General features: G+C 29.6%; 4 protein-coding genes across 22 annotated transcripts; 1 reads left to right on the forward strand and 3 right to left on the reverse strand.

The window, feature by feature from the left end:
- Positions 1-9,912: 9,912 nt before the first annotated feature.
- LOC114933367 (uncharacterized) lies at positions 9,913-20,898 on the reverse strand. Its single transcript, XM_029305895.2, has 4 exons — positions 19,325-20,898; positions 18,920-19,107; positions 16,295-16,504; positions 9,913-15,447 (listed from the first exon to the last, which is right to left on the reverse strand). Exons 2-4 carry the CDS (start codon positions 19,031-19,033, stop codon positions 15,361-15,363), a joined length of 411 nt encoding a protein of 136 aa, XP_029161728.1. The 5' UTR covers positions 19,034-19,107; positions 19,325-20,898; the 3' UTR covers positions 9,913-15,360.
- A 67-nt stretch (positions 20,899-20,965) lies between these two features.
- Positions 20,966-68,657, reverse strand: LOC114933366 (uncharacterized). Of its 16 annotated transcripts, none has more exons than XM_085481549.1 (10): positions 68,488-68,657; positions 63,201-63,738; positions 55,212-55,423; positions 34,002-34,297; positions 33,743-33,910; positions 31,871-32,956; positions 30,691-30,899; positions 30,282-30,419; positions 29,550-29,796; positions 20,966-25,805 (listed from the first exon to the last, which is right to left on the reverse strand). In XM_085481549.1, the coding sequence occupies exons 2-10, from the start codon at positions 63,509-63,511 to the stop codon at positions 25,746-25,748; spliced, it is 2,727 nt and encodes a 908-aa protein (XP_085337675.1). In that variant the 5' UTR covers positions 63,512-63,738; positions 68,488-68,657; the 3' UTR covers positions 20,966-25,745. The 16 variants fall into 16 exon arrangements, with proteins under 16 accessions (XP_085337675.1, XP_085337676.1, XP_085337674.1 ...); XM_085481550.1 differs by having other exon boundaries at positions 68,484-68,657; XM_085481548.1 differs by having other exon boundaries at positions 68,455-68,657.
- A 2,587-nt stretch (positions 68,658-71,244) lies between these two features.
- LOC114933361 (cytochrome b5) lies at positions 71,245-77,387 on the forward strand. Of its 3 annotated transcripts, none has more exons than XM_029305886.2 (2): positions 71,245-71,628; positions 74,442-77,387. In XM_029305886.2, the coding sequence occupies exon 2, from the start codon at positions 74,467-74,469 to the stop codon at positions 74,926-74,928; it is 462 nt and encodes a 153-aa protein (XP_029161719.1). In that variant the 5' UTR covers positions 71,245-71,628; positions 74,442-74,466; the 3' UTR covers positions 74,929-77,387. The 3 variants fall into 3 exon arrangements, with proteins under 3 accessions (XP_029161719.1, XP_029161717.1, XP_029161716.1); XM_029305884.2 differs by having other exon boundaries at positions 71,246-71,924; XM_029305883.2 differs by lacking the exon at positions 71,245-71,628 and adding an exon at positions 71,942-73,122.
- Positions 77,388-79,007: 1,620 nt separating this feature from the next.
- Positions 79,008-106,278, reverse strand: LOC114933365 (uncharacterized). 2 transcript variants are annotated; one of them, XM_085481559.1, is made up of 5 exons: positions 106,221-106,278; positions 89,603-89,919; positions 87,890-88,110; positions 86,767-87,095; positions 79,008-83,033 (listed from the first exon to the last, which is right to left on the reverse strand). In XM_085481559.1, the coding sequence occupies exons 2-5, from the start codon at positions 89,916-89,918 to the stop codon at positions 82,898-82,900; spliced, it is 1,002 nt and encodes a 333-aa protein (XP_085337685.1). In that variant the 5' UTR covers position 89,919; positions 106,221-106,278; the 3' UTR covers positions 79,008-82,897. The 2 variants fall into 2 exon arrangements, with proteins under 2 accessions (XP_085337685.1, XP_029161725.1); XM_029305892.2 differs by lacking the exon at positions 106,221-106,278 and adding an exon at positions 105,850-106,214.
- Positions 106,279-117,568: the final 11,290 nt, after the last annotated feature.

Raw genomic sequence — 117,568 nt, forward strand, 5'->3', positions numbered from 1 at the left:
CCCTAAAGAAGATCATATTGAAAGAATCGTTGCTTTCCCTAAAGAAGATTATATTGAGTTATTTCCTTTTCTATTCTATATATTGTATTATATTCTTGAGTAGTTATATTGAGTTTGTTCTTTTCTATTCTATATGGGCTGATATGATTTAATAAGTCTATTGAGTGATTTCTTTCTATTCTTTATATTATATAAACATTAACTACCTCCGCATATGATATTTAATGATTTGTGATACTTAATATTGGTCAATTTTATTATGAGTTTCATTATTTATTGAAAATTTATCTATATGTGCATATTTGTTTATGATGATGTGAGTAAACTGTGATTTTTCTTCCAATTAATTTTTTTTTTAATTCTCTTGTATTAACAGTCCACTAATTCCCCTATTATATCCGGTACAACCTGGAAAGGATGGAATTCAAAATATAGTAATTAAAAATATGGGTTGAAAAGCGATAATACAACTAATGTATATAATAAATGCAATTTTTAAAACAGGATATTACCCGCAAGAATGGAAAACAGCAATAGTTCTACCAATATTAAAAACAGGTAAAAATCCTATATATCCAGCTAGTTATAGATCAATCAGCCTTTTAACAGGTATGAGTAAAGTAGTGGAAAAAGTAATATTGAACAAAATAAAGAAGCATGAAAAACAAAACAATATAATCATAGATGAACAATTCAGATTTAAAGCAAAACAATACTGTACAACAAGTTGTTAGAATAGTTAATGACATAAGGTATAATTTTAACATGAATAAAGTGACTGTTATGTTATTGCTGGACATAGAAAAAGCTTTTCATAAAGTGTGGATCGATGGTCTAATATATAAAATGATACAATACAATTATCCTAGTATAATTATCAACTCAGATAGCATCAAAATGATGTCATAATAATTACTGTTGCTATCTGGGAAGCTAATACATTCATATCTTAATAACAGAAAACTGCAAGTAAAAATAAATAATACTTGCTCGAAGGAAAGAAACATCAGAGCAGGAGTGCCACAAGGCTCTGTGTTAGGCCCGACACTATTTTCAATATATGTCAATGATGTGGTCAAATTTGCAAAAACTAAAATAGCGATGTTCGCGGATGACACTGCAATCTATGCACATTCTTTTAGCGCCATTGTAGCTGCTAAGCAAATACAAATACACATAAATCTGCTTCAAGAATATTATAAAAAATGGAAAATTGCTCTGAATGCTAAAAAAACAGAAACAATTGTATTCACCAGAAAAATCAAAGATTCACGTATAATTCAAATTATAAAGATATATAACCAAGAGACAATATGTAAAAGTCATGTTAAATATTTAGGTGTAAATCTAGATTATAAATTGATATATAAAATACACATAAGTGCTGTATTGAGAAAAACATATGCTGTGATGAAACAACTGTATCTATTAATGATAAAAGGATCTGCAGTTAGCAAATATAATAAGTTGTTAAATTATAAAATGATTTTAAGACCAATCATTACATATGCAGCAGCAGTATGGTGTTGCACAGCAAAAACAAACTTAAAACCGCTACAAAGTTATCAAAATAAATGTTTAAGACTAGTACTCAACGCAGATAGATATAGTAAAATTGCTGCCTTACATAAGCAAGCAGAAGTGCCATATGTGAAAGAATATATCTATAGCTTAGCAGAGAGATTTTATAATACACAACTTTCACATAATAATTTAACCAAAGATAACACAGCTGAGAATGTATAATCTACCCGAACATTTTAAATATGAATTACCTTACCAAAAACTGGATATATTCCATAAAAAATAATAAAAACCTGGATGTGTAAGCTATATTTACTCTATTTATCTAAATCAAAAGTAATGTATAGTATAGATACATTCTAGTACAAATGGCATGTAGGTTTTTGCAATTATTTTTCCTACGACACATAAGACTGATAGAATAAGAAATAGTATGATAAAAGAAAAAAAGAAAACGGAGATATAAAAAGTTCATGTAACTAAATATAAAATTGATAAAGCAGGTTAAGCTAATATAAGGTAGGCACTACATGTACAAATACAACTATGTTTTAATTTGTTATATTTATAGAAGACCAAATATATATTTTGTTAAAAAAAAAAGTTCTCGTCTGATCACTGAAGTTACGCAACGTTGGGCATTCAGAGTCATTTAGATGGGTGACCGCTTGGAAATAGCATGTACTGTTGGCACCATTTTTTTTGTTTTAATTTAAATTTTATTAATAATAAAATATATTTTTGTTTCAAATAATACATATTTTTTTATAAAAAGATTTGTTTAATTTATATTTATCTTAAATCATTGTATTTAATTTTGATAAAAATTACGTTAATTCATAATTTTTATCTTTGTTATATTTTGTTTTTTTATTTGAAAAAAACACATCACGTTACTGTTACATATTGGAGCATTAAAATTTGACGTGCAGTAAACTGTAACATACATTAGCAAATTTTTATAATAAATTATCTTCAAGTGTCTACATATAAATAAGTTAAATATAAATAAAGTTAATTAAAAATTTATTTTAAAATCTGACTTGCAATAAGCTAAATATACATTATATGAAATATGCAATAAACTGAATATGCATTATATTTTATGTAAATTCCTAGATAGCCACAGTAATTATTATGACATCATTTTGATGTCAAAATGCATCATTTGCCATCAAAATGATGTCATAATAATTACTGTGGCTATTTGGGTTTATATGTGTAAATAAAACTATCTTAAATTATCCGTATAAAATAATAAATATGAATAAAATTAATCAATAATATACTATTTTAATATAGTATATAAATGTAAACGTAAAATATCAACAATTATAGTTTTTATTATTATATTCAGTGATTTTTTATATTTTTTTCATTACTTCTTTGGTGTTATCTATATTCTGCTAAATATTAAGTTATTTTTTTATTGATACTAAAGAGCATTTTTCAATTTTAATTATATTAAACAAAACGAATTAAAACAAACAACAATAATTTTGGCTTTTCTCTTAATAATAACTTTAACTGTAACGATAATAATTTCAATGACGATAAAGACACTCAAGAAATTAACGTTTTTAAAGATAATATTTTGAAGGTAGACAATGATATCCTTGAAATCAATATTAAACCTACTACATTTTTAGATAAACAGGAAAACTTACTTTTGAGAAAGTAAGAGAAAAATGGTTTATTAATTTGTCTTCTGTTGCCATTCCAAATGAGATACAAAGTTTTTTACAACTAGGTGAGAATTTTAGTCTACCAGAAACAAATAACAAAAGATTAACAATGGAATTCATAAAAAATATTGAAAACAATTTACAAAAAATTCCATTTGAAACACAATCTATCATTAGGCATCGTGCTTTCAATATAATAAATAACATATCAGAGTATTCATATACAAAAAATGAATTTAATAATTACATTTTAGATCTTTATTATAATACTAAAAGATTTCTAAGCCAACACCAAAATCTATTGCTTACAAGCGAGAGCTGACAAAGGAAATATCACTGTAGCTTTAGATAAAGATGAATACATAGATAAAGTTGAAGAGACGCTTGGGGATAATGATACGTACACAATAATTAAAAAAGATCCTACTAAGAAAATGATTGGTGATCTCCGTGATCTACTTTCTAGATGGAAGAACTCGAAATATATTAGCTTAGCATCTTATAAATATTTGTGTAATAGTGATGGCATTTTACCTAAAGCCTACGGCTTACCTAAAGTGCATAAAGAGAATTGTCCATACAGAATGATCATCTCATCAATGGACAGTCCTCTGTACAACTTAGCCTTTCACCTACATAACATCATACAAAAAAGTCTTTCGGAATCTCGGAGTTTTGTTAAAAACAGTTTCCAATTAATAAATAAACTTGCTAATATTCAAATTGAAGATAATTTTTCACTAATTTCATTAGATGTTGTATCATTATTCACCAACATTTCCATAGAATTAGCTATAGATATATAGCATCACAAATAGGTGGAATTATATTTCTGAAAAATGTAACATTCCGAAATTAGGGTTTGTTACAACTATAAAATTTTTAAACTCTACGTTTTTTACTTTTAACAACAAGTATTATCATCAAACTTTCGGGACACCGATGGGTTCACCACTATCTCCCATCGTTGCTGATATAGTTCTGCAAGACTTAGAAACCAAAGCATTAGAAACATTAAAGTTTACTCTTCCTTTTTACGTAAAGTATGTAGATGATATAGCACTAGCTATTCCTAATAACATGATAGACAACGTGCTTAAAATATTTAATTCGTTTCATCCTAGATTAAAATTTACTTTAGAAATTGGCAAAGAAAATAGATTGAATTTTTTGGAGGTTACATTAATTTTGCAAAATAATACTATAATATGGGATTGGTATCACAAACCAACATACTCAGGCAGATATCTTAATTACCTATCGCAACATCCTCTTTGTCAAAAGAGAGGAACAGCGATGGGCTTATTAGATAGAGCCTTCATACTATCACATCCACAGTTCCATAAGAAGAATATCGATTTGGTAATACAAATTTTATTAAATAATTCATTCCCAGTTGAATTCATATTTAGAACTATCAAAGATTGTCTTAAAACTTTATGCAGCATATTATAAACAATAATAAAATTAATGTAGAAAAAGATAACATATCATATTTCACAATACCGTATGTGCCATTTTTGTCTGAACAATTCAAAAACATTCTTAAAGACTTGAATATTAAACTCGCTTACACCAACTTAAACAAACTTAACAATATAATTAGAACTTAACAATATAATTCTCCATATGTAAGTTTCGAGATTAATTTATATATGGAACTTTGGGATCTCAAATTGAGATACAGTTCCGAATAATTAATTTTTCGTTTCTTTGGCTCTATTGTCCGACTTAGAAAACAGCATATTTATATTCAATATAATTAGAGTACATAAAGACAAAACTCAAAACAATCACAATAGCAATGTATAGTATATAAAATTAAGTGCAATATAATTGTGACGCTACATATGTTGGACAAACAGAAAGGCGTTTAATTACGAGAATTTCGGAGTATAGATCACATATAAGAAAGAACACTAATACGAAATCAGTAATTACAGATCATAGAATTGATTTGAATCATAAGTTCAATTGGGAAGAAATAGAAATCTTGGACAGAGAATTCAGATATATAAAAAAGATTAATCTCTGAAATGATTTATATAAACAGACAAAATATAATGGTCTTAATTTGCAGACGGACACAGAATGCCTGCATACAGGTTATTCTGTTATTGTCGATAATTTAAACTTCCCAAAATCTAAATTATCACGTTTGTCTAAAAGAATTTTTAAAAAAGATTATAATGGTTTCTGGTACATTTTTAAGGTTGATGGAAGTTTGGCAACACGTCGTTATAAACTTAACCTTCTCAGATTTGATCATTTGTTTGTGAGATTGGTCCGCTAAACATGCATTTATTCTCGATATATCAGTTGCGTGTCTACAGTCTTGTGAGTAACATGTCTAAGAATAACGGACTTATTTTAATTTATCAACTATACGTACTTGTAAGGATCAAGGTAATTGTTGTTCAACATAATATATATATCATAAATAGTTTGAGAAAAAATAATAATCATCAATAATTATAGGAAATTATTCCTTTTCTCTGGTCGTCTAACCAGATAAGGACTGATATATTTAAGGACAACTAATTGCTTTGGTTTGTGCGAAAGGATACTGTGTAATCAAAAAAAGTTACAAGGTATTTATATTGATGACACTCGTAGAACTGAGAAGAGAAGTTTTATACAACCAACGGACTAATAATCAACATATTGTTATACACCGAAAAAATATTCTTTTTGTATATTTGAGTTTTCGTTTAAGTCTATTATTTTTACAAAATTTGACAGAATTAGTTTGTTATTATTAAGTTTTATATATCCAATCTATTCACATGACTCATAAATTTAAAGCGTTAATTATATTATTCGCATATTTTAAGATATAGTTTGAAATAGGTTCATATGGGAAATAATTATAACTTGTTTTTTAATTTGTGCTGAAGAAGGTTCGAACCGAAACCGAAACGTTCACAGTATTATTGTATTATAATGATTGATATACATACTCATTTAATGAGGTTCACATACAATAAAAGATTTTTGCGCTCTAATTACCGCGCTGACTCTTATTTGCCTCTTATGAATGTTTGATTAAACAAAATGCTTTTGCACAATTATCACTGTTTTTCCCTTGACAGTTAATCAACAACTGTAATATAATTTAAACATCAGGCTTTGTCATGCGGAACGACTGCTCATGTGTAAAATTATATCAGATCTCATATCACAGTCATTTTATATCTATTGATTGATTGTAAAAGAAAAAGGATCGATAGTTTTCGGAATATTTTAAAAGTGTATTAAAGTCATCTAAAGTTGTGCTTCATCAAAATATTCTTTATATAAAAATGGCATGAAAAATTTTCAATGTGTATATTTTCTCGTCTCTGATGTCATAATTTAACATGATCGCGGCGAGTACCAAGGAGTTTTGAACCGTAAAAAAAATTATTTTTTTGTATAAATTTTTAAGTTCTCGGAATTGATTGCATCAATCAAACTAAAAATCTATTAAAAATAAATAGAAATATGCTAAAAGATAAAGTTATTTATATATTATTAAGAATATTTAGTCAGCTCTCGAAACCAGTATTTAGTGAGATCTCAACCATAAAATACGAATTCCTATATGTTTCTTAATTTTCACAATAACATCGCGTTTGGCTCTATTGGCCGAGATGGATGTATATATTATGTATTTATTTATATATTGTAATATATGTATAATTTATATTTCAATTTAAGTGAATAGCACTCTGAAGTTCGAAACTTTTATGTCGGGGTGCTAACTTTACACACTCAAAAGTGCATATTTTACTGTATCAAAGATGGTTGCCGGGCTTTCAAAGCGTAATACACTTGTTCTCACTTTTTCCATACGCCATCTAGCGTTATACAGAGATACCAGTGATGATATATATTCACTCTTATAAGCAATATATCAGTAACTTAAAATTGTAACTTAAACATGGCGCGAGACAAATATTTTTTATGATCGTATAATATAATTACCTACTATACCGTAATATCATTATTACTATATTAAATGATTCTTTTTCTTTGAAACTTATGATGCTTTATCACAATTAAATTTGCACTACGAATATTATCCCGATTATTATCTCCTAGAAATGAACTAATCGCAACACACGAGTGCGAAAAATAATTAAACATTTTAACTTGCGATTTACTCTCTCTCTCCCGCTAGAGCTGGTTTGATTCTGAAATATTACTTGAATCAAATATGGCTGTCACAACATTAAATCATTCAAGCGCTAGTTTCTATTAATAAATACAGCATATTAATAGTATATGTCAAATATAAACATGATATTAATGTATATAAAATATTCGTCGTGAATATTATATAGGTATTTTTATAATTAATTATTAACAAGAGCGTTGCAACATTAATTAAATTAATATAATATATACTGCGTGAATAATGTATAAAACACGCGAGAGGAAGAATGATGGGCTTTCGCGTAAATTGGGAGAATACTAAATAAGCCTGTAATTTCTTAAAAATGCGAAGACATTATACGAATGCTACAAAGAAGACAAAGAATACAGTCCATTTTTTAATTTATAATATGTAATAGCGTGATTACAGTTGCTAATCTGTTTATAATGATATTTACATATATACAAATATATCTGATTCTTTATTTTTCGACTTTTCGACAATCTAAATGTAATTCAAATCGAGAATACGCAGTAAAACAATTGAATCACAGAATTGAATAATTAAAATAATGATAAACTTTCAATCGTATATTACGTCAATTATATAATAAAAAATTAATTTATACTCTAAAATGCTATTATATGATATATATAAAATATTTCGCTAATAAATTATGATCAACAATTTGAGTCACATTCTTTTATTTTCTAAAAATTTTTAATTATGAGTAGCGTTAATTAATTTTTTCAGAATTTTATAATCGCCCACGTGATAATATAATGTTAGATTTTTTACGTATCTTTTCAAGATGCTCAATTTTCAATTATATTTATTCTTTTACTTAATATAAAATGTATTTAAAAAAAAGATATCGTGATTTTTTCATATGTCATTTCAAAATATTTTACGTTGTGAGACAGCTGAGTTGCCGTGAATAATTTTTATTTATTTTGAAATTATTATAATCGTCATTTCTTGCATGCGTTCAAATTGATACGATATAATTGTATTTACAAAATTTTTTCACAAAAAAATCTTATTCAAAATTTTCAACTTTTCACATACATATATCCTAATGTACTTAAATATCTGTTTATGATTGACTGGATTCGATAATTACGCACATTCAAAGCTGTAACGATTTGTCGTAAACATGTATAAGAATGTTTACTTTAACGCGAACGCGGTTAGTATGTTTTGCATATTACTGCGTAAATTTTATTGTAGTTTTTCTGCACGTGTTTGTGATGCATTTGCACATATGTATGTATGTGTGTGTATCGCGCGCGTTTGTATATATGTAAGAATAATACAATTTTTTATTTCGTGTGCGCGTCATTGTTTCTTCAGTAACACAATAAACATACTATATAAATTATTGTAATAGTGTAGTAGTTAATGATTATTATTGTTGACCTCACTTGCATTCTTTTTTTATAAAAATTTTTAAAAATCCGACAAATAATTATATGTTGTTAAAATTATGATCCTGAATAAAGAATTTAACTATATCTTTCATTGTTTATTAAAAGTTAACAAAATAAAGTTGATGGTGTAAACATGTGTGTTAAATACGATTTTCCGATATATAAATATTACAATCTTTTTTTTGCGTTACTAGTAAGTTATAGAATAAATGCCAGACGTAAAGTCAACATTACGAATCTCTGATCTATAAATAAGTTTCTTCAACTTGTTTAGAAAAATTGATTTTTCTCAAATCTGACTTTACGTCATTTGCATATTTTTTATCATATTTCACTTTACATTCGAAATTGTTTCTATATTTATGTCTCATTATTATGTCTTGATTTTTTATCGAAATATATAATTCATTGTTCATTTACAGTCAATCTGTCAGTTTGTTTATCAGTTTTAAAGACAATCATTTAAATTTTAAATGATTATATATTTTGGAGAAATTTATTTATATGAATTTATTAATATTATATGCAATAGAAAAAATAATAGTATGAAATTTTTGCGAAAAAGGTGTTGTTATCAAAGAAATATTTTATTTATACTAAAATTTATTAGCAATTAGTTAATTGCTACAGATAAACATTTTATGAAATAGAGAATTAGATATACATTTTATGTATGAAGAAAATATTATAGTCAGATCGATCACACACAAAAGAGATGGTGTAATTTTTTTATCAATGTATTTACTTAAAATTTTACTACAAATAATATGTACATACATACATAATGTAAAATTTACGCTCAATAAAGCTCAGATTATGGAATTCAATACTCGTTATTTCAAATATGCTTTACTTTATTAATAATATTACTTCACATATGCTTTACTTTATTTATTCTTTAATAAATACATAATATATAATATATAATAAGAGCTTAATAAATAATAATATTAATAGCCCAAATTTTTTAAAAATTATATAGGGTCTTGGAAAAAACTTACAATATGTTTAAAATCAAGGTCATTGGAAGAATATAGTTTTTTCTAAAGATATTTCTCTCTTTTTCTTTTGCGACACAGATGACAAGCATTTGATGGGAATAGCGAAGCGAAATGTGTTGTCAGTAACAGAGCCGTTTATCAATTATGATACAAGTTTATTGAATCACTGCTTGCGCGAATTAACAATGACAATAGGTCTCCTTTTCTAACAGTTTCTATATACATATATATTTATGCACATATATATATGTATGTATGTATATATATGTACATACATTTATATATATCTGTGTGTGTATGTGTTATGTATATGATGCGCGCATGTTTGTGTGTCGCATGTTTTCCAAGGTACCAAAATTTCTTCCACATCATTCATTTTAAATATTCGCAAGTCTTCGATATAATGATGATACGGCGATAACAATAATGATAATAATAATAATAATTCAAGTAATTAATAATAATCGTAATAGTAGCAGTAGTACAATATAGTAATAGTAATAATAATAATAATAATAATAATAATAGTAATAATAATAATAATAATAATAATAATAATAATAATAATAATAATAATAATAATAATAATAATAATAATAATAGAAATAATAATATAATAACGGGGTGGAGGGAATATGCGCGCCAAAACTGCGATAATATATTAAGAGTTAACAAGAATAAAATATACATGCAATCTCTCATATATGTATACATACAATATGTATATACATATCATGATATGGCATTATAAATTGCTTTATTTATCAATCTTTTCATTTGATAAATAAAGCTATACAAATCAATTTTTCTTTACCTAATGATGTAATTTTGATGATAAAAACGACTTCCGCTTTTCTTTTTTTATTATTCTAATCTCTCTCTGTTCTTATTAATATTCTGCCAATAATATTACGAATAATTTTCTATAGCTTTTCTTTGGTATTAATTAATTAATCGTGTACATACATATATACGTATTTATATACGTGTATATATGTACACAATACATATGACCCCGTAATGGCGAATGTGCGTATACGATAATAACTATAATATCTATACGAATGCACCTCGTGATAAAAAATTCACGTTGGTCCTTCTCTTAAGCCGGAACATTCAACATATTTCTTCTTCCGGTTTCTTCTTCTATATGTGACCCTGCCTCTTTAAAGTTAGGATACTCACATGCGTTTCTAGTTAAGCTGGGTTTACATTTGACATTTTTGACACTCCTCTCTTATTTTAACACCCTTTTATTATATGATATCGGAGAGAAATTTTTCGATATATAAATATTACAATCTTTTTTGCGTTACTAGCAAGTTATAGAATAAATGCCAGACGTAAAGTCAACATTACGAATCTCTGGCCTATAAACAAGTCCCTTCAACTTGTTTAGAAAAATTGTACGCCTTGATGACAAAGAAGAATAATAACAATGGTTTTTACATTATTCACATTTTCTTAATGCAGATAGCGTCAAAAATATCGTCTTCTTTGATCGAATATTTCATGTTATCTATGAGTCATTTCGAATCACGTGCTCGCGCTCGAATCAGGATTTTCGGATTTAGAGTATAATTAAAAACGAATTTATTTCGACTATTTATGTCGCCATCATCATATATCATATTTATTTTCGCGGAAGTACTAGCTATATGTCATTGGCACTGTCAAAGCACAATATATATAGGAAGCTTAGTTTTGCCATGTAAAGAAGAATAAAAACCTTCAGAGCTGAAAGGTGATTTCGACTCTTGGTGCTTTATGCTTCTCGATTAAATTTGCATTGAGAGCGCGAGAACGGTATTGCAAAGATTAGACAAATTCTGCGCAATCGACGCTTTTACACGATTATTTACAAATTTATTTATATATAGAGATATGACACACTATGCCCTCGAGGCTAGGAAATTGCGATTGCTCGAGCGCAGAAAGGCCGATCAATTTCGTCGGAAAATCATGGAAGAGAAAATGTAGGATACGCGAGATAATTATCGCGTTTGCATATTTTCGTAAAGTATAATTTTTTTACTATATACAATATAATCACGAATTTAATTCCGAGACGTCTAAGGGATCTCGTTGAAAACGAAATTGTATTCGCGACCTTTTGATGTTTGAGAGATATTTCTATAAGTCATGTTTATATACATATTTACGCATTGTATGCCGAGATTGCGCGATTTTGCATCTCGATGAATGATGTTATCACGATATGTAACTCTGCGATTAATCGTGATATGAATCATGCGCGTTCCAACGATAATATATATTTTTCTTAGACGCACAAAATGTGAAGAAAAAATTAAACAAAAACAATGTCAACTTTTTGCGCGTCGATGATTCGGAACGTATATAATTTCTCATCCATCGAAAGCGAAAGCCATATATCTAGTGTGATTTTTTTCAACTGGCGTGTGTGCGTGACATGACACATTGGATTTACATATTATTTTACTAGCCGCTCGTCGGAGAAAGCGAAAAACGGTGATGAATTCAAATCTCAGCCGTCGCAATATTCAACAATAATTGTAATTGTAATTGTAATTCCGCAAAATTGACAAAGTACAAATTAAAAAAGTATATACTCTGTTTCTATTTCATAATTTTATAAATTTCTGCATAATTTATTGCAATACGTACTATATATTACGATGCGCGTGTTACAAAAGCGCAAATCTATATAATCAATTAGAATCCTAACCTTTATATGGCGGCATTATGGCTACAATTACGATCATTATTAAAATACAATTGCTATTAACTTTGTTATATATAAGTACAAGAATTTTAATAACTCTTTAATCTTAGAGCATATGGAGGGAAAATATACTAGCCTAAAAGTGTTCCCAACATCTGTGCGAGAAAGATAGAGATTATACCTATTCGTCTTTTAGGAATGCGTTTTTTCTAAGCGACTGCTATACAGCTGTTATTTTTTTCTATCATAGACTTCTATATATTATTAAACTGCTAACTTCTTAAATTTCTTTTGTATAAAGTGTCAATACATTTTATGTACTAACGTGGTCTTTTCTGCGCATAAAAGTATTATTCTGCGCATGAACCTATACAGGGTGGTCTTGAAATAGTTGGTCAAAATCAGGGATTGGATTGGGCTTGTCATAAGAATGAAAAAAGTTCCCATAAACGTTAATCCAAAAACGCATTTTGAAGTATTGCCTCCGTGCCCTAACAATAATAATAAATTTTAATTGTGACAATAGATCACTCGATTAACCTACTTATTGAACACATTAATTAAAAAAGCACAAATTATAATAGGTACGATCAAAACTTTAAAAGTATTTATTCTTCGAAATTGATAATTAAATGAGCTGTAACTCTTGAAAGATGCGTTTTTGGACTAACGTTTATGGAAACTTTTTTCATTCTTATGACGAGCCCAATCCAATTCCTGATTTTGACCAACTATTTCAGGACCACCCTGTATAGTATATATACGTAACGTGTACTGTAGATACATGCACACACGCAAGCATATGAAATTCAGTCTGCATGTGTTAATACATATATATTCACTTACAATATAAAATCGTAGACACCTTAGAGCCAATTTTACCAACCTCGGTTGACTCTATAATTTTAAATCAACCTTTGTCTCTTTTTAAACTATATCTTTGTCTCTTTAAGTCTTTTTAAAGAACGTATCTGAAAAGAGACAAAGATATAATTAAACCGGAAGTTAAAGTTAACCGAGGTTGGTAAAATTGGCTCTTATACATAAGAAGTTAGTAGTCTAGTAATATATAGAAGTCTGTGGTCTCGATACATTTCTATTTTATTTTGCCTATACGTCTGTCAGTTTAGAGGACGAATAGGAATTTACTATATCTTTTTCTTTCGTACAGAATTTTTAGGGATACTCATAGAATTTATGTATATGGGAAAGGTATAATATATATATGTTCCATAAGCCGAAACTGTGTCCAACATAACTTTGGTTCGCTATGCGTATTCACTAATATAAATTATTAATGCATGTTCATAACCTATATGTCGTGTAGCACTTTAACTGAAGCGGGGAGCACACACTCTTGCATAAGCGCATAAGCATAAGAAATTCAATTGTTTGAATTTCTTATGCATACGTTTATAGACCAATCAAGATTATTATGCTTACGCTTATGCGCCTATGCAAAAGTGTGTGCTCCCCGCTTTAACCTAACTCGACACACATCCATGCACGTGTATAGATGAAAATGCACACTACAATGCACGTATACAACCTATAACAAATACAATCTCGCTTCGGTTTATACGTATTTCGAGGAAGAACAATAAAATGAGACAGAACCATAGTTTGTTGTCTTATTTTGAAACTGCGGGTCCCTTTCCCCTTCCATTATATAAGGATACTTTTATTTTTCAGAAAGTATATCCTATTCTCTCTCCATGTCTATATGCTCTAAGTCTTTAATGCTGCTTTAAATTGAATAGTGCCAGTTGTATATTAATTAAAAATCGACTTAGAAAGAGAAGAAATAATCGGTGAATTCTCAGACAAGTGGCTAACTTGTTGAAAAATTCCCGAATAAATACAATTCAACATATATATATATATATATATATATATATATATATATATATATATATATATATATATATCATCGCTATTACTGCGCTCGAGCCGATCGTCAAAAAAGAAAAGATTACGAAGAAGGATTTGTATTTGTGTACGCATATCGCGTGTATATCGGGCACAATATCGATCCATTCAAAGTAGGATTTGATCTACTCTTACAAGTAGTGTATTATACAATTATTAAAGTATTTGGTGTAAAAATATAGGATATATAATACACGGGCGTTGTGTGAGAGTACGTGGGATTTGTGCACTCTTCGTCAGTTTCCAAAAGATGATTTTTGTGTTTTCGATGTCTCCTTCTCGCGTTAATAACAAATTCGGAGTTTCATCGTTTTTTTTTTCTCAAAAATGTTTCTTCTCTCGAGTAACAACGTGCCAATTAAAAAGGATTTATGCGCCAAATTTTCAAACCGGAAATGCAAGACTATCGTAGGCAGAATATGAAATTCTATTTCCAGTGTATGTTATGTAAGTTTCTTGCAAGTGCATTGTCATTTAAACTCTCCTTAAACTATACATTGCTCTTTGCTTATTTATTTTTCTTTTCGACGCGCTTAAACCCTGTTTACTTTACAACATTTTGAAAGTAAATCCGTAGGTCCCCGCGATATCTCAAAAGGATGTTCGCTCTCGTTGCTCTCTTTATTTATTTATTTTTTCGTCTAATTAGCGATCGTTCGAAATTTGAATATGATCGCCTCAAAAATCCTCGCTGAAGTAATTCTTGAGTTTTCCGTTCGTATCGATCGATTCAAATATTCCTTTGTCGCAAATTGCTCGCGAAGCGCAAGCGACCGAGCAAGTTGCTCATGAAAGTCGTTTCCAGCGATTCTTAGTGCGATTGGCCATAACCCTCCGTGTCGCGTTCTTTGTCGAAATTTTGGCTCGATGGCGATCCAAGATGATCGCAATGTCGCCGGTTTCAGGTCACGTCCACCACGAATCCGTGAACCCGATCATCGGCTGGCTGCTACGTCAGCAGTTTGAAGAACATCAAGGCTAGGGATATGTTGATAAAGAGTACTAGCATCACGAGTTGTTGTCGAGAGAACCAGTCCTGGAAATATACGGAATTTGTTATATAAATTTTTCTTCGTCTCAATTATGCGTCGTTTAGTAGTTTTGTTGCTGGTAGTCATAATATTTTGTAATTTTAATTACAATATATACATACATATATACTATATATATATTCTCACCATCCTCTTATGCATTGAGATATGTGTATTAAAGTACCCCGCATTAATTTTATGTAAAATTTTGGTTAAATTAGCTGATTTTTTCATATGTTATAGCTTTTGACCTGCTAAATAAAAAATATAAAAAGCAGATTTTATTAAGATTCATTTTTGTATAGAATTAGGATTTTATATAGGACAGCGGAATTTTTGAATTTATATGATCCTAGATAAAATTGAATCCTGATGAAATCAACTGGTTTTCTCATATATTGTAGTTTACGAGTTACTGAACAAAAATGTAATAAGCTCAAAGCTAAACAAGACAGTTACAATTAGTCAAACATGAAAAACACAGATTTTGCGAGTTGTTTGACTGGCTGTTCAATGAGGCTATTGCATCTTTTGTTCAGCAGCTCATAAGCTACAACATATGAAAAAACGAGCTGATTTAACCGAAATCCATTTCACATAAGATTAGTGCAAGGTACTTTTCATACTTATCTATCCTTTTTGGGTCTTTGTATGAAAAATGATTGTATAATCTTGTTGCGCAGTTTAGTGTGTTAGATTTTTAATCGAAATGCGCAGTCGTAGATCCGCAATAAACATATATTCTAGCAGAATATCATTTTGCTCTTTCGTTTTCCGCGCGATCGCTGCAAGGACGTCTTCATCAACGTAAACAATTTCGACAGCCATAGGGTAAGCTCGAAGGATACTCACTTTAACCTGAGGACTGACTAGATATAAAAGCGGATTGGCCCTGAGCCTCTCACTTTCGTCGATCTGTCTGCGAATCTCCTCTCTCCTCAGACTGCTCAAGATACTGACTTCTTCCCTCGACAATGGCGCTGTGGCTGTGAGCTGGATCGGTTGCGCCACGTCCGGCAGTGACTTTTTTCGTTGCAGGGGCATTGCCGTTGTCGGCATCGCCTGCACAAAGGAAATAAAAAAAAACAAAGAGAGAGAGAGAGAGAGAGAGAGAGAGAGAGAGAGAGAGAGAGAGAGAGAGAGAGAGAGAGAGAGAGAGAAAGGGAGAGGGGGAGAAAGAAAGAGATAGACTTTGAAACAACAAGAGAGAGCGATTATATACTTATCAACACTATATATATACATTAGTACAATATATGTATCGTAAGGGGATACGGAGGAAAGAGAAAATGGATGTATAATCAGGCAATAGAGATAATAATTATATAGAGTACATTACTATTTTGATAGGACGGAGGTATATAATGTCAAGTGAACTCGATCATCTTTGAGGAAGATTTAATTAATTTGATCAAACGTATATATTCAAGAGATTTTAACGCATTCAAGGTTCGGTTTCGTGAACATATATAAGATGCTTTGCAATTTGTTAATATTGTTGATTAAATTATATTAATGTAAGTTTTTAGAAAGGACAGATCAATTTTAAATAAAATTGTGTCCACAAATTGACTATAATTATCAACAAATATATATATGTATATATAATTTCTTTACTTTTCGAAGCTTTTTTATTGTATATCAGAGCTATCTCTCTATCTCTTTGTACATATTATTATCTTTATATACACACATACACGCAAACATCCGCACACTCATACACATTGTATATAATTAAGCAATTACAAGCGAATACTTTTTCTTTGCATTTTTGTTATTTTACTCGTGTTTAATATCAAAAATTTTGTTTTATATTGTTTTATAAAGTTATCAGTTTCATTTTCAATTACTATTCATCCAGACAGCAGAAGATTTCTATTTAATTCACATAAAATAATTAATTGTGCAATTACAATTTGTTTAATAGTTTTTGATATTATTCTATACCGGGTTCAAAATAAAGCGTTACGAATTTTTATTTCCAAAAATAGTTTTTAGAAAATGTTTGAAATAAAAAGTTGTATAGCTACAAGATATTTTACATTTTATGTCAAAAAATTGTTAATTTAAAATTTATAATTCAAAAAATACTTAAAAGAAAAAATATTTTATTATAGTGCTTTGAAAAGTTCTCAAGAAAAGTTACAAGAATATGCAATAGAAAATAGGAAATTTTATTTAAAAAATTGAAGGTGATCTTTATGTGACCTTTAAACTACTATTCAAGATCAAATCATTGTTACCATCCTACATATGTATCCCTTGAAGCCATACAACTTTTATTTGAAACATTTTTCTTGAGAAACAATATTTTTGGAGATAAAAATTTGTAACGCTTTATTTTGAACATATTAATCTGGATTAGTAGTCTGGCAAAATTTTTCATAAAACTGTTACAGGATAGTGTTAGTTAAAGAATTTTGTAGAAATGCTTGTCTTTTATTAATTCAATATTTCAATATTGAATGCAACGGCTGGCAAGGAGAAAAATACCAGACATGAACAAAAAAGAGAATCTATTCAAAAAGGGCTATTTCAAATTTAAGGGTCAAGGTTTTGAATTTCGAGTCTTGTGGTGAACCACGGAATTTAATTTCTGTCAAAGCGATTCATTGTATCAATTTTAGAAAAATGCTTTTTTTAACTTATTGTTAGTACATACTAGATAATTTGTATAAATCATTTTTCGAGACACAAAGAAACGAAAGAAGACATCTGTTACTATTTTTTTAAAAGCAACTAAATAACAAAAAAAAAATGATACTAATTCTTCTATGACTGAAAAAATATTATATATTGCCTTTATTTTAGAAGAAAAAGGCATATATTATTATTATTATTATTATTATTATTATTATTATCACGATCATTTAATGAATATTTTGCTTAAGTTTTCGCATTTTCACGAGACATTCAAAATATGTTGTGCAATGGATATTTGGCAAAGTTCGCCAAAGATTGCATAATTGTATAGATGTTTCATCTTTCGTGATACTATACACAAAGTAATATTTAAATTGTGGTATATTTATAAGCTATGTAAAAAGCTTCTTGTTTCGCGTCGAATAATTTAGCATATTCATGCATTTTTGTCTCTTTTAAATAAATGCGCAATCTTCTTGTTAAGGACAGAATTAAACGCATTTTTCACGCGCCATATTTATATAATGTATATATTTATATAATGTAACCTATTTATTAAACTTCTTGACTGATTATTGCGCATCTTATTTGTATAAACTTTGGTTCCACACTTTGTCGAGCATATACGTTATCGCTAATTATAAGCATGAGATCGATTTCACTATAGTAACGAACAAATAATATATGTCTTTCCTGTTCGTTATCTTTTGTTTTTTTCATTCTTTCGTTGTTTTTTTCAAACCTTTTCGCGTTATTTACGCAATTGTTATTGTTGTTGTTGTTGTTTTCGTACAGTGATACGTATTATATATTATATAGATTTGTTTGGCATACCTCTACGGGAGGTGCAACAATCCAGGACTCTGAGGCTCGTCTAGCCATCAGAGCAGGACTGCATAGCAGTGCCTCCTCCTCTTCGTCAGGTTCGACCATATCCTTCCAAAACATGTTTGTTCTATCACAATAATTACTAAGCAGATATATCTTCAAGTTGCTTTAAAATCTTTCAGGATTTTAATCACCTACGGAGATGAGAATTACTGTCGTTTCTCGAGTGCAAATTTTTCTTTTCTAACTTGTCATTTGTTGTTAGGTAATATATGTATATACGCACACATACACACACGTATGTATGCATGTATGTATATAACGTATGGTTGATAAATATCTCTATACAGTGTGTATGTAGATTCGATAAACATATTATTTTACATATGTAATAATATTAAACAAGCTTACACAGTTTGTGCCGTTGCATTACATCATTCGACATGCTGTTCAATGACAAAATTCAAATAATTTTCGCGACTGCATCTATTCTCACGCACTGTGATTACGTTTCACAATTAGTCATTAAATTATAACATGTTGTCACACTTTCATATGTTGACGTGAAATTAAGTGGATGTTTCTCAGTAATCGAGAATCATCGAATTCGCGTTACATCTGAATTTATCCCGGAAGCAATAATAATAGCCAGCCCTGGCTTTTACGTTTACACTTGTCTCAACCTAAAGTGCTCTGCGCTGATTGACTCATTCGTAGACAAAATTCTTTCTCTCTTTCTCTTTCGCATTTATCATTTTCGTGACCATCATCTGTTTTCCAACCAGATTTTCAATCAGAGAAGAGGCACTAGAAAGAGGCTGGGTTGAATTTTTCAGATCCGCAGCTTCCTAGTAAGAAAGCCAGGCCGTAGACTAAATGGCCCTGGCTAGCACGACCGAAATAGAGCGATGCCCCACTATTTTCAAAATAACTTTGCCGAGCGTCGCGACGCTCGCGGAGATCTGCGTCAGGACAAATTGCCAGAGACAATCTTTGCGGTTTCGTTTCATTTATGAGCTTGTAAATTTTTCCGAATTATTCGAGGCTATTTTGAGGACGAATTTTTTTTAAGTTTAAGACACAGCACCTAGTTCAGCACAAAATGTACTATAAAAAATTTTTGAATTATAAGAGATGCAATGTGTTAATTGTCCGACCGCGTGCGAAAATTGCAAACAACGTCTGACTCATCTGTTTAGTATGCGAATAAATCCGGCGAGAATTTCAAGATTTTCTTACGAGCCAAGAAGAGGGGATCCGTCTCACTTATTTGCAAATTCTTTGTCTATCATTTATCACGTTGTGTAACTTGCTCGTAGTGTTATGCAGTTTTGTCAGCCACATTAAAAAAGAATAGACTGATAAATGCAACGCATTTAATTAGCCTCGTTAATCGCTATTATTCTCTTATCATATTGATTGTTAATATAACAATATTCTTTTTTTATAATAATATTAATTATATTCACTTAAAAAAGTTCTTTATATTTGATAAAATACGATAAACAAATAATTAAAGAAAGTACTAATAAAATATTATACATACTAATAAAATATTTTTGTGGAATATATACATGTTTACGTAAAGGTCACAAGTGAGAGAAGCTTAATAAAATTTGATTAATGATAACGAGAAAAATAATAATAATAACCTGAAGCATTTCATTATTTTTAATCATAAATTGCAATTTTCAGTTTTATTTGATTTAACTTTTCTCGATATTAATTTATTACTAATACATTTTCCTGATCTTTATATTACCTATATCTCCCTATATTTCCATAAAACTGTCACTCGACTATTACAATTGCGCATTTAAACGCAATTGAAAGTAAATTTTATATGTACAAAACGCACATACTTTAACTATCATTAATTGGTTTTTAACATTTAATATTTGTGTATATCGTGATTTTTTCACATTTTTATATATAAACTTTATGCGGTAAATATGGCTGGAGAAAGCGTATAATTAATATTTTCTTATAAAGTCTTCTATAGGAACTCTTCTATAAAAAAAAGTAACAATAAATAAAGATAGTAAAAGGAAGCTCGATATAATCCGTGCGATGCTGTTTAATCTGCCTTGAGCACACAATAAGTTCTTTTATACATAATATAGATAAATATATACATTTAATACATCGAGTTAATGTTTGCTATGTCGTTGTTTGGTGAACGGAAATTGATACAGTTTCTACATTCAACAAGATCAATCTTGTTCGAAATGTGATTTGAAAATTTACCGAATTATATGCATAACATCACATCTATTTCCACGTTTTTGTTTGACCTTTTCTACATACATTTATACGATTGCACATCTACATACAAATAATTATACATCTATATCTCAAATCAAAATATATGATTATACTCTATACTAAATACCTCGAAAAGCTCTTGTTACGTAGAATAAACTAATTATTAGAAAGATTGGCACTTAAGTATGCGAGAGAAAAATTTTATTGATTTCATATTGATAAAGAATATTTTGTTTCTCTCGTACTTTTTATTTTCAAACAATCGTGCGACTGAAACGATCGTGCCAAATTGAGATTCATAAGCGAATAATTTCTGAACACATGGAATGTAAATTAACAACTTGACTCAGAATCCAATTTTTGGTTCAATGATGTCGCATTTAGAATTGCATTTGTGTATTTATACAAATTATATATAAATCCTTTCTTGTCGTATTTCTTATGCAATCCTTGTATTATTGTCGAAACTATGATTTGTGATTTAACTTAAGGTTTTAATATATATATATATATATATATATATATATATATATTAAAAATTGTTAAATCGACCCTGTGTATAAAAATAGCGAGTATTCTTTTATAGCTTAATCAAAAATTTTGGAGTTATGTCTTGTTACTTGTTTGTTTGTCCCATCCTTAATTCGATTAGAAATTCGACATACCGATTGTAAAGGTTGCATAAAAATTAATCGTATTGTTGTAGGCTATTGTTGGCAAAATCGGTCAAAATGGGTGTGCTTTGCTCTTAATCTTATTATCGTAATTATTCACCATCTATGTGTATGTGTATATGTGCAACTTTAATATTTTTCATGTATAAAAAAATAGACCGCATAGAAATAAATTTGACACTTCAGGCGGTCGAGTAAATTTTCCTCTCTCCTCTTTTTTTTCTTTCTCTTTTCACGTTCTTCAAAATAATTTTTGCATTCTGTATGTATCTTTTGTCGTGTTAAGGGGATGCCTTGTCTGTTTTATCAAGAAATATTTTTATTTAAGTACTTATTGGCTATACTGAATAAAAAGTCTTTTTCTAGAATTGTTCATAATAACAAATTTGAGCTTTTATATATGTATATACAAAAATCAAGAAAGTTAAATGATTGCAGTTTTCTTATCTGTTTTTTGTATTATATGTCATATTATGACCTAACTTAACTTAACCTAACCGATAAGAAAACTACAATTATTTAATTTTCTTGGTTTTTTATATACATATATAATAGCCCAGATTTGTTATTATGAATACTTTAATTCTAGAAAAAAATTTTTTATTCTGTACAGGAAATAAATAGTTAAATGAAAATAATATTCGATAAAACAGACAGAATCAGGATCCCCTTTACATGGACGGCAAATTATATCGTATGATTCGTATAGATATGTCTGCGCGACGTACGATGAAATTAGTGCTACATACAATATAACACGTAGCAGCAATTAGTGATTAGCATCATAGATTTAATCAAGATTGCTTGTTCGCTTTCTATCGAATGAGTCCTATTCCGTTGCAATTTTTATTTTATTTCAACAAGTCCCTGTGTGTTAATGTATAGACTCACGATAAGCATGCGTTAGGGAAAAAGAACGTCTCAAATCAGAAAGAAGGAAAAGCAAAAGTGGCGTGGAGGTGATGAATAATTAGAGAGTCTTTCGCAAAGCGGTCATCTAAATTCTGCTCTGATCTCTTGACATGTAGTATATAATAATAAGAAATGTAACTAATAAGTAATTAGTTTCTATATAGTATAATATAAATAATTAGTTTATATATAGTAGCAATAATAATTTGTAATAAGTCAGCTAAGCCATTCAGATTGAGGATTTGAACATGGATGGTATTTTACTAGGAACTAAAAACAGAGATAATTATATTAAATATCTGAAAATATGTATATATACAGAGATTAAGCCCGAGAGGGTCGATTGAATAATCTAAACAAAAATAATGCAGGAAAAATAATAGGTAAGTAGACAGATAGCGATAAGGTTCGAAAGAAGGGTTGAAAGAGGTTCAACATTTAGTCAAAAAGAGTTAAAGTAAAATCGAAAAGCAAAAAAATGGTCCCCGCCTCCACGCCACGTGTTAAGCTTACCTTCTAAACTTTGTTAATTAATTCAATGGACATGACATTGTGCGCTGACTTTATCTTATTGCTAAATCTGCGTATATATATATATATATATATATATATATATGTTGGCACATGTGCATATTTAATCAATGCAGAGTTATATTTGCAAAAAACAAAAATTGTATGCAATGTAGAAAAGTTGTAGATGGGATTCTATATAGTTCCTTTTTTAGTTACTTTAGCACATGTCGTTCGAATTTATAAGATCTGCGTAAATATTTATACGCATATTTACATATAGTACATATATTGTACATACAGAAAGATATATATGTATCCTTCGTTTATGCTTGTAAATAGTTGTATATGCTTTTGTATCCTCCTCCACTCTCTTTCTCTCTCTCTCTCACTCCATTGTACAAATTTATAATTTTTTAACTTATAATTCAACCTATCCAACGAGAAAAATAAATCAAAAGATATTAAACTGCTTCTTTTTGTTGAAAAATGTTATATATATACACAGGATGTTTCAGGAAGAATGGTCAACATTCTAAAACTTGATTATACATACATATTATTATAAGCAAAAAAGCTTATATAATCATGTGTTCTATTTTGACATACATTTATAAAGTTATAAAAGATAGAGTTAGAAAGATACAACATGTTCCATCTTAAAAACAAATACATTTATAAACTTAGTAGAATCAAATGTTGTAAAACAATTAAATTTTTGTTATTTTCTGTTATCATGATTACGAATGTAAACATTAGGCTACATTTTTCAAGTCCTGTGTTAGTTTGAAATTTTTTATTTCTGCTAATTGAAATACCTTGTATTCATTTATGCCAACATTATTATTAATTAATTGAAATTATTGCTCATTAATTATTATTAGTTGTTCAAGTTTATTGTAAGCTTAAAATTTAATGTAATTTTTCAAAGAATTTGTTTATATTAAGTTTATAAATGTATTTGTTGTAAAGACACAGAATAGAACACATGTTTATATAAACTTTTTTCCTTAAAATGGTATATACAATCTAGAATGCTGACTATTTCTTCTGAAACACCCTGTATATTAATATTGTTCATTGATTAATCTGTCGGTAATCATGCATGTTACAATAAAACATGTTATACGCGCACTATAAATTGTATTTCGAATAGATTCAATAAAGCAATATTATTATCGTTAATCTACATCAAACATATTTTGCAAAATTTACAGACTTCAAAAAAATGATTTTTTTTCAATAATAATTTTTATAATTCCTTGTTTCAATTAAGACAAAGTACACGCAATTTAAGGAATCTCAAAAATTTTTAAATATATTATATAGCTCTTTTTTCGGTTATATTTTGATCATCAATTTAATCTTAATTAATTCACGCTCTCTTTATAATAATAATAATAATTGTTGTAGCAAATTAAACGGTGTAATACTGTAATGTATTGTGTTCTTGCATTTTAAAACTTAATTTAATGTTAACTTAATAGGTACTTACTAAGTACGTATATAATAGGTACTTAATAAGTTTAATGTGCAACGATAAATATTTGAATTGTTGTCGTTTATATGTAGATACATTCTATCATTAAATTGAAACGAAATTGTGCGAGTTTGTTTTAAGATTAATATCGATAATCAAACTGACAATAGCTATAGATTATTTGTACGAGTAGACAACGAATCTTATTATATTATTAGATTCATAATGTTTCCATAGAAAAATAATTTGTCTTTCACAAATACATATATGCATCGTTGCTCGTTTCGAATGCTTATTTTAATCAAAGTTTTTCATCGATGAATGTCTTTATTATTCGGCATTGCGACAAAGTTAGGAGCTAATAGCAATTTACACAGGTACAAGTACTTTCCCGTTTCTCATAGTGTTGTGAAAATTTGGTAGCATGAAAAACGTGATCGTTATGAGAATATTTATTTTCCCATTTTTTTCATATAAGGCCCCTTTCTAAAAATCTGTCTTACGCCAACTTAATTATGCGAAAATATAACGAGTTTATCAAAAAACAAACAAGTTGATTCTGCGCATATATTTGTGCATGCGACAACTCTGCATATAATTAATCATTTGAATTTTAATTACATTTAAGCTCCACAAGCTCACACGCTTGTTAATTAAGACAACATTGTATGAAGTATTCGTAAATTTATAGAAAAATATCGACTCCAAAAAACGAGGCGGTCGCATCGAAGATGCGAGTATTCAAAATTGTCTCAAGATGGAGGTCAATTGTCGGAATTCTCTAATTTTTTGATGCTGAATTTATTCAATACTGATCGGGTTGTATCGGGCGGAAACGGCGGACCGAAATCATATTGCAATTTTCAGCCGATTTGACTCGCGGCGTGTGAGCGAGTCTCTCTGAAGCTTTCTCCTTGTTTTGTATGTGTATGTATGTAGGTGTATGAGTGTGTGTTATTTTTTTCTGTGGATACATATTTTATACTTATACTTATAGGGTTGCGCGGCCCTTTGACGTTGCGGTGAAGGCGGGGACAGTCCGGCCTGCTTCCTGGGATGGCATGCACAAAACACAGCACAAAACGCCACACAGTTACACAAAAAGACAAACAGAGACAGAGAGAAGAAAAGATACAAATAGATAAGGCTAGATAAAAAAAAGATGAGTATTGAGAAAAATTTAAATATAAAAAAAGAGGAAAAAAGAGGGAGAACGTGGTGGTGCGTCAAAAATGCAGGCGAGAGAGAGAGAGAGAGAGAAAAGTGTGTCCAAAAGAAATTTATTTTATATATTAAAGAGAAAAAATATGGGCAAAAAGAATAATTATACTCGAAATATGAAAATGGTGCCAGTATTCTGTGTTTTCATTCATGTCGCAGCAGAGGAATGTTGCATTCGCAATCAATTCGAAATAATTCGAATTAATGTAATATATTTCATAATTCGAATATAATTCAACGTTATTTTTATTTGTTATGGACATTAACAATATATGCTTGTATTATTATTATTTAAAACTGTCGGAAATTATTAGTTATATGATTTATGCGTGGCGGTCATATATGTATAATTATTTATTTATCAAAAAATCTCCATAATGTGCGATATAGTGAGAAAAATACTTAAAAGAATTTTTAACTGATTTTAAAAAAGCGATTTTCTTATAGAAAAATTTTATTGATTCTATCAAGTTTGTCGTTTGCTATTTTCTCTGCTGCGAAGAAAAAATTTTAAATTTAATATTGTTTTTGCCACGTACGTAGAATCGTTGAAATATATAGTAATAAAAATTGTAATCTTGCTTAATTAACGCATAATGACTGTCGAAATTATTTTTCATGTTGATTTTGAAAAAACGTTTCATTTTATCTTGAATTCAGATTGAAGGGTACGCAAATTGTTTTACTAAATGCATTAATTTTTATAATTTGCGAAAAATCAGTTTAAGGAATTATTTTGCGTAAAAAAAAACGAAATTTGTAATTGTAAATAATAAATATCGCCTTTTTATCCAAGTGGGAAATAATTAATTTGTATTGAAAGAAAATCTGCAAAAATGCAGATAGTGTTTATAGTGTCGAGTATATCTTTACAAGTGTTAGTGCAACAGACGATTTAAAAATACAATGTGAATAATAATATATATATTTACACAAGATAAATATAAGTTAGTTAAATGCACAGCATGATGACGTCAATGTACGAAATGTAAAAACTTTTGCAAAAAATTTTTTTTCTAATATTTGTTTTTTGTTTATTAACATATAATATACTTATAGATCAGCATCGAAATGTCACATATGACTTAAATATTTTAATATATATGCGCGCGTGCGTGCGTGCGTGTGTGTGTGTGTGTGTGTGTATGTGTGTGTATGTGTGTGTATAGATACAGTATATTTGTAACATTTGTTTATGTAAATATCAAGACATTATTAGTGCGTAAGATAAATGTGTGGTGATATGTATGTGTAATACACGCGACAAGAGTTTGTGTACATAGTATTATACATGTATCGTGTGTACACACACGCATGCACGCACGCACGCAACACAAATACGCGCGTGTGCGCGTATTTGATATATATTCCGTTCAACGAGAGAACGTGCATCGGAATGGATAAGAATTCGTCCGTTTTGGGCAGTTTTTCGCATAAAACATATATAAATAGAAAAGGAATGCCTATTGTTCTCACATATACTAAGACTCTATAATGGGTTTGTTTTTATGGCTGCACTGATGAATTAATACACACTAGTGCAATAAATTAAAGAGATAAATATATTTTGTTTCACTCTAACTTATTGCACTAGTGTGTACTAGTTCATCAGTGCAGCAATAAAGAACAAACCCAATGTGAGTATTCTCGTCCGCCATTTTTCTTCCAACTGCATGAAAAGGTTAGGTTTCATAACTTTCATATATATTAATATGCATTGATTGTATTGTATGTATATACGCCTTTCGATCTCGCGATTAATCTAAAAATTAACTTTAAATCTCAATTCTGTTAAACTGAAAATAGGTGTTAATTGATTTTTTTATTATAGACATGTGTTCTTCTTAAACGCGCAACAGTAGAAAGTATCATATTTTTCGTAAATCAACATATCGTGTCTCCGTTTCATTGCACGTTTTTGAAGCAACACATATTTGAAACAATTTCAAGGATTAAAGGTATGTTATTTAAATAATACTTATCGCAAAAATAAGACAGTAAAGGTTATTGACGTTTGACATATAAAAACATACTTAACCTTTACATATTGTTGGAAGAAAAATGGCGGACGAGAATACCTACATTTATAGTGCTCTATAGATGTATATGCATAGTAGAAAGGCATACTGTATTTTATGCTCCTTGCGCTTTCTCTCACTTAAATAAGACAATACTCGAACGCATATAGTGAGAGGGATATAGACAAGGGGCACAGACTCCTTTCCTACGTGTATCCTAATCTACAAAATGTAATTTAAATCCTTAGTTTTATGACAAAAAGTTCCAAACTGCAGCGTATTTTTGACCTCTCACGCTGTTTTAAGCTCTAATTTCTAAATCTTGCTTAAGCAAGTTGGTCAATTCCCAACTTTTAAAGCTTATATAGAGTTTGAAGCTTAGAATCAATATAATTGTTCTCTTAAATCTTAAATTACCTTAAATCATCCTTTATAGACTAAGAATTACCGCCACTCTTTGACACTCGGTCTAGATATTATTATGTCTAGATAGTTGTCTCTTTGTTGCTTTCTGTTGTGAGACGTCTGTAGTTGTGAGTGGAGTCCTATATAAAGAGAGAGGCAATACTGACGTCGCGATTTTTGTTTAGCAAATCCTCTACCTAATTAAAGTAGCCATACTGAGACCGCAGTGAAGTTGGATTTGAATAGTAGTTCAATGGAATTGACGTATTTTGATATTTGGAGCTGACACTTAATGGTTAAGTTAAAAATGATTATTGTTACAAAAATAAACAGCGGTCTCAATATGCTGCTGGAGGTGGTAGTGGAGGTCTGGTGTTGCTTCTCTCTTTATATAGGACTCTAGTTGTAACTGTTTAAAAATATGTATGTGCGTTTACTTAGCTTTGGCCGACTAAAAAATAAGGTTATATTAGTCACATGTTGAAATAAATAAAAATAAGTAAATGAATAAACTGGAGAACCTATTTAACGAATGAATATATCTTAATATGTGAGTAATGTATAACCTTTATTTTTCAGTAAGCCAAACTGATCAAGTAAAGTAAGCCGCGCATGCGCAATTTCGAACAATTACAATAAAAAGCAATAGAGAAGTAACTACGATTTTCTTTTTCACTTCCTCTGGATACATTTTAACCTGTTATTTCTTTTCTATTTATATATGTTCTATTTTCGCTCATGGTATACCCGTCTCTCCCTTCATTGTTTATTTAACTATTGTCAGTGCCTGCAATAAATGGCACATTGGAAAAAATGTTGCATTAACAAAAATTCTATTCAAAAATGGACGAAACATACATAATTACAGGTTGAATGTATCAGAATTCCTTTTAATGCAACAAGTATCTTGTTTGCACAAACAATTGATTTTTTGAGAGTAAACCAATAATTCATTTGTTTCGTCCATTTTCGAACAGAATTTTGGTTAACGCAAGAAAATTTTTTTTCAGTGGACCAGCTCGAAGTATTGAATCGTTGCGTCGGTATCTCTCCCTATTTTGAATCCCATCCATAGACTGATGCACGTTCTCTCGTTGAACGGAATATATATATGTATAATATAGTCAAGAGCAAATGAGAAAAAGACTCACCTTCGGCACAATGCTCCCACCACCGCTCCCGGACGATCCGCGAGTCTGAGCCACGTAAAGGCTTTCGGTGCGTTTAGGCTGTCCAGGACTCGGCAAAATGTCTTGTCCAAGATTGCGATTTTTTATAAGAGCCCCCTCAAATTGGCTAGGAGTCGGTGCTGCGTACGTTGGCGTCGCAGCGCCACTGCCTACTACAGAACCGTTTAAAGGTGTACCCGCTCGCATCACGCTCGGGGCTCTCGTCGATCTATTCATTGTATAAAACGTCAAATTGTTTTAATGTATTGTAACAATATATATATATTTGTCAGAAATCACAAAAACCTCAAAGACTAAGAGCGAACCAATAATACGAATCGAACAAATGTGACTGTAACATTTTGTAACGTTTATATGTATGTTATCTATGTATATTGTATATAAATATACTACAATACATATATACGTTTAGTTTTATATTTATGTATAATAATTTATACGTTTATTATATATTATAATAAAAAAACAAAACTCACTTTTTTATTTTACAAATCAATATTTATGATTCGTACAAATTACTTGTTAAAAAAGCACAAAAATAAAAATTGTAGGTAACGCATTAGTAATGACAGAAATAGGTGCAAAAATGGAAATAATACAATGGGATGCGAAACGAGATATACATAATAAATTAAAAATTAAATTTCAATTTAACTATATTAGTATTAACGTATATGTGCATATGTTACGCACCTATCGAGCATATCGGAAGGTAGATTAGTTATGGTCTTATCGACGGATGGCTGTCTCGATCCAGTCAACCTGGAATGCGCTCTGGCATAACGATCTACAGAACTATCACGACTAGGTGGCCTCTTATAGTGATCCAGCCTATCAAGCGCACAACATAATGATCTTTTAACTTTCGCAACTTATTTAAATGTAATTATAATTTTACAGAGATCTAAGAAAGTTTTAAAATGTATAAAAAAGTTTTTTTTATTTTTTGGATATTTTTTTCAAGTATAATTTCAAAGGAGCCACAATGCTTCAACATTTTATATAGGATTTTTAAAATCTGAAAACTCTTTTAGATCTAAATACATACCTACATACACACAATTATATGTATATATATTGTTGCATAAAAAAAGTATCTTACCTATCGTTTAACGTTTGACCAATAGTGCCAGGTCGATCTTGAGGACTTAGAACTCTACTGTTTCTTCTTAAGCTCGTGGAGCTCGACGGTCTCGCTGCATCCCCCATACCATCAGGTTGATATTGCTGGGACATTTGTTGTTGCGAGTATATTGGTTGCGGATTATATTGATTCATCTGACCAGGCCCATATTGATAAGGTATTGACGTCTAGAATCAATTTCACGTAGCTTTAGCGGTCTCTCGCGAGAAACTGCTAATTGATTTCGATAACGGAACAAATACATATGAATGGACGTTGTTCATATTTAAAACTTTTTCAAAAAATTATAATATTTAGCATGCGTTTTATAGAATGTGTTTTTGAAATAAACGATACAAGGAATATTAGGAATAACTCACATTAGCTGTCCCAGCAATTAACAACATTAAAAATTAAATAAATAGACTGTCATCGTCAGAAATAATGTATTTGTTCCAATTCCCGATATATATATATATATATATATATATATATGTGTATGTGTGTGTGTGTGTGTGTGTGTGTGTTGTTAAAGATTCAAAATTCTACAGGCTTATCGAATTACAAGTATAACTTTATTGTATATTTGATTGAAAGGAACCTTGCAGTACTCACTGGAGCCAATAATTGTGTGTTCTTTTATTATATATTTAATTTAATAATTTTCAATTATATGTAACTAAAGTCTTAGAAAATATGTAAACTTGTGTTCGAGTTTAATCAACTATATATCACTGCAAACAGTATACATGTAAAAAAATTGTTGAACAATAGGTTATCTATAATCGTCAATAACAATTAATCATTAATTAATTATAATCAATTAATTAACAATCATTAATTAATTATTCCTATACACGATTAAACACATACAAAGTTTGCAAGTGAAATCAAACTCACGTGGAGAAACGCGTCGATTTGCTTATATATATATATATTACATATCAATAAAACTCTATATTGATTTATTCGAATGTTGTCAAATCGACAGTAAGGAGTCAAACTCTAAAAAGGGAAAAAAGGATCATTGGCGTTGACACACATAAGCATTCCTCGTAATCGCGTAAATCGCGATGTCGAAAGTTGCGCAAATGGCGACCAAGCATGAGAGAAATGAAAAGGGTAACGCGAAGGGCACAATTCGCGAGTTTAAAGTCACCTGCTGATTAGGGTAAGCCTGCAAATTTTGAAAGTTGTGCTGTCCGATAAATTGTTGTTGCTGCTGATAACCGGAGTATTGATCAACCTGTAGTGGATTAGTTGGATGATACTGCGACTGGTATGGACTGCCGTGGAGGAATTGGTTTTGCTGGCTATACTGATTCGGTTGATACTGATTCGGTATATTGTTTGGATATTGACTCGCCGAAGGTGGATTCGCCGACACATTTTGCGAGTATTGTTGATACGGATTCGGATCAGTCAGAGAGGTTTGCGCGCTTAGCTGGTTCATGGACGATTGATTCACCAGTGAAACATGCGGCACTTGATTCGGTATTTGATTTTGCATTGGCGGCAGCTGATTTTGCGGCAGCGATTTTACGCTAGTCCTACGTATTGACTGCATTACATTGCTAACGGTGGTGCTCGCCGCAGTCGGTATTGCCGTCGCCGTTGTCGTTGTCGTGATAGTCGTCGTTATCGCCGTCGACGTAGAATCGATAGTTTTAATCGGTGTGGCGCTGGGTTGGTCTACACTGGCCGTTTTATGCAGGATACTTTTACCAGGTAGAGAGTCCTGAGGCGGTGGTACGTACTTGGGTATCTCCCTATTTCGTAATCTTTCTAAACCCGGTTGTCGGAAATCCGGCGCAAATTGTCTCGCCGTTTGTTGCGCCAATTCCGAGTCCTCCCTAGCGTGTTCGGCGGCAATATCGGCTAATTCCGCTTTTCCTCGCGCCGTCGCCGTTCTGGAGATGGCAATGTCAGCTTTCTGCAAGGCAATCTTGCTTGCTCTCTGAGCGGCGCTTACCGCCGCCTCTATCCGTTCGCGAAACTTGGCGGATCTGATTATGAAAAGGTGCTTCTTTTTCTGGCTAGTGATGAGCAAATTGTTTTTGTATTTTCCCTCTTCTTTACTGCCGTCGCGAAATGTCGTAACACCGTAACCGTACTTGCGATTATTGAACCACTCGCCCTCATATCGCAGCCCGTCGCTTCTTTCGGATATGCCGAAGCCGGTTCTTTTGTCGTTCTTCCATTCACCCAGATACGTCTCGGTTACTGATGCGTCCATCTGTTCGTCCTGGAAATCGATGTCGTGCAATTATCATTTTACAGACTAATTTCAATTATTTTAAAATTATACTCAGTTATTTCTAAACTTATTTTAAAACTATGATTAATGTTAAATCCACATCTCTCTTTCTCTCCCCTCCTCCCTCTTCCTCCCCTCTTATCTATACAAAATGTTCAATTTAAATGTTAAATTATCCCTAAAAATTTTTGTATTCTTGCACAACAAAATGTTTCAAGTAAAAGTTGTTTGGTTTGAAAGACAGAAGATAGCGCTATTGACTTTTCTCTGGAGGGCGCTTTTCAAGGTCATTTGAAAATATTTATTTGTTTTTTTTTTTTAATGGAGTTACTATAATTTTTTATATGTAAATCGATTTCTCTTAATATTTACTATAAAATGTTATAAAGATATTATTGCCAAAAAATGAATAGTTTATGAAATGTGTATACTATACTAATTTATATAAACTATGAACATAATTTTACATAAAGTATGCAATATATATCTCATAAAATATTCATTTTTCGTTAATCTTACCTCAATACTTCACAACTAGCAGCTACATACTATTTCTTATAATCAACTATATGCTTTGTTTACGCCAATTAATTTTTTTTCATTACTTTATGCACAAAAGTATTGAAATAAGATCGTCGAAAAAATGAATTATTATAAGGAGTATTTCAGGACTGAAACTTATAAGGACGTTTAGAATCCCTTTAAGAGTAAAATTAAAATCCAATTGGAGTCTTGTCGAGTAACTGAAGGAATTGAGATAATCAAATGACCCACCTCGATGACAAAGGACGCATTACTGTCGGTGTGAACCGATGCCGAAGCTTGACTTTGCGAGCTCTCTGTTGACATCCACGATGCGGAGCTGGCGTTACTTCTAATACTGCCACCAGTACCACGCTTCTCCAAATCACCCGTACTCCTTTGCTTTCGTATCTTGAGACCCTGTATCGACAGAACATATCTTCTAGATAATGCTCCAATTTATGATAAGAATTTTGTGAATAATTGTCCATCATTCCGAGAGACTTCTTACTGAAAGAATGCCCTTCTTCAAAGACTTTTCGGTAAGACTCTTTCTTCGGGCGGGTGGATCGTCACTTCTAGCCTTTAGAACAAATCCTCCTCGACTATCGTCTACGCGACGGTCCCTTTTATCGGTGGGTTCCGGTGTTGGGGCGACCACCGGTCCACCGTCGGCACTTCTCAAGGATGTCAAGGATGCTCTTATTTGTTTCTGCGGTTTGTAGTGACTCGCCAAACCGAATGGTGCGCTCGCCCTTACTCCATATCCGTGCCGCATGCCGCGAAGCCATTGACCTTGATAAGTACCTACAACAGATCATCAATATAACGGAATAGAATCAATATAACGGAAGCATGTATATCCGTGTGGGATGTGTATATTCTACTGACATTCATAGTGAATCGTTTCTATTAGAATTGATAAAATTGTTTTAATTTGATGTAGGTACGTAATAAGTCTCTTCACGAGATTTGACATAACCTATCAATAATAATGTAATTGTAAGATGAGGCAGTATAAGTTTGTTTCATAGCAATAGAGACAATACTTTTATAAGTTTTAATCGACTTTAGTCGTTTAAACTTTAGAAGTTTTTCGCTTTTGTTCGACTTTTAGTCGAACAAAAGTGAAAAATAAGATGCGAAAAATTTGTTGCTATTCAGAAATTATACACTAGTCGGCATTACAACTGATGAATTTCCTACACTCGGCAATAAGACATATTGTTTTTGCCAAAACGTGATCATGTTTCGAAATGTCTTGCGTGAATCACGAGGCGAGCAGTTACGCGCACCCGCTCAGAAATGGAATGCATCAAATGGGTGTGTGAGTGTGTGCTTTTTCGGCGAATATGCGAATTCCGAATCGATGAAAAACTGCGAGAAAAGACCGAATGATGTTCATCCTGTTGAAATAAGAGTTGCAGCGTTACGGTAAATGAGAAAGAGAGAGAGAGAGAGAAAGAGAGAGAGGGAGAGTGTGAGGAAGAGGAAGAAGAAAGAGGGGGAGAGGGGAAAGAGAGACAGCATAATTCTGGAATACATTTATTACACATCGTTTCACATGCATAGGTGTGTGTGTGTGTATTATTATTTTAATTTTATTAAAATTAAATTTTATGGATGAATAAAAATTAGAATTGTATATGCATATCCAAGGGCGTTCGCAGAATTTTTTCCAGGGGGGGGCATCGTTTATATATTGTTAAAATATATACACTTTTTGGGGTAAAAGCTTTCTCACCGCGTCCGAATCGGATCAAGTAAATCGGTGCAAGTAAATCCCAACACGTTTATTCAAAGAAAGAGTAAATGCCAAATTTTTTGCTGATTCCAAATTCTAGGGGGGAAGGGGGATGTCCCATCTTGCCCCCCCTCCGGACGCCTTTGTGCATATCAATATAGGTAAAATCAAAGAATATAAAAAAATTTATTCATTGAAAATTAAACTTGAGAAATATAGAAAGATAATAAATAAGCCTTTAATTATAATTAAAAATAATATAATTGAATATAAATAATTAGATTTTTATATTGATATTTTTAAATAAATTATACAAGATATATTTTTTTATACAAATTATATTTTCTTTTCCATTTTTGCTGTATATAATAAAATCAACAATGGTTTCACTAGAATTAAAATTATCATAAATCATTCCAAAGCGTTCAATAGGTAAAAACTGAAAATTGTGTCATCACTTAATCTCGACCTATCAAGACCTATCAAGACTGTATCTACAGTCGATTCGAATGGACGAACAAAATCTACACGTTCTATTTCTGACAATTTTGTTAATATATTATATAAAAATTATTCGGTTGAAAAGACACAAGTGCCAGTTTATTCGAAACGTTTCGAACATATCATGATATATTATAAAGGTTTTTTAATATTCTAATTTAAAATTACTGTATATTATTGTGCATATTATTAATATACAATTGTGATTTTATTAAAATCATTTTATTTTAATCATTAATTTCATTAACGTTCGTTATAAGCCTCACGCTCATTTGAATACTATTTACACTGCAAGCTAATAATTGTGTTATATTGTAAGTATATAAAAGAATAAATTAATAAAATAGTAATAATGATAGAATATATAATATAACATTTATTGTGATAAAAAATGTATAAATTAATGATAGAATAATAATAGTATTTAGTATTTAAAGTTCTTTATTCATATTTATAAAAAGAAATTAAAATAAAAGTTAATTATTAATATTATTCAAAACATAATTAAAAGATAATATTAATTTTGGAGATTAAAGGTATAATAAATAAATTATTTTTTTGATTTAATAAATAAAATAATTAAATTAATGAAGTATAAATTACGTATTACATATGTATATTAATTTCTAGCATATCTGGTTAATATGTGCTTAATATGTGTCAACCTTTTACACACATAATATTATTGCTTCTATTTTATAATTTAGTATATCAACAGTATGCAATTAACAATTAGACGTCTCATTAATTATCCAAGCGTAGATATTATTCTTTCACAATAATTTTATTACATTATTGTATTTTACATTGAATAGCTTGACATCGTTTATTGGTATGTAAATAAAGTGGTTCGAATGCGCGATAATGACACGACGACGTGCCAGGATATGCATCATGCTTTCCTTTTCAGTCCTCAGCATAGTTCAAACACGAGTGTGTACAAGGTATTCCGTCACTGCGTTACCATTCATGTTTATAGACTCGTGTCTAGTTTTTCAATAATCTCTTTATTATCAATAATTATAAAATTCTCACAAAGCAAAGAATTGCATGAAAAGACACATCTTTATTTATTTAAAAAAAAAACTTCCTTCTTATCCTCGATAAAATCAACCTCAAAATTAGAAATTGAAAATTAAATAGTTCTCTTCTTTTTATTATATTTTCATCAAATTTTTGTTTTGCAAAATCTTTCGCAAATTGATTTCGTCAAGGAATCTGTCATTAACAGACACGACGGCGTTGGTTGGTGGAATACCCTATATATGGCGACGCTAGGTGTCTCCCCTCTTTTCGCAACGACGCGACGGAATATTATTTCGCTAGCGTTTAAGCAAGTGGGTCACACGCGCGGCAGTGCCCGGCGTTCATAAGACAGCAATGTACACGAATCTTTAAAATTTTCACAGTGGCGACAGTGCCAATCTTAAATGCATACCGGACGTTTTCAATTAATTTCTTTAGGTACGATCGGGAGCTATATATTGTATTATACACATATACTGCCAGTGTTGTGTTTAGATAATTTTAAAATTATCTAGATATAGATAAGATGAAAATATGTAAATGTAAACTCATCTTATTGTTAGATAAGATGACGGTGATTTTGAATTTAAATATATCTATTATAGATAAAAGATAAAATTATATAGCGATTCATCTAGATAACTTCTGGATAATATTATTTTTAAAATCGTTTATGTGTGTGAAAACAGCTATAAAAAATTGTAAATTATAAAAGGGATATAAAAATATATTAATATTTTTATTTGTAATTTTTTATCACTTTTTGCTTAAGTTCTACTATTTAAGTATTTTTTTATGTGCTATGACTCTAAACCAAATTATCTGAATATTATTCTAGATAATTTAGTAAGGATAACACTTCTTTTTATCTAAGATATAGATAATATATGTAGGTATATTTTTATTATCCATATAAAGTTAAGATGACGTCAAAATTCACAAATCTAAAAAACTTATATTTTTACATTACGTCCAATATTTGGTTTTGCAAGGGTGTAAAAGTTTGAATGACGTTTTTAGTTTCGTTAGATGAAATATCTGGCTATAACTATACGAGTAGATAATGAGTTGCACAATTTTTCAAAAGTGGCTTTTAAATGTGACTTAATGATTATCATATATACACATAAATTTTTTTTTTTCCTTTTTTTTTTTAAAAGCATCTTATTTTTTTCTTTTGCAAAATAAATTACTTGTTTACTATTTACTTTTTTTTTCCATTTTAACATTGTAATAAAGTATGTTAAAATATTTTTACGAATTAATTTTTAATCTCCTATATATCATTCCCAGACAGCAGAAGATCGAAAAGTTAAATTCAGACACAAATGTTTTTGATATTCATAAGTTTCTTAAGATATTTATCAATTGGATAATGTGTCATATTTAAAATTTTTTATTACCCAAAGTCTTTGAAATTTTCGAGCTGATCCTCACTCTGTCGAGACGCTGCGAATTCGACAAAACGAACTGTAACTACCGACTACTCAATGTACCTGGAAAAGTGATCGCGCCATATATCGATTGCAACCCGTAGCACATTCGATTAAAGTTATCGGCTCTAAGTGTTACCATTTGAAAATTGTCCGGACTTTTGTCTTCGTAAACATTCTTTAAAAACGAGTATTTCAATAAATTTTGAACGTGGCGCGAAACTGCTTTAGTGATGTATTCGAAAATTGCTTTTTTATAATTCGTGCATTGAATTATAAATTAATCAGACATTATAATCTCGCATTGAAAATCTTTAAACGCAGTTATTTAAGTGTCTGATCATAAACACACATTGTTGTATTGTTGCCGTATTTTCCTTTATTAACGTCATAAAGATACGGACGATCGATAGTTTTAAAATTTCCGAAAGCATGTAATGCAGGGTGAATGTTCCAGGCAGGACTATCCGTAAGGAAAGTACTATTAAGCAGGCTTTTTTAGCGCAATAGTCTTTTGATTAATTTTAAAATGATCGAAAAATTAAATTGTATATTCTCAAAGTCATTGTTTTCCTTACTGCGAAAAATTGACTTAATAATAATATATAATTGATGAAAAAAAGGGAATAAAAGTGAACGATCCTGATTCCATTGCCTAGCGATGCTTGACAATACGCTTTTCAATGTTCGTTTAATCATAAAAATTTCTTGTTGTGAGCAATTGCCCATGTATTTCGTTCGCAGCCTCCATAAATCGTCAAACACCCAACAATTGCATTACAGATACTTATTGTTTGTCCCAGGATAACAGGTTAGGCATCGAAGATGATACGCACATAAACCACATTTCGTACGTGTCTTTTTCGAGCCCTGTTAAGCAGATTCTTGAGATATTATTGGAAACGATTTGTCTGAATGTAACATATTTTCAATGATCAAACGTTCAATAAGAAGGTTTTTTGTTGCCAGAAAAATATTACTATTTTTCAAAATCCAGAATTATTAATAACGTCACTAGTAAAAAGAGTTCGTAGAAATTTTCCTTGAAATAACATATTCGTCAACTTCACACTTTGCATCAATTGACGATGCTTATATAATGGATTTAAAGTTTCCTTTTTTTTGATTGTAAGCCCTTTTTAATATTCAGAACATCGTTACTGACGTAAATTTATATTGTAATTGGTTTACTAATTTAATTTTTCCTGTAGGACCCAACCAGGCGTCGTGAGTGTAATGATTTTACTTGCTAGTCTAGTCGATTAACTACACTTCTATTCTTAATTTAATTTTGTAGAGTACTTTAGAGGGGATTTTTTTGCTGTTACTGTTGTCAAATTGCGGAAATGCAAAAATATAACCTCTCTATTTTGTAAGAAATATCCAATAATTTGGATCTCTTGAACAAGGTGATGGTAATGAGAATGTATATATCTTTCAATGCGATGTGATAGTCCTCTCAATTATTTCAAACTATGTAATTTATAGGCTTAGACCAGATATATGTTTTCCGGTAATAATCGCCCCTCCATTATGAAGTGGAGGAAAAAATAGATTCGTATTGTTTATTTTGCAATTTAATGATGAACTAAAAAAAATGCTTCACATCGCGTGTGCAGGCTTATGATTTAGGTCATACTGTGGCGATTTTGGCTGTTATAATATTGAATTTATTGATACCAATAAAAGTCTAACAACTTAAAAGACGGATTATAATATATTACAAAATTTTTTATTTTCTTTTTTGCATAAAGAACAGTTTACACAGATATTATTACAACGAAAAGACTACACCGACTGTGAGAATTATGCTGCTACATGAACAATTTATATTAACTTATCAGAAATACGTCATCACATAATCTTATTTTATTATTTATTTTAACGTATTAAAGATTTTATTGTAAAAATTATAACTTATCTGGAACACGTACACATAATCTTATCTTATGATTCATTTAACGTAAGATATAAATTTGTTTATGCCAAATATTGCGACATTGGTATTCGCAAGATTCAATTAAAAAATAATTTTATTATAAAATATAATTGTTTTTAATTTTTATAGAAGAAATTAAATATTAAAGAAATAATAAGAAAGCAGGGGGTATATTTAAAAAATTCTTATTAATTATATTTAAAAATTTTTTTTTTAATCTAAATATACACAATACGCAGTTATAAATACATAGAAAACATAAATAAGAATTATACAAAAACATTTTTTATATATTTTATTGTTCGACGGTAATTACTTACGCACATAGCACGGATGAGCGTATATACGGGAGCGTTTATAATTAATTTTCGAAAATGATATTTCGTAACATAACTTTATTACACATGGTTGAATTTGGAAAAAAATAAGCTTTAAATTAGGTAAAACAAAATTTTTAATTTTGAAAAAAAAAATTAGGTGGTGAGGGTTTTTAAAAAAAAAAAAAAAAAAAAAAAATTTTTGTTCATATAACTTTAAAGTACTCTTCAAGCCATTAAAATTTGTTGTACGTTTTTTCTTTATATCTCTTATAGTTTAGCAGATATTTGATCCTAAAGAAAAATACCGTTATTCTTTAAAGGGGTGTTTCACCCCTTAAAACTCAAATTGCGCACGTATAAAAAAATACGTGTCTTTTAGATTTGTGTATTTAACAACATATTTCAAGGAGAATCAAATCGGTTCCGGACAGTTGTGACATGTCCCTTGTAAGATATAGATAATATATGTAGGTATATTTTTATTATCCATATAAAGTTAAGATGACGTCAAAATTTCATCTAGATGATCATCTATATAATTATATTTAGATAACAGCAAACACACTGATGTATATATGCATATATTTGTTTGTCTCTGGCATTAATCAAGAACAATTTAAAATTTACAACGACTATTTTTACACACGAGTGGTAGATTGTTGTGTGACGCAGGGAGTATATGACGCTAGGAAAAATCAGGAATAATAATCGAGCCGTATAAAGTAAAAGTAAAAGCGGTTCAGCAAGATATCCCACGCTGGTATAATTTTAACAGCTTTATACCATATACATCGTTATTTGCATAAAGGGTTGCAGTATGCTAATACCGCTCTCGTCGAGGGCAAAAAGTAGATTGCGTACTTTTATTTATTGCATATGCGTGCGAAATTGTTTGACTATGTCCCATTTGTTTCGCATATACGATGCAGAGCGAAATACCGTTCCCATTGCATATATGACAATTTGATTACTTGTGTAATGCGTCGCTTAATTATGCGACAAACTATCGGACAATTTGCGCCAAAGTACCCCACACTATAATCTTATGTGAATTGGATTTCTGTTATGTAAATCAACTGGGTTTTTTTCATATGTAGTTTATAACCTGCTGAACAAAACAGAATTCGAGTTTTTCGTATTTGACTAATTATAAATCAGTACCTGTCCATTAATTAGCTTTGAACCTATTACATTTTTTATTTATGCAGTAGTTCATAAGCTATAACTTAAGAGAAAACTAGCTGATTTTATCGAAACATTCAGTTTTATCTAAGATTTCATATAAGTTCAAAAATCCTGCACTAAATCCTATATAAAATTGAATTGTGATAACTTCAGCTGGTTTTCTCATATGTTATAGTTTATGACCTGCTGAACAAAAAATGTAATAAGCTCAAAACTAAATAGCAGTTTTTTTCTGATTTACAGCCAGTAAAACACGAAAAACTTCGATCTTGCCAGTTGTTTGACTAGTTATAGCTATAAAATATTAGTGCGGGGTTTCCGAACCTATATACATTTTTAACTGGATTGAATTCATAATTATTGTGCATCTTTTTCCCTATGTATTGTTACAGAATATATTGTTGACTAATCAGTGTTTTGCCTAGATGGTTTTTAAATTAGCTAGATAAAGATGAGATAAAAATATGTAAAAATTTATAGATAAAATAAAGATAATTTTGTTTTAAATGTATCTAGATAAAAAATAAAAATTTATAGCGATTCATGTAGATAATTTCCAGATAATATTTTTAAGACCACTTATATATAAACGCTGTTATAAGAAATGGAAATAAAAGGAATATAAAAATATATTCATACTTTTAAGTTCTCCTAATTTAGTATTTTTATGTGCTATAACTCTAAACATTATTCTAGATAATTTTGTTAATACTTTTTTAATCTAAAATGCAGATATAGATAATATATATTTTTATTATCTATAAAGATGAGATAACGCCAAAAATTGTATCTATAGATTATCATCTACATTTTATTTAGATAACAGTAAATACTGACGATCAAACCACATACTGCTTGCGCTCACCGATTCGAACCAAATTTGGAATATAGTTAGGTTAGGTTATAACTAAACATGATTCCTAGTAAAGCCGTTTTGATGTATGGGCCTTGGTTATCCCTAGCCGAAATCTCAATGTTAAGCTTTTAGTAGTGCAATAATAGTGGCGAAATCTTCTAGATATGTTACTATGCACTTTATTTCGACGCGAACACATTTACCAGTAATTTTTCATGTAAGTTAATGAAATAAACACAAATAATATTTTATTTATTTTTATTTACATGTTTTTAATTTTTTTAAATTTTTATTAAAATTTTTTTTTATTTTTTAAATTATTCAACAAAATTTTTACAAGTGGCATAGTAAAACGTTTCATCATAAAAATAATGATTAAAATAAAACTCTTTTCTATCAACTACACCGAGTGAAGAAAACATTATCGCAAGCAATTGTATCACATTTCGCATATTTCCGAAAATCAAATTAAAATTTTTATGATAAAATATTTTACTTTGCCACTTGTAAAAATTTGGTTGAATAATTTAAAAAATTAAAAAAAATTTTAATAAAAATTATAAAAAAATTTAAAAATATGTAAATAAAAATTAATGAAAATATATTATATGTTTATTTCATTAACTTAATATTAAAAATTACAGGTCAATATGTTCGCGTCGATATAAAGTGGATTGTATAACGTATCTAGAAAATTTCGCCACTATTATAGTACTACTAAAAGCACAACATTGAGATTTTGGCTAGGGATAACCAAGGCCCATGCATCAAAACGACTTTACCAGAAATCATGTCTACTTATAACCTATCTATATTCCAAATTTGGTTCGAATCGGTGAGCGCAAGCAGTGTGTGGTTTGGTCGTGAGACTAATCGTGAAAACATCGTAATTGAACACAGTTGTTTCGTGTACAATAAATGTGTATTTGTAATCTAATTTTATACTATATTTTATAACTTGGAAGTGAGCGCACATAGCATCTATCTTTTTATTAAGTCACAATATGATCGCTTGTTCTCGTGCCAAGAGATACCAATCTATTTTCTCGACATTCCTTTTTTTGCGGTGTATCTAATGTCTTCTTCTCCGTTACGCCCTAATTAAATCCCAAGCGATATATGACTGCGTCGAGTCGAATTTCGCCGCGTTTTTCCGAAATAATTCTATCTCATAAATAATTTGTCGTTATCAACTTATTTGCACAGCAGTTTCGATAAATTTCGCAAGGATAAAAGCGCGTACCCTACCGCGGAGATGGCGAGTCACGTCATAGGCGATTTATCAGGAAGGCGTGGATGGTTCAAGAAGTCAGTTAAATGTACGAGGGTCTGGAGATTGATACGGGAGAACGCGCGGAACATATCGATATACATATACACACACGCACACACACACGCACGCACGCACGCACGCACGCACGCACGCACGCACGCACGCACGCACGCACGCACGCACGCACGCACGCACGCACGCACGCACGCACGCACGCACGCACGCACACACATATGTATGTATGGTTGCACGCATCCACCCTCCATATGCGATCAACAGCGACTTCTCGCGCACTCGCATCGGCACGCACGCGCGTCGGCGTAGGTATTTATAAATAAATACCTCGGCCACGTGCCATGGGAGAAATAAAAATGTTTGAAAAATGCCTTAACTCGATTAAAAGAGTTAAGACAAACATATGTATGTAAAACGTATGTACGGTGTAATGAAGAAATATCAAGGTGAATCGAGACAACGCGAGCTACATAAGAAGAAAAAACTATACATTTATTTGCTTAAAATATGTAACAAAATGCATAATCACTCTTGATACACTTTTTATATTTAAACTATGAAAAGAGAAAAATGATTTATTCTCGATCTTCATACGATGAATTATTCGCCGTATTTAGTCACTTATTCATCCAAAATGTTTTAAAGAAATGATACAAGAATAATGTATTGCGATAGATACATGGAATGAAATGCGGAACTGTGAAATATATGTGTACATCTAAAACCCTGTTATTATAAAATAACTTCTAAGAAAATAATGATCCAGTAAAAAAAATAAAGCCAAATATCTATAAACTCTTATCTATTTTTACTTATATCTGTTATATATATCGAAGAAAAGTACTTTTGTTTTCACGAAAGCAATCTACTTTAGAAATTAGACATTTCTTTTTATAATTATAAATAATAAATGCGCGCATGCACACATTGAGCCTCAAGTTTCGATAAATCTTGATTGCTATTCTTTTTTTCTTTGTTTTATTTCGTCATTGATAACGTTTATCAAGTTGTTGGAGATCGGTACCATCGATCGTGCACGAGACATTTTTAAATGTGTGAAAAACACGCGGCAAATATGCTAATTTGTGACCCCAAATCTCTCTTATGGCTGTAGAAGATGTAATTTATTCTATTAAATAAGAAATAATAGAAGATATACAGGGTGTTTCTAAATAAATGCGAAAGATTTTAGGAGATGATTCTTTGTCGAAATAAATAAATAAATATATATATATATATATATATATATATATTTACACATTCATAAACTTATTTGTGACAAAATAGCGGACAGTTTCACGTATTTAAGACATATATGAAACGTTTTTGAATAAATTTTGCGAAGGTCTCTGAAATATTTTATGCTGTGTGGGATATATATATATATATATATATATATATATATATATATAAATATATATATATATCCCACACAGCATAAAATATTTCAGAGACCTTCGCAAAATTTATTCAAAAACGTTTCATATATGTCTTAAATACGTGAAACTGTCCGCTATTTTGTCACAAATAAGTTTATGAAACATTGATTAAACGTTTCAAATGTTACGTTTTCTATGTTATGTTTTTTAAATGTCTAATGATGTTTTAGTGTTAGTTAGAAACTGTTTTGAAACTTTGAAACGTTTCTGCAACATTTCTGTTAACATTTGTGTTATGTGGGATATATATATATATATATATATATATATATATATATATACACACACACAATATATATATATATATATATATATAATATACATTTATATACATATAAATATATATACATACATACATATACATATATATATATATATATATATATATATATATATACACATATATATATGAAAGGATTTTTTTTATATAAAAATATATATACTTCTATATCCCTTTCTGAGTTATACTTTTCCAAAGGGGAAGTTAAAAATTTTATTTTTAACTTTTTTTGAAAAATATTGATTTTACGAAAAAATAAAAGAAATAAATATGTTTCTAAAGAAATCAAGCTTTCTAACACATATTTTTAGATGATCATATTCTAGTTTGTTAAAAGGTTCTAATAAAAAAATGTAAAGGGATTGTTAATTTTATCTCCTTATTATAATGCAGGAAAATTAAAAAAATATTAATAAATATTCTTTTCAATAAAAAATACTCTAGTGGAAAATATCACCCAAATTTCATTTTTATAATTTGTCCAAAATTTGAGAAAAAAATTAAGAACCTAATTTTTACTTCCCCTTTTAGAAGAGTGCAATTCCTTTTTAAAGAGAAATATAGGAGTATATGTTTATATGAAAAATTCTTTTTATAATTTTTGACGAAGAATCATCTTCTAAAATTTTTCACACTTATTTAGAAACATCCTATATATCAAAAAATGTATATATATATTACCGTATATTACTTCATTTGTGTGTGTGTAAGAGGAAGTTGTTTTTCAAATATAATAAATGTATCACACACATATATTTGTAATTACATTAATTCCAAATTAATTGTAGCAACTGAAAAAAAACATCAATTTCATTTATTTACGCGACAAAAGCTATATTTGCATAATTGATTGTGTAATTTATTCTATGCATTGTAATATCTACAAAATAATATATCAAGGGACTGTGATATTGATGAAAAGCAGGAGTTTTTCGAAAAGTATAAGAGCAAGCAAATTCTCGCCTAGTTCGAATATCGAAATATAAATTTGATATTCGAAGCGACGTATTGTCGATACGTTCGTATCGATAGTCGGAGGTACATAGTGAAATATAGATTGCCAATGTTTACACGATGGTCGATGGTATTTACATTCACGTGTCGCATTTTATATATATATATATATAAATGTGCACGCGTACCAAAAAATACGTGAAAATATGTAGAACATATGTATACTCCCGTGCCACTTAAACCCGTGTTCAGTCTTTTCCTTCTTGTTATTCTGATTGAATGTCAACTTTTTACTTTTCCTACAATATTTTTTTATATAAAATATTGATTCTAAATGTTGAAAATTTATCAGAATAATTTAAGCAAAAATTGATTCTACATATTTATCAAAGAATTTGTTGACAATCTATTGATTAATCGTATTCTTAATTTTAGTTACTATCGTACTCTTTTTATTAATCCTTTTCTTATTTTGTCTTTTTCAACTCTTAGATTAAGGTACACATCACATAAAATTTAAATAATGTAAAATATATCTATATTTATTTATTTATTATATGAATATTTAGTCTGTCACATAAAATATTACGAGTTATTTTTTTTTATTGTTAAAGGTATTAACATTTTTTTAAATTAAATGGAACAGGATATGAATATTTGATGTATAAAAAAGTGTTTTGTAGGGCTCTTAAGGGGCAAACGGAGTTTCTTAATTTTTTTTGATGGAACGGAGTATAAATTTTGAAATATTTCAATAGCTCTTGTTAAGTCTTATAACATTTATCTGAAATATTTTTTCTTATTACGCATGATAAACGAATTATAACAAAAAACAATTCTCTCATATATAAATTAGACTATACGATGAATTCGTTGTAAGATTGTCTTAATTAACAACAGCAGTTCTATTCTGGTCTTATATGTTTATATTCTTTACTCATTTGCTTCAACAAACTGTTTCGGTTCATGTCAGATAGCAATTTTGCGAATTATTCAGATGATTATAATGGCAAACGAGGGGTTGGTCACTGAGGTAATTTTTGTACAAAGGTTAGATAATTCAGCGGCAACCCAAAGAATATTTCAAGGTAATTTTTGGTAATTCTAAATAATCTTTAGCATTCTCAGGTAATCTTGGGCAATCTAATAAGAAATTTAAATAATCTAAAGGTAATAAAATCTGTAGGCAATTCTAGGTATTCTTAAGGTAATCTCAGATAATCGGAGATAATTGAAGGTAATCTTTAATTTTTAAAGTTTTAATATTTTTACTTTAGCTAAATATAATGATAAAAAATATAGAAGACCGCTATTAATAAAATCTAATTATCATATTGAAAAATTAAATAAATTAATGCAATATTTAAAAGTAATTAAAGTATTAAATAAAAGATTAATTAATCCATTATGTATAAATGGATGGATATCCAATATTAATGCTTTAAAATTGTTGTGGGATAATTTAAAAAATAATTATAATTTTAAGTTCTTATTTACACGCCGTTTAATTCAAAATTGCGTGAAAAATTTATTTAGCATAGTTAGATCGAAAGATAGTAACAATGTTACATCTTATAGTGTTAAGTTTCGTTGCAATCTTAAATTAATTATGTTTAATCAATAGTGAATGTCATCAATGAATTTGTATCTTTTTACAATAATATACATTTGCAATCGATTTTTGGAGTTGACGCTTTGTAAAAACGTGTTTTTTTATAGTCTAGGAATTGTTGTGATTAGATTTCGCGGTACCACGTCCTGTAATGCTTTCTTTCTCAGAGGCCACAAATACACGGAGCATTTAAAAATTGCGAAATACATTTTTACCTTCAACTTTTGGTAAGCTAAATAATAATAATATTGAATATTCTACCGGTATTATTTTTATTTTTATTGCACTTGATTATTTTTATAGATGTATTGCAAAGAAAACAAATAACAGTAGCAAAAATCAAGTTTTTATTTCCAACGTTTCTGGGAATAAAATTGACAGCATTAAAAAATAATAAAATATTTCAAAAATATTAAAAAAAATTTTTTAATGTTTTAAAATAGAACAAAAATTTTAATGTTTACAACGAAAAATTAAAATATATACTAAAAAATTCTTTAAAATTCATTTTAAATTAAAGAAAAGAGTAATCTTAATCTGAGGTAATTTAAAGTAATCCGTATCAAGGATAATTTTTGTGCACTATAACCACTAGTGACTAAACTTTGATAAATGTGTTAATATATTCTTAGTATTAGATGAATGTAAAAAAAAATATTGGGAAATTGCTGAAATGTTCATTGAACGTTATCATATAAAAATCGTTATCGTACAAAAATTGCACATAACATTTTTACGATTAAAGGAGCAACTTCGCTAGTTTACATAATTTATTTAGTTATATTATATATAGCTACGTAATAACTTATTTAGTTATGTATATTAGTTTAATAACTTATTACATAAATTATCAGCATTTCGAAGTCTTTTTTCTAAATTATAAAAATGTTATGAGCGATTTTTGTACACGGTAACGTTTAGTGAACATTTTAGCAGCTTTCCGATAATTTTTTTTACATTCTCATCAAGTACTAACGATATATTAACACAACTTCATCAAAGTTTGCTGTTGCGAATGTTTGAATAATTTGAGAAATTACTGATAAGTGACATGAACCCGAAATAGTTTGTTGAAATACATGGATAAAGGATATCATAAGTAAAGAATATATAAACATACACATAAGACTAAAGTAAGAATAATGTTGTCAATAATGACAGTCTTACAATGAATTCGTTGTATTGTCTAATTTGTGTATGTGATTATTGTAACTTGTAATCATATGTAATAAGAAAAAAATGTTTCAGATAAATTGTATAGGTTTTTAGATAAATGTTATAATTATAATGTTATATGTAGGTTTGATAAAAGAATTATTTGAATATTTGAAAATTTATATTCTATCCCATTAAAAAAAATAAATAAATAAATAAAAGCGGTCCGTTTTGCCCCTCAAAAGACCCAAACATTTTTTTACTTCTCACATGTTCAGGCATTCTATTTTATTTAATAAAAAAAATTAAAGTTAGTATCTCCAGTAATGGAAAAAACAGTTTGTAATATTTTATATAGGAAATCCTGTATAATAATAAAAAAATTATGAAGGTTTTGTATATAAATTACATTGATCTAATAATATTTAATAATGTAGGATAGTGAAAGAATATATGATAGAAATGTTTCAGGAAAACATGTTTTCCCTTCTCGCCAGAAGATTGAAAAATATTGATATCAAAATAAATTCACGTAGACCGTGTATGTAATATATGTAAATGGACGTAAACACGCTAATGTAAAAAAATCTTGAGAAAAATACGAAAGAAAGTGTAGAACGTTTTGATAACCGCGAGACGCGCGCGAACGCCACAGGACGCGGGTGGATTTTATTTCATCGTAGAAGTTACACGACGCTAGAGTAGATATAGTAGAAAGTAGGCAGCGGGTGGAGGTGGAAATACCGTAAGCGACCTTGACCCGTAACAAAGAGGTTCAAATCGGGAGGTGAACCAACCAGTCTTCGCGGAAAAGTTGGGTGCGTCCGTGTGCACCCCAACGATGGGTAGGTGGAATTCACGTTGTGTTTACGTGGACTCGCCCCTTTCCACGTGATGCACATACACGTGCTGCACCTTGTTCGTTTTCTTATTCTTTTTTTTATGTCACTTATTCATTTTACATCGTGTACTGTTGTCGAGATGAACATAAAAAAGGGGATTGTTGACTCTGTTTTTTATCGATAAATATTATTTTCTTTTAATTATTTATTGACTATATAGAATGAAAAATCCTTTTCCAGAATTGAGCTCCTTATATGTATATTATTAAAAAAAAATTTAATAATTAGTTTTCTTATCGTTCGTAATACGACATGATACAAATGATCGAGAGAAAACTGTAATTATTTAACTTTCTTGATCTTTTTAAATACATATATAGGAATTAATATATAGAAATTGTTAAATAAAAATAATATTTGTCAATAAAATAGACAAAGTTAGCATCTCCTTATATCAAAATCTATTTACATAATCTTTCCTATATAAAAGGCAGGCTATTAAATGTATATACACAAGTACATATAATGCGAAAATTTTGTGCGCCAAAAAAAGATGAAATAATTATTTATTAATCTAAAGTGTACATATTTTTTTACCTTATCTTTTTACTTTTTTACACTCCAATTTCCATCTAGTATCAACTAATTTTATTTTTAATTCAATATATGATATTATCAGTCACGTGTGTTTGAAAAATGTCAGAATAAATTTATTTTTGAGGGGATATAATTCTCTCTCTCTCTCTCTCTTTCTCTCTCTCAATATAACAAATTTTAATTAATGAAAAGTACATCTAACGCTTGTAATAAGTTTGTCAACAAATTTTTTAACAAATTAGAAAATTTGGATAAAAAGGATTAATCTTTTCTCTCATTCTCTCTGCAGAGTAATTTAAGACAATTTGACAACGTTTAATTTCTTTAAAAAAACATTATTAAGCTGAAGCCTTATCTTAATTTATTTTACAGAAGATGAATCATATTTTTAATTATTTTTTTATATGAAATGTACCATTTGGCAATAAGTTGCTTATATCTTAAAAAAATTTTGTTTAACTTATTGTTGCATTTTTTTTACGCAAATGCACTTTAAGTATGTTAAGTGACATATGTATTGTTTACGATAATTTGTCTATGTTAAACAATCGATTTATGATAAGAATCGTCGATAAGAAATTACTGAAATTTTTCTACTGGTTCAATTCCACGTTAAAATAGTGCTGGCATTCCATTTATCACTATTGCAAAAGGAAAAAAAGATGCAAACATTTAAAAGAGAAAGAAAGAAGGGGGAAAGAAAGACGGAGAATTGCCGATGGTGTAAATAAATTCTATTGAATTTTATTATATCTTGCTCCATGTTTCTCAATTTTTTTTATTTAGACTACAAATCAAGTTGCGCGCATTTTCAGGTCTTACTCTGCAGACCCTCCATTTTCAAGAAATCGAAGCGAGTAATTCAGTTATAGAAAATATATGGTTGTACCAGAATAATCTATATATTTTCTTCTAGAAGAAAATAATGTATCCAGAGACAATCCTATCTTTATCCTATCATATCTTTACTAACGAAAATAACCAAAATTAAATTAGCTATGATATAGCGAAAGAAACAAGAGGGAGAAATGGTGATGATTCATTAAAAGTGAATGTGAACTAGAGCAATAATTCAATTGAATATTTCGTGCTGCTTGATAAATGTCGAGTCAACTGATTCCCGTCGAGCGATCGGACATGCTATTTTCGGCGAGCATAATGTACGCACGCGTGTTCAATGTGACGTGGCAGAGAGTGCTAGAGCATTTCCAGTTTCTTAATTCTGCTTGAAATTCTTTACTTAGGATCGTGAGATTAATAATCTCGAGATGCCATAAAGATATATGTTGCAACGGCGTCGAGATTTATTAGAGAAGATTATTATTATGTGTGAAAAATTTCAGCATTTGATTCATATACTTATGTATATGGTCTAGCGATCTCTCGGAACAAGGAAATAGTAAGACTTCTTTTTTTATATTTATATAGAGTTTTAAGAAAGTAAATATATTTTTTGTTATAATAAATAATAATGAGATCATTATGGTAAAAGCCATTCAAAGAATTTTTTATGTAATTTCCTCGTAATTTACCTTTTAAAGTTTCTTTTACACTGAGATCCAACATTTGTCTTATTCAGCAAGAAGAATAACAAATATCTGAATATAATATCACGCGTTAATTAATATATCGACAATATATTTTATACTAGCGTGATCTTTCTTACGTTAATTAACGCCCGATAGCTTATAATGTTTTACAAACAATGATCGATCAACTGACAATAATTCTACTTCTTCATTTTGATTTCGAGTATTCATTTAGTGGCATATTATTTATTTATAATTGAAGTGATTCCTTCTTTCTGTTTAATATACATATATCTTGCGATAAATTAAATAAAGTTAATCAATTAAAATTTACAATTAACAAAGAGATTACGATCGAGCAATGTTTAAAATGTCATAAGGAATTTTGCAGAATACTAAACAGTAAATAGTTGCATTGCGCAAGGAAATATTTCATCTGATAACGAGCAAAATTGAACAGACTATAGAAACTAAAGTGAGGAAATATTGAGGGTTTCGCAATTTTCGGAAACATCATAAAATTATTATGTAGTAATATCATATTAATCTTTTTGAGAGACATTTTTTAATATCGATGAACGGTTATCATCAATTACAATTTTCTTCCATTTTGTTTATATTTGATTCAATTCGAATATGTATTAGTTTAAAAAATAATTTTTTTAGATGGGGCACAGAAATAATTAATTTCCTAAATACATAATTTAATAATATAACATTTTTTAAAAATAAAATTGCAATATTTTATTCGATAGTATTTTCTTTTTTTACTCAAGCACAGAGAAGAACTTGTAGCAAAGAGAATAATCGTTCTCTAAATATTGCATCAATTTTTACAGACATCTCAATTGCGCCATGCTGGCCATCAATCTTGGCGCAACTAAATTATCTTGCTGAGATAATGTAAAATTGACGATGCGTCCTTTCATATTCGTTTTTTTTGTTTATTTTGTACCAAATCAGCTTTGTTTTACTTTAAAGTGTGTAATTTATTTTTTGACAATATTATAGTTTTATAGATAAAATCGAATACGAGAGAGAAGTTTCGATATGCTCTTAATGTCCCACAAAATATTTTAATCAGTAAAATTATTCTTTATTAATGACGATTAGGTGTTTAATGTAAAATCAATAAAACAGAATTCTATATAATTGTACCAAAGTGAACTGTATTTACGATGTGTTGACTATATTATAAATCGATGCAGTTAAATTATATTACAAACTTATTTCATCGGCTTATATGTATAAGTATTATATTTGGTCGTTCAACTCTAATCGCAAAAGAAGTATCAGAGTGTCTACTAATATCAGAGAAATAAAAAAAAAGTAAATAATCATGAGTTTGGAATGTTTTTTCTCTCTTTCTAAGCTACACATTTATATTATTTTGTCTAAATATTGATAGATTTTTATAAAAATATTTGACAGAAATTTAAAAATAAAAAAGAAATTAGTAAAATATATGAAATCCCAAATATATTGTATTTGTTTTGTATTGTATATTTCATAATTTAACAATAATTAATAAAATAATTAAGAGACTACTTATTAAAATGAGAAAAACCGATTTGATTAGTTTGATTATGAGAAAATAACTGTACTAATTTAATTTTTTTGACAATTTAAACACTTTTTTTTTAACAAGAGTGTTATAATTTTTATTGATTTATTTATTTTACTATATTAATTATGGTGTATGCAAAGTTCAGATTATATACACACACGAATTCTTACAGTAATACTAACTGTACAAATACTATATAATTATAATAATACTTGTCATAAACATACTACATTGCATGTAATATAAAACTCTTATTTATTTATTTATTTATTTAGAAGTAACTAAATTATATAGTATCTATATGATATTGCAATTTTGTTAGTATTTCTAATAGAAAAGCATTAATTTAAACTAAATCTATTACCTCATAACGTGAAAAAATATGTTTTTTATAATTTGGAGAAATACATTTTTCAATCTTGCTATTATATATATTAGTATATATATATATATATATATATATATATATATATATATATACATAAACAAAACATAAAATGTTATGTACATGTAGCAGAATTGAAAAATGTACAATATTTCTGCAAATTATAAGATAGTATATATATATTTCATTATATATAATATGAGATTGTGTGTGTGTGTGTCTGTGATTTTATTTTATTATAGTTAATTATAATTCTTGAAACATTTACACATTATAATTTATTATGAAATTACCTGTATCAACTAATTATTTTTGAAATATTGCACAATTAAAATTTTTTTTATAATATATATAATTCTCTTTCTCTGTAATATATAATACGTTCTTCCTTTTCTTTATTTTTATTACGCTACATTGTAAGCCGTTTAATTTCCTGCATGTTAATATATCGTTATGTGCATTTACCAATATTAGCAAACTTCACATATGTGATTAAAAGCAAATGAGTTTTATAATACTATTATTATTCTTTCTTGTATAATTATTATTTTATTTATATTAATAATAATAATGATAAAAAAGTTATATAAAATATTGTATTTTAAAATAATAAATTTATATATCAAAATAACACAATGTGTAAATTATATATTTGAATTTTTAATCAATAAATTATATGTATGTGTATAAAACGTTTGCGAAAAGAAAAACTGTTATATAGCAAACAACCTCTTTATATAAAATAAAATAAACTAAATAAATACTTATTCTAGAATCAAATCTTCACGCATTTCTTAGGCAATATTATTTCTTACAAAACAGATGACGAGACAAGAAAAAAATGTTTATGTGTATAATTTAGACAAAATGTATTTTTATATTCTTTATCATATCATCTTTTTTTTTGTTGTCTAGACTACAAACAAAAAAGTATATGGACGCTTATATGTGCCTATTTCAAGAACATGTTCAATAATTTATTAAAGAGAAATTCGTGTATCGTGCATTTTTTTAGTTGTAAATATTTAAAAATAGAATATTTTAATCGATATAAAAGTTTGATACTTACCGCTGTCGGCGTAAGTCTCGGAGCCATAACCGTCCTGTAGACCACTGGACCATGTGCCTTCGTATCTCGCCGTGGATGTGGTAGATTGTCGAACTCCATAACGACCCTTGAATCCCTGAGTCCATTCTCCTCGATACAGCCAACGGCCACGGGTCTCCATGCCCAAGCCATGCCTCTTGCCATTTTGCCATTGTCCCTCGTAAGCTGACCCGCTGAAATATACAAGTTGCGAAAGATAATCTTCTGAACAGAAGCTTTTTACAAGAAACTTAAAGTATAAAATAATTCTTTCAGCAATTCTTAAGTAATTATCCATTCGTAGAAATAACATTAGAATTTTATGCTTTTAGAATTGTATGATTATATATATTCATTAATTAAATTAACTTATATATATACAGGTATATTAATTTTTAATTAATAGACGGATAATAATTACAAATATAATGTTATCAGTGAAAATAACAATAACGGTTCTGCCTTCACATAAACATTACTACGTATATATACAGGGTGTTTCTAAATAAGTTTGAAAAACTTTAGGAAAAATAAGAACGTAGATATTTGAGAATCGCCAGACAGAATTTAAAAAAGGTAAAATTCTTCTCTCGACCGTACTGGCAAATATTATTTATTCAATCACAACGTTTCGACCCTTCTTTGAGTCCTTATCAAGTGATTTAGATATACATAGACAGAGATTAATACAATAAAAAAACAAAATTACTTTACTAACAATATTACAAAATGATAAAAAGAAAAAAAAGCGAAACATACTTGTAAAAATAAAAATAAAATTATAATTTTAAGATGTCAAGAACGAACATAGTGTCGGTTTGACAACACGTCAAGACTCTTAGACGAGTTATTGGAGACTAAACGATCTTTATTATTTTGTCGTAGATATTACTTAGATCGGTATTCTTTTGTAAATTAACAGCGTTATTATTTCCCTTAATAAAAAACATTTCAGCGATTTATCTTTTTCTTACGTGCTTTTCACTATGAAAAATAACAGGCGAAGTCCAGTCAAAATCGTGATCAAATTCAATTTTATGTTTGCTGATAACTGATAAATTACTCGAATGCATTTTGATGTTGCTGAAATGTTACTTTACACGTGTACAAAGATGTCTTTTTGTTTGTCCGATGTATGACACGTTGCAATCCTTACAATTAATTTTGTAAACTACCTCAGTTTTTTTATCTGTAGGCAGTCTATCCTTGCTGAGTGTAATTAAATGATTCGGTTTTTTAGGAACATTATGAACAACATTAAGACCGATATTTTTAAAAATTCGATCGATATCGCCTAAGCTATTAACATAAGGTAGTGAGTATTAACATAAGGTAGTTTAGGGCTATTTTTTAACAGAAAAATCAGAATTCCTTATTTAAAGCAATGAAAATTAGATTCTTATTTTTTTCTTAAAAACTATTGATTTCACAAAAAAAACAAAAGAAATAAAAAAGTTTCTAAAGAACTCAAACTTTCTAACGCATATTTTTAGATAATAAAAGTGTAATTCATCAAGGAGAGATATAGAAGTATATGTTTATATATGAAAAAATCTTAATTTTCGACAAAGAATCATTTTACAAAGTTTTTTGCACTTATATAAAAACCCTGTATCATTTTCCAAAGTTTTTTGCACTTATATAGAAACCCTGTATATATATTAATATATATAGGGTATCCTACATAGAATGTTATAAGTTGTTTTCTTCGCTATCGCTAAGGACATTAACTTCATTTTTTTTCAATTGAAATAGAACAGAAAACCTGAATATATAATAGATATAAAAAATGTTGGGACAAAACGGGCGACCTCTTTATTTACAAAAAAAAAGAACTGAGTAATAAATATTGAAATAGTTGTTATCAAACCTGATAACATTTATTTGAAATACTTTTTTATTACGCAATGTTAATGATTTACAATAAAAATACAATTCTCACATAGACAAATTAGACAATACAATTTACTTTAGGGTCATTGCACAATAGGTTGCAAATGCCCCAGTTGTCAGTTGATAGTTGTGGATTAACTCATCAGCTGACAAGTTGCTTTGCTCTGATTGATCAAGAATTCTAAGACTGTCTTTATTGACAACATTAATCCTAGTTTGGTTTTATATATTATATGTATATGTTATGTCCTTTATGTGCGTATGTGTTTTTTTATCTATTTATTTCAACATATTCTTTCAGATTTACATTAATTATATCAACAATTTTTTGGATTATTCAGACTTTCACAGTTGTGAACGTTGATGAAGCATTAATATATTTATTAGTATTAGGTGAATATATGAAAAGAATGATAGAGAAGTTGATAAAATGTTCGCTCTTTGTTATGTACAAAATTTGCACATGGTATTTTTACGATTAAAAAAGCGATTTTGGTAGTTTATGTAATATAATATATTTAATTATGTTATACTATATTATAATTATATTATAATTATAATTATATGATAATTATATTGTACTATATATATATATATATCTCTCTCTCTCTCTCTCTCTCTCTCTCTCTCTCTCTCTCTCTCTGCGACGCAAGTGTGACGCCACACATCACATTTCGATCTGTTATATACATGTATACATATGTATGTGTACATACATATGTGCGTATACATGAAAAGAGATTTATATACATATTATATATATATATATATATATGGTATATATATATATATATATATATATATATATATATGGTATATATATATATATATATATATATATATGGTATATATATATATATATGTATATATATATATATATATATTATATATATACTTACTATAATAACATATATTACACACAAATAATATTACAAAATCTCTTTTCATGTATACGCACATATGTATACATGTATATAACAGATCGAAATGTGATGTGTGGCGTCACACTTGCGTCGCAGAGAGAGAGAGAGAGAGAGAGAGAGAGAGGGAGAGAGAGAGAGAGAGAGAGGGAGAGAGAGAGAGAGAGGGGGGGGAGAGAGAGAGAGAGAGAGAGGGAGAGAGAGAAGGAGAGAGAGAGGGAGAGGGAGAGAGAGGGGGGGGAGAGGGAGAGGGAGGGAGAGAGAGAGAGATTTATAAATTTTCTTTGAATATACTTTTTATAATATCATAATGAAGTATATTATAATATTCAAAAAAAAGTAAGTTAATTAAACTCACTTCTTCAATTGTGCGATTAAATCAAAATGTGAACTAAATTTATTTTCTTTAAAAAATAATTTTGTAAACGCAGTATGTATATTTTGCTACTTAAAATTATTTTTTGTTAAATCCAAAAAATAGCTTAAGCTTTCATGAGAAGTATTCATGAGAAGCTTTCATGACACATTTGAAGAAATATATTTAATATATTATACTCTTTTCTACGAATAACTAGATTAAATGAAAAATATATAATAGAAAATATGACAGTATTTAAAAATGAACATTTTTAGCAATATTTTTCTTCCAGTAATGTTAGTTTATCATACGTAACAGCATAATAAAAATTTATATTATTTGCATAAACTATTACAATATTTGCCGCTGCAATAACATTTTCATTATGCAGGGTGTTTTTTAAATGAGTACAACAAATTTAAGGAGATATTCCGTGGCTTATTTTATAAAAAGGTTACATAAACATATATCATAAACTGATCAAGCACATCGAACTTTGAAATATAATAAAGAAAACGGCAAAAAGCACGTGTTTATAATATACACTATGTTCAGTTTTTAAATTATATTTTTATATTTTTTATCAATTTTTTATTTTAACTTATTTTACTTTAACTATAAACGATTGATTGTTTCAAACACAAAAGGCAATTTTTGTATTTTAGTTAGAAGTTTTTAAAAATTATTAAACTTGAAATAAAACAATGGCGTATCATATTTGTTTAATTAAAAAAACTTAATACGATTATTTATATGCATGGTTTTGATAAATCTAAAAATTTTATTGGTACTAAAATTGATTATTGGGGAGGAGGGTTTCTACTTTCTACAAGGTTTAATAGTGAAACTATTTTCGCAAATAATTGATTATAATTATTTGCAAGTTATGGATTATATAATTATTTCTTTTAATTTGAAGGATTTGTAACCCCCCCCCCCTTTCTCCAGAATCCGCTAATGCATACAAAATATAGTTAAGTATACTTAATTTAATAGATTTAATTAATTAACATTAAATAATTTTCCATGTAAACCTATTTCAAATAATTTTAAGTAAGATAATTTTGGTTATACGAAAAACACTTTTAGTAGCATATGTATATACAGGGTTTGTCAAAAGTGTGGAAATCCCTAAATAAGTTTTATAAAAATGAAAATATAAAAAAATGGTAAAACACGTATTTTGATTTTTCAAAAATTATTTAGGAGTTTCCACACTTTTGACAAACCCTGTATAATATTATTCAGCAAAATTCAAAGTACTAAACGAACATTTAAAAACATAAAATAGTTGACAATATATATATATATATATATATATATATATAACGGAAGATTCGAATATATATATATATATATATATATATATATATATAACGGAAGATTCGAATCTTCCGTTTCATCTTGGAATATCACAATGATAAAGAACAAAATCGAAAAATGTTACTAGAAAAATATACTCGAAGATTTTACTTCAATTTGTACGTAAAAATGAAATAGTCTAGATATAGATAAGAGAAGAAGAGAAGATTTTTCATCTCGTGTATCTCTCTTAATTCTGATTTTTCCTTTTTTAAATGTTATTTGCATCTGATCTAATCTATTCTTCGCAAAAATAAATAATAAGAGAGAGACTTATTATCAGTGTGTTGTTGCCGAGAATGGTCTCAAAAAAACTTTTTATAACTCTCTGTAGTTCTATGTAATTTGCAACTAGTAACTCCACATTTTTTCTTAAAAACAATAATGTATTTTCTTTACACTAATTGATTCTTCTCATTAATTTTGTATATAAAAATGTTGAGGTCATCGAAAAAGGAATATTTTACAAAACATATTTACATTTCATAGTAAATGTAAAATTGTCACATCAAAGTACAAAATATTTCGTAAACCATTCACTTTTTTGTCATCTAATCTTTGAAATTTTATGTCAAAAATATTGCAGGGAGTTGACTTATATAAAAAATTATGATAGTTCCATTTAAACAAAAATTAAATTTACCTTGAAATAACCCTCTGGACTTTGACTCAAAATTAAAAGATCATCATAACGTTATCTTCTTAACATCAAATAACTTTTGCTTGAAATATTTTTTTAAATAATGCGCAAAGTTTCAGAGATATTTGTATGGATTTTTTAAATTAGGACAACCTCTCTCTCTCTCTCTCTTTCTCTCTCTCTTTCTCTCTGTATATATACAGAGTGTCCTGAGATTTAACCGACAAATTAAAAGCATATTCTACAAGTGAAAGTAAGAAAAAAATGTTATATGAGGTTTCGCTAAAAATAATTTATTACAAAGTTTAGATTCAAAATCCTGCATTAATCTTATATAAAATAGATCTTGACAAAATTAGCTTGTTTTTTTATATATTATAGCTTATGACCTGCTGAACAAAAATGTAACAGTCTCGAAGATAAATAATTGACAATTATTAATTTACAGCCAGTTAAACACGAAAAATTCGATCTCTGCGAATTATTTGATTGGCTGTAGTTCATAGTATAACAATCCATTATTTAACTTTGAGATTATTATGTCTTTTATTCAGCAGATTATAATCTACAACATATAACAAAACCAGCTGCTTTAACTAAAATTTAATTTCACATAGAATTAATGCAGGATTCTGTGTACAATAAGTTCCGCATTGCATCGATATTAAGCTTGTATTGTCATGTAGGATGACATTTTGAAATGCGTTACTAAATCATTCTATTAATGTTCTGTAATAGAAAATCCGTTGCTTATTTTATGTTCTATTTCAATATTTATTTACAATAAAACATTTTTAGCCAAACTTTATATAATTTTTTTTTATTTTTACTTGTAGAATAAGTTCTGCTGCTTTTGCAATTTGTTCCTGTTAAATCTGGGACACCTTGTACGAGTATATCGAAAATAGTTATCTAATATAATAATTATTTTAATATTATAATAATTATTTTAATATTATTATATTTCTATTATTCTTATGTGAAATAATGCTTATAATATTATACATAATTTAGAAACTTTAATGATTTAAGAACGATCATTAAATCTCTTCCAAATCTCTTTTTTTCGTGCCTCGCACACATTTGAATACTATATAATTTATTTTTAATTGACGCATATTATTTATATGTTATATCTTTTTCAAAAACTGAAAAAATAAATCTTGAAGAGTTATTTTACAATTTGTGTTCATATTATAGAACATTATAGAGTATTTCTGAGTTTTTTTTTAATAATTAATATCAATGATGAATTTCTTCTTAGCTAATAAAAAATAAAAATGAAAACGCGCCTGAATGCGCAATCAGTGCGTCAATAAATTAAAAATACTAACATATATTGCCATTACTTTTTTATGGAAGAAAATAATACATTATTCATTCAGGCAAACGTCATTAAATTGATATGTTTAACTGTATTCTATGTTGCATGTTAAGTCAAGATTCAAAGGAAATTTCACGCTAATCATATCATTTTTTTATCAAAACTAAGGAATGTAACTATATTATAAGAACAAATATTAAATTAAATAATTTTTTTAATTAAAAGATTTAGAAAATTTATTTTCGGCACAAAGATGCACAGATTATCCTCGAAAACTTCAACCATTATTCCCGACCTTGAACTAGATCCTGAAGTGAATCTTAGTGATCCGGTCCTCGTTGTCCTTGCGTTCGGTGACCCAGTTTCGCAGGATCGGGAGATACCCTCCCCGGTATATACCGGGATACCGTGTCAAGGTCCGCCATTCGCTCATCTCGCGTTATGCGACGCCACGAGTCACGTGAATTCGCCACGAAACCGTCAATGAAACGTCTAATCGAAATTTACCGAAAAAAATTTTTACAGCTATCAAAGACAAGAGCTATCAAGAGTCTCTCGAAATATAACTTAGACTTAAATTATTTATACATTGTGTTTAGTACTTGTTTGCCTTACTTGATGCAAACATTAACGCTGTTAACGCCGGGTGGCAGTATAACGTATAATACCGGATAATCAGCTATGCAGAAAAGCATACACTCGGCTAAGCGAGCTTAGCTTTAATCCTTCCTAATTAAACTCAGAGGAGCAGCATTGAACTAATCGTTACATCCCGAGAGTGCGCCAACGCGAAGGGAATGTAAGATTAATTAGCTTTGCATGTAAAAAAAAGTAAAAAAAAAAGACAACTAGACTAGATCAATTTGGTGAATTATATCTGTATGTGCATGCGTATATTGTGCATTAAAGAAAATTATTGAAATCATTGATAAGGGAGCGCAATACTGATCTTTATATAACATTGAATATTTAACAGGACAACGTGTTACGAATTGAATATCAGGTAACCTTGATAAAGTAAAAATATGCTAAAAATGAAGTTATTTATATATTGTAATATATATACAATTTATATTTAAATCTAGACAGCACCATATTAAAATTGGCGCAGAAGATATCTTTAAGATGTTTCTAAGATGTCTTTTGGAAATCATATTATAAGATTTCTCAAAGATGTCTTAAAGATTTCTTAACAATATCTTATACACCAATTTTGCACATGGTGTTGTCTGGGAATTCAAGTGAATAACACTCCGAAGTTCGGAACTTTTACATTGGGATGTTAATTTTACACACACTAAAAAGTGCATATTTTACTGTATCAGATGGTTACCGGGCCTTCAAAACGTAATACACTTTTGTTCACTTTCTCCCTAGCATATGCCATCCAGTGGAGTGATCAGTGAAGCGCAACTATTTCTTAATAGATAGCGCTCAATTCAACAAGTAGTCGGTATCAACGATAGTTGCTCACCTAGGCCATGTGTAAACACCGGATACTTCGAAGCCGAAATGCCAGCTGCCGGAGTAGGCGCCCTGGCCTTTGGGCCCGGTGCACACGCCGTGGCCGTGGGCCTTTCCGTCCTCCCAGCCCCCGCAATAAGTCCCGCCGTCGTCGAAGTCGAATCTGCCCCCGTTAACCTGCGTACGATTCGACGCCACGGTGGCGGTACCGGTCGCGCCCGGTTGTGCCGGACTTATGCCACCTGTTTGTGACAATTGGGTGCCCCCCGCTACTCCATTCGGCGCCCCGGACTGCTGACCGGAGTGTGATTGTTGCTGCATCTTTCGCGGTTATCAGGCAGGCACTTCGATTTCCCGATCACCTTTCTCTGGTCTCTCCTTGAACCCGCCTTCCTCCCTTTTCGTCTTCGTCTCGATTCTACGATCGCTGTCGCAGTCGTCTTGATTGTGCTCTTGGTCCTTCGTCAGCAACGTCTGCACGTGCCTGGTTTCGGATATCGTTCCATTCTTCTCCCTGCTGCCTTTCCGCGTCCGCCTTCACCGGATCTCTACAATAGCACCGTAGAATTTTACCGGGGAGCGTCGACTGGTCGTAACAGTGGCACGTATGTATCTATGCGTCGACGTCGCTGAAAGAAACGTGACGAGACGCAAACATGTACGTTTGCTGAAATCTACTATTAAGCTCGGAAGATCGCGGAGGCGCGATAACCATGCGTCAATCCCTGGACCGCGAACCCTCAAGCCCCACGAATTTCTCAAGGTTCGCCTGTCATCGCGACGCAACTCGCAAAAGAGAAGCCGGACGTGAGAAAAGAATCAGTGAGCCTCGCCGGGCCGGGGTTTAATTTTAGTCCGACTTCGAGGAACCGAACATGCGAGCGCGAATCTACGTCTCCCAATCGCGAACGCGAAACCTTTCTCGCTCTCTTCCGGTGCCGGGAGATTACACGCAAGAATAGTCGCGGCTTTGGAATTGATACACTCTCTTGAGCACTTTTTATCCATTCTCTTTCGTTCGCATCCTCAATCGCATATCAAATCGCCGCCAATCTCAAAACGTTTCAACGTCTCCCATCACCTCGTTTGTTCTACTACCGTTTCGGTCTCCTTCTCACTTACTCGCGCGCACACACACATACACACTTACATACGCACACACTCGCACATACACACGCACGTGTCGTCTCGCAGCCGCCAGCGATTATAGATCAACGAAAGTCAAATCTCACTAAAAGTTCTCGAAAATCACGCATCCAGCATTCGGCCTATAGGACACTCTAGAGCTCTGGAGCTATGATGACCATTAGAAGATGTCGCCCTCAAGTCCGAGAAAATCCGACGGGAATTGCGCGCTAGATCGCGTTTTCTCTCGAAACTGTCGAAATTAGACAACGAGCTCAACGGAGCCGCGTTTTCGTTATTCGTCTGACGCCGTTACGCAACGCTTCTATAAGCATCCGTGATCCGCTCGGAATGTGGCTCTCTCTCTCTCTCTCTCTCTCTCTCTCTCTCTCTCTCTCTCTCTCTCTTTTGCTCCCTCCCGCTCTCTCTCTCTCTCTCTCTCTCTCTCTCTCTCTTTCTTACTCGTTCTCTCTTTTTTCTTCGTCTTGTTTGCGCTTTTTATTGTTTAATCTCTCATTCCTTGACTCTTCATTCCAAAACTTTTCTCTTTCAATTTGTCGCTCTCTTTGGAAAACGAAGATCCGATAGAACTCCCTGATGAGTCATCCACACGAGATCTATCTACAGTAGATCGGTCGATGACTAAGATGACACAGGACTGATCTCACGGCGAAATCTCAACGAACACTGAGTTTATACCTCGAGCGGATTGCAAAGTGGAAGTAAGACGAAGAGGAAAGCAGAACAAACTCTATGTATATACACGCAACACACACATTTACACGCACGCGCGCGCGCGCACAAAGAGAGAGAGAAAGAGAGAGAGAGAGAGAGATGGGGGTTGAAAAGGGAAAGCAGACACACGTGGACACACACGCGCGGACGCTCTTTCTTCGCGTGGACGGCGAAACGCCGTTCTAGCTCGGTGTGCAACATCGGTAAGCGGCAACATCTACATCAGCGTTATCAGCATTCGCACAGGGGCACACAGTCAGTTGCATTGCCGAACATACGTTGCCGTTTGTCTGTCTGTTCGCCTTGCGCGGCTAGGACGGTGCCTGCCTTTCAGCTCTAGCCGCGCGAGTTCGGCTAGCTGGCTAGGAGCTTCTATTTTTACCATGGAGTAGCAAATTGTTCCTTACACGAGGCGGCAGTGCGGCAGCTGCGGCAGCAGCAGCAGCAGCGGCTCTGCCGAGTCGAATCGTTCGCCAACGCGACTGAATTCGGACAATTTATAAATAGTAGGAGTTCTTGCACGCGCGCGCCGCGCGCGAACAATCGAGGATTCGCGGGAGAGATGCGCGATGAGAGTGATTCAAAGCGGTGGACTCCGAGGTGGATATTTGCTAACCGGGCCTTAGCACTACTGATAATATCGCTCAAGGGACGCCTAGGGTTCAACAAACAATGACAATTCAAAAGTCGATCGGTACAATTTGTATCTCGTTCGTCGCGAGAAGACTATATTATAGCAAAAGATGTACTTCCGCTGGCGAGACAAAGAATCGGGGTTTTATGAATTTTAATAATAAGAAGATGGATTAAGCCCAAACCGTGCGAATGCGAGCGAGTGTGTTGGCGTTGATAGAGCCAAGAAGCTAATTATGACAAATACGTACAATTTTTTGTCCCGATTATCGTAATTTTCACGTTTCGGTGGTGTAATTTAAGGAAAAAGAACAAAACGCAATTGTTGGTGATTGGCAAAAAAAAAAAAAAAAGAAAATAAGCTGGTGCACTAATCGCGCGAATATCGTGTCTATAGATAGTGTCTTCTCGGCGAGGCTGTATTTTTAATGAAGCGGGGTGATATCGGACAGTTACTCCCCCGCGAACGCGAGATAAGAACTAGGCTTCGATTACAGAGCGTGGGAAGGGGAAAGGGGGTTGTTCCAACATACGTTGGAGAAACGAGGCGAGTCAAAGTCGATGATCCGTACAAGTCTGACGTCGGATCACGGGGTATGCTACGCTCTATTGATGGCAAAACGAAGCCGGGAGGAGACGGGATTATTTACCGACGCGTGCCATATTCTCTCTTTTTTTATAATATAAATCAATTAATCGATGCTTTCGCTATTAATAATGACGCTAACGAAAAGTGACAGCCGAGCTGCACTTGGGTGGTTGCGCGACGAGAAAAAAAAAAAGAAAAACGACCGGTGTCTCGGCTTGCAAAAAGCTATCGTTACACTTTGCACGGATCTGTTGCCCGAAAAGGTGACCAGAAATGTGCCAACGGAGCACAGTCTCGGCACAATCTATCGTTTATTACCCGTGACGGCGCGTGTCGACGCATACAAAACTCGGAGTCGGAATTCAAGCCTGAACGACGAGACCAAACAGTAGACGCAGGATGCACGAAAGAGGCTACAAGTACAAGCTGATTGTCGTTGATTCTAGGATTCAGTGTCGACGATAAAATGAATTTAACATGTCATTATTCACCAAATGGCGTATGTAATAAATTATTCAAAACAATTATTTTTTATCACGAGATGGTGGCTATTTACTAGATTAATTAATTATGCGATGAAAGATGACTCGAGAAAAAAATATATGTATACTCGACGATTTAATAAACGATACACACAAATCTTGACAACTCTATTTTTCCCTATTCCTTACTCCTTTTTACGAAATAACGATGTTTATTAACAATATTTCGCGTGTCCTTCGAGATTATGCACATATTTTGCAAATGAACAAGATTCAAGGTGATCGAGGAATCTCGTCGAAAGAGAGCAAAGTTTGTGGTCTAGATTCAATCAGCTTCTCTGTCGGCATGCGAGGAAGCAATTCTTCTTAATTAAGCTAAAATTTTACGATTTTTTCCTCTCTTTATTTTTGCTCGTTTACTTCGAACGCAATTTCGTAAGCGATTTATTTCCCAGAAAATTTCCCGGCAAAAGGGATACAAAATTAGGCCAGCAAGAGAGACGGAATGGAATATATAGAGAAATAAAGAAATAGTTACTTTTCTAAAGATTGTTCGGAGTTACGGATAATTATCTCTCGATTCAAATTTCGCAAAAAATTGAAATGAAACATTCTGTACGTACGTCAAGGACGAATACTTTGATAGATCGAACATTGTCTAGAGACACTTAATCACCAATTAACAAAACGTTAAAAACTCATCCTCAGATAATATCACATACTCATTCCTGACAGATATACGCAATTGATTCACTTTGATCACACCGACACTCGAAACGGGGAACAGGCAAAATCGACGTGCAGGGAATCATGTGCAGAGGATTGATTTAGGCGGACAAGATGATCGCCGAACCGGGACGACGATCAGCGGAGGCGATTCGTCCGGGGTGAGATCGCTTCCGCGAAAATCTGCACGCGACGAATATAAGACGCATATATGACCGCACAGCTTCGGGCTCGAGCACACTTCCGGGCGATCGATCCGGCTCGGCTCTCCGGAGTAACACGTGCGGCGTGCGGAGCGCCGGTGGCGCGGCGTCGTCGTCTCGCACCTTTGGTCCCTCCCGGACATACACACACGTGCACTCCCGGACGGGACGCAAGTGCGCGTCCACCTGCACGCGAGTCGTCGTTCGCCGAAGGGCGGATCGTCGCGTGTGCCTTCGCCGGTTCCTCGGCATTAAACGAGTGTCTTCTCACGCGGCATACTAGCGACGCACGCAAGTGTGCATCCCTGTATATACCTAATATGTGTCACGAGGACAACATTTTCTACATGTAACGTACATGCGCCGTGCTGTACTCTCTCGTTCACAGGCCGCACGTTTTGCGCTTTTAGACGAACGTACGACGAGCTTTTGGCACATCTTGCTGATCATTGATCGATCTGATGTTTGCTCACATTCTCGCATTCGCGATGGCGTTTTAATAATACGTTGCATCTTTTTATTATTCTGGATTCTGCAAGGCCTCGACTTCGTCGCGTATGCGTTTCTGAGTTGAAATTTTTATCGACATGTGTCGCATGAGAATTTACGGTTCGATTATGTGATTCGTTATGAGCGCGACGTTTGGACGCGCATGGACATTGTCCATGGAAAGAAAAGTAGGAACGAGAGAGAATCGTTTGCGACCGGTCCGATCCTTCCTTGCGACGACAACCACTTCTGCTCGTGCGCGTTCCCGTTGCAAATATATACCGTCGTAGTTGAGTTTCGTCGTTATTCACCTACGTTTGTCGCGGTTATGGCAAAAATCTCTCTTTTTTTTTACTACGTCACGTCACGCTCGTTTTCCGTGCTGCTCACGGAAATGTGCGTGAGGTCAGGGTGGCATGATTACGACTATCAGACTCGCAGTGCGCCGTCGCCAGCGTTGACCGCACCGTCATCGTCACTGTCGCCGCCACCGCTGCTGCTGCTGCCGTCGGAGCCGCCGCCACCGGCGCCGCCATCGACGTCGCCGTCATCGTCGTCGTCGTCAACGTCGCTGGCGTCGCGGCGCCGTCGCGTGGCCCAGTATCGTTCTGATTGGTGGTAACACGTGTACATACGTGCGCAACGACGTGGCGCAGCGGTCGGACGAGTAGAGTTGGCAAATTTGTAGTCGGCCGATATATCACATTGATTTTTTTAATAATCGAAGTTTAATAAAGAAGATTCTTCATTGTTGTTTTGTATAGCGAATTTTTTTCTCTTTTATTATCTTTTCTCTTCATTAATTGAGTTATTGTGAAAAGTATTTATGTACCTTAGAAAAAATTCCTATCATATTCACTGATTATGTATTTTTTTGTATTTTGTAAAAGTTAATCCTTATAAAAATTTATCATTAGTAACGCTAATTTATCACTTATTTTGAGTACTTAATCACTAATTTCGAGTACTTCAATTACTGTATATCAGTATTTTAAGTACTCGATATAAGTGATTAATTGGCGTTACTATAGTGATAAATTTCTACAAGGGAATATTATACCAGAGAGTTTTTCTCCTGTTTATTTGTTTAAATAAATAAGTAAATAAATAAAAATATCTGTTCTATATTTCATATACGCGTTTTTGACTCTGTGGATGAAACAATATAGCTATCCAGTTGCCATTAAAAGAAGTGAAGAGAAGTGTTCTATATTCCGTTTAACGAGAACTTGTAATTTGTTTCCGTTTCGGGCAGGTTTTCGTTCATGATTTCCCTCTTCACTGTTAACTGTAACTTCAATGCCTTTAATGAATGGCATAAAGCCCCCGAAATATTGGACCGCCGGTATTTCTCGCTATTTTGTCCATGTATACGCAAATCGTTGAACGGACCATATCTTTTTCTTTTTTTTTATTGATGAAAAACAAACATTTTCGAAAAAACTTATCATTTTTGTATTTGACAGTAGCACAACCCACTGCATTTTCTACTATATCGACAACTGGTTAAATAAACAACCATGCTTTTTAGTTTTATTTATATTTTTTCTCTATTATCTATAAATTATAAATATAAAATCGATTTTTTGTTTTTCGAAATTCTAGTAATCTAAATTTTTCAAAAAATGTATGTATATGTGTGTTGTGCTAATATTGAAGAGTTTTAATTGTTGAAAATTGGAAACAAATATCAAGAAATCTTCTTCTATTGAAAACTCTTCTATTACAAGGAATTCCGTTTAAAGACACACATGATTGACATGAACAAAATAATTACTAGAGGCAATTAAAATTTTGAGATTATTAGAAAAATATTATTATAAAAATATCCGAAATCTTTCTTACATAAAATGTAACACTTAAAGGATAAATGAATGGACGCAGAGAAGAATTAAATTTACATATTTCGAAGCTAGAAGAGAACAGATTGAGAACGGATTGTTTGTGATAATTTTCCAATAGCAAGAAAGAGCTCGATCGTTCAAAGAAATAATGGTCTGATCAAGAAGTAAATAAAAAAAAATTAAAAAATTAAAATAATGTATATAATTTGAAAATAAGTCAAGAAGATTATATAGGGTATTTTTAAATAAATATGCAAAATTTGAGAACATGATACTTTGTTGAAAATTAAAGGGGTTTTTAATATAAACATATATTCCCTGCATCCCTCTTTGAGAAGTACCACTTATTCAAAGGAAAAGGTGAAAATTAGGTTTTTTCTTTTTTGAAAATTGATTTTACGAAAAAATGAGAGAAATAAAAAAAGATTTTTAAAGAAATCAAGTTTTTTAACACATATTTTTAGATAATCATATTAACTGGGTTAAAAAATTCGAATAAAAAATTGAATAGAGGTTGTTAGTTTCATCCTCTTATATAACGATACGAAAAAATGAAAAAAACATTAATAAATATCCGTTTTACTAGTGAAGAAAATATCCATCAAATTTCATTTTTGTAACTTTTCCAAATTTTGAAACAAAAATTAAAAATCTAATTTTTATCTCCCCCTTTGGAAGAGTGTAATTCTTTAGAAAGGGATATAGGAGAATCTGTTTATATGAAAAATCTTCATAATTTTCGATAAAGAATTATCTCCTAAAGTAATTTAGAAGCACACTGTATATTGTTCCCTATATAATATAGTATTACATAATATTATACAATACTATAATGTAGTGAATATTATAATGTGTGATTTATTATTAAGTTTTTCTTGTGCGTAATGTCTTATACAGGGTGTCCGGTAACTAACGGACCAATGATTAAGAGCGGATTCTCTGGCCAATTTGGAAACGATTTTTCCTTAGCAAAAATGTTGAGAAGTCAATAATTTTCGAGTTATAAGCGATTGAAAAAAATGGGTCTTTTGAAAACTAAACGTTTTGGAGTTAAAAGTCTAACATAATTACATTCTTCAGTTAATTTCAGGTAGAGTTTACTATAATAAAATTTTAATTTGAGGCTTAGTTACAAAGATACATAATGACAAATATTGGAAAGTTGTAAAAAATGACCTTTTTCGACATTTTTGCTGAGGAAAAATCGTTCCCAAATTGACCAAAGAATCCATTTCTAATCGTTGGTCCGTTAGTTACCGGACACCCTGTATATTGTATCACTTATTATACATTTGAGATAAATAAGAAAATGTGTGTGTGTGGTGTGTATACATTAGATGATATACGCATACGCCATTAAAACTAATACATGTTCTACAATGTTCAAAAAATGAATTTACGTCTGTATTCTCGGGTCAAGAGTGAAGCAATCAAATGACTCAACCAACGCACTACATTACGAGCGCCTGATATCGATTAGTGCTGATAGTGGCTTATTAAGTAATAGCGTAATCGTCACGATCGTGATGTATCATTCATTTATAAACCGTAGAATCCGAAACATATCAAATTTGGGAGTTTGTCCCTAAGTATAGACATCATCTTGAAAAAAGTGCGTCCTTTTAGTCATTCTTCTTCATATCTGTTTAGTGTACAAAAGTGTGACGCGTGTCGGATTGACTGTCTGATATCTATCGTCGCGAATCGCGAGCGGAGAAAAATAAAATCACAGACAAATATAATTGTCATTTAGTAAAGTGTCTGTGTTACGAGAGAGAGAGAGCGCGCTTGACATTTTTTTCCGAATTGCTATTGGTGCGAACAAAACATTCAGCTACTTGAAATTTTTACGGGAGATTATTAACTTTACGGAGAAATTGATAAAAAGAGGAGAAATAATTTTATATGGTAAGATTTACAAAGAAAAAAGTATATATCGTGTCTTCTCTTTTCTTCCTTCTCTTCTCTAACAGTTGGAAGTTTAAGTTTTTCATGTTTGACTGATTGTAAATCAGTAACTGTCTACTCTCTAAATTTCTTGGAGTAAAAACTGAACAATCTTAATTTAAAAAAGTAGAATTTTACTCACTCTTTTGGAGTAAAATTCCATTCTTTTGGAATGAGAGTGTTCGGTTTTCACTCCAAGAAATTTAAAGAGTATTATTTAGTTTTAAGTTTATTACATTTTTTGTTCAATAGATCATAAGCTATCGGACAACACCATGTCCAAAATTGGTGCAATATTTAAGATGTTTTTTGGATATCATATCTTAAGATTTCTTAAAGATGTCTTAACGATTTTCTGAAAGATGTCTTATTCGCTAATTTTCGACATGGTGTTATCTGAGTACAACATATGAGAAAATTAGCTGATTTGATCGGCATTTAATTTTTTTCATTTGGGATTTTATATAAATTAAAAAATTTCTTACTAATCTTATATAAAATTGAATCTTGGTATAAAATCTGCTAGTTTTTTCTTATATGTTGTATCCTATGACCTGCTGAACAAAAATAGGCTGAATGTATTTAATAGACTCAAAGTTAAATAATATTACGTAATTACTAATTTACAGCCAGTCAAATATGGAACACAGTCAAAATTGTTTGACTGGTTTTAGCTCAGTAACTGTTCATTATTTAGCTTCGATGCTATTTACTTTTGTTTAGCGCGGATCATAAGCCACAACATATAAAAAAAAACCACCTGACCTAACCGAAATCCATTTTACATCATATTAGTGCGGGATACTTTATTAATTTGCTTTATTAATTGTGTGTGTGTGTGCATTTTTATCTTGATTGTTTTTGATTAGTAATCATTAACGGAGTTTCGACCAGGAAAAAATAAAATTAATTTTTTTATTCGAATACAACTGGTTCGAGCAACTGAAATGATGCTTGTGTTCTGTACAAACAACATGTTCGTTTACCGCGACAGTGCGTGACCAAGGCGATACCATGTGTATGTGAACGTATTAGGTTTCAACCGGTAATAGAATTACTTTCTTTTCCCAAAGGAATTGATTTCTGTAGTGCTAGGGTGCTCAGTACGCTATACGATGTCTCTTGATAGACAACTCTCTCGGCAGAAACGTTCGCTATTGTAGGTGGATTTGAAAACATATATATCTCGAATTATCGTGTCTGGGATTGTTTAACGATTGTGCGTCACAAATTGTGAAAATTGATCGGCCTTACAATCCCGTTCCTTTTGCAATCAAGATAATATTTCCAATGTGTTCGCATTGTGTTTTTTTTTTCATTAGTCAATTCTACAAAATAATCGATAATCAACGGGGCATAAGTTTCACAATTTTCCTCAATTGCAAATATCAACTTATCACAGCGTGTCGTTATACTCTTCTACGTAAAATTTTATCAAGTTATTAAAACATACATAACTAAGACTTATTGTTTATGCGTATAAAGCTAAGAAACAAATACGATTACAAAACATACTGCAACAGTATATAACTAGATATAGTAAATTATTAAATTTATTAAGTTTTCTTATATATGTACCATATAATGTCAATGTCTTTCTATTGTATCGTATATAATAACTTTTTAAAGCACTGTTTAAATGAATTAATTTGTCATTTGTTGCGCTCGCTGCAGTTTAATTAATTAGATAACAAAGAGCACAAAATTTATTCTATTTTTTTTTAAATCTTATATAATGTGATTATTAGATTTAAAATAATAAATCATATATATATATATGATTTATTATTTTAAATCTAATAATCACATTATAAGATTTAAAAAAAAATAGAATAAATTTTGTGCTCTTTGTTATCTAATTAATTAAATATATATATATGATTTATTATTTTAAATCTAATAATCACATTGTGAGATTTAAAAAAAAATAGAATAAATTTTGTGCTCTTTGTTATCTAATTAATTAAACTGCAGCGAGCGCAACAAGTGACAAATTAATTCATTTAAACAGTGCTTTAAAAAGTTATTATATACGATACAATAGAAAGACATTGACATTATACATATATAAGAAAACTTAATAAATTTAATAATTTACTATATCTAGTTATATACTGTTGCAGTATGTTTTGTAATCGTATTTGTTTCTTAGCTTTATACGCATAAACAATAAGTCTTAGTTATGTATGTTTTAATAACTTGATAAAATTTTACGTTATCTCGTGAACTTAGGATTTTAATTTATTAACAAAGATTTCTAGTAACTATATATATATTAAATATAAACGTATATACATATAATGCATTAAGCATAGCTGATTTATGTTTACGAAATACAACATTCGCTTAGATAGCTTAAGCCTCATCACTTTACACGTGAAAAAGCAAAAGAGTGATATTCTGAATTTTTAGTTCTCGCAACATTAAATTTTATTAAGAATGATCAAGGTAACTTATGTAGTCTCGATCATGTTGCAGAGGAAATGCTTTTACCCGTAGCAGCATGGATCTTCTAAGTTTAAATTTTTGCTCTTTCGAATTGGAGGATATGAAATCGTCGAGCAAGGAAACCTTGCTGCAAGTCGAGCGTGACAATTTCGTGGAGAAAAATGACGACATCAAAGAACGAAGACGCAGGGTAAACTCAGGCAAGGAAAAATCGCACGACGAGCTTCGAACGATCCATTTAGATGAGGTTGCTTGGCACGATACGTCTAATAGCTGTTGGCTGGTGATTTACGATTATGTATACGATTGCACGGAATTTCTAAAGAATCATCCGGGCGGCCACGATGTCCTTTTGGAATATGCCGGACGAGACGCGACTTTGGCGTTTATCGGCACCGGACATTCTGCTGTCGCGAGGACAATCTTAGATCGGTATAAAATTGGTGAACTTCCGCCAAAAGAAAGGATTTTTCGCGTTCCCGATGGCATTAAGATATGTGACATGTTATCTATCTAAAATTATTAAATCATCAGCATTATTATAATTATTTTTACGTATTTACATAATTGAACACTAATTAGACATTCTACTTTAAGAACAAAAATCGGTGTACTTATTATGATATAATATTTAATATAATATTTTTCTAAAACTAAATATTTAAAATGAAAATAAAAATACTTGACCTAGACATAACATTTGGTTATGTCTTAAAATATCTCTATTGCTATTTTGATGTTAAATGCAGAGAAGTGACAAGATGTTTAAAAATTATACTTATTTTAAAGATAGATAGTCAATATATATGTATGTTATTTCTCTTATATATGTGTGTGTGGATGTGTATGTATGATATATTCTAAATTATATGCACATATTTATCACAGATGAAATTTATATAGATATATGTATACGCAATATGTTATTTGATATTAAATTTTAAAAAGTATTTATTTTTAATATTATAATTCTGAAGTATTAAATATATATATATATATATATATATATATATATATATAAATGATTTAAATCAATTACGACACACACGCGGATATATTGAGATGATTTAAATCATTTTTTTTCTTCGGACGAGAGATCCACATTTATTTATACGTATGCTATTAATATCACATTGTGTAACACTGATTCATTAACGCTACACTGTGACAAAAATAACTGCATTGTAAAAAAGTATGTAATGAAGGTATTACATATTTTTATAGGTATTGTATGAAAATATGTAAAATTACATAAATAAGATACACGATTTATAAGGAAAATGTTATATTTTCCTTATAATTATTATAAGGAAAATGTTATATTTTCCTTATTATATTATTGACGAATAACTGACAAAACAAATTTTTTTTATCACACATAATATAATTTTAATGTTGCATATACATATAATTGCTCTTTTACACATTTTTTATATAGTAATGGAAATTTTTGAATAATTCAAGTAAGTTATTAAATATTTTATTTGATGTGCCGATTTGTCTGACTTGTTCGTTTGACAATTATATTAGTAATAATCGACTGTATAGAGCAATTGACCGAATAGCGTGTGGTTATAAAAGTATTTTTTGGCAATATGTACATGCGTTGTATTACTTACGATTAGTTTCGTTAAATTGTGAAGTATAGAGCGACAAAAGGTCAAATGCGCGCGATAAGAGACTGATCAATTCAAGATGCTTGAATCACTTGTGCTTTTTGCACAATTAATTGCAGTAATTGAATGTAATTGATTTTTGAGAATAATTATTTGCAAAATTTGGCGACTTAATTTACTAGATTATACTATAGTGATGCGTTGGCGATGCAAAATTTGTAATATTAGTATTATAAATTGTATATTAGGCAAGATATAATGTTATATGTATACGGTATCAGTAAGTATACAAATATCACATTTGACCTTGAACTTTGCAAAGTATTGCCAAATATATAGTGTCATCTCGCGCGACTTGCTTCATTAAATTTTGCAAAACAACACATTCTGCTTATCGTAATACTATATATTTACCATAATACTTCAGAGTTGTATTTAAAACAAAACTTTATAATTCGATATCAAATAATATATTGCGTATCTTATATAATTTTCATTTGATATCTGTGCATATAATTTATAACTTATACAATTATAAAATACTGTGCAAATATAAATTCTTAGTCTTATTTTGTAATATACATCATCATATGCACATATAATATATTATGAACTCTTTGATTTTGCACACTAGAGATAATTGTATTAATAGATATTTAATGGATATAATGGATCGTATCGATGATAGATACGAAATAAATACGGATTTTGGAATAAAAATTATATCAAAGAAATCTTGTGTAGGTCATGAAAAATTAAAATTGCACAAATATTTGTAAGTTTTGAATGCTAACTCATAATAAACTTATACGAAAGCATCGAGGTTTTAAACTCTTTTGTAAACTATTTTTTAGTTCTATAATACTATTAACACTATATTCAATATACATATAGTAATGGCTTTATAACGTCTAAATGTATATATAGAAAAGTAAATTTTCTTATTCATTCTGTAACTAGCAATGTAATGGCGACATGATTTTATGATATGCAAAAATAAATAGAAAATGTAAAATCAAATTTTTTCTCGAAATTTTGGTTTTATACAAAATTTTGTTTTTAAAGGATAATTTTGAAAACAATTGCAAGATTAAAAAAAGGACAATATAACTTTTTAAGCTTAGATGTGATCTCTAACAATTATATGGTTATGTACATATATATCATAAAACTTGTCTTTGACGGCTATTGACATTTAAATATATATATGTAAAAATACAATATTTCATTTAATAAAGTAATAATATTAATATAATTTTAACACATTTATAGTGTGCAATAATATGTGAGATAATAGCGATGTAACTAGGTTTGTTATAAGTTATCAATAAATCGATAAAATAATTTCCATAAATCAAAAGGCGAGACTGTTTTATTAATTTAATTAACATTAAACTTCATTTTCTGTATTAATTTTAGATTTATCTAAAATTAAATATGTAATTATACACACGTAGCAATACTCTTTGTCACATATACGTACATTTACACATATTATAACCTCATGAAACATACACATTATAAAATATAAATATTTTGCAATTTAAAAGAGAATTTAAAAGAGAATTTTGCAATTTAAAAAAGAGAAGAAACAAAAAATGTATAGCACTTGATGTGATCGATCTCATTATGTCCTGACAAGAAAATTTTATTTTTGCACGTTTGGAAAAAAGATTTATCGATAAAATAATTAAAAAATTAATAGAAATATTTCGAAATAAAGAATGTTTTTATATAATATAAATTGTGATTTTATGTTTATGCATATGGAGTTTATGAATTAAGATATAAAAACTATGCAATATTATATATATATATATAAAATCAATTAATACAAAGTTTCGCTCGTATATTGTAAATACAACTAGTAATAGATAAAAAGGCCAACTTATCGAGCAATTATTAGAGTTGTTCTATCAAATAAAATTACAGACGAGACTAAAAGAACATAAAAATAATATCAGGTTGGACTCAACGAAATATTCAGTAATTTTTGAACACATAAGAAATGAACACCATACATTTAATTGGGATAACGTAAAGATTCTGGACAACAAAAATAATTATTATAAAAGACTCATCTCTGAGATGCTACATATTAAAGAACAAAAAATGGGCTAAATTTAAACAAAGATACTGAATTACTCAGTGAGTCTTATTTTGATATTTTGGATAAATTAGCGAACAATAAATAATAATAAGACAAATAGGACATTAACGGTTTAAACATAGGTATTAGATATAAACACGCACATTCTTCGATTAAGTAGAGTTTGAAATGAGATGTCTTTTTATATTGTTGGTCTTGTCTTGTGTCATCTTCAATAACTTTTTCAAAAAAACGTGGTTAAAATTGTCAAGAAGGACGATGTCAAGTAAGCATATTGATAATTGTTAAGGATATATATTTTAATTTTTGACATGCGTTAATCGTAAATTTTTTATTAATTGTAGCGCCTACAGAACGTATTAATTTCTCGCATATTAACGATGAAACTTTTCGAGATTTGATTAAAATCAAAGATCATATCAAGGTGAACATTTGTTGGATATGACGGATTGAAACACGCTTTAATTGTTTATAAATTGTCGACTCTTATTGAAAAACTAACATTAATTTTTGATATTATGTAGAATTTTTGTATGAATTTGTGTTTTTTTAATAATTACTGTAATATAAAAAATACTGAGGAAGACCGCGTGCGGTTGAAACGTTTATTTTATAATAATTGTAATTTTCGCTTAAGTTTTAGTATAGAATGTTTGTAGCTTTCACATAATGTTTTATGTTTAGTTTATACATGAAATAAATTTTATTTGACAGAACAACTCTAATAATTGCTCGATAAGTTGGCCTTTTTATCTATTACTATATATATATATAGTTGTATTTATATATATATAATATTACTTTTTCTCTTTACTTGATTTTTAACACTAAGGTAACAAGTAAAAGGAAAATAACAATGTAGTTTACATATATAATACATATATAGGGTTTATTTGTAATATATTTAATTTAATCTTATATACATGTACGTACATATTTGTTCTCTATATTTAAAAATAAGATAAAAATTATAATTGTCTCACTTTATTATGTGCGTGTATTTAAGACAGTAATTTACTATCCTAATATGAGATTTTCTGTCTTGCGTGTTTTTACGCATATCTATACATACATACATATGCTACACTATGTAACATATTATATTAACATCAATTTTACATACTACTTTTTGTTTTGTATGTTGTTAGGACCACAGCATTCGCATTTATATTTATAAATTATTTGTGCTAAAGGCGAAACAGTTGAGTACGATATATGTGCAAGATAAAAATAATTCCTTTATCGGTTTTCTCTTATATAATTACTAAGAGAGTTACAAGTTGCGTAACATAAAAGATATAGCTAAAATGATTTTTATAAATAGAATAATAGCTAACAAAAGAGCAAAGTAAAAAAAAAGAGTAATTTCTTATCGGGAACAAAGGATGTCAGCGCGCACGCATGTTATTGTAGAAAAGATTATAATTTGACATTTTTTTCGTGATATTTCTTTAATATCTCAGTTTTTAACATTATAAATAGTAACCAGACAGCTACAAATTAAATATTATTCGTAGTAGAGTTTATTTTCAATTAACTTTTCGACCACAAAATAAAAATTCTAAATTTTCTTAATTATTTCAAATGAGATTGCATTCCTCAAACTTTTCTTTTATGCAAAAAAAATGCAAAAAAATTTAAATACTTGTGTTTTAATATTCTTGATAAATAGGTTTTTATTTTTCAATTGACTGTGATGCTTTTTTTATGCATTTATAAATTTTTATGCGTATCGAAAAATATATATAGCAATATTGTCGTTAAATTAAGAGACGTCATTAGAATTTTAACTAATATCAATTTGTAAATAATTTTCAATTTAAACAATTTACAACTAATTATATTGTACATTAGATTTTTAATTCGAAAAGTTATAAATGTCTCTTTATCGATCTGAAAGAATTGGAACGCATTTATTATTTATTTTTGTGTGACAGAAACGAAATGACCGATAAGTAAACATTATTGTCATGTCAGTATGTCATTTAGAAAATAGAAATGAGATACTGAGCTAATGTAAGTACTCTAAAAATGATTTCAGATTATCGACAAAAAGAAAAAATTGGGGAATACAATTTTATTTTCCAGAATTATATTGTGATTTATATCTATATAATCTAATATTTTTTTTTACTAAACTTTTCATAATTATATTACAATATATAGACTAGAGAACGTTACGGATATACATATATGCACATTTTAAGTTATTTTTTAAGTTATCTTTGTCTATATTTATGAATATATACATAGGCTGTCACTTAAAGGCCGCTTACTAACAATAAGTACACAGCGTCATTCCTTATCAAAAAAAGATAAATATTGATAAAAGAGGTCCCAGCCTCAATCACCTTGACTTTGACATATTTTGTCAAGATCACTGTCCTGAGTAACCTCCAACAAATTTTAGCCATTGCTCGTTGTTTAATGAAAAATTATTAATAAAAAAGGGTAAATATGCCGATAAGAGGAGGCAATCCGATAAATATGCATAACAGAGGCGACCTTACTGATTTTAATGACATATATTGTCAAGGTCACTGTCCTAACAATAAGTAAATATCAAAAGGTTTTAAGCGTTGCTCATTGTTTATAAAAAAGTTATTAAAAAAAGATTCCTAAATAAAATTAATATTTGTGACATATACATTTAAATGTATATTTAGATGTATATTTAGACGCATAATAAAGTAAACGCGTGTGTCAAGAAGAAGCCAGGTGCTTCGCCCTTTCCTCCGCCCGTCGGAACTCCTGGCTCCTTCTTGATCCACGCGTTATTTATTTGGTATATATATAATAAAATTCGAAATAACTACAAAAAACGTAAACAAACACAGAGTACATTGAAATCACATTTTACCACATATTTTAAACGTACATGGTGTCTTGAAATTATATACCATGAGCAAAATTATAAACAACGAGACGCTTAAAACCTTTTGATATTTACTCAGGACAGTGACCTTGACAATATATGTCAAGGTCAAGGTTATTGGAGCTGGATCTCCTTTTGTCAATATTTACCAAAAAATAAGTCGAAAAGATCTGAATAATTTTTTTCTATAACACTTAATAAATGAATAATTATTGAGTAAAGTACGGCCAAACAGCGTCGAGCTTTAACTTGGTTCTAACAATAAGTAAGTCGCGTGTTTTGTAAGGTATATTCACGCATATATGTATACAAAATGTTTCTAAATAAGTGCAAAAAATTTTAGGAAATAATTCTTTGTTGAAATTTGAAGGCGGTTTTTTATATAAGCTCTTATGGTATATTTATATATATGTATATATCTCTGAGGAGTTACATTTCTTTAAAGGGAAATGTAAAAATTAAGTTTTTTTCTCAAATTTTAGATAAGTTAAAAAATATAAAATTTGGTGAATATATTTCACTTGTATACAGGATATTTGTTAATTTTATTTTAATCTTGCTGTATCGTTATAAGAGGATGAAACTAACAACCCCTATTCAATTTTTTATTAGAACTTTTAATAGACTGGAATATAATCATCTAATAAAAATATGCGTTAGAAAGCATAATTTCTTTAGAAACTTTTTATTAAAAAAATTTTTTTTTTTCGTGAATATAGTTTTGAAGAAAAAATTAATCTCTAATTTTCACTTGCGCCGAAGTATAATTCTTAGGAATATAGGCATATATAAAAAATCTTACCCTCCTTAATTTTAAGAATTAAAATTTCTTAAAATTTTTGGCATTTATTTAGAAACATCCTATATATGTGTATATACACTGAACATGTGTGTGTCCAATTTTAATAGATTACCCCAAAAACTTTCATTTCTGATTGTACAACAAAATGTTTTAGGCAAAAATAATTTGATTTGAAGGAGTGTAGAAAATAGCGTTATTGATTTTTTCTGAAGGACGTTTTTTTAAGGTCATTTGAAAGTCATTTATGTTTTTAAATGGAATTATAATTTCTTTTTATATGTATATAAATTGATTCCTCGCAATTATCAATATAAAAAATTATAAAAGTAATTTGGTCAAAAAATAAATAGTGTTTACGAGATATTTTATAAACTTAAATTTTTACTTTTTGGCACTATTTTTAAATAAACTAAAATATCTCATAAAATATTTATTTTCGATGATTTTATATCAATACTTTTATCCATAAAATAATGAAAAAAATTAATTTGTATATAAAGAAAACACATAATTGTTTATAAGAAAAATATGTAGCTGCTATTATATAATTGTAAATTATATTTAGTTGTGAGTACAGTATTTGGAAAACTTTAATTAAGAGAGACAAAACTAAATTGGAAATTAATACGAATTTATAATTGTAATAACTGCAGATAACAACAGAAATATCTGGATATCTACCATGAAAGAAATTGTTATAGTGTGTAATATCGGTACTGTGAAAAATAAAATAATAATGGACATTTGATACTTTCAAGTAGATATCATTTAGAATTTAACATCATTTTATATATAGTTATATATTCACATGTAGGTACTTTTGAGATAATACTTTACCGTCAGAAGTAAATACTGATGAAAAATATATTATTCCATTGCTTTTATGGATGTAATAATTTGCAATAATTTTTTTTGTTTTAATCAATGTATTATTCATTTTGTTGAATTTTTTCGCAAATATTTTTTTTACAAGGATATATTCTTGTTTCTAAAAAATATTTCCGAAAAGATTATTAATTGATGATATTTCAATTTGTTCGCAATAAATAATCTATTTTTTGTTGAGGCAAAGTTGTCATACTTTTACATTAAGCTGCAAAGAGCTAATCCTTGGCCAGCATCAAAGGCTGATTGCAATACTGTGGTTTCCATGCAAAACGCAGCGTCTTCATACATTGCTGCCATTCGTTGCTGTTGCGCTCGACTTTCGCTCTGCGATCTACAAGCACATTTAAATTTTTCCAATTGTAAAACATTCCTAATACCAATCAGATATTTGCGAAATAAAAAAAAAGAAATTTTAATAAATCTTTATTAGTTATACATATTTTATTTAAAATAGCAAGACTCTCATACATAACGCGCATGCACGCATTATTATTCTATTTTATTAATTACGTATATGTTCTATAACAATTTAAAATATTTGTATTTAAAGTTTTTAACGCGTGCTGTCACATATATCAATTTACGTAAAATCAATGTTATTTGATGGAATAATAATAATTTTTAAAAAACCACTCCTCAATGTTTAAAGTCGACCAGACTGGCAATAATTTATTATAAATAATTATTTGAAATACAACAACGTTTCGGCTGTCATTGCAGCCCTTTTCAAGTACATCTATAAAAAGTTCCATCAATTATAAACAATTATAACATTCATCAATTATAACAATTATAAACAAAAACATCAATAAAAGACTTCGAGCGATTAAATTTGGCGGTAATCTTAACTCGCCCAATCGAAATAAATTTGATACGCGAAATTGCATTGTGTTATCTTACATTAAAGATCTTAGCGAGAATATTACGCGTTGCATCAATAAAAGTGGAATTGATGCTTTGTATACTGTCCCAAAAAAATTGGACACGTTGATAAAAAGAGGTAAAGATGGGATCGAAAACTTAAAAAGAACTGATGTTGTTTATAAAATTGATTGTGCGAATTGCGATTCGGCCTATATAGGACAGACAAAGAGACATTTAGAAACGCGCATTAAAGAACATAGAAATAACATAAAAAAAGAAAAGACATTGCATTCTGTCGTTAGTTTACATCGGACTTGCAACGATCATGAGTTCCGTTGGGATTCTCCGGTGATTCTGCATGAGGAAAAACAGACAAGAAAAAGAGAAATTGCAGAAATGTTTTACATAAAAAAACAAGGAAAAAGTATTAATTTACAGAAAGATACGGAGAATTTCAGTGAGATTTATGATCGTGTTCTTGACGTTATTTAAGTCGTTTTATATTTATTTTTACTTTTAATTTTATTTTTATTTTTATATCCACCTATTTATTTATTTTTATTTATTTGACTTTATTATGACGATTTAAATTACGAAAGACACATTTAGTTTCGTCTCTATCTTCTTAACGCTTAGTGACTAAGATTCTTGCGAACAGTTAACATCTATTTAATATGTGCTTACTTCTGTCAGTCTTGCATTGTTCATCAAAACAAGCGTTAACATTGTCGGTAGTTTGCATAGAAGTTGATTTACTGTTTTAAATTTGGTATGTAACACATTTTTGTTTTTAAATGTATAATTAATTGTTGCGAATAAGTGTATTAAATTATAATTATTTTGATGGAACTTTTTATAGATGTACTTGAAAAGGGCTGCAATGACAGCCGAAACGTTTTTGTATTTCAAATAATTATTTATAATAAATTATTGCCAGTCTGGTCGACTTTAAACATTGAGGAGTGGTTTTTTATTAATTATTACTGGCAACCTTAAGGATTATTATTTATAATAATTTTTATTATTAATACAAAATAAAGTATTAAATAAAAAATTTAAATGAGAATTTTTGTTATTAGAGTATTGCGCTATTACATTTACGATACGCATATTTCTGAAACTAACAATAAGTATCGCGCTTCTTGGTTACGAACGTCGGCAACCCGCGCGTTGCTAAGGAGCGAACAATAAGCGTAGGAACAGTAGGCGTAAATCACGAAGTAAGAATAAGGAGCTTATGTCAATAATGTAGATAGAACGAAGTGGGTCACAAAAAATGTTCCATATGTGACTAGGTTTGTTGAATGGAATAAGTTGGACCATTTCGTCGCTATTTTGAATATTCATATACGAGGTGTGTTCAAAAAGTATCGCGAATTTTGAATTTCCGCGGGTTACGTATATTCGATTTTCGATTTTTTTGTGGCGTTATGTTGGTACTCATGTTTCTCATTTATGCCGACAAGTACGGCCATTTTGAATGTTCAGTTAATTTTTGACAGCTGCTTTGCTTGCACGTGTTTTGGCTCGTCTTCGATTTTTGCCTATTCCAAAAAATGGATCAAAGAATCTGTATCAAATTTTGTGTGAAAAATAAAATTAAGTGCGCGGACGGATTCCGAATGTTGACTGTGGCATATGGTGAAGCTACCTTGGACCGAAGCAACGTTTATCGGTGGTACAAAATGTTTTCCGAGGGCCGAGAAGATGTGAACGACGAAGAGCGTGCCGGACGCCCGAGCACGTCAATAACAGACGAAAACATTGATGAAGTGAAGAAAATAGTATTGGTCAATCGTCGAATCACCGTTAGAGAAGTTGCTGAGGACCTAAACATATCGATTGGCTCGTGCCATTCGATTTTTACCAATGATTTGGGCATGACACGGGTCGCCGCGAAATTCGTACCAAAATTGCTCAATTTTTGGCCAAAAACAACACACTAATAATGCCGCAGCCACCGTATTCCCCAGATCTGGCCCCCTGTGACTTTTTCTTGTTCCCGAAACTGAAGAGGCCCATGAAAGGACGACGCTACGCTACGATTGAGGAGATAAAGACGGCATCGAAGGAGGAGCTGAACAAGATCACAAAAAATGATTTTTTGAAGTGCTTCGAGGATTGGAAAAAACGTTGGCACAAGTGTATAATATCTGGTGGGGATTACTTTGGAGGGGACAAAATAGATATTCATGAATAAATAAATAATTTTTGAAAAAACACAAAATTCGCGATACTTTTTGAACACACCTCGTATATGTATAAATGTTACGTGCATACATTCAATTTGTGTAGTAATTAGTGTATGCCCTTCATGGTATAGAACGTGTTTAGATGACAAATAATTTTGATATTTTTAAGGTAAGTATAGTTACAATTTTATTTGTAATCGCATGATATATCATACAATTTTAAATAATTTTAAAGAAAATTATAGAATTTATTTGAACAATTATAGATATAATTTTAAACTTTAACTAAACTTTTCACTTTTATAACAAAAAATTATCAGTTGGAAGAGCAGTCGCCCGGCAAGCGGAAGGTCTCGGGTTCGTTTCCCGATTCAGCCGACTTTCGGACCAATATTTTTCTCGTCTATTTCTTTACAGGGGATGTTAAGAGAAGGAACAAGGGGAATTTCTGAGATCCCAACCATAGGATTCAAATTCCTTAGTTTCCAAAATTTTCTTATCTTAATCTGTCGCAATAACATCGCGTTTGGCTCTTTAGCCGAGATGAATATGGTGGTTTAAAAAATTATATACATGTCAAATTGACAAAATTGATAGAAAATGATTTGTTTTTATTATTAGAATATTATTTTAATTATTGGAAAATATATAATTATATATATATATATATATATATATATATATATAACACATAATTTTTCTCATCTGTCATTTCAAGATGGCGACAAAATGGTTCAAGTTATTCTATTCGGCCAACTTGGCCATATACGGAACATTTTTCGTAATCACCTTCAATCTATGTAGATAATTCTCCTATGGTGTAAGTCAAGAAATTCGATTGTTGCAAATAAATCCCAGCCGTACAGAGTCACCCAAAAAATTGTTAAATTGTTCGGGACGAACTCGATAAATTGTTCGGAACGAATTCGATAAATTGTTCGGGACGAACAATTTTTCGACTCTAAAATTTACAGCGATGGAAGCCTTTACATCTTTCCGATTACTCACCTTGGAGCCATTGCTCGCGCGCGGTGCTGTGCCCTGATCTGCTGTTCTCTCAAGGTAGGACAAGTAGCGTCTCTAGATTGTCGTTGCTGCAGTTGATGTTGATATTGCTGATGTTGATTGTGCGAGCCGAGCGTCAGCTGCTCTAGGTACTCGCGAAGCTCGGACTGGCTGGGCAAGCGATTGCGATGAGTTTGTATATTTGAGGTCGGATTAGATGACAACAATGTTGATGATGTTGAGTCCGACCACGGTGGTGGAGGAGTATGCGAGCGTGACATTATTGCATATTTGTGATATAGATATTCCTCGTATGTCGGTGGCAGACCAGTCTACAAAATGAAACATGTTTTGTGTAAGAAAAGAGAGAGAAGAGATTGAATAACATTATTTTACAGCTATTTTAATATATTTGTACAGTTTTTTTAAAGTTTATTGCTTCATTGGTTTAACAATCGACGATTGGAATACATAAATTAGTTATGTTATAGATTTATTTCTTCCAGATTCATGTTTATACATATATAAATATAAAATATATAATTTTAAATATAAAATACTTAATTTTTTAATAATTACTATATACTATATAGATTTATAAATTTAAAAATAAATAAACTTAAAAAACTAGTCATAATTTAATAATAAACACTAAAGGTTTTCATGACAAATGTTTATGAAAGCAAAAAGACTAAAAATTAGCAAATATGTGGGCAAATAAAAAAGGAGAAAAATTAAAAAATTGCGAAATTGAAATTAAATACAAAAACATAGCTCTGTGCGTCAAACTAGAATACTGTTATTTCAATTGCACAAAACATAAAACAAGAATTGAATCAATTATAGATCTAAAATAAAAAAGATATTATATTTGTTCTGGTGTTATGCATATTATTCTCGTGCATGTGAGATTGACGTCTCTGTGAGATGTCAATTTTACATGCACAGGAATAATAATGAATGCATATATTTTACCTCTATATAAACTTCACTTAGAAAAGTTTTTAAAGTCTAGAAAAATGTCAAATTTATATGACGCAACATTAACAGTATTTATTAACTTTTACTTTATTTTGATTTAGTGTGTGTTAAAAAAAATACAAGATAAAATTGCAACAAATCTTACCTGCCATGCTTTTGCAATCGCGACATCGTATGTCGGCGGTGGTGACGTCATAGATGGAATAGCGTAATAAAAAGCTTGCGATCTATTTTGCATATTATTCGAACGACTAGTTCTGATCTCATCGACGTGTACATTTGCCGTGTTTGGTACACTTGTGTATAATACTTCAGGTCTGACAGTGTTTTCTCGAATTCCATCACCGAGAATACTCGAGCCTGAATCTATAAAACATTATTGAAAGCAAAGTTTTACTCTTCAAAATTTATACATATATATATATAATATACATATACTATATATATATATATATATATATATATATATATAGTATATGTATATTATATATATATTTCTTTATACATATTTTTATACATATTATTTATACATATATATATATATATATATAGTATATGTATATTATATATATATTTCTTCGACTAATATTAATTTTATGTAAATACGTATATATACATATATGTATGTATGTATATGTATTGTATGTATATATATATATATATATATATAATATAAATATATATATATATATATATATGTATATTGTGTATGTTATAATTTTAATTAATTATTTTAAAAGCTGGTTAAACTTATTTTTGAAAACATAATAAAAATATTTTCAATAATAATAACTGCAATATTATCAGAAGCTCAGAATCATCTCTGAGTTTGTGTGCGAGCACGAAGATGCAAGACGGAACATTTTTGTTTAAGGCAACTAGTAGAATTGTAGAAAAGAATTTGTTTCTAGATTTTAGTCTTTAGTTAGTTAAAATTTAAGTCCATTATTAAATTAGAACTAATGCGTCTAAAGGTACATATATATACGTGATATTTTTTCAAGAACTTTGAAAATACAGGCTTGTCAACGCACACGTTGTTCTTCATGTTTATTAGGTCGCTACGCTGCAAGGGTTACATGGTCCGAAACAAGAAATGCTAAAAAATTTTGTTAAACCGTTCATTCTTAATCATCAGGTAAATTTTAGTCAACAATGTTCATTGTCGTTCGTGTCATATCAGGACGCACAACTTTCGACGCCATCCGACAGAAACATAGTCCAGGATGAAAAATAGACAGGAATCTTTTTGTGCAACGAGTTATTGTTACTCACAGGCCCCTTTGTTAAGTTTATAATGTAGTTCAGATTATAAGCGTTTCATAGTACAAAGTTTGTATATAGATATAGTAATACTGTTCTTTAAAGTTACAATTAGAAACATCCTGGTTTATCTCAGCTGCAGAGAAACAAAAACTAACTAAACTAAAGGCGGTTATTTTTAGAACTTTATACGTTTGTTTAAGGGGATCCTAAACGCCGTCCTGTTTTATGATAAAACATTATTTTTGCCTATCCTTTCCTTTTTATTGGTTAAATAGAATAATAATTGCTTTTCCATGATTAAAGTACATATTATAAGAACAAAAAAAATTTAATTAAAAAATTAAATTTTTTTTTGTTTTTAACATAAAATCGGTCGGCTCACATTTTGTTTCTATATAAATTTTAATCGTGGAAAAGCATTTATTATTCTATTCAATCAATAAAAAGAAAAGGGTGCGCAACAATTATGTTTTATTCCATCGCTACACTTACAGGGTTCTTTTATACTTGTCCCGTGGCGATCACGAGATAAACATGTGAGGTGCAAAAAATTATAATAAAGTTTGTGTGCATAATATACAGATTAACTGACCGATATAAGTGTAATGTGATTCGGCACTGTCGGCGCTCCGAGTTCTTCGCGAATGATTGATTCGCTTCTCATACTTGCTGCTTTTCATTATAGATTTCGCGGGTTCTGTTACCGAGCTGCTGCTTCCAGTCTCACTCGACGTTCGAGTTTTTAGTCCTCGCCGGTCATCTTGTTGTCTCCGTGAGCCCTTATCCTCCTGTTTATTGCCCTTTGATTTTGGCAGAAGGGTAGTCAGTTTTTCCAAAACGATCGAACTGTTTCGCGACTTCGACAGGTCTACACCGCAGGCACATACCGGCAGGTTTTCGTTAGGCATCCTGAAAAAAATTAAGAGATTTTTTTGTTTTTATCGACTTAAAAAAGATCTTATAAATCAGAAATGTTTAAGAGAATACTGACTCTGTCTGTTTTACCGACAAATATATTTTCATTATTTTATTTATTAGCTATACAGAATGAAAAATCCTTTTCTAGAATTAAAGTAATAACTAATTTGGGCATCTATGTATGTATATTAAAAAAAATCAAGAGAGTAAATAATTACAGTGTTCTTATTAGTCTTTCTTATCGGTACGACATGATGTAAAGAATCAATAAGAAAACTGTAATTATTTAATTTTTCTTGTTTTTTTTATATACATACACAGGAGCCCAACTTTGTTATTACAAATATTTTAATTTTAGAAAAGATTTTTTATTCTGTATAGCCAAAATAATTAGTTAAATAAAAATAATATTTTCAGATAAGAACTATTTTTGTCGGCTCTCAATATTAATAATAATAATAATAATATGATATTTTAAATCGGCCAATAGAGCCGAAGCGCGAAAAATTAATTCTTCGGAACTGTATCTCTTGGTTTGAGATTACTAAGTTCCATATATAAATTAATCTTGAACTTACATAGATACATATATAAGTTCAAGATTAATATATATATAGAACTTAGTAATCTCAAACCAAGAGATACAGTTCCGAAGAATTAATTTTTCGTACTTGGGCTCTATTGGCCGATTTAAAATATCATATAAAAATAATATTTGTTGATAAAATAAATAGTCAGCATCCTCTCAAGTAAATTATATTTTGTCATTAGTTTTTCGGAAAAATGTTTTACATTTTACACAATTCTATAAAATATACTATTAAACATTCTATTAAACACACATACAATTCTATTAAAATCAAAAAGCAAAAATTTAATGTCTCGTATAGCGGAAAGTGTTAAAAAAAAATTTTTTTGACACTTTTCGCTACAAGACATTACTTTTTTTTTATTTCTTCTTTGAAAGAGAAAACAAAATAGTATTTTTTTATTTGACTCTTGTCGCAGAAGAAAAAGGAAAAAAAAGGAAGGGACAAATTTTTAATTTTCGAGAAAATCTTATTCTCCATTACATTTGGAAAATCGCTTTTGAAAGAAAAAAGCACCAAGTCCATTTTCACAATATTGTATTATATCGCCGAAATAAATGATATCTCTTAGTATTTTTATTGAATTTAGTATTTCTCAAGTATTACTTTTATCCTCTCAAGATTAAAAGAATCTTGTTTATGTTTATGAAGTCTTTGTATTTATTTATTCTTCTTCCAAATTATTTTCAACGAAATACATTAAATTTAATCGCGAATTTTTACGCTAGACATCATTATTATAAATAATTCGTTTAAATTCTCTATTTCATGTATATTCGGTGTTTTATATACAATTCCATGACAGAAAAGTTACATACGTTAGTGCAATCTTGTGTCGGAAACAGATAGACTTTTTGAACTTTACAAGGTTGATGACGTTTCTTAACATTAATTTTTTACTTGGACCTGGACATTTTATTACACCATAATATCTTCGTTCGTAGGTCATATGCATAACATTTTTATTATATGCATTATATTATGTGCATAACATTTTTATTATATAATATTCTTTTTTTATTATGTAATATTTATTTTATTATATAATAATCTTTTTATTATATTTTTTATTATATAATATCCAATATTCCAAGTTATATATTTCTATTGCGCACTCGATCTTTTCTCGATTACGTTACTAAGACCCGATAATTTGAAATACTTGCACGCAATTAGGTCAGGTATTCGCCTCAATATTGACTGTTTGAACTTGGCACGAGAGAGACATTAATCCTTTGAAAATATGTAAAAAATTTATCTTTTTCGTATAATGCTTGCAAAGAGGAAAGAATTCACAGTTCATAGTGTTACATATAAAATGGTCAATTAGTAAATATAGAAATATAGGAACCATTAATTATAGTCCCATTATCTTAAGTTCCAATGATCGAAAGCAGCGAATCTATTTGTATTAGGTACTACATATGATATGCAATCCTCATACTTAATAGATGCAATATTCTATCATAAAAGTCAGCCATCCATTCAGCTTTCGTGAAAACTGATTTATGACGATATTTATTACGACGCATGTGTTTGTAAATAACTAGAAACTTATTTGAAAAAAAAACGGTGAAAAAGATTGACGAGAGGTGATGATGGAAAATAAAATCGATTTTTGCTGTGCGCATGTATACGAAAAGAATTAAATTTAAAAGACGTATTTCAAATTTCTTTCCGAATATCTCAGCAACATGATAAATTCATATAAAAAAAATTCGGACACAGATAAAAACGGATGGAATTTTCGCATATACAAGTCTAAAATCATTCCATATATAGCTTTGTATAGAGAGTATTTCTAAATAAGTGCGAAAAACTTTAGGAGAAATGATTCTTTGTCGAAAATTAAGAGAGTTTTTTCATATAAATATACATATACTTTCCTAAGGATTTCTAAAAAAAAGGTAAAAAATTGGTTTTTATTTTTTTTTTTTGAAAATTCTTGATTTTATATAAAAAAAAAAAAAAAAATAAAAGAAAAAAGTTTTTAAAAGAATCAAATTTTTTAATGCTTATTTTTATATGATCACATTTCGGTCCGTTCAAAAAATTTAATAAAAAATTGAGGGTTGTTAGTTTCATCCTCTTATAACGGGAAGATTAAAATATATTAAATATCCTTTTTACTAGTAAAAAAACCTTCACTAAATTTCACTTTTTAACTTGTTTATGGGAAAAAAAATTAAAAATCTAATTTTCACTTCCTCTTTTGAAGAAATGTAACTTCTCAGGGAAGCATATAAGGAAGAATACATGTTTATATAAAAAAACTTCCTTTAATTTTCGACAAAGAATTATCTCGTAAAGTTTTTTCTATTTATTTAGAAGTACCCTGTATATAGATGTATTCTTATATTCCGTTGGTAGAGTTATTTTTGACTGCGTCAATATCGCTCAGAAATGTAATCTTCTTTTATTTTAAAAAAACTTTAGCAATAAACTTTCTGTACAAGTATATTTAGTTTCTTAGAAGCGACAAGAAGTTTAGAAGTTTTGTCGTCATTATTATCGTTCGACGCGAGTTATATATTGTATGTTGCGGGAAAAGAACAGCTCATTTTCCGTGGCGAAAAGTGGAATGTAAAAGAGAGCGGGATAGCAGCAGGCTGATATACACGCACCCCTAACGGGGTGTATCCTTCTGGATTTTACTCTCTTCCAATTTGACCTAGATAACCCACGATCGATCACCAAAGTCGATGTCGAGCAAGTCTTAATTCGCTCGAAAACAGCAATAGGGGCGGGGGATGGAGGGTAGAACTGGCGAAACCCATCAAAGTTAAGCACTCGTTAGAGTACCCTTCCCAGTAAAATTGATTTGAAGCTGCTAAGCTTTACCGTAGACGAAATCAGCTTTCAAGTTTTACACCTATTTATTTTCATCCCATGTCCTTTTCCGCATTATCATTTAATAATCCGACTTTGATTTAAAAAATCTTTTTCTTTTTCAATTTTCTAATTGGTAATATTTATAATCTTCAATCGTGATAAAATTAAAAAGCATGACACAATCACAAGTATTATTTGCATATAATAGAACTCTTTTTATCTTATCAAATAATTTTTTCTAAGTGAAGAAGAACTAAATGTGCTTCTCTTGCTTCTGAAATTTTCAATCGCTGGAATCACAATTTTTTCTTTTTAAGATGCTAGGATGTTGCAGCGAAAATGGAGCAACAGAGAAATGCTGCAGGAAGGGCAAGTAGGAAGTTGGAAACCAGCAATTGGATCTACTGCTAGTGAACTGGATGCTTGTAGGTGGGAAAAGGTCATGTAGGAGGAGTATACCAGAAGCCTGAAAACCAGGTCACCAGTGCAGGTCACTGAGCTCTCCCTTCGCTAACAAATAAATCCGGAACAGTCCATCTACAAATTAATCATAAATGTTATTGACTGATCCGCGCGTGTTTATATTGTTACAATAAGCAGCTTCTTTAACAAATATCGCTTTCCATCAAGCATATAGATAAATAAATATATATATTTTAGATAGCAATTGATAAATTATTTTAACTATTAAATTTTTGACATTATTTATTTAAATACTTGAATACATTTGCATAAACAGATATGTCGATGTATGTACATTATATATTATATAAAATCTTATTTTGCAGTTTAATAATCTTTGAGTGTAAAAATATAAATATTCCTTAAATATATAAAATATAAAAATATGTATACAGAGTGTTCCAGGATTATCGGACATCTTGTTAATGGAGATTCCTGATTATTTGGAGATAATTTTTCTTTAGTAAGAATGTCGAGGAAAGTCATCATTTTTTGCATGTTTCTAATTTTTGCCGTTATGTGTCTTTGTAACTAAGCCTTAAATTAAAATTCTATTAAACTAAACTCTGAAATTGACTGAAGAATATGGTTTTGTTAATATATGTATGGTGAATATGGTTGATATATGATGTATGATATTTTGTTAATATATGATGAATATGGTTGATGGTTGTAATATTTTATTTTCACAAGACTCGGTTTGCGAAAAACCGTTTATTTTCAATTGTTTATAACTTAAAAATTATTGGTGCCTCAACATTTTCGTTAAGGAAAAATCGTCTCCAAATAACCTCAGGAATCTCTCATTAATAGAATGCTCGGTAATTTTGGAACATTCTATATAATATATGCATTTTTATAACTTGACTAAATTTATTTGTAATTGATGATTGACAGAGATTTTCTTTTATCATTTTTTATTTTCATCTAAAATGTTTTATCATATTCTCTACGTGTGTGAAAATAGGCTTTCAATTTTGTTTTGTTGGTAAAAAAGCAAGTTTTATTCAAATTTTATTATATTTATTCACACAAGAGAACGAACTTTTGGCAAAAACGCTTGTTCATATGAATCAATGTGAGTCCAAGAAATGGATTTATCTTTCGCTTTATTGTCTGTCATACCCATATCGCCAGTTATCGTCAAATTTAACGCTTGTAAGTGATATCGACAACGGTGAAAACTGAATTGTGATAATAACTACTAGCTATATCGATAATGGAATATGGTTCGCTTTGGTGCTGGCGCAAGAAATAATATTTTTAATTCAACAACGTCGCTGCAATGCCGTCGCAAAAAGCGATTTATTTTTACAATTTCACTGAAAGTAATATTCGCGAAAGAAGAGTTTTTGTCAATTTACTCCTATTATTTCCATTTTTATGAAGCTTTTATAGTAATAGTAACAGCGACGAGTAGTAATAGTCTGCCAGGAATGAGCGGATAGAAAAGAGGCAATCGAAATAAATTGAAAATGATTAACATCGTAGTCACAAAGTTTTCGTGAGGAAATTGATATTATTAATAGATAGAAAGAGAGAGAGAGAGCGCGATAAATGTTTGCATGAAATTGATTTTTCAGTGTTATTAATTCTTGATCTTTAAAAATATTCGTGTAATAGAATATTATATATATTATACATATATACGAACTTTTTTGAGATTTATTAAACAAATTATAATAAGCACATATATGTGTTGTCCTAAATTTACGCATAAAAATCTTAATATAAAAAAAAAGATTATAATATTAGATGTTATTGATTGCATAGTTGGCTTAAGAGTATTTATTCCATTTTTACGATAAATTACTTCTTTGAAAATACATTTAATCGTAGGAGAACGAATCCGTTTTTTCCCATCCAGCGAAGTCTGATATAAATTATTGTTTTTTTTGCATCATGTCTTCTAAGAGACGAGAAAAAAGTCCAAAAAAATAATACGCGCGTGGCTTGCATCCGGTGCAGAAAAAGTGTGAATTAATACTATTATCCATCTGTCGTCTTATCATTTATGCTTAGATTATACTTTGTTAGACGAAGATACCTTTGTGTAGAGAGCAGGTGTTCTCATATTCGATATTAACATTATTTCAGTAATGCGTGTACTTTTTTGTTATGCAAGAATACGCTTATTGGTGTATTTTTAAAATTGTTAAATTTTTTTCATAATTCTCTGAAATATCTTGATGCATTAACATATTTATTATCCTTGAGATATTTGTATATTTTGTCATTTCAATTTATTATGTATATTTCTTTTTTTGTTTTTATTTCTCCGTCGTATCGTTGTTGAAGTAATTAATCTATAATAACATGTTATGTTTTCAGTTTTCAATGTTCCAAGATTTTTAAAATCACATAAAAATATTCATTATGATATTTATTCACAGTTATTCATATATCTTATTATTTTAGAAAATTGTATTAAAAAATTAAGAATGATATCTTTATCTGTAGCAAAATAGATGTTTAATGCTTTAGTTTAACATCATATGTACATTAATACTGGAAATAAACAACAATTTTTTTTATAAATTAAAAATTATTATTAAAAAAATAAATTTAATATCAAACTTCTCATACTTTGAATTATTTTTTATGTAATTCTTATATTTTGTTTGACACATTTTGCCTATCGTTCTGACAGTTTAAAGATATCTTTGAAAGAACTCCGTTTCAGTCGCCCGAAGCTTGCAATCATCTCTTGAAATGCATTTCAATTCATGCCCTATTTCTAACTTTAAAGACGAAATGGGAAACTAAATAGAAAAATAGTTTAAAGTCACTATAAAAAAATATGTGAAGTATTACATGTATACATTTTTATTATTTATCGTATATTTTACAGAATGTTTGCATTTTTATTATTTATCATATTATTTTACACTTAATCATTTATGTGATTTTACATATTTTCATGTAAAAAATACTTTATATATTTTTTACAATGTAAAAAAATATTCATTTATAGCTTATACTTGTTTTTTGAATAATAAAAACTTTTAATTCATAAAAAAATGAATGCCCATTACTTTTGTTATAACTTTCATAATAAATATTTACTGGTCAAGTAAACACACATTATACACATTGCCAAATATACATACATCAAATATATGTATTTTTGCTACCTTTATATAAAAAAATAATTTCTATAAATCGTTATACTTTTAACATATTTTATTAATATAATCTTTAATTAAAATATAAATCTTTTTATGATCAGAGAAAATTACAATTAAATAAAAGTGAGATATTTTTTATTTTTATTAGTTTTATTATATGTGAAAGAGAAATAGAAGCACATATATTTTCTCTTGTTGACATTCAACGATTTACTACGTATTCTCTATAGTCGGATCTTGTGTATCCTGTCAACACATTACTCTTGCCGCCAAACTTTGAAAATGAAACATCTAAAAATCGATCGCCACCATCGCTATACAGGGTGGACCATTTTAATTATGTTCTACCCTAAATATCTTTTTTCGTAAACCTTTTACAAAAAAAATGTTTCGTATAAAAGTTGCAGAATTTTGAGGAAGAAAAAAGTTGGCGCTACTAATATTTTTCAAATTGTTTGTAAAAAAAAGTAGTTCCTATAGTTGCAAATTACATACTTTTTGTTAAAATAATTGTGTTTTCTTTATACCTATTAATTCCTCTCCTTTTTTGTGTATAAAAATATTGAGGTAAAATTGATGAAAAATGAATATTTTATGAGATATTTTATAGTTTACATGTAAAATTATGTTAAACTAAAATATAAAAATTTTGTCAACTATTTATTTTTTACCCTAATAACTTTCTATAGTGAATATTGTGAGAAATTAGTTTGCAAAAAAATTAAATTAAATAAAATAGTTCCATTTAAAAAAACAAATAATCTTTAAATGACCTCGAAAATTCTTTAAGAAAAAGTCAATGGCGCAGATCTGTTTTCCTTTTCAAAATACTACAATTTTTATACGCAACATTTTTTTGTAAAAAGCTTACGAAAAAAGACATTTTGGAGTGAGACATTAAAATAGTCTACCCTGTATATACATATGTATGTCAGACATTTTCATCGATCAAAATATTTGCAGAAAACTCTCTCGCAAAGTGTATGTCTTACTCGTTGGTTTGATACGTCCATTTCGTGTCAGATGAAGATATGTCGTCGTATTTGTGCGTTTTCATACACGCGTCTAGTTGCAGGCACTTATTATTAAATTGAATCAGTCTCCCGCGAAACTTTAGTCGACATGTTAGTAAAAGCCCTTCAAGATTATTAGAATGAAGCAAACGGGAATAGTACGAAAAATGTTTTGTGACACAACGTCTTTCTTTATATATACGTCTAATTTTTTTTCATTTTCTCTATTTTATCGAATTGTTTTATGACACTTTTATGAAATTTATAGAATTTAATGCGTAAGATATAAAGTTATAATTATTTAATAGTGATAAAGTGGAAGATAAATCATTCTATCTTAAAAAATAAATTGAGAAAACAAGAATACTTATGGAATAAATTTTTTCAATATAAGATTTTGTATGATATTTCAAATTTAAAAATAATCCCAAAATAAAAGAAATATGTAGAAAGAGAGGGGAAAACTTACATATATACATTCTCTCTCTCTCTCTCTCTCTCAGTTGTTCAATGCAAATTATAATACATTATTTAAACAAACAGCCCACTATATTATACATATACGTACAAAATGTATATTAGACCTAATTCGTTTGTCTATGAACCTGACGAACGGTAAATTTTAGCTTAGGAGAAATTTTTTCATCATGAGGAATTAAATTATGTAGTCTTTATTGGGATAGAACAAAGAAAAAACTTTATGTTCCGTCAGTGAACAACAACAATAGTTCAAAGAGCTAGAGAATCCTGAATGAGATTGAAATTATTTATGCTGAAATTTCTCGAGTATGTTCGGATTTTGACATCAAGTTTAACAAACTTGCAGTGAAAGGTCACTACAAACATCAACACTCAATTGGTCAAACAAAACGAATAATGATTGAAGAGAAGAAAAACTGTCGCTTTTCTTTTGTCACATCTCATTGCAAAAGCAATCAATATGATTAGTTACGCGAAATTACTATTTGCTATTTATATTAGGAACTGAATTCGCACTAAAAATTTTTTATATACGATTATATATAACAATATAAAATTATATAAAAATATATATAAACTATGTATAATTATATATAATTTTATATGATTTTTTATATAATTATATGCATATAATTTTATGTGTATGTTGACTCCTATACAATATACACAAATATAAAATTAAATAATAAGTCAGTGAGTTTTTACTTGGTAAAAAAATATTTACGAGAGGGCAATCCGATAAGTACTTAGCCTCATCGCCCGATGGTGCCAGTATCGCAAGAGAGTTTTACTATCGTGTAGTACATTCTCGTAGACGGCTACTGTCAAAATTTCGGCCGAATCGGACTCGTAGTTTTGTTTTGACTGCGTGTGAAAGCGGGCGTGTCCGCGGATTTTCGAAAAATGGAAAAAGAGCAATATCAGTCGGTGATTCGATTCTTGTTTTTGGAAGGGAAATCGCGTAGCGAAATCAAAGATTCTTCATTTCGACATCTTTGATTTCGCTACGCGATTTCCCTTCCAAAAACAAGAATCGAATCACCGACCGATATTGCTCTTTTTCTATTTTTCTAAAATCCGCGGACACGCCCGCTTTCACACGCAGTTAAAACAAAACTACGAGTCCGATTCGGCTGAAATTTTGATAGTAGCCGTCTACGAGAATGTACTACACGATAGTAAAACTCTCTTGCGATACTGGTACCATCGGGCGATGAGACTAAGTACTTATCGGACTGCCCTCGTATATATAATCATATAAAATTATGTAGAAATATATAAAATTCTGTGTAAGTTATGTATAATTATATATAAAATTAATAATAAAATATTTATATACAATCATAGAATATAAAATTATGTAGAAATATATAAAATTCTGTGTAAGTTATGTATAATTATATATAAAATTATAACTTACACAGAATTTTATATATTTCTACATAATTTTATATTATATGATTATATATAAACATTTTTTTACCAAATTAATACAAATATCTGTTCGCATTTGACACGTATGTTCTTAAAAAAGTACCATGTAAAATGTAGTGCACTCTTTGATTATCAAGTGCCATTATTGATCATGAATATAACAAATATAAGAAAAACGTATAACACTGTACAAATCATTGTAATCACTATTGCGATACCGATATTACGCTATATAATGTTTAATTATAAGATTTTTGTCTTTTTAAGAGAAAAACATATCTCTTTCACCATGTATTAAATTTTATAATAATGCATATGAGATATTTAATATTGTATATCCGCAAGTTTAATTAAAATGTTCTAATTATGTTTGTTACATGAGTATTTAGCAGCTCAAAATATTATGCTTAGAATTAATGTTATGGGGAAGAGAATTTTGTTCACAGTAATATCAAATATAATATGAAGTAATCTATAATGTAGTCCTTGATAAACCATTGTACATTGATATTTCGCGACAGAAATTTTTTTACACTTTTATGTTTATTTATATACTTATTATACATTTTTTCAATGCAAATTGTTCAATTAATTTGTTCTGTTTACAAATATCATAAGCGATCGAAATACAACTGTAAATACCATAAATATTATTATTCTATACGAATCAGCTGTATATAAAAGTATATACATGGGAATTTGAATACACGTTTATGCTACACAATCAAGCTAAAAAAATATTCTATAGTTTACAAGCATGCTTATTGCCAATATACAAGACATTCTTCTTCTTTGCAGAATAAACATTTAAGAGAAGACAGGTGTATATGACAGCTATTCTTGTTATTCTATTATTCTTAAGAAAACGATTCTTTACTAAATATAATTATTTCAAATAGTTCACAAGTTTACGGTTTAATTAATAATCTGCAATTAATAATCTTGATATGTTTGTATATTACGTACAGAAAGAAACATTTAAAGTATAACAAAAGATTGAAGACAAGACAATTTATATCTTTTAAAAGAAAATTACTTTAACATTTAATTTTTGGAAAAAATTGTGGAAGAGAACTTTAATTATGTATGAAGATAAAGCTAAAGTAAGAAGGAAGAGAGAAAGAGGGGGGGATGAGAAAAGAGGGGGAGAGAGAAAAGAATAAAGTTTTAATTATTTTTTTGATGATTTATTACTTTTGCCATATTCAGCAGAAATATTCACTATATACTTTTTTTGAATATTATATATACTAACCATTAACTAAGTTTTCTTTTACAATAACAGAATGCATACTCAAATCTTCGAAATAAATTCCCTAAGGATTCCATAACTTTCCAGGTACTTTTGTTCAAAATTCCAGATAAAATTAATGTATTTTAAACAATATTTAGAATACAATTTTGAAATAATTATTTGTTATACATAATTTTTTAATATAAATAAAGTATTTTTTTAATATATAAATAAAGTATTTTGAAATAATTATTTGTTATACATAATTTTTAAATATAAATAAAGTATTTTTTTAATACACTGGTCAAAAAAATTATTGCAACACGCAATTAATATCAAAATTTTGCGTAAATAAGCGTATCTCCGCGAAAAATTATCGTATTTGAAAATTTTTTTTTGTTTTAAAAGGTGCATGAAGTCTCTACTTTAAGAAACTTTTATTCGATTTTGATTTCGTTCTTTTCCCCTCTCTCCATGTATAATTCCAAGATTTTTCAAGGTAGAACAGATTTCTAGGTTTTCCAGGTTTTTCCAGGGAGTATACACCTTGAATAAACTTTGATGATGCATAAGCACGTGAAGAAAAATGTTAAAACTGTTTCTAAATTTTTATGTTCTTCAAAATTTTAATATTTTTTTACAATTTTGAATCTGTCTAAAACAATCGAATTCTAATGAGAATCAAGAGACACGGTAGTGTCTCGCGACCAGTTAAGGGCGTAGCGGAGACACCGTGTATCTTAACGCGAGTCGGACATTTGAGTCTTTATAATATTTCGAATCCTCAATAATGGCTGAAGCAATCGAGTTTATACTAGACTTAATCGATAGATTGAGTTCGAATTATATAATAAAAGTGTCTTTATTTCTGCTCTACGTGATTTGTAAGCAGAGATATATAAATGCAAAGTCGAAATATGAAAAATTTCTATTAAGAAACGTCCCCGTCATCATTATCATCATCATTATCATCATTATCATCATCATTATCATCATCGACCACGCATACATAGTAGTATCGTGCTACACGTATTCACACGTATACAACACATGCGCACACATATATCACACGTACACAACACATGCAAGATGCATGTAGTGGTAATTTTGTCCATCTCGCACGTTTTACAACAGATGGCGATAGTGGCGCTCCGCCATATCGGCAGCGTGCGGGGTTAGGTTGGCTAACTCTCTCTCTCTCTCTCTCTCTCTCTCTCTCTCTCTCTCTCTCTTTCTCACACGCACACGCACACACACACACACTCTCTCATTCTCACTCACTCACTCACTGTTCGTCTTGTGTACTTATTTAGTACATTCATGATCGGCAGCGTGCGGGGTTATGTTGGCTAACTCTCTCTCTCTCTCTCTCTCTCTCTCTCTCTCTCTCTCTTTCTCACACACACACGCACACACACACACACTCTCTCATTCTCACTCACTCACTCACTGTTTGTCTTGTGTACTTATTCAGTTCATTCATGATTAAACATCTATATGCATTAATGTGAAATTTACTTACAATTAGTTTACTTGAAATATTCAATCTCTAAAGTGTTTATCTTATAAGATAGACAAAAAAATCTGAGTAAATAATAAGAAAAAAAAACAAGGATTATTATTGTCATAATTTTTTATCAATTAAGTACTCTCAACTATCCAATAATTAAATAAATACGTACAAATGTGCGCGCGTGTACACACATACACATATTGATATTAAAGAGATTGAAGGAGAGGAAGGAGAAGATAAAAATTTAAATATTCACATATATTTTCAAATATTATATGTGAATTTATAGTTTACATATCTAATTAATAATGAATTTCTAATTATATTAAACATATCAAAATAAAGACATACATGTATTTATCAAATGAATAAAATTATTGAATACAGACTTAAAAAATTTATTAAACATAAACTTAAAAAATTAATTAATTAAACATATTCCAAATTTAGAAAAAATAAACTTTATTTATATATGCAACAGCTTTTTAAACTAAATTTTTAAATTCTATTTTATATTAGACAATTATCTCAATCAACATCTACGTCCACATTAGCTGCACTGCAGACTACCTCTACAGCCACATTATCTGCTCCGCGGATATAGCGTTATGCCAATACGATACATTACATGTACTTACTTACTTGCCTTTACTGTACCAACTCTTGTTCTTTCCACGTAATCATGTTTTTACAGTTATCGTTTGCTGTATATCTTCCAGCAAACTTTATTTCGTGTGAAGTGTATTTAATTAATTAAATCTCTGCGAAAGATTGAGAAGATGAAGGGATAATTCAAACTATGAAGACATGGTTACATGGAAAAGACAAGAGTTGATACAATAATAAAGACATACATGTATTTGTATCCTGCTGGCATAAGGTTATAGAAGTTGATTGAGATTGAAAAATAATAATGAAAATAATAAAAAAAATAAAGACACATGTATTTGTATCGTGCTGGCATAAAGTTATAAAAGTTGATTGAGATTGAAAAATAATAATAAAAATAATTAAAAAAAGGAAATATTCAATCATCATTTAAAAGCATATTTGAAATCTGTAGAATAAACAGTTTTTGCAAAAAATGTGGAGCATTAGAGCTCTAGTAAGTCTAAAAATAAATGTAAACATCAATTAATAATAACTGATGTTATATATATATATTATATATATAAACCAATTTGTTGCAATATTCACTATAAAAGGTTGTAAGGGTAAGATGGCTAAAAGTGAATAATTTAAAAGATAGTTAACATAATTTTACATAAACTGAAATATTTCATAGAATAAAATATTTGTAATATTTCGAAGTTTATGTAAGATTATGTAAAAATTATACCTTTACAACTTTTTATAGTAAATATTGCGAGGAATCGATTTATATGAGAAAAATTAAGGTAATTCTATTTTGAAAATATAAGTGACCTTTAAATAACCTTGAAAATCGCCGTTTAGGAAAAAGTCTGTGTCAACTTTTTCTTTTTCGAAATCCTGCAACTTTTATCTAAATTTAATAGAAAATGTATAAAAAATGCTCGACATTAGTACACACACACACACACACACATATGGGTAAATTTATATAAATACGGTGCTTTAGGAGGAATGATCAGGATTCTAGGATATGATTGTACACATCATTTTAAGCAAAGAAGTTTAGATAAACATGTTTAATAATTGTTCTATTTCGGTCATAAAAATATACAAAAATGGATGATATAATCTCTAAAAACTCACCTTTAAAAAAAGGTAAAAAAAGGCGACCAGTTAAGGGCACGCCATTAACAAAAATTATCCATTGCAAACCCATGTAGAATCCTATCCTATTGCAAACCCATGTAGAATCCTATAAAAAATTAATCATTGCAAACCCATGTAGAATCCTAGGCAAAATTAACCATTGCAAACTCATGTAGAATTGTATTAAAAATGATCCATTGCAAACTTATGCAGAATCCTACATTGCAAACCCATGTACAATAGAATTGTATGAAAAATTATCGATTATAAATTCATGTACAATCGTAACAAAAGTAATGAAATAAAAAAAAAATTGCGCCAAGTGAAAGTAGAAACTTGTACCAGTGGAAAATTAAAGTTGCAGACATATATAGAGTCGTATAATGAATCAGTAAAAATTTAAATTTGCAAATGTAGAATCGTACCATAAAAAAACTCATCTTTTAAAAAAAAAGATAAACAAGATGCCAAGTCCATGCGCCATGTAAAAAAGAAATAAAAAAATTTTAGTTAAAAAAACTGGGAGCGCTGCTAAATAATATTCTAACAATATTAAAATTAAATTGTTACTTTTAAACTCATTACAGTTAAAATATGTTTTGTGTTTAAATTAATTAATGTTACTTTAAGGTGCATTGTAATTTTGAAACTTAGCAGCGCGCCCAGTTTTTTTAACTAAAATTTTTTTATTTCTTTTTTACATGGCGCATGGACTTGGCATCTTGTTTATCTTTTTTTTTAAAAGATAAGTTTTTTTATGGTACGATTCTACATTTGCAAATTTAAATTTTTACTGATTCATTATACGACTCTATATATGTCTGCAACTTTAATTTTCCACTGGTACAAGTTTCTACTTTCACTTGGCGCAATTTTTTTTTTATTTCATTACTTTTGTTACGATTGTACATGAATTTATAATCGATAATTTTTCATACAATTCTATTGTACATGGGTTTGCAATGTAGGATTCTACATAAGTTTGCAATGGATCATTTTTAATACAATTCTACATGAGTTTGCAATGGTTAATTTTGCCTAGGATTCTACATGGGTTTGCAATGATTAATTTTTTATAGGATTCTACATGGGTTTGCAATAGGATAGGATTCTACATGGGTTTGCAATGGATAATTTTTGTTAATGGCGTGCCCTTAACTGGTCGCCTTTTTTTACCTTTTTTTAAAGGTGAGTTTTTAGAGATTATATAGATAAACATGGCGCTTTTAGTGCAAAATACATGTTTTGTTATTGCCTGAAAGAATGTAACCGCGTGTTCGAGGGCCGCGTTTCTGAATGAAACGGTGTACTTGTATCAGTCTTTAAATACTACTAGGACGAATCTATCATCACTCGAAATATTTATATATTTTCACATAAAATTTAATTATTTTAACAAACAATGATAAATTTAATAAATTTCAATGATCTAGAAATCCACTTGTCAAATATCTTGTCATGTATTATCACATATTCGTGATACGAAGCTATTTACCTTGTGATGAGGAGACGTAGACTTTTGTGAGAAGAAACATCAAAGACTTGCCGCACTTTTCAAGACTTTTTCTCGCCTAATACATGTGCACCTCACATATTTCTCGAACAAAAATGGCAAAATAGCAAAGCAAACGATAAACAGACAGATTAAATTGAAAAATAGACAAATTAAGAAAAAGAGGAGAGAAAGAACGAAGGAGAAAAAGGAGAAAAAAAAATAATTAAACCGAGGTTTGAGGAAAAAAAGAAGAAATAATTTCTCCGCGATTGTGTGCGCACAAAACTTTTAGAAGCGTACGACGGCACGTTAAACCACACGATCAAGTGGCGCAACTGAACTCAGCTGAACCGAGTTGGAGCTTAAATTACCGAAGAGCGAAGACGACGGGGGTGGCAGCAGTGGATGGTAGTAGCGGTGGCGACGGCAGTAGTGGCGGAACAGAGGGCGAGGATCGGCGTCGTCTCCCTGGCATCGATTTACTGGCAGTGGCGCGCGCTCGTTCTTCGCAATTCGTTTGCGAGCTCTCGCAACGAAATTGCGTTCTACGAGCGCGAAAATGTTCACGAGTAATTTCGGAAAAAAAACATCTAATTTATAATTTTTAAAAAATTAAATTTGTATAAAGAATTTGTTTTTATATATAAATTATAACTTCTTATTTATACAAGTTTGTCTGTTTTATTAAAAGATTAAAAATCGGTATATTTTAATATTTCACTTTTGGTAAATATATAATTTATACATTATATATTATAATATTTAAATATTTTTTATTTTTTACATATAACAATATAAAAATTATATATTTTTGTTTAAGAATATATGGGACAAACAATCGTATATAAAAATATTCACGTTGTACATTTTATAGAAAATCGCTATAGTTTAAAATTAAATTAAACTTTCGGTTGTTGCGTTGATACCACTGAATGCTCGGTTAAATCAATAATCACAGTAGTTTTTACAATTAATATGTAAAACGAGCAAGTAACTCGTTTTGAAATTTTGTGGAAACATTTTTATACATTACGTACGTTTAAATTGTTATTATAATCTTGGTTTGCGCTTTACTTTCTTAAAAATCAAAATTCTTGTATGTACATCTATTGTAGTTTTTAATGTTAATTTTAGACTTGATAAGGACCTAAACCTAAGGTCGAAACGTTGTCTTTTCTTGTACATGGCATCAAACTAATAATAATAAGAATTAATTTAAGCCAGTTGGGTCGTCTCACATTTATTTTTAATTTTATTCATCACTGGCGATACAAGATATCTACTATTAATTTTACTGCACATTGACCGAATGATGGTGCTTACACGGAGAGGTGGTTTTTTTCAAACAATCTCTGATCATTATGGTTTTAACCACACATTGTTGCTGAAATCATGGATTGATATCAAGAAGAAGTTATTTACATCGAAACATCAACTAATTTTCCTGCTTCGATGCAGAAGATTGGATTTACTTCCACCACACATCAAGAAATTGAAATTGAACATCTTTTTCTACAGTAATAGCGTAAACCAAAAATTTGATTATTTTTCTAGACGAACTCGAATTAGATTGTTGAACTTAGAAATTAAAGATTTAAATTATAACATAAAGTTCTTACATTCCAAACTTTATAACATCGAAAAAAGGATGTTTGACTTACTTCCACGTACTTTAATTAACAGATTTTTTGAACTTAATCAACATAAATTATTTATTTTTAATAAAACGAAAAAGGATAACGCGATTAAAAAGTTCAATAATTTAATACGTAATAATAATGTTTCACTTAACCCCTTTAGTAAAATTGACAGATCGAAATGGATAGTAAATTTGAGCAATAAAATTATTCCAGAGAACATTCTAGATTTTTTAAGCTTAGGTGATAAATTCGGGTTGCCTGTCTCACAGAATTATAAGAATGACCGCACTAACATTGTTATCGATATAGCTAAGAACCTAGAAATTAATTGCACTAAGATTCCTAATTCTCTTGTTGAATCGACAAGAAACGAGGTAACTAAAGCGGCATATGGATTTCTTAGCAAAAAGAAACACACTAGCTACATAGATAGATACATTATAAACAACTCTAAACAATGTCATAGTTATCTACGTGATAACGATGACATTTTAGTTACGACAGCCGATAAGGGTCAAACTACAGTTATTATGGACAAAAAAGATTATATAGACAAAATGAATGTTTCACTAAGTGATCAAGGTACATATACTAAACTGAAAAAAGATCCGCTCAAGAAAGTTTCGGGTAGAATCAATTCTTTAATCAAATCATGGCGAGATAATAAATTGATTGATGAAATGACATATAAACGACTTAATACCACAAATGGGAACCTTCCTCGATGTTACGGTCTACCGAAAATTCACAAAGTTAACGCGCCTTTACGTATAATTGTTTCGTCACTTGGGAGCCCGGTGTACAGTGTAGCACGTTTTTTACATGATATATTGGAACGATCAATTACGAAACCTATCTCACATATTAAAGACGGTTGGACGTTCGCGAATAAAATCAAGAATTTGAGTATTGAAGATAATGAAATGTTAATTTCTCTTGACGTCACTTCTTTATTCACAAACATTCCTAAGGAATTAGTTTTAAAAGCTATTGAAAAACGTTGGAAAGATATTTCATGTAACACAAATTTTAGTTTGACACAATTTTTATATGGAATCGACGCTGTATTAGAATCTACTAGTTTTCGTTTCAACGATCAATTTTATGAACAGATACATGGTACGCCAATGGGATCCCCCCTTTCACCTATTTTAGCAGACTTAGTTATGGCTGATCTTGAGACAGAATGTTTAAGCTCTTTACAATTTGACATTTCAGTTTATTATAGGTACGTTGATGATATTTTTGCAATAGTACCACGCAATAAAATGGATAACATTTTGACTACGTTTAATAAATACCATCACCGTTTGCAATTTACACATGAAACAGAGATAAATAACAAGATTAACTTTCTGGATACATTGGTTTTTAGAAACAATGGTAAACTATTGACTAGTTGGTACCAGAAACCCACCTTCTCTGGTAGATATTTAAACTACCATTCTAACCATCCGTTTAAATACAAAGTTAACACGATTAATAACTTAGTCGACCACGCTATTTTGTTATCGGATAAACGATTTCATAATGAGAACTTACAGATGGTTAAAAAAATCTTGTTGAATAATTGTTTCCCTAGGACGGTCATCGAGCGATATTTGTATAAAAGAACATGTTTTTTAGAAAATTCTCATAACGTAGTTGACAAAAATAATGTATTTGATATTTCGTCTTGTATTTTAATGCCGTATGTTAAGAACCTAAGTGAGACTATTGAGAGATCTATTAAGAAAACAGGCTTAAGTGTTATTTATACGATTCCAAAAAAACTTGATACGTTTATTAAACCCCGAAAAGACAAATTACCTAAAGCCGATATGACCGAGATAGTTTATAAAGTTGACTGCAATGACTGTGACGCCACATACATCGGACAAATTAAAAGACACCTTAATACTCGGATTAAAGAACATATGAATAATATAAAAATGCATGTCAGCAATCAAAATGTTATAAGCAAACATAGAAATGATTTTTCGCATGACTTTAAATGGACAAACTTAAATATTTTACATCGAGAAACAAACACTAGGAAAAGAGAGATTGCTGAAATGTTTTTTATAAAAAAATTTAATAACACGATCAACCTACAGAAAGACACAGAGAATTTGAATCCGATCTATGATAGAATAATCAAAGCTGTTTAACTTAGTTCGTCTTTACCATCCATACCGAACGTTTACGTGACACAATATTTATATTGAAATATGTAAAATGGAACAAAATTAATTATATATTGCACTTAAGAATTTGTAAGGTACGTTTAAATTGTTATTATAATCTTGGTTTGCGCTTTACTTTCTTAAAAATCAAAATTCTTGTATGTACATCTATTGTATTTTTTAATGTTAATTTTAGACTTGATAAGGACCTAAACCTAAGGTCGAAACGTTGTCTTTTCTTGTACATGGCATCAAACTAATAATAATAAGAATTAATTTAAGCCAGTTGGGTCGTCTCACATTTATTTTTAATTTTATTCATCACTGGCGATACAAGATATCTACTATTAATTTTTATACATGTTTGAAGAATATTATATTAATAAAATCAAATTTTTATTATTGGTTTTTCATAGTTGTGAATAATTTATTATCTGTCTCTCGAACGTTTATATAAAATCCTACGTTAAAATCGCAAAATGCATTAATTAATATAATTTTTAAACGAGTAACAAGTAAAAAATTAAAAATAATTCATAATTATTCATAATAAGTCATAATTTGGAACGTTACTAAGAATGTCTAGTTAAAAATTCATGCCAATTCATTGATTTGTATATTTTTTCAATACATCTCTAACAAAAGTGTTTGAATTATTTTTATGAAAATTAAAAATTATTGAATTAAACAATTAAAAGTTTAAAATTTGTAGCCAAATATTTTTAATAAAAATTATATATATATATCACAAGTAATTTTGCAAGAAAATTTCACCTAATTCGCAATTTTTTAAAAATAAAACTTATCGTATAAAGAATTTATTGCGCGCGCGCTCCACACACACACACACACACACACACACGCACACACAATGCTCAACATATATTAAATACAGTAAATTATATGTGTACAATAAAAATAAGTTAATAAAATTATGTATTTTCTTAATAAAAAGTAATAATATTGATAAAAAAGAGCTATGACGAGTATAAAACGAGGATGTGATTTCGTTACTTATAATTTATTACAATAAAAATCTGAATAATGTCTGGACGTTTCAACCCCTTTTTTGGGCCATCTTCAACAAACAAAAAATTCCGTAATTAATAAAACATCAAAATTTGTTTACTAATTGTAATAAATTATAAGTAACGAAATCACATCCTCGTTTTATACTCGTCATAGCTCTTTTTTATCAATATTATTAATTTATACGAGTTTATATACCTACTTATATATATATATATATATATATATATATATTGTTGTTAATAAAAAGTGTTTGAATTATTTTTATATATCAATTAAAAATTCTCGAATTATTTTTATATATTAATTAAAAATTCTCGAATATTTAGAAGTTTAACACATTTTTAGTAAAATACATTTTTAATTTATTAGAATTTTATGTCAGACAAAAGCGCAGTTAACCTTTTACTTGCACAGTTATTACTAATTAGCGAAGCAATCTCATACTTTGATGTTGTCATTATTGATGGAATACGTCCATGTGGTGTTGTAAATTTTTTAAATTAAAATATCTTAAATTTTTATTAATGATCTTCTGCAATCTTGTAAGCAAAGAAATATAGGGTGTCAAAATAATAGATTAGGAGATCCAATGACAAAGTTGAAGTCTGATTGCTATACATGATGAGAGGCTGAATCTTGGGAGAGATATCAATGATTAGGTTAGTTTTAATGGATAGATATCGAATCAATGAAGAGTGACAGATGAAAGAATGACGAAAAAATGAAGAATCGGTGATGTCAATATAAATCGCGGCTAACGATTTTTTTATCCATTTTCTATAATCAATTTTTCATCGTTTTTGTGATGGAAAAAGGAAGAAGGAAGAAGTTCCTTGTTTCTTGGTGCATAACTTTTCGTTATATGTAACAATATATTGGAGGAAAGATTTAAAGCTATACTTTCTTTATTCTTTCTAAAAAATAATGAAAGAAACTCTGTAAGAAGCGTACCGCAATTGTGATAACAACTGTTTCTTATAACACTATTCAACAAAAAAATACCGGCCCAAAACTAATTTTATAGTTTTTGGACGCTGAACACTAATCTGTCTTCAAAATTGCTCCATCACGTCCCAATTTTAAGAGACATACAATTAAAGTGACAAAAAAGAGTTATTTTCACGAACTCTGCCATATTATAGCTACAATATGCAACATACTAAAAAAGTAATAAATTAGTAAAAAAAAATTTTTTATAACGCTCTTATATATTAAAATAAAAATTGCAAAATAATATAAAAACAGGTCAACTTACGAGCATAAATTATATATATTAGGATGTTGATGAATATTATAAATTTATTCCTTCTCAATTACAATATATTAAACAAATAGATCAAACGTTTCGACTGTACGCAGTCTTCTTCAGTGGTGTCATATAGTATTAGTCAATTATAAAAATTTTAACACATTTCGACGATGCGAACGATTGCAATTCATACTATTAATTATATACATATAAACCGAATTGTGTGGATGATGCGAACGATTATAATTTTTAAATGATGTGTAGCATGTATGATTTTGAGGCTGAATACATCGCTATATTGTTCTTGGATCATTTTAAGATGTTAATACGGATTATTTCCAATGATGATTTTAAAGGTGAAAAAACTCTTGGAATTCCATCGTTTGAAAGCGTGGAATTGTCTTAGTTTCCCATAATTATTGTACGTTTCTATATAAAATGACACTCTTTTTAATAACTAATGTTAAGAAATTTTGTATGAATAATACAATAAAACTTTCTTACCAATGAATCTACTAAATCGATGAGTTTATAAATATTCACGCCGCTGCTTAGGTACATATCACTTTATCATGCAATCAAGAAGAACGGTTATAAATTTGGTACTTATATCCTATGTTATTTACAAGGTGTTATTTACTTCATGACATTCTCCTTTGTTTATTTCTTTTCTATGTTAGCTAATTTTTCAAGAACATCCAAATAAGACTCGCTGAGTAACTCTGTATCTTTTTTTAAATTTACACCGTTTTCCTGTTCTTTTATATGTAGTATTTCAGATATCAATCTTTTTTGGTAATACGTTTCATAATCTAAAATTTTGACTTTATTCCAATCGAAAGTATGCTGCTCAGTAATTCTATGTTCGGAGATAACAGAGTGTCTCTTTGAATCCAATTGATGTTATTCATATGCTCTTTTATCCTTGTCTGTAATTGTCTCTTTGTTTGACCCACGTATGTTGCATTGCAATCTTTGCAATTGATCTTGTAAACCACATTGGAATTATGTGAGACCTGATTCTTATCTTTATGAGTTTTTATGATTTTATTGAGTTTGTTTAAACATCGATATCCTATCATTATATCAGTTTTATTGATCGATGAGACAAACATTTCCGAAACCTTGTTGATATAGGGAATAACTATAATTCTTTTTGTTTCATCTTTTATTTCTGAGTTATTAATTTGTGTTGGTTTATGTTTATATTTGTATACAACATAATTCCATTGGAAATGAGATGCTTAATTCGGTGATTAATACTGCTAAATATCATATCAAGAGGATAACTAATTCAAGATTTTTGCTATAAAAATGTGGGTGTGATAAAAGCAAACACCTGTCTATTAAATTGTATATTATTCCAACTTTTTGGCATTGAAGGTGATTAGAAAAATAAGATAAAACTCTGCCTGAAAACGTTTCTTTTTGATGCCAATCAATATAAATTTTTTTATTCAATATTTTAATTGAGAGGTCTAAAAAACTCAAGCAACGATCCTTCTCCCGTTCTACCGTAAATTGCAGTCTCTCATGATATTCATTAAATACATTAACAATTCTTGTAACATCTTTCGCTGGAGCAGTCAATATTATATCGTCAACGTATCGAGAATAAAAAGAGAAATGTATGTCAATGTAATTAAAAATAAAATTCTCTAGATCTTGTATGACTATGTCAGCTATTATCGGTGATAATAGAGACCCCATAGGAGTTCCAAATGTTTGTTTATAAATTATATTGTTAAATGTAAAATATGTAGAAGTTAAGATAAACATAATAGCATTAATGAATTCATTTTGTGGTATATTTGTAAATTTGTTAATATGTATCCATCTTTTGTTAATGCTTTCTATTGCCAAATCTAGAGGTACAATGGTGAAGAAAGAGACTACATCTAGTGAAATCATTACCTCATCATCACTGATCATTTTTCCCGATAGGATGCTGCACATTTCAAAACTATTGCTAATATTCTTGATTGCGTGGTAAAGTAATATGTACCTAAGCAGCGGCGTGAATATTTATAAACTCATCGATTTAGTAGATTCATTGGTAAGAAAGTTTCATTGTATTATTCATACAAAATTTCTTAACATTAGTTATTAAAAAGAGTGTCATTTCATATAGAAACGTACAATAATTATGGGAAACTAAGACAATTCCACGCTTTCAAACGATGGAATTCCAAGAGTTTTTTCACCTTTAAAATCATCATTGGAAATAATCCGTATTAACATCTTAAAATGATCCAAGAACAATATAGCGATGTATTCAGCCTCAAAATCATACATGCTACACATCATTTAAAAATTATAATCGTTCGCATCATCCACACAATTCGGTTTATATGTATATAATTAATAGTATGAATTGCAATCGTTCGCATCGTCGAAATGTGTTAAAATTTTTATAATTGACTAATACTATATGACACCACTGAAGAAGACTGCGTACAGTCGAAACGTTTGATCTATTTGTTTAATATGTTGTAATTGAGAAGGAATAAATTTATAATATTCATCAACATCCTAATAATTTATGCTCGTGAGTTGGCCTGTTTTTATATTATTTTGCGATTTCTATTTTAATACTAAAGAACTTTTCTTGTCAGAATAAAGTATATTGTTAGGATTTTCAAACTTCAATACGAATTTTCAGTGTCGGTTATGATTTATAAGATATCCATGTTGAATATAGAGTATTACACAGGTTAGCTGTGACTTACTTAGGTTGACGAGTTACAACTAGGAGATGGATCTAATACTAGGAGATGGATCTAATATTTTAAATATCAGATCACATACCAAAGGACGAAAAGCCCGGATCTGAATGGGGTGTAATAACACATTCTGCTCAAGCTCCGGGTCTCAAAGAGGGGATAACTATTTGGAGAACGTATGCAGACATATTTATACAAATTGTATATAGATAGTTAGGGGGCTTTGTTTAATTAACTGGCCGGTTATTTGATTGGCTGGATAATTATATGAGAATGTATATATAGGGAGTTAAACTTAGATTAATTATTATACATACTACTATTCTAATTGATTATAATGTACATAGGGAGTCTGCATTTAAATTGACTATTATTAGCATATGGTTAATTGTAATGTACATATATACACACAGGAGTTGCACTACAATTGGTGCTAAGTGAAGGAGAGAGAGGGACGAATGTATCTCACAGAAGAGGGAGTGAAAAGGAGATGCGTGGATAACGCACCTAGGTTGGGTCTGCAAAAGTATTATGAGAAACGGTTCTTGCGGGTTCAACCGGCACAGAAGCAGAGGATAGCTTCTGGGCTTGGGCGTAGGTTTAGTGGGTAGGACTAGCTGAGGCTGTTGCCTTGGTTAGGATGCCTATGGCACCCGGGTCACTTTGGTAGCTCGGTTGCGTGAGGAAACTAACCACGGCGTGGTGCCTTAGTCACCAGGACACTGCAAGTCCAGGAGAATAGGTGAGTTCCACATAACCCGGTATGGCCGGCCTGCCGTGGTATGTGTAAATGCATTCCCCTGCCCAGCCGCCAAAGGCTAAATAAAAAAAAAGATTGACGAGTTACAGTTTTATATTGTTTTATTTTAAAGCTCTTTTAGGTCACTGAATACGAAATCAATGTAAAAATTGTCAAATTTAAAATGGTATTCAATATAGAGAATGTAAAAATTAAAAAAAAAATTTATAAATTCGCCATATTAAATTCACCATTTTGACAATTTTGACATTGGATTTGTATTCAGTGACCTAAAACATCTTTAAGAATAAATAAATATAATTTAAAACTGTTGTCAACCTAAATAAGTCACTTATTTAGTCATCTAACTTCTGCAATACCCCATAGTCAACTATGGATATCTTATAAACCATAATCGACATAAAGTATAACAAAATATAATAATATATACTTTACTTTGATGGCAAAAAAAACTTTTTTAGCACGTCACATATTATAGCTATCATATGACAAAGTACGTAAAAGCTCTCTTTTGCCATTTTAATTGCAAATTTCTTAAAATTGTGACGTGATGGAGCAATTTAGAAGTCGGATTCGTGTTCAGCGCCCAAAAAACTATAAGAAATGACTAGTCTCGTTTTGGTGTTCGAAAAAAGTCATTTTTTGTTGAACAATGTAATAATTTCAATTGAGAAATAAAAGTAAAAAAGATAATAGAAAAAGAGAGGCAACTGAAGGCGTTAACTGACAAAAGAGAACAATTCCTTTAAATAATTTTTTTTCCATTATTTTTTGCAGCGTATTATTTAAAATTTTACAAATTAAACTCGTAATTATAAAAGTAAAAATTTATAAAAAAAAACATTACGTTAACCATAACCATGATATATGTCAAGGTTGTAAAAGATTCTAAATAATCTTTAAATATTTTAATTGCCACTTTGTTTATTAACAAGTTATTAAAACAAATATAAGATTGATGATGCAAAATGATGAGTATTGAATGATGCGAATTTAATAATTTCCTCCAAATAAATTCTATATTATTTATGTATATATTTTACTTTATGCATATTTCTCGTAACTTATCTTAAAATTATATAAATATACATATAATTTGTGAATTAAAAACACACTTTTGCTGTTTTATTTTAATTCACCAATTCTACATAATTTATTGTTACATTTTCAACCATTCTATCGCTGTTTGTCTGTTTGATACAATAAATTTTCCTTAACACGATAATTTTCAAATATATTTATATAAATTAATTAATATTACATGTACAATAATGACATAAAAATTCTTTTCCTATTCTTATTCGTTATACATGTATATTGCACCAGAATTAGTAATACATATATGTATAAATAAATAATTATTATTTGTAATATATATAATGCATTAAATGTTGATTATACTTGCATTTATGAAATAGTAAATTTTTTTATTAATTTGGTTAATGCTTAAAAAATAATAGCCTTTTGATAAATAAAGTTTTAATATAGATAGATGTAAAGGGTATCTAATTTTATTTGATTTTTAAAAACTTTTACTTTTGATTGAATAAAATGGAAAAAATTGAGAATACTTTATGAGATACTTTATATCTAAATAACACTAAGTTTACTGCTAACTATGAAACATAATAATTTATTTTTTCGACGATCTTATCTCAATACTTTTGTGTATAAAGTAATAAAAAGAATAAATTGGTGTAAAGAAAACATATAGTTAGTTATAAGAAAAAGTACGTAGCTGCTAGTTGTGAAGTATTGAGGTAAGATTAACGAAAAATTAATATTTTATGAGATATATATTGTATACTTTATGTAAAATTATGTTCATAGTTTATGTAAATTAAAGGATACAATATTTCGTAACCTATTCACATTTTGGCAATAATACCTCTATAACATTTTATAGTAAATATTAAGAAGAATCGATTTATATATAAAAAAGTAGTTCCATATTAAGTATAGTAGTTCCATTAAAAAAAGACATAAATATCTTTAAATAACCTTGAAAAACGCTCTCCAGAAAAGTCAATAGCGCTATCTTCTGTCCTTCTTCAAATTAAACAACTTTTACCTGAAACATTTTGTGCAGAATAATAAAAGTTTTTAGGGATGATTGATTAAAATTGAACATTTTGTATAGATAGGAAGGA

This window comes from Nylanderia fulva, unplaced genomic scaffold (assembly GCF_048542155.1).
Source record: "Nylanderia fulva isolate GAGA-0341 unplaced genomic scaffold, ASM4854215v1 Scaffold180, whole genome shotgun sequence".
NCBI classification, from domain to species: domain Eukaryota; kingdom Metazoa; phylum Arthropoda; class Insecta; order Hymenoptera; family Formicidae; genus Nylanderia; species Nylanderia fulva.

Excerpts from the sequence above, each read along its gene's own strand:
- LOC114933361 (XM_029305883.2), top strand. The coding sequence starts at position 73,079 with ATGTCTCTTGATAGACAACTCTCTCGGCAGAAACGTTCGCTATT. Across the intron at positions 73,123-74,441 it reads CGGCAGAAACGTTCGCTATT|AGGAAATGCTTTTACCCGTA; the intron begins GTAGGTGGATTT and ends ATCATGTTGCAG.
- LOC114933365 (XM_085481559.1), bottom strand. The coding sequence starts at position 89,918 with ATGCCTAACGAAAACCTGCCGGTATGTGCCTGCGGTGTAGACCTGTCG. Across the intron at positions 88,111-89,602 it reads ATCACATTACACTTATATCG|ATTCAGGCTCGAGTATTCTC; the intron begins GTCAGTTAATCT and ends AATGTTTTATAG. Across the intron at positions 87,096-87,889 it reads CGATTGCAAAAGCATGGCAG|ACTGGTCTGCCACCGACATA; the intron begins GTAAGATTTGTT and ends TTCATTTTGTAG.
- LOC114933367 (XM_029305895.2), bottom strand. The coding sequence starts at position 19,033 with ATGTTTTGGAAGGATATGGTCGAACCTGACGAAGAGGAGGAGGCACTG. Across the intron at positions 16,505-18,919 it reads TTGTTGCACCTCCCGTAGAG|GCGATGCCGACAACGGCAAT; the intron begins GTATGCCAAACA and ends TCCTTTGTGCAG. Across the intron at positions 15,448-16,294 it reads TAGTCAGTCCTCAGGTTAAA|GACTGGTTCTCTCGACAACA; the intron begins GTGAGTATCCTT and ends GTATATTTCCAG.
- LOC114933366 (XM_085481549.1), bottom strand. The coding sequence starts at position 63,511 with ATGCAGCAACAATCACACTCCGGTCAGCAGTCCGGGGCGCCGAATGGA. Across the intron at positions 55,424-63,200 it reads GGTGTTTACACATGGCCTAG|CGGGTCAGCTTACGAGGGAC; the intron begins GTGAGCAACTAT and ends TGTATATTTCAG. Across the intron at positions 25,806-29,549 it reads GTGGGAGCATTGTGCCGAAG|GAAGCAGGCCGGACTGTCCC; the intron begins GTGAGTCTTTTT and ends ATGCCATCCCAG.